This window comes from Colias eurytheme, chromosome 19 (assembly GCF_061535395.1).
Source record: "Colias eurytheme isolate Ceu_HAF_F1 chromosome 19, ilColEury1 Martin Lab GWU primary, whole genome shotgun sequence".
Taxonomy (NCBI): domain Eukaryota; kingdom Metazoa; phylum Arthropoda; class Insecta; order Lepidoptera; family Pieridae; genus Colias; species Colias eurytheme.
Genome location: NC_142998.1, coordinates 4808245 through 4952423, shown reverse-complemented (window position 1 = coordinate 4952423; position 144179 = coordinate 4808245). Strand labels below are relative to the sequence as shown.

The 144179-nt window shown below is 35.2% G+C and overlaps 9 protein-coding genes across 11 annotated transcripts; 3 read left to right on the top strand and 6 right to left on the bottom strand.

Annotated features, from left to right (window-relative positions):
- The first annotated feature begins 14254 nt into the window (after positions 1-14254).
- On the top strand, positions 14255-53712 carry Dhc64C (dynein heavy chain, cytoplasmic). Of its 2 annotated transcripts, XM_090112959.1 has the most exons (95): positions 14255-14575; positions 14789-14859; positions 15196-15398; positions 15780-15917; positions 16065-16182; positions 16462-16575; positions 16817-16989; positions 17176-17296; positions 17427-17548; positions 17654-17795; positions 18713-18820; positions 19014-19119; positions 19432-19631; positions 19970-20105; positions 20240-20346; positions 20454-20617; positions 20695-20800; positions 21801-21956; positions 22100-22279; positions 22381-22524; positions 22741-22886; positions 23117-23266; positions 23414-23506; positions 23587-23801; positions 24020-24146; positions 24261-24363; positions 24609-24831; positions 25161-25308; positions 25391-25496; positions 25588-25665; positions 25896-26027; positions 26134-26280; positions 26407-26579; positions 26738-26905; positions 26997-27162; positions 27319-27504; positions 27930-28112; positions 28254-28376; positions 28543-28702; positions 29024-29157; positions 29310-29433; positions 30981-31221; positions 31419-31533; positions 31714-31909; positions 32122-32210; positions 32819-32866; positions 33433-33542; positions 33702-33827; positions 33913-34090; positions 34173-34282; positions 34375-34492; positions 34732-34889; positions 35118-35334; positions 35521-35680; positions 35918-36105; positions 36288-36414; positions 36634-36782; positions 37076-37269; positions 37526-37671; positions 37755-37870; positions 39310-39501; positions 39713-39874; positions 40501-40610; positions 40762-40915; positions 41369-41577; positions 41944-42103; positions 42245-42346; positions 42432-42531; positions 44045-44243; positions 45179-45296; positions 45389-45604; positions 45701-45856; positions 45935-46108; positions 46188-46352; positions 46442-46578; positions 46650-46810; positions 46902-47044; positions 47133-47201; positions 47287-47460; positions 47672-47898; positions 48199-48367; positions 48728-48902; positions 49054-49171; positions 49363-49576; positions 49812-49884; positions 49978-50099; positions 50254-50439; positions 50739-50867; positions 51227-51335; positions 51450-51547; positions 51808-51936; positions 52251-52448; positions 52731-52841; positions 52985-53148; positions 53449-53712. In XM_090112959.1, exons 1-95 carry the CDS (start codon positions 14335-14337, stop codon positions 53615-53617), a joined length of 14013 nt encoding a protein of 4670 aa, XP_089969085.1. In that variant the 5' UTR covers positions 14255-14334; the 3' UTR covers positions 53618-53712. The 2 variants fall into 2 exon arrangements, with proteins under 2 accessions (XP_089969085.1, XP_089969086.1); XM_090112960.1 differs by lacking the exon at positions 32819-32866.
- A 3675-nt stretch (positions 53713-57387) lies between these two features.
- Positions 57388-66193, bottom strand: Tace (ADAM 17-like protease Tace). Its single transcript, XM_090113140.1, has 17 exons — positions 66055-66193; positions 65697-65936; positions 65305-65426; positions 64340-64472; positions 63863-64134; positions 63715-63774; positions 63244-63378; positions 62864-63002; positions 61785-62020; positions 61368-61506; positions 61215-61284; positions 60606-60732; positions 59917-60028; positions 58982-59097; positions 58727-58882; positions 58014-58123; positions 57388-57498 (listed from the first exon to the last, which is right to left on the bottom strand). Exons 1-17 carry the CDS (start codon positions 66125-66127, stop codon positions 57438-57440), a joined length of 2301 nt encoding a protein of 766 aa, XP_089969266.1. The 5' UTR covers positions 66128-66193; the 3' UTR covers positions 57388-57437.
- A 1935-nt stretch (positions 66194-68128) lies between these two features.
- Ubi-p63E (Polyubiquitin-63E) lies at positions 68129-71317 on the bottom strand. Its single transcript, XM_090113185.1, has 2 exons — positions 71161-71317; positions 68129-70462 (listed from the first exon to the last, which is right to left on the bottom strand). The coding sequence occupies exon 2, from the start codon at positions 70454-70456 to the stop codon at positions 68168-68170; it is 2289 nt and encodes a 762-aa protein (XP_089969311.1). The 5' UTR covers positions 70457-70462; positions 71161-71317; the 3' UTR covers positions 68129-68167.
- Positions 71318-72379: 1062 nt separating this feature from the next.
- Positions 72380-73508, bottom strand: l(3)neo43 (cytochrome c oxidase assembly protein COX16 homolog l(3)neo43). Its single transcript, XM_090113218.1, has 2 exons — positions 73276-73508; positions 72380-72628 (listed from the first exon to the last, which is right to left on the bottom strand). The coding sequence occupies exons 1-2, from the start codon at positions 73404-73406 to the stop codon at positions 72445-72447; spliced, it is 315 nt and encodes a 104-aa protein (XP_089969344.1). The 5' UTR covers positions 73407-73508; the 3' UTR covers positions 72380-72444.
- A 3994-nt stretch (positions 73509-77502) lies between these two features.
- On the top strand, positions 77503-115107 carry Csk (C-terminal Src kinase). Of its 2 annotated transcripts, none has more exons than XM_090113257.1 (16): positions 77503-77637; positions 95622-95714; positions 100812-100931; positions 102757-102837; positions 103407-103482; positions 104640-104733; positions 106327-106473; positions 106709-106799; positions 106894-107013; positions 110018-110147; positions 110562-110727; positions 111367-111534; positions 111942-112158; positions 112371-112457; positions 112572-112754; positions 113096-115107. In XM_090113257.1, exons 2-16 carry the CDS (start codon positions 95667-95669, stop codon positions 113096-113098), a joined length of 1731 nt encoding a protein of 576 aa, XP_089969383.1. In that variant the 5' UTR covers positions 77503-77637; positions 95622-95666; the 3' UTR covers positions 113099-115107. The 2 variants fall into 2 exon arrangements, with proteins under 2 accessions (XP_089969383.1, XP_089969384.1); XM_090113258.1 differs by lacking the exon at positions 77503-77637 and adding an exon at positions 80840-81161.
- On the bottom strand, positions 81805-84579 carry LOC149900138 (uncharacterized). The gene is made up of 5 exons (XM_090113398.1): positions 84433-84579; positions 84175-84339; positions 83199-84075; positions 82832-82988; positions 81805-82561 (listed from the first exon to the last, which is right to left on the bottom strand). The coding sequence occupies exons 1-5, from the start codon at positions 84577-84579 to the stop codon at positions 81805-81807; spliced, it is 2103 nt and encodes a 700-aa protein (XP_089969524.1).
- Positions 115108-115127: 20 nt separating the features above from the next.
- LOC149900136 (uncharacterized) lies at positions 115128-116251 on the bottom strand (the record flags this gene model as incomplete). Its single annotated transcript, XM_090113397.1, has 2 exons — positions 115128-115691; positions 116054-116251. Coding segments are annotated over 2 exons (762 nt in total), but the record flags the coding sequence as incomplete, so codon positions are not given.
- On the bottom strand, positions 116247-120025 carry abo (de-etiolated protein 1 abo). Its single transcript, XM_090113256.1, has 5 exons — positions 119570-120025; positions 119322-119447; positions 118985-119208; positions 117966-118868; positions 116247-117208 (listed from the first exon to the last, which is right to left on the bottom strand). The coding sequence occupies exons 1-5, from the start codon at positions 119888-119890 to the stop codon at positions 117016-117018; spliced, it is 1767 nt and encodes a 588-aa protein (XP_089969382.1). The 5' UTR covers positions 119891-120025; the 3' UTR covers positions 116247-117015.
- Positions 120026-125917: 5892 nt separating this feature from the next.
- On the top strand, positions 125918-128700 carry Cdk7 (Cyclin-dependent kinase 7). Its single transcript, XM_090113039.1, has 6 exons — positions 125918-126178; positions 126326-126629; positions 126736-126901; positions 127270-127447; positions 127761-127933; positions 128221-128700. Exons 1-6 carry the CDS (start codon positions 126125-126127, stop codon positions 128360-128362), a joined length of 1017 nt encoding a protein of 338 aa, XP_089969165.1. The 5' UTR covers positions 125918-126124; the 3' UTR covers positions 128363-128700.
- Positions 128701-144179: the final 15479 nt, after the last annotated feature.

Here is a 144179-nt window from a genome sequence, read left to right as displayed (position 1 = left end):
TTGATTCTATGGTACTAAGTAATGATGGTACCTACGCAGATAACGTAAATAGAACTTTATAGTACAATTATCTTCAATGCATAATTATCTATTTTTAGCAACAAAGACACCGAATGAACTGCAATATCTTATAAATAATTATTGGTATTCAGTCTTGGTTCTCGTAACATAATATAGATACCTATGTGCTGAAATTCTAACTATATTATCACAACGGGAATGTCTCGTTTATTCTTATTGTTTTTTTATTTCGTTAACAAATTGACTAAAATTAAATAAAAATCTTATTTTATCTTTCAAAAACTACAGGGGCAATATCGAAATCTGGGAGTGAAATGAGCTATTATCAATGACATATCTGCCAACCTGTTATAGACCGGGAGATACTGACACAAAATTTCGAGTCATTTGTAACAGGATGGCGGTTCTACAGGGTTCTTAGTACGCAATGACAAAAAGAAAAATGATGGTGTGAACGCTGGTACTGGCGGTTTAGTCGCGTGGGCGTTAGTCGAACTCGTCGGAAAATAGCGAAAGTCAAACGATTTGTAACAGTATGGCACTTATTTTTCTTATAAGTTTGAGGATCAACGAATATAAATACAAAATTTCAAAGATCTAGGTGTTGGAAATCTTCACTTACATAAATTAATAATAAATTTATTTTTCAAGTATGACAGCACTTTTTCCCCCTACTAGAAGTATGGCAAATATAATAATGGTCACATTTTATCAAATACTCTCCAAAAAGCCAAATGCAATACTGGTACAAAAAGATAGGCGAAATAAAAAAAATTTGCAGATTTTCGGCGGTATGGCGACCATTTGGAATCGTCCGAAAAGTATGGCATGGCGATTTTCGTAAATGGCTGCACGACGATGGTTACCTGTGCAAAAGTTAGCTTGGTACAAATGGTTGAATAATTGTTTTTTTTAAATCAACACATTCGCGTCGGTATGGCGGGCTGTAAGTCATACCGGAAAAGTATGGCATGACACTACCGCCTACTTCTTTTTTATGGGCTATCGGTAAATTCTAAAATTTTTGTGTTACAAATCGTTTGACTTTCGCTATTTTTCCGACGAGTTCGACTAACGCCCACGCGACTAACCCACCGGTACCAGCGTTCACACCATCATTTTTCTTTTTGTCATTGCGTACTAAGACCCCTGTAGAACCACCATCCTGTTACAAATGACTCGAAATTTTGTGTCAGTATCTCCCGGTCTATTACCTCTTTCACAACTTGCCGTTCATCTGTTAGAACTAAAAATTTAACAAAACTAATTTATTATAACGCTGTTGCTGATAATTCAATTTATAGTCGAAATAAAAATACGATTCTCCAATGCGCAGTTGACATCAATTTCATCTAAACGTATTTTCACAAATACTTAACCACAATTATTTGAAACTAGCGGTCCGCCCCGGCTTCGCCCGTGGTACATGTTTATGTTTTCTCTACATAAGAACCATCCTCGTACTTCAAGGAATATAATAAAAAAAGAATTATCGAAATCGGTTTAGCCGTTCTCGAGTTATGCGCTTACCAACACATTTTGCGATTCATTTTTATATATAAGACTAGCGGTCCGCCCCGGCTTCGCCCGTGGTACATATTTACGTTTTCTCTACATAAGAACCATCCTCGTACTTCAAGGAATATAATAAAAAAAGAATTATCGAAATCGGTTCAGCCGTTCTCGAGTTATGCGCTTACCAACACATTTTGCGATTCATTTTTATATATAAAGAAGATAAGAAAGATGGTCTAAGATTTTTTTTTCATCTCAAACTTGAAATGATTACAGCTAATAATGTAGATAGTAATCCCGACGAACTCGTCACTCACAAGAGCAGCCCTCCCTCGTATATATCTTCGAATAGGATCTAATGTAAACGTCGAAACCGTCCTCTTTATCGGCAACACGAATAATGCACGCCATCTGTCTCCTCTCGTTATACTTCATTCTCGCGATTCATATTATTCTTCATTTATCACCATCATTAAGTAAAAGTGGGTAAGCGAGATAGATATGACATAATATGAGGTTAGGCTTTTTGCACTATCATTGATTAGGTTGAAGTGTGGCACTTGGCAGCAATTCGAGGAAAAGCCTGTAAATTGTTTTATACTCGTGCTACTTTAACAAAACCTTTTTGTTATACAATGAATTTTAAATCAGCCGCTATTTAATATGCATTACAGGACATGCCTACATTAACCGCATGTACCAATTTATAAAGTATCAACTGAGGAGCTTCGGAACAAAAACCGCTAAATCCACTTTCTAAGATTTTTGACAAATCGGAAAAAACGTTTTATTTCTTTGTTTTTTTAGGTAAAAGAGAGTAGAAAATCTTAATATATCAACATTAGCAACATTGTTTGGTGGCCAAAACAACAGATTCGTGTGTGAAGTAATAAACGAAAAAAAAAATAAAAAAAAATGGATATAGCGGTTTTTGCTTAGACTATCCGGATTTATCGTTTTTTGAAAAAATCAACTAAGGATTTATCGCTATGTGAAAAAACCATTAACATTTTTGGTTAAAACTAAGTATATGAGGAATTAAATAATTAAAAATAAAAAATTGATATATCGGTTTTTGTCTCAACCTTATAAAAATCTATCAAATTATTGTAGGATTTATCGGTTTCTGTTAAGATATCAATTTTCTTTTACCTCATCAGTGGATTTATCGGTATCTGTATAGATCATTTAACTTGAAGCGCATTTTTCTACTAGATTCATCGGCTTTAGAACAGATTCAATAAGCTTATCATGTAAAATTATGCAAAAGCATCGAAATTACAAAAAAAAAAAATAATAATACAGCATGGCGTTTATCGGTTTTTGTTCCGACCCTCCTCAACTATGAACCTTACTTAACGATCGCTAAAAGCCAATTAAATGGTATTAGAACGTCAAACGCGTGTAATTTTTATGATGAATGGCTCGCAACGCTATAATCAGTACGTCGAGGCTATTTTAAATTCATCTTACTTGACCGAGGCGGGAAAATGAAGTGGAGTATTGAAGTCGTTCTAAATGGTCAGCGGTAACAACGACCCTGTATCCGTTTATGCGAAGTACGAACGTGCACAAAGTTACAAACGATATGCGCTTACCGTAGCCGCCGTAGCTCTACGCTAAAGTTGTAACCTATATTTTCTTTGAATAACTTTTGTAACGGCGTTGGATTGCATTTCTATATTTCGAATATATTTTAACAATTTCTATAGCGTAGACTTAAATACATTTTGTCCGAAGTTTATCATACTTTTAAATCCAGTATTGTACTAATGTCTAATACATAATATTTACTATTGACAATATCTAATATTTTCTATGTATCGAAATCTTCTCATGTTCCGATACGAGTTCTTCGTAATCGGTAATACGTTATTGACGTTTCAAGGTAAGCATATAAAGAATGAATATCGACAACCCACGAATAAATGGGGTATAATGAAAATATATTATAGGGCCCGCCCTCGTAAACGACTGCGGTTCAGTCGAATGTTATTCAAATAAACATTACCATGAGCGACATCGTCACGGATACCAAAAATCATAAAATTTATAACTGTGTGCTCGCACATACTCCTTTATGGCTATTCTATTTGTAAAACAGTAAAATCTGTAATCTTAACAAAGCATTAACTCTTATATTTTCTACAGAACAATACCAGATATATGAACAATACCATATTATTATCTTTATTTTTATTTTATACTTTATCTTACAAGGAAGCTATCAACGGCAAAAAGACTATAAGTTTGTAGGACTATATTTTTAAACGACAAACACTAATTTTATTTGATTGCATGACAGGAACTGACCAGTGAACTAATGTAACGTGAATAATTGATAAAGTGCGTAGGCGTCCACGGTGATCCATCAGCCGCAGCCTAGGCCCAGCGATTAATGATGATAACGCACCTACTAGCTAAATCTAATTAAGTAATTAATTTGTTCACGCACGCAACAACGATCGGAATAACGTGATAGATATTGAATCATTTCTATTGAATGTCTCTCCTATATTGGATTAATACAGCAATACACATCGTAAATGATCTCGTATAATTCTATGATAGTGATACATTAGGTTGAATAAAGTGATATGAGTAGCGTAGTGTCGTAGTGTATGTGTGATAAATAATAGGTAGGTAATATTCAATAAATTTTATTTAAATCTTATGTAGTTAGATGATTAGTAATGTAATATTAGAGTCGGTATGAAAAGAATAATCTTATTTATTTATAGCCTTTATTGCCAATATTACATGTTACATTATTACTTATTAACTAAAAGAATAATCTTACCCAACTATAAATACTAAAATTAAATAATTGTTATCTTGAATTAAAGAAAAAATAAAAAACATTAAAAATATATTGTTTGTAATGTTGAAATTTAATTTTGCCCTGATCATACCGTGTTAGTATAGTGTCGATATCCTACGGTATGATGACGGCCATTATGAAAATTCGTTGAATTCGCGGCCTCACCCCTTTAGCAAACGTGACTGGAAAGTGAGACACGCGCGTGAACGGCATAATCTTTGATAAGATACACTCGAGAAAAATGAAATCCACATTATTTTGGAACTATTTTATAGCTCACTTAAATCATGTTTTTATAAACTACACGTAGGAATATGGTTATACTACGTAGTACATACGTCATGTATTTACTATTTAATCAATAGCAAATACTATAATGATAATGTTGATAAAATTATAACTTAAAATTATTATTAATATGAATATTTAAGTTTAGCTGTTCTCTTTTAATTGTTTTTTTTTATTGGATAGTGCTTACTTTCCAACATCTGTCCGATAAAAAATAAATATATTTATATATTCTGAGATATTTCTAATTATAGGATTTAATAGTCAGCGTAGAAGTTCATTGTCTGGATATAATTTGATTCAACTTAATATTCTGTTTAGTTAGCCACACGCTATTCGCACTACGAGCGTGCCTAATAGAAATAATTAATTTAAACAACACTTGCCTAACGTATTTCAATTCAGTTATTACACCAAATTAATTAAATAGAAGTCATGCCTTTCGATAGTTATATTAATTCAAGCTACGATTATAATTTCCTTTTACAGGACATCGTTTTGATTTAATTCATTCATTTAATCATAGATTTAGGGAGTACCTACAGTGCACAGAACATAATACTCAGGGGAGGCTACAGTGTCTCGCCTTACTTTAAAAGTAATACATTTAACAAAAATCAGCATTTTTAATTGACATTTAACAATTGATCCACAGCGTCTACTTATATCTAGTTCTTTTTCAATTATTCGTTCTTTGTGCTACCAGGTTGGAGAGACCGGGTTTGGTTGTCTCACGGGTTGGTTGTCACAGCGGTCTTAACACAAAACTGAACTATCGAATAAGTCTGTTGAACAGCGTGGCAAGAGCGATACAGTGACAACGCTGTCCCAACTCCCAACTTCGCGTCAGACCGCTCCGATCTGCCGTGAGGGCCTCACACGTGTTTATTGTTATCGCACAGCAAAAGTAAATTTTTGTGCTGCTGTGTCGAACCTCGTAATTATACGTTCTTGTTTTACAGTAATAATCTTTCAGTTCATTTGATGATGATGAAATGTGTTTTATAATATCGTAGTATAGTTTTTTAGATATTCATTGATTGGAATTTATTTTTAATTTTATTTTTCTAAAACGTGTTATGGGGCTCGTTGTCACAAATTTTCGAGGGCTGGTTGTCACATATTAACCAGCCCCCTGTATGCGAGATGACTTTATTTGCGTTTTGAGGTTGCTTGTTTCAGCCGTAAATTTTCAATCAACACCGGAAAATCACCCTAACAAACCTGCTGGAAGTCCATCTATCCTTGATGACTCTATATTGACTCACGATTATTATTATTTGCTAAAATTGTGATTCTTAATATTCAGACTGAAATAAAGACCGTAGACACGGTTTCATTTGGTTAAGAGTTCTTAATTAAAAACTATTCCGTAAAATTATAAGACCAAAAAGTGACTTTCTATTTATAAATTGCCTGTTATTTAGTATGTGACTACCTACCCTAGGCATTGTGACAACCATCCCTGACCCGGGGTTATAAGTCACATTTTTCTTAAGAGTGAAAATACAAAATATTTCTACAACTGATAAAATTACACAAAAATACGTTTATTTCTTTTGTAACAGAATAATTACACTATCTTTTGGTATACAAATATCATTCCTAAACAACGTATTTTGGAAGTTACATAAAAAAAGTTAAAAATGTGACTTTCATCCCCGCTCTCTCCTATTGCAATATGTTTGTACAGTTGTAGCACAGTACCTGTTTTATGACACGTAGGTAAGTTCAAGACATTTTCACGGATGTTTCTCGCAATGTAAACTTTCTACATGTCGTATTGTATCAATACAACCAACTGTAATCCGGACCGCGCCGCTTCAACTTTTCCAATTCCGTCCGACCATTTCTCATGGTTGCCACACTAATCCTCGGTTGTCCCAACTTTCATAACAGAAATATTCAAAAATGTTTTGAAAGTCGCCCGTCAACGACTACAATAGAACTAGGACAGCCGCAGTCTGGTAATATCTGAAGATTTTATGTGGCCTTGCGCGTATTTTGTTAGCGACGATCTTGCGACGATGTACAAAACAAATACCTACGAAATTAAATCATTCTCATGAATATTTTTCACCACTTTCGAAAACAAAATCATTTAAATTTTCAGTTTATTTTAGATTTTATGTAACTAATTCAATCTCATTGTTCATTCTTTTACCAAATTAAACGAGGTCAAATTTCGGATCCGCCCTAGACAATATAAACATTCCTTGGGCCAACAATCATTTAAATACATTACTAGTATCGAGTATGTTATTATGTAGCATTAAATCATATTTAGGCGTCATCGTATAAATAGCCTGTTTATGAGTTACAGTGACATTAGACATACGCGTTAATGAGCCATACTTATAGCGTGTACAACACAATTACTATTGTTATCGCGTCACGGGATTTGTATGTCAATAAATAATTAACTCCGCCGCAATGTGTGTTCCACGCCAAAATACTCGTGTACGTTAATTAGATACTATTGCAATGAACAGGTTGCACCGCTTTATCAACATTATTGCCAATGTATCAAACACGATTATAATGTTAATCAAACAGCTGAGGAATACGAGTAAGTTTAGGTGTATAACGCGATACCTATATCTAAGTCTTGTACAGCAAACAGACATACAAACAAATGTAGAGTTCTAGTTAGAGCATTTGTGTTAAATAATTAGTCCATTACCTACGTAACATAAAGTACTATTGTGTCAATTATTAAAAAGATAAATTTTCAATATAAGTAGTAAGATTAGGGAAACAATGTTCAAAAATATTTTCTTCTTGATAAAGGATTTAAGACCAGATTGTTATCATCGTCGAGTACCTAACCCAGCAACTTTATAGGGGTGCGTGGTTTATGGTTTCGAGTGTATTGTGGGTTGTGTGCTTTGAAAGGGTATTAAAAGGGTTCTGCCACAATAATTAGTAATAATATTTACCTAGAGAGATTTGATTTGTTACCACGTACCTAATCGTGCTCTTTAAAAGTCAACACTCAACAGAAATCTCTGTCACACTGGTGTCCATCAGAAAACTAATTACGATCCTTCTATTATAAAAGATAAACATAGAACGAAAGCAAACTAATTTAATAACTAAATAAACGCTTTTCTTTCTGCGAAACGAAAAACTAATATTAACAATGAATTATGCTAAGCAAACATTTAGAACATCTCATACAACATTCAGCTAAACATAAGTTGGACAACAAGCCGTAGTGTAACTACACTGATTTACTAGCGCCCAACGAGGTATGAAAAGAGCTATGCAAATATTTGTCCGAATAACGCGGCTCAACTCAAAGCCGCCCTCTATACCTACTCAGTTTGTACGAAAGATTGTGTAGTCAGCAGGTTTGTATTTTAAGATTTTATCACAATAGAAAGGTTAATAATTTATGCAATTACAATATTGAGATATTTAAAAAAAGCAATTGTAGGTATTTATGTACTCTAAGTAGGTGTAACTTTTCAACTACTTAGGTACCTACATAATCTTTCTTATTTCTAATGTCAAATTACAATGGATACTGCGACATCAATTGTGAGTTTCGGGTACATGATATCAATAATTAGAGTAGATATTTTTACTTGAATTCCAAGTCCGAATAACGACAGCAAACAGAAAGTTCTATCGAAATCGTATTAAACTACCTATGCGTCGTACCATATTTCAAGTAAAACAAGAAAAGGGGGATTCAACCTGAATATGTGCTCAAGGTGTCGGTATTCAGTGAAGCAAACTTAAAGGAGCGAACTTCGCGAATTCGCCCCCGGGGCCGATCCAACTTCTCTGTTGCAATAAATAAGGATTTTAGCGACAAATTACCACCCAAAGCGGTTCACCCTTTCTAGGAAAGTTTAGAACTACTTAAAATGGGATACGCAGTCGTAATCGTTTGGCACCAATAGGTACAGACGGCGAGTTTTGAGTGTTTTTTGGGAAACTTTTCTAAGTGGTTTCGATTTTATATATAAAAAAGCTCTATGTCCGATCATTAAATTGGACAAACTTCTTGTTCAGGCTCTTTTTCTACGTGTTCTGATTAATTTTCTGATTGTAAATAAATAACTCAATCCGGCTTTCTTGTCCCAAACCCTCATATGCCTATTCAGAGAATTTAGATTGGTATAAATTTAGAAGATTAAATCGGTTCAAACGATAATATTACATTCCTGATCAGATTAACGCATGTACCTACCTTTTTTTTTTTTTTTTTTAAGTGGGGAAATCTTGCATAGATACCCACGGCCTCCGGGGAAGGGGCCGTGGGTTATGTCGGATTCCTACCGACCAAAACCCCACTGTGTTCCGTCAAGCCGCATCAACGAACGCATGTACCTACCTACCTCAACATAATATATTATGTAAATCAATCAACCTACCTACCTTAACATAATATATTATGTAAATCAATCAACTTGGTAATAGATATCTGTTGTCTATTAGATTAAATCATATAAACGAGTAGAAGCGAAATTAATTATATTTTCCAGTAAATACATTATCCTACCTGCATTCAAATCATGTAGTTATAAATACTTATACATAATTTAAGTAGGTACTACAAGAAATAATGATTTAATTGTTACCCGTCTATTTTTTTAAAAACAAAATTATATTTCAAATACATTAAGTAGGTACTAAAAAGTGAAGTCCCGTGTATCCTATGTGGGGCTGATGCATTATTGATTATAGGTACATTAATTATTTTACTGAATATGATTTTACATTAAGGACATCTAGATGAAACAGCCTTCTATGTTCCAGCCCTGCCAGACCTGCCAGACTGTAACTTTTTAATCTACTACGTGTTAATCACTGTACCACGCACTATATCCACTGTACTGGTTATAATAAAATGTGTCATCATGGACATAATATATTTGAAACAAATTCAAATGCAGTTATTATAATACTAGCTTCCGGCCGCGACTCCGTCCGCGCGCGGATGTCAGTCTTCGCATGGATGGTTTATTTCTCCATTTTGAGTAACTCTGACAATGACATCTTATAAATATCTATTGGACCCAAATACGGCTAGGCCTGTAATAATACCCAACGTGTGTTCGCGGTTCTACAGAACAACGTCTATGGATAAAACTGAAAAATTAAGATTAATTTTTTTTCTACGTATTTTTCCAGGATAAAAAGTATCCTATTTTACGCCCAGGATAATAAGGCATAATTATACCAAGTTTCATCGAAATCGAACCGTTAATTTTCACGTGATGTCTTCACATACAGACAGACAGACAAAAAATTTTTTAATCACATATTTGGGTTTGGTATCGATCCAGTAACACCCCCTGCTATTTATTTTTTCAATATTTTCAATGTACAGAATTGACCCTTCTACAGATTTATTATATGTATAGATAAGGTACCTACCTACATCAAATAATCCAGTCTGTAGGTATTTATGCTCTACAAAAGGTGGCGTAGAAAATGTTTTGAAACGATATTGTTTAGGTATGAAAGGTTAATAAAAATCCAAGTTTTCGACCTTGACGGACCCAGGCGCTAGCCGCCATCTTGAATTAAAGGTGCTAAAATTAGGTATATTTTAAATAACTTCTCAATTGTTTACTAAATCACAAAAGTGTCTATGAGGGGTTCAAAGAAGACAAAATTACCTACATTTTTTTCATACATGATTATTCTGTAAGTCTTAAAGGTAAAAAGTTACAAGCGACGGAAATAAAAATATTTACAGAAATCATATAATTTTAATTTTGTTTAAAAATTGTGCAGCAATCTTTTTTTATTCTTTTTGATGGCCCGGGCTGGTTAATGGTGGCTTCTTCATTATCGTCGCTGAAATTTTCTGTTCCATTGTCTGTATTTTTAGTTTCCAACCATGAAATTTCGTCATCATGACCAGAAGAAATCGAAGACGCTGGAGCACGCTTTCTAGTAAATTTTTACGGAGGGGACATGGATAAGGAATCCTTAGAAGATATCCGATATGAACGATTCGTAAAGTTATCAATAAAAAGTAAATTTAATCGACGAAATTTCATGGTTGGAAACTAAAAATACAGACAATGAAACAGAAAATTTCAGCGACGATAATGAAGAAGCCACCATTAACCAGCCCGGGCCATCAAAAAGAATAAAAAAAGATTGCTGCACAATTTTTAAACAAAATTAAAATTATATGATTTCTGTAAATATTTTTATTTCCGTCGCTTGTAACTTTTTACCTTTAAGACTTACAGAATAATCATGTATGAAAAAAATGTAGGTAATTTTGTCTTCTTTGAACCCCTCATAGACACTTTTGTGCTTTATAGTCCTTTTCACCTATGATGATTCCTGTGACACTTCATCGTGTTCCGAATTACGAATTTTATGTTTAAAAAGTCAAAATAATTTTAGTGCATAATATTTTTATTTTATGGCGGCATTAGTACCAAAAATATAAAAATGAAAGATCTTAAGCTTAAAAATCAAAAACAGTATTGTTTAGTTTAATATAATGAAAAATAAAATAAAATAACACAAAAATATAATACTTACGCAATTCGTGTACATGAAATGGATCGTTGAAAAATCATAGAGTTGGAAAATCATATAATCGGCGCCCATCTTGTGATCGTTTGTCAATCGAGTCAATCGTCTGTACGAGTGCGTCAGCCTTGTATACAAGTTGCATTTTTATATTGATACTTTACGTGGTATTCTGTTATTGTTACTAATTGTTATTGTTGACTTTTTGTTGCTGTTGTTTGCTAAGTTTCCTTAGTTGATTGTTGGCGAAATGCCGAAAAAACTAATTTTGGTACTTTATTCAAATCGATTTCATTTCCATATAGAATATTATCGATTATCGGAAACAATTGATACGATTTCAGTAACCGACATCTCTACACGTGTCAAAAATCGATGTGTCACAGAAATCATCTTAGGTGGAAAGGACTATAGTAAACAATTGAGAAGTTATTTAAAATATACCTAATTTTAGCACCTTTAATTCAAGATGGCGGCTAGCGCCTGGGTCCGTCAAGGTCGAAAACTTGGATTTTTATTAACCTTTCATACCTAAACAATATTGTTTCAAAACATTTTCTACGCCACCTTTTGTAGAGCAGAGGCTTTTACATTTCCCCACAGACTGGACTAAAATTTACTCCTCAACAAAAACTCTACAAAGAGAAAAAGCGTTTGATTAAAAACTAACTAGGTATTTAAACTGTCAACTCCGACATTTCTTCAGAACCACTTCAGAACCTATCTGAAGCTTTGTTCCAGAGAGCATAATAAAGACATTTTCCAGGGTGATAGAGCGTCCGATATCTTATTACAGCGAGCTTGTAAACTGTCGAAACGCTCCTCGAATCACTGCCTTTATGGCCTGCGCCGCCGATATTCACCTCCGAGAACATTTATAATGGATCTCAATACAATGCAAAATGTACCTTAGGTGTATGACTATATAGTTTAAAGCTATTTGTGTGTCAGAGCAAATAGTAACAGACTGATATAGGCAGATTTTTTGTTGACTATGACGGATAAAGCAAAGCAGAGGAGGGCGGCAACTTGATTGAAAATCCCGTTAAAGGGTAAGAGGTACGCTAAGAGGCCTTGTGATTTGTTAAAGACTATCCTTCAACGTAATATCCTATCGTATCAATACAAAAAAAAAATAACGAATACATTATTGATCATTTTATAATAATAATATAATAAATACATCTACTTACGTCATTAAACAACGAAATAAATATATGTATACATACTTAGTATGTACTAATACTAAGTATGTATACATATATAGGTCTACCAGAATCTGATGGCATATTTATATTTAAGAAAATATAAAAGATTTCCATGTGGCAACTTATTTGACAACTATCAAATTGGTTGTCAAATTATTTGTCTTTTTTGCAGTTGATGAATAATTTTTAGGATTTTGTCTAAAAAATCTTCGAAAATGTCGAAAAAGCCGCTTCGATCACAAGCAAGAGGTATTGTTGACGACGCGGTTGGCGCAGTGGTAAAGTAACTGCCTACTGAGCCGACGGTCCCGGGTTCGATCCCCGGTCAGGGCAAATATTTGTGTGATGAACTCAATTATTTGTTCTTGGGTCTGGGTGTTATTATCTATATATGTATTTATTAAATATTATATTTATCGTCGCCTAGTACCCACAACACAAGCCTTAATTGAGCTTACTGTGGGACTAGGTCGATTTGTGTAATAATGTCCTATAATATTTATTTATTATTTATTGTTTATAATGTGTATAGAAAAACATTCGATAAAGAAGGGTCAAACACATCACAATTTTCAATTTTAAAGCGCGTGAAAGATTTTATTGCTAAATTGGACTTACCCGTTTTGATACTTTAAATTAAAAATGTTATAAATATAGGTAGTTAACTATAATATTGTTTGTTGATTAAAATATAATTTTATGAAAACTTATTACAGGAGTTTCCAATTCGGCTATTTGTCAAGTCCAAGGTGTACAAGTCAATTTTATAATGTGTTCATACTTACGAAAATAAACATGATTTTATTTTATTATTGTTTTATTTTATAAAAAAATATAAACAATCGTTAAATATAGTAAATAAGTTTTGATCTGCATTATCGTTACATCCATATTTTCACATGCCATAATAATATATTATATTCAAATATAGGTATGTATAAATACATAATATTATGTATTACCTTTAGAAAAGTAATATGTATATTATAGATGTAATAAGTACCTACATAATATTACGTGGATATCTCATTATTAAATACAGTATTATCCACTTGCCAGTCACATTATGACTAATGATATTGAGGACAAAATAAAAAAAAATAAAATAATAGTTTAAAAAAACTAAAAAACACGCTTTTTGCAAATTAAAAAAAATGGAATAATTTTATCAAATTAGTGTATTGTCATCGGTCCTCAATAAATCTACAAAGTTTGAACGAAATCTGGCCGTTTAAAGTGGGTCAAAATCGCGCCCAAAGAAGTCGGTTACAAACATACAGGTGAAGCTAATATAAAGCGTGTAAAATACGCAGTATCAAGATCGTCAGTCCATTTTCCCTATTTACACTCAAAATTTTGATTTCCCTAATTGCCATCAGATTCTGGTTTACCTATATTAATAATAATCCTCATATGTGTAATGTATATTATGTATTATAGATTCCATAATATTATCATTGATAAATCCAGACTTTGTTTTCTCTTTTAAGTTTTAAATTTAAATATTTTTTACCGATACATAATTCGTGCGATGGTGCAAAGTCAAACAAAATCAATTACCTTTGGAAGACATCTCGCTCGGACCGTTTTTCTCTGTTGTCTAGTTAATAGTCTCGAACTCTATATTGTACAATATTTCCGAGAGACATGCTATATTTTATTTTGTTTTTATATCGCGTCAACCCGGGTGGATCCGGAATAAGCGGCTAGTTATGGATTTATAGATGACCAAATAGCAAGATACCAAGCCAAAAAAGAAAGAACGGGTATTAATTTTGACATTGACATCAACAGCTGGCTCTTGTCTATGGATTATGACTCACGAATTGTCATTTGTCAAGCATTCTGCATTGCACAAATTCTGTCAAACTGTAAAAGCCGTCTGCGGCGTTGTATTCATCGTTGCAGTTAAATTATTGATTTCTCTTACCTATTGGAATAAAGAACACCCAATTATTCCATATCACAATGGGAGACTCCCTTGACGGGAGTGAAAATGCCCCAGAGGCTCAAAATGTAGTCGTAGTAGACTTTCAAGACTTTGCAAATTATCTTCGTCGAGCTGCAACGGTACTTTTACCAGAGGACGACATCGTGCCACCGGCATTGAACGCTGCACTTGATGATAAAGTCAACCAAGATTGCATTAGAAAATTCATATCGGATCCTCAAGTCTCGTCACTTTACGTGCAGAGGTTTTCGCTAAAAGGTATGAAAAAACAACGACCCACCCAATCAATACAATGCTGACGTAGTTTATGTAAATTAAGTATCTACCCTTCTTTGGAATAAGCTATAATTTTATTCCATTGAATATGAATTATTATAAATAAACGACAGGATAATAAAAATAGACATCTTGAACTAAATAGCAAGCAAAAACATAGATAAAGATTATAAACTTAGAAATTTTATTTTATAGAAGATGACAGTGAGCAGCCAACTGAAGGAGAAGAGGAGAAGGAAGCAGTATCATATCAAATCAGCACTGAGGTATCACATTTTAATTATAAAACAAATATTGAGTGTTGCATTTACCCCATTACCAAACATTCCAATATGATCAATTTAAAATAAAATAATTTCTAAATCAGTTTTTAATTAGTCACTCTTACTCTTATTTCTAATAAAATATAAAACCCAGCCACTTATTAAAAAAATAGGTTAACAACACAATGGTGACGTTATGTTCTTCTATATCAGAATAATTTAAATACAACACATCTCTTCATCTATTGGTTATTCTAACTAAATGCAAAGAAGAAAATAGCATTGTTGTTAACAAAATCTTCGACTAGAAGGCAGAATTTTAAAACACAATTCTTATAGGTACATTTCACATCACCAAGAGTGGCTGCGTTTGTGTGCATCAAGCGAGGACAGGTGATTGAAGCTGACAAGTCCATTCACAGCCAGCTGCGTCTCATCAACCTGTCTGATGGCTCACCATATGAAACACTCCATGCTTTTATCAGCAAAACCATGGCACCATTCTTCAAGAGCTATGTCAAGGAAAGTGGGAGAGCAGACAGGTAACTTATATATTTTATGAATTCTATATAATATGAATAAACTTATTAGGTAGATGTAGTTCTTGTTGTATTGTCTCATTTTGATCCTTAATATGACAAAGAACTAACTAAATTACGAATGTGCATAGTTTCTGCGGCCAAACAAACAGTGGTTATATTATTTGATTCCTTAAATGTTGATGTCACATAGTATGCATGTGTAGTTCTTGTGTCTAGTGTTTGTCATAGTATGCAATGTGTAGAGTTCCGCTGGCCAAGGAAACAGCGGTTATATAATTTGATTCATTAAATGTGGAAGTCAAATACAAAATGCATTTAAAAGGATTACCCTTATAACCTTGATACATTAATTTCTATAAATGTTATTTATTTCCATAACAGAGATGGAGACAAGATGGCACCATCAGTTGAGAAGAAAATAGCCGAGTTGGAAATGGGGCTCTTGCACCTTCAACAGAATATTGACATTCCAGAAATTACTTTGCCTGTCCATCCATTGGTCGCTGCAGTTATAAAAAGGTAAACTATTATAATAAATTGTATAAATATATAATCATTTTAAATATTTATTGATTATAATTAAATAATTAAATTAATCTTCTAGTTTCCAGCTAATCTTTATATAATAACCAAAAATGAGTAACACAAGTAATATTTTATTTTTAGAGCTGCTGATGAAGGTCGTAAACCTAGAGTAGCTGATTTTGGTGATAAAGTAGAAGATTCAACATTCCTAAATCAGCTACAAAATGGAGTCAATCGTTGGATCAAAGAAATTCAAAAGGTATGTAATTTCACATGTAAAATGCCAATTAACATTTAAGATATATATGTATATGCATATAAGATTCTAATAATCACTAGGATCTATTCAATACATCAAAAATAAGAAATTTAAACACATTCTTGCTAATTAATTGGTAAAAAGAGAAAAATAAAATATTTAAAAAATTTGTAGTGATACAATAATACTATGTATTTTCACTTTAAAATAAATCCAATTAGAGATTTCTTTTAGAGAAAATATTTAAAATACATACATCTTATGAAACACTTGTTTCAGGTAACCAAATTGGACCGTGACCCATCCAACGGCACAGCTTTACAAGAGATCTCATTCTGGCTCAATTTGGAAAGAGCCCTTCATCGCATTCAGGAGAAACGTGAAAGCATTGAAGTAAGTATTATTCTTATCAAACTGAAACATTTATTTATTCAACTAGACTTAATTATGAGCGCTTTTGCATCGTCAAAATACGTCAAAGTAATAATTTATCACTTTTATAAGTACAAGACATTAATATTACATTTTACTGGAAAATAATGCTAGTAATATTTAAAAATGATTCGACACTGTAAATTGATCAATGGATGTTATAAATATTATAATGTATTAAACTTATTTATCTTTTCTGTAGGTGGCTTTGACACTTGAGATTCTGAAGTACGGCAAGCGTTTCCATGCCACAGTATCATTTGATACCGACACAGGTCTCAAACAGGCTCTTGCTACAGTCTCTGACTACAATCCTCTTATGAAAGACTTTCCTATTAATGATCTATTGAGTGCTACAGAACTTGAAAGAATCAGGTAAGATTTTTACTTAAATTATATGCAAAGTGACTAAAAGTAAAAAATATCTAAAAACTCAAAAAACACTTTCTATATGTTATTTGTGTGAAAAATATGACATTATAATGGATTTTTTTTTAATTTCAATTATAATTTGATATACTTTTTTGTACAAGTATGACTAAGAAAATGTTTTGTTACTAGATTGGCAGTCCAACAAATATTCTCTCACTTGCGTAAGATCCGTTCAACGAAGTATCCCATTCAACGCGGCTTACGACTCGTCGAAGCTATATCGCGTGATTTGGGCCAACAGCTTCTCAAGGTAATAAATAAAATGCATAAAATTTTAAATCATTATTAATTTAAATAATATGCATAAAATTAAATAATAACTATGAATTGAATCAATACATGTCATACAAATAACAAAAATGTGTTATAATTATTATTAGGTTCTTGGCACTCGACGACTGATGCATATTCCCTTTGAAGATTTTGAAAAAGTGATGACACAGTGTTTCGAAGTTTTCTCTTGTTGGGATGATGAGTACGAGAAACTTCAAGGTTTATTGAGGTCAGTATCAAGAACATCCTCCAGAGAAAATAATATTATTTAGATAAAAAATTTTTGACATTATGTAAAATTTATTTGAATTTAATATATTTTCTTAATGTACAGGGATATAGTTAAAAAAAAGCGAGATGAACATCTTAAAATGGTGTGGCGTGTGTCTCCCTCACACAAGAGGCTCCAAGCGCGGATGGAACACATGCGCCGATTCCGCAGACATCATGAACAACTACGCACTGTGATGTTGAGGGTATGTTGTTATTAAAATAAATACAAGTTATATATTATAACAGAACAATAAGGCCTAGATTTCATCCTTATACCAGATATGATAAGTTATAGCCATAGAAATCTAAATAACAAGACACTAGAAGTCGTAAACGTGCGTGACCTTGTCGCCACTCAGGTGATTTGCACATCACCAGTGCATTCGTCACTGTTCAGTTGCTCTGGAGACGTATGAGTGTATACATGGTGTGTTTCAGCAATTCCCAGTGCGGAAATTCTTCCACAAGTTGTAATTATACTTATAAAGGAATAATATTTCATCGGAAAATATTTTTTTTTAGAAATAATGCCGTTTTTCCTTAAAATTATAGAATATTTACAAGTATTACGAGTGTCACCATAGTAATCGAAATAACAATGAATGACACAGTCTACCATTCTTATTATCAAGTTTGTTCGTATTGGAGCAAAAAGTCTCATATACTTAGGGATGTTATTCTAAAATAAACCGTAAATTCGTGCGTTAGGATACATATTCAAAAGCTTAATTTAATAGTTAAGTTAGTTTTCACTAAAATCGAGCTGTCCAATAAAAGGCATAGTTTACTTGTGTGTACTGTTTAGCTTTCGGTTTGAATGTGTTGATTTTGGCGACAGCGGTTTTCATACGAATTATGACAATAAAGCACTTCATGTGTCTTGTTATTTAGATTTCTATGGTTATAGCTTTTTTAAAATACTGTAAATGTATAAAGTGTCAATTTTATATCTTCTCTTAACTTCCTGTTGTCTGGCAATTGAATACATTCATATAATTTATTATATTTGCCCTATTTTATACTTACTTAAATTTTTTCACATAGCTGATTACGTGGCTAAATGTATAGCTCAAAAATACAACATTTTGTTATATATACCCTATCTATTTACAATTTTCAGGTATTGCGTCCCCGCGCCACACCCGCAGCTGAAACTGGCGGTAGCGGCGAGCCGGCACAACCACACTCTTTGCCCATGGATGCCGCTGATGCTAACGCTATTGCTGAGGTCAATATTTAGTGTCTAATTAATTATTATTATTTATAAGTTTAACTGACAAATACTTTATTTTTTAAATATGCAATCTATTCTAAACAAAAATTAAAGAAATTTTAGTTTTTTTCTTGAAAAAATTCAGTCAGCTATGTGAATAATATATATTATGGATAACGTTTCCTACCTCATGAATATAATTGTTCAGGTGAATCTTGCGTACGAAAATGTCAAAGAAGTGGACTGCCTGGATATTTCTCGTGAAGGCTGCGACGCTTGGGAAGCGGCTGTACGACGATATGAGGATAGGATCGGTGAGCTTAGAAATTTCTATCATATTCTATCACAGCGAAATCTTTCTCAAGGCATTTTTGAAATCCCAAACATGATCTAATGAAACTAAAATATTCATTTATAATAGCGTGAAGAACGCGAACGAAATGTTCCGCATCTTCATGCGGTTCAACGCTAACGCGTTAGCTAACGCAAGAATAACTTCTTGCGTGCCAATAACACTATCAACACAAACATTTGAGTCACAATAATGACCTAATTAAACCAAAATAATATACCGGCTGAATTGAAAACCTCCTCCTTTTTTAAGTCGGTTAAAAATCTTTCTCCAGACCGCGTAGAGACGCGCATAACAGCGCACCTCCGCGACCAACTCGGTACAGCTAAGAACGCAAACGAAATGTTCCGCATCTTCTCCCGATTCAATGCGTTGTTCGTGCGCCCGCACATACGTGGTGCGATACGAGAGTACCAGACTCAGTTGATACAGCGCGTAAAGGACGATATTGAAGCGCTGCATGAGAAATTTAAGGTACGTGCTTTTTGTATGTGATTTTGATAGTCCTACAGGTACACTCATACATGTGAAATTGCTTAAGTGTTTATTAGAATTTAATAAACGAAATTCACTTATCTTTAAAACTTGAATGAATTAAAAGTGAATTGTTTGAACTGCTTCATTTTTGAAATTCGTTTTATTATGCACTTTTTAACATCACAGAACAATTAGGAAAATTATGTTAATTGAAGAATCACTTCTTTATTATAGAGAGAGTAGTAGGCATCTATTTCTCTTGTAATTTTGTCTTATACAATTATTGTCTTATTTATAAGTATTGGAAGTGTATAAAATTGAATGACAATTAACAGGTCCAATACCCACAATCGAAATGCTCCCGACTGTCTCTGGTTCGAGACTTGCCGCCAGTTGCTGGTTCTATTATCTGGGCGAAACAAATCGATCACCAACTTACCGCTTACCTGAAGCGAGTGGAAGATGTACTTGGTGAGATATATTAAGTGGTCATAATTTTAAATGAAACTAGGATAATATTTTGTATTGACCTTGCCTATTATGACACATTCGTTTCATTATCATTTACTGTAATCATTTTCATTTAACAACATATATTTTTTTAGGTAAGGGTTGGGAAAACCACATTGAAGGTCAAAAGCTAAAAGCCGACGGTGACAGTTTTCGTTTGAAGCTCGACACACAAGAAGTATTTGATGATTGGGCTCGCAAGGTAAGTTATTTATATAATGTAACTTAAATTATTGCCTTCTTATAATTAGCTTGTTTTATTACCTTTCCATAAATTATTTTGTATATGAAATTGTGTTTGTGTTACAGGTTCAACAACGAAACCTTGGAGTTTCTGGTCGCATATTCGCCATAGAGTCGGTTCGCGCTCGTTCAAGCAAAACCGGTACTATATTGAAACTTAAAGTGAACTTTCTACCTGAGATCATTACTCTGTACAAAGAAGTCCGCAATTTGAAGAACTTGGGCTTCAGGTTTGTTTATATCATATTAAAGAAATATTTATGTATGTAAAAAACAGTCTGTGTGATTATTATGTTGTTGTTTACAGAGTACCTTTAGCGATTGTTAACAAAGCCCATCAAGCCAATCAACTATATCCCTTCGCTATTTCGCTCATTGAAAGTGTGCGCACTTACGAACGCACTTTGGAAAAGGTTTGTATCTTTATTGTAATCTATTTACACATAATATGTAAAACACGCATTTAAGAACGCGTCCAATAAGAGTCAATGAAAGGCAATTACAGGCTTTAATATAACTTCGAACTTGTTATACTTAGTTTTAAAATAAATAAAAGAGAAAATATTATGTATCAAGTTCTATCCAATAAGAACTGCTCTTGTCGTTCATTGGCTCTCAGTTGCGTATTCAAACACGCGTAAATCACGGTTAGCTTAGAATACCACTATTAGAGCGCAACACCATAATGTCCCCATGTTTAGTACATTTGGTATTTATTCAGTTGAGTATATTGTTACGTAACATAGGTTTAATAAAACGAGTTCAAACTTTATTTCACAACATTGAAACCATATACGAGTAGTTCAATCGTTTGAAATATCCAATACTTTTATTTGCTCTTCATCTTCATAATTATAAAATAATTAGATGAATCGATTTGTTCATCGTATTGTAAGAAAGTAACAGATAGTAGATTTTGATAATAATGTTATTACCATTGTACATACATAGTGAGTACTAAAACATAACAATTCAATTTGAAAAACACTAAGACACGTATTTTTTCACGCAGCTAAATAATAGGAATCATACAAAGGTAGTTTTGGTTTTTACTAATGATAAGCATGTTTTCTTTATTCGCTTATTTATTTTCGTTGCAGACATGTGTGTTTTTCCTTTTTGCTACATATTTTTATTTTTCAAAAAAGTCAATCTCGATAACTATTGGCAATTTGATTTCTGTCTATCTATGAAATGAAATTTTACCTGAGTCCTATTTTAGGATAGCACTTTTTAAAGAAAATTAATCCAGTTATTTTTGCTAGCATCTGTCCTAATTATCCTTTCATACAGTCTAGTTCCTTCTATGTCTCCTTCTTTATCAACTTATTCTATTTTATGTTAGTGTGAACAAATTGATATTTTTTTAACATATACATACAGAATGAATATTAATAAGTAATTTTAAAATAGATCCGTGACAAGGCGTCCATCATACCTTTAGTAGCTGGTCTCCGTCGCGATGTGTTGCACCAAGTATCGGAAGGAATGGCGCTCGTATGGGAGTCCTACAAGCTCGATCCATACGTCCAGAAATTGAGCGAAGTCGTGCTCCTCTTCCAAGAAAAGGTAAATGAATGTATTTTATTTTAATTAGAGAACCACTTGATAAATTTAAAGTTCAAATTTAATTGTTTTTCAGCGATCCTTATTAATACGATACACAATTTTTTGATTTTCCTTAATATAATTATATGTACGGTTCTCTACAGGTTGAAGATCTGCTGGCGGTAGAAGAACAGATTTCTGTAGATGTGCGGTCATTGGAAACCTGCCCGTACTCCGCACAGAGTCTGGCCGATATCTTGATCCGCTTACAAAGAGCTATCGATGAACTCTCGCTCAGACAATACAGCAACCTGCATTTGTGGGTCCAGCGTCTTGATGAAGAGGTAAAGTACATTAAAAGTCATGTGAATTCTTGCAATAAAACTTCTTAATCTACTTGGTTAAATTATAAAACGTTTTTCTACAATATTACTTATGCTTCTAGGTTGAGAAAAGCTTGGCAGCTCGTCTGCAAGCTGGTGTGGAAGCATGGACTGGAGCACTACTCGGAAAAACAAATGAAATGGACCTCTCTATGGATACTTATTCACCAGCTGAGCCTACTCACAAGCCTGGTGGTGAGCCGCAGGTACGACATAACTTAAATAATAATAATTATGTGAAATAATTACTGATCCCACTGATCTTACGAAAAATTCAAAGTTACACTACTTAAGAGATTCGAAGAATATCTGAGACCAGTGATATAAAAATCTCTTTCATATTAAAAACATAACTTGCAGATATAGTGTTTTTTTATTAAATTTCTTAATCGACAATAATAAAACTCATTTAATTTGTACAGATTGCTCGCGTAGTACACGAGGTGCGAATCACAAACCAACAAATGTACTTGTTCCCCTCGCTGGAGGAAGCGCGTTTCCAACTGATGAGGCAGATGTTCGCCTGGCAGGCCATTGTTACCAGCCAGCATCGCTTGCAGAGCACAAGGTTTGTGTCTAAACTAGATATCTAGATTCTAGAATAAAGAGTATTAAAAAAGTTACATTTTTCTAATTTAGTAAATGATATCTAGCCTACTATTTTAACGTCAAATGAAACTTCTGCTATTTAATATAAATAATATTTAAATTTAAAGTTATTAGTTAGGTACTCGATATTATGCAAAAAAAATATCGATTTAAAATATTTATTATTTTAATTAACCCATAAAATTTTAGATACCAAGTGGGTGTGGCTCCGGCCCAAACAGCCACGTATAGGAATCTGTTGACAAAATTGCCAGGAGGTTCTTCGCCGCTAGAGAACGCATACGGCGCTATTGAGCAGAAGATATCGCAAGTGAGGGAATACGTCGACGAGTGGCTGCGGTAAGATTTCAAATATTAATTTATCATTTATTTATAACGTCCGGGCAGTATATACTACTATTTATATCCTTACTGGGAACCAAAAAACTATATTGCTTTTATTTTAAGACGAATAATTAAATTGATATTATACTTATTTTCATTTAGCTACCAAGCGCTATGGGATCTTCAACCTGAAAGCTTGTACGGCCGTCTCGGCGAAGACATCACACTGTGGATCAAATGTCTTAATGACATCAAGTAAGTATCCTTAATCCAATTGATATTTTTATCCAACTTTTTTTATTATAGTACTTTATGTAACTTTTGTATTTGAACAGGAAATCGCGTACAACATTCGACACGTCAGATACTCGTCGTGAATACGGTCCCGTAGTTATCGACTTCGCTCGTGTGCAAAGTAAAGTGGCGCTAAAGTATGATGCCTGGCATAAGGAGGTGCTCGGCAAGTTTGGAGCCCTACTAGGAGGCGAAATGGTACAATTCCATGGAAGATTGGCTAAATCTAGGGGACAACTTGAACAGCAAACTATAGGTATGTTGCATTATTCTACAGCTATATAGCTATTTAAGACCTGTTGTTAAGGCAAGTATTGATTTGAGATAAATAAATTTATATCTATAAAAAAATTGTACCGTCGTATTCTTAACACTTCAGAGATAAGTTTGTCAATTTCTGTATCCCGAATGATTATATGAGTGAATGTATTATTTTTGGATATTAAAAATAAACTACTAAAATTCGATCTATAGAAGCCGCATCCACTAGCGACGCTGTATCGCTCATCACGTACGTGCAACAACTGAAGCGAGAGGTGTTGGCTTGGGAGAAACAAGTTGACATTTATAGAGAAGCCCAGCGTATTCTCGAGAGGCAAAGGTAGTAATCAAACCGAAAAATAAACAAAAATAAGTAATTGCTACTAATTTTATTCAGAAATTGAAAACTAAATTATTACAGTCATTAAATTGTTATTTATTTTATCATCCATAGATTCCAATTCCCAACAAATTGGCTGCATGTGGATAACATTGAAGGAGAATGGAGTGCTTTCAACGAAATTATGAGAAGGAAGGATTCGTCTATACAGACCCAAGTATGTAAAATGAACTGGCTTTTAATCCCACAATCAAGTTATGATTGCTTGTTATTTACTTAAATCTTTTAAATGAAAATCAGCTGTAGTAAAAAGGAATATTATTTCATTCTTTAGTTACGTAAAGTATAAAAATATGCCACGAATTGTTTCTAAGTATATTACTTTTAATTCTACCAGTCACATATCCAAGAATTAATCAAAGCTAAATTATCAACCAAGAAATATCGAATTTTTCTCTCCAGGTGGCGTCACTCCAACAAAAGATCGTAGCCGAAGACAAAGCGGTGGAAGCGCGTACAGTGGAGTTCCTCACAGAGTGGGAGCGCAGTAAGCCCACGGATGGTTCCACTAGACCTGAAGATGCACTTACAAGGTTGAATGCTATGGAGACGAGATACACGCGTCTCAAGGATGAAAGAGACAATGTGGCTAAGGCTAAAGAGGCTTTGGAGCTACATGATACAGGTAGGGGGAAAGTTATGCAAAACTTTAGTAGGGGACTAAACTGTACAACACTGGCTCAATATTGTCAAGTAGAAAAAATTGTCTCAAGACTATTTGATTTTACTTAATAACAAATATTCTGCTTATCTATGAGCTATATAAAAGATTTGATACATATGTTTATCAATTTCGCTCTGCGCGAACTTCAGTTATTATTTATAATTGCAATTACTTCTTAAATAAACAGGATACTTTTCTTGAAAATATCGTACAGGTTCATTATCGTGGTTTTTAACATATTGCTATTACTACGTACACTCATCATACGATTTTTATTTTCTGTAAAACAGGTAGCTCAGTCAACAACGAGCGTATGACTGTTGCTCTGGAAGAACTTCAAGACTTGCGTGGCGTGTGGTCTTCACTCAGCAAGATCTGGACTCAGATTGACGATATCCGTGATAAGCCTTGGCTCTCGGTACAACCAAGAAAACTCAGGTAACTTTTTCAGCAAAGGCAACAAAATTATACATTCTTAAAAGTTAGAACTAGTTAAATTCAATGTTTATTTTTTATATAGACAACAATTGGAAGCTATGTTAAACGAGTTGAAAGAGCTGCCCGCTCGTCTCCGTATGTACGACAGCTACGAGTACGTGCGCAAACTATTACAATCGTACACTAAGGTATTTAATTTTTAAATAAATCAAATTTTAACCTATTAATCTTTCCACTAAACATATGAAAGATGACACTAATACAATGTGAAATTTGCAGGTTAATATGTTGATTGTGGAGCTGAAATCTGATGCATTGAAGGAGCGGCACTGGCGCCAACTTTGCCGTGCCCTTAAGGTAATTAATAGTAATTGAATGTATACAGTTCGAAATTACATATTAATTATTACTCAAAGGAAATTGTTTCTGTGAAATTTTTTCGATATCTATTTCCAATTATTTGCGTTTTTACTATGTATATATTTAAGTTTTTGTTAACATCTTTAAGATAATTTAACTATGTCAATTTATTATTAATACTATTTCTGAAGCGAAATACGTAATAATTTAACTTTAACTCATATTAGGTGGAATGGGCATTATCAGAGCTGACGCTAGGACAAGTGTGGGATGCTGACCTGCTGCACAATGAGCACACCGTACGAGATGTTGTTTCCGTCGCACAGGGAGAAATGGCGCTTGAAGAGTTCTTGAAACAGGTCAGATAAATATTTTCACATTAAACCATTCAAAAGAGAAACATACAAAACACTCTTCTCTTTCGTTTTCATTTCAGTTTGTATTAAACATAAACTTCTTTCTTAGGTCCGAGAATCTTGGCAGAGCTATGAACTAGACTTGATCAACTACCAAAATAAGTGCAAGATTATACGCGGCTGGGACGATCTTTTCAATAAAGTCAAGGAACATATTAACAGCGTTGCTGCTATGAAGCTCTCGCCGTATTATAAGGTAATATTTGATTAAAGTTCAATAAAATGGTAATAAAATAATTTGTAGTTATAACGTTTTGCGTTATCACTACAAGTTATTTTACCGAAAAAATTGCATTATACATATAATGTCCTGTTTCTTTAGGTATTCGAAGAAGAAGCACTTACCTGGGAAGAGAAACTTAACCGCATTAACGCTCTATTCGACGTGTGGATCGATGTACAACGTCGCTGGGTATACTTGGAGGGAATTTTCAGCGGCTCCGCTGATATTAAGACTCTGCTACCGGTGGAAACTAGTCGCTTCCAAAGTATCAGGTAGATATTTAATTATATGAAAGCTCAATTTGACATTAATTAATTGATAAGAAATTGATCAATTCAACATAATATGTTTTATATTTTGGTCGAAAACCGAAAGCTTTATATAGAAAATAGATTTTTTACATCATAATAATGTTTTATTTACCATCTAGCTCGGAGTTCCTGGGTCTGATGAAAAAGGTGAGCAAATCTCCCATGGTGATGGACGTTTTGAACATTCCCGGAGTACAACGCTCCCTGGAGCGTCTCGCAGATTTACTGGGCAAGATACAGAAAGCGCTTGGAGAATACTTGGAGAGAGAAAGAAGCAGCTTCCCTAGGTAATTAACATTAAAATTTATAAACACAAACTTATAATCTTCAGAAATTAGAACATTGTTCTATAACTAAAACCTTATTATCTTTATACAGATTCTACTTCGTGGGAGATGAAGATCTATTGGAAATTATTGGTAACAGCAAGAACATTGCTCGCCTTCAAAAGCACTTCAAGAAAATGTTTGCGGGTGTCGCCGCTATTATTCTAAACGAAGATAACACCATTATTAATGGTATCGCTTCACGTGAGGGAGAGGAGGTAAATATTTTAACAAATTATTTATTGACGTGTAAAAAAACCTTACAATTGTAAATAATTTACCTACAAGCTATATTTCTATCACCTTTTTCAAACATCCTGAAATATGTTTTTACTGACAGATGTTCAAAAATACTAACTAATGCATATTTCCAGGTATACTTCACTTCTCCTGTTTCCACAATAGAGAACCCCAAGATCAATTCATGGCTATCGATGGTGGAGCGTGAAATGCGCGTCACATTGGCTTGCCGGCTCAAAGACGCTGTGGGTGACGTCAAACAGTTCAAAGACGGAAATGTGGACCCGCAAAAGTTTATCGAATGGTGCGATAAGTATCAGGTAACTGAATAAAATGATTTTAAACACAACAAAATTTTTTTTATAATACTATAGACATTTCTATTATTATTCTATATCTACTAGCCATTAACTTACTGCAAGTCTTAAAATTTTATAACCCATATTATCTAAAAAAAATTGGTTGTCTGTAAAGTCGGTTTACTGACGATAGTAGAACGTGACAACATCCGATTGTGCTTCTTTGTCGCTCGTTCCGCGCTCTCGCTTGCACTTCAAGCCTTACATGGAACGCCTCAGAGCGTTACCTCGCTCCTTACCGCATGAGTCATGTTTTTTCGTGCGTGCATCCGGCTCTATCGAATTATAAGACGTAGTCACGTCAAAAAATAAGTTAAAACTAAGATGTACTTTGCAAAATCTGCTAAACTAAATGCTGAATTTTAATATGAATAAAATATTTACAGGCTCAAATAGTGGTGCTAGCAGTTCAAATCCTCTGGTCGGAAGATGTGGACGCAGCCTTAACTGGCGGCGGTGGAGATGGACTCAAACGCGTGTTGGCTCATGTTGAGAACATGCTTAATATTCTTGCGGATTCTGTGCTCCAAGAACAACCCGCTCTTAGGAGAAGGAAGCTGGAACATTTGGTGAGCTTTGTGAATTGATAGATCTTTGATATATCAAAAAAAGATGTTATTTCTTTGAAAGCAAATTAAATGGAGTAGTTTCCTGTGATTTGGTGTATGGTATATGTTTCCAAATTTTTGTCTCATATTTTTTTTTTATAGATCAATGAGTTCGTACACAAGCGCACAGTAACCCGTCGCCTGATCGCGTCTGACGTCACCAGCCCGCGCTCTTTCGAATGGCTGTGCGAGATGCGCTTTTACTTCGATCCTAGGAACAATGATGTGAGTTAATGCTTAAAAAATATATTGTCCAACTGTATTATATTGTTGGAAAATTTATTTCAATTAACTTTTTAATTGAACGTAAAAAAATCTTTATGCATAATTTTCTCATTTCATGTCATCAAATAATAAAGAAGATATTTTAATAGAATAAATTGTTATCCAGGTACTACAACAACTTACAATCCACATGGCTAACGCGAAATTCCTGTACGGTTTCGAGTACCTCGGTGTGCAAGACCGTTTGGTTCAAACTCCGCTCACAGATAGATGTTACTTGACCATGACGCAGGCTCTTGAAGCTAGACTCGGTGGTTCACCGTTCGGTATGTATAATATTTCATTTATATTCATTTATTGTCGTTATAATAAATTCGGGCATAATTTGCCCGTGACTAGTAATTTTTACAATTCGAGCTATTTCCTCACACTTCTCTCTTTACAAAAGGTTATAATAAATTCGGGCATAATTTGCCCGTGACTAGTAATTTTTACAATTGGAGCTATTTCCTCACACTTCTCTCTTTACAAAAGGTACACATATTATATTGTAGCGAAAATAAATAGGTAATAAGATAAAGCATGCTTTATTATAATAATTAATTGATTTTCGTGTTCATAAAAGCTTATAATTCATTTTATTCTAGGTCCCGCTGGTACGGGTAAAACGGAGTCGGTAAAAGCTTTGGGTAACCAGCTGGGTCGCTTCGTGTTGGTGTTCAACTGCGACGAAACGTTCGACTTCCAAGCTATGGGTAGAATTTTCGTCGGTCTCTGTCAAGTAAGTACCAATTTAGAAGCATATTTTTTAAACATCTGTAAAGAATCAGTTAACGTTATTGAAATATTGTTTTTAATAGCATGAATTACTATATCATCCCTTAGAATAGTTATGGATATACATACATAGATAAAAACGTTATCTTTTATTAGGTGGGTGCTTGGGGTTGCTTCGACGAGTTCAATCGTCTAGAGGAGAGAATGTTGTCTGCTGTGTCGCAACAAGTTCAAACCATTCAGGAGGCGCTAAAGAGTCACCAAGAGGGAGACAATACAAGTAATAAGTTTTAAATGAAGTTACATCTTTATACATAAAACCAATGATATTTTATGTATAGATACGTTATATACTCACAATATATCAAAAAAAATGCTTCATATGCAGTGTCAGGCACACACAAATACAATTTTCATTTTACTTAATTTATTACATTGACAGACTGTATAAGAGAGATGGCTCTAATAAAATTATATAAATAAAAAAGACAAAGATAGTTTGTCACTTCCGCGCAGGTGTAAGCAAAAGTCATAAGAATTCACCAATTAAATATAAATAAACAAATAGTTGCCATGGTAATTGGCATAGATAAACGACACAGAAGGTTCAATGTTATAGATGTTAGGTTTCCTGCACAAGTAAATAAATGTGACAATTTCATTTACTATTTTATGATTATTATGATGTCGTATTAAAATGAAAAAAAAAATAAAAAACTTTTTTGGAGATATAACTGTATTAAGTATTTATTACTAGCTGTGGTGTTCGTTTAAGTCATCATCATTTCACCCGATAATCACCCACTGCTGAGCATACTGCATATAGTCCTCCTTATAGAACTCCATAAGGACCGATCTTACGCTATTCGTTTCAAGGCAGTTCCCGAAACCCGTACAAGGTCATCACTCCAACTTGTAGGATAATTATAATAATAGTGGTGCCTAGATGAAAAAAAAAGGATGAAATAAAAGAAAGGATGAAGTATAAGCCTTTTTTATCTAAAACACATATAAAATTTATATAACTATGTTCAATAGCTATTTACAGAAAAGCAAATAGCCTTTTTCGTCAGTAGCGATAATCTTTTCTTCAATGTATACGTATATTCAACATCATTTTTGCAAACAAACATTTTTGCCATCACGATTTCATTGTATATAATAAATAGATATATTTGTTAATTATATGCACTGTGTGGATTTAAATATAAAATTAATCAAGTATTTACCCAAATCGAAATTAATAAAATAACCGTTCTATTTTCAATAATCGTATCTACATGATAATCTTTGAACACAGTGTACGCTAGCATTGTCACACTAGTGATTGAAGCAATGTTTTATCCCTTTCATTATTTCAATACACGTGTCAAGCAAGTGTCATTAATAAAGAATTGTAAATTGTTATTTTTACTCTTAAACTGTAATAATTTAATATATTTTGCTGTGATATGATATTCCTTTATCTTTCTTTATTTTTTTGCACGAATACGTGCACTTTCTGAACACACAGAAAGGCATTTTCGACAACTTTAATGTACCTATAGGCACATGCGCTCACTGGGACCGGTGACAATCTGATTGATTGCATTGGTCCCAAATAGGACCAATTCACGGAATCAGTTTTGGTGCGTTGATGACGTATCTACCTCTTGTTTCTATATATAATATCATTGCATAAAACTGCACAAATCAGTGAAGACACTTTTTGTTATTCTTCTGTCTTACGGAATGAAATAAATAACGAAACATATGAATTAATCTTAATTTTTTACTTAGGCAATCAATCCAACCATTATATTAATACTATACTAACCATATTTGCAGCAAAATCAATCACAGTGGAACTTGTCGGCAAACAAGTACGCGTGAGCCAAGACATGGCGATATTCATCACCATGAACCCCGGATATGCTGGTCGTTCCAACTTGCCGGATAACCTCAAGAAGCTGTTCCGCAGTCTCGCCATGACCACGCCCGATAGGCAGCTCATTGCCGAGGTGATGCTGTTCAGCCAAGGTTTCCGCACTGCGGAGAAGCTGGCCTGCAAGATTGTACCGTTCTTCAAGTGAGTGAAGGGATACTATGGAAAGGAAACCCGAAGAGATACTACTATGGGGATCACATTCAGGGGAAAATATTATGTATTGTGCTTGCAACTTAATTATTAAGCATATTACTTGGTTTTTATCAACTTATACCAATGTTAAGAATAAGAGAACATCAAACGGTAATATTATATATATATATATAACTTTTTCACAGGTTGTGCGATGAACAATTGTCTAATCAATCTCACTACGACTTCGGTTTGCGTGCACTTAAATCTGTACTCGTGTCCGCTGGTAATGTGAAACGTGATCGTATTCAGAAAATCAAGGTATGTAAAATTCCATAATGTTTATGTAACTACATAACTTTTTCTTCTATTATTATTTTATCACATTTTTTTGGCAAATAAAAAAATTCATTTCGTTTTTGTGTACGACTAGATTATCTAGACTATTTTAATTTATCCTTAAATAGCTAGCAAAGTACATATAACATTTTCATTCTTTAGGAGAATCTAAGAGAACGCGGAACTGAAGTACCAGACGAAGCTTCAATAGCAGAATCTTTGCCGGAACAAGACATTCTGATCCAGTCAGTGTGCGAAACAATGGTGCCGAAGTTGGTGGCTGAAGATATTCCACTGCTGTTCTCTCTGCTTAATGATGTGTTCCCTAATGTTGGATATACTAGAGCTGAAATGACCGGTAACATTCTTACGGAAAATTTTTTGAACACATATTTCTAACTCAAATGTATCTCAGTTGTTTCGAAACTTAACATCATGAATATTTCAATGATTATAAAAATGGCAATGAACTACCTTACTAATCAGATAAATTTTCACATTAATGCAAAAAATTATCTCTACTTAATAAATCCTTCACGATATTAATAAATTAATCTTTTGTATCAATAGGTCTTAAAAATGAAATTCGTGCCGTATGCGCTGAAGAATTCCTTGTCTGTGGTGAGGGAGATGAACAAGGAACAACTTGGATGGAGAAGGTAAATTGTTTTATTAATTACCTGATAATTATTGTAACACTTCTAATTAATTAACTCTAAATGCTAAGTTTAATGATATTAACAAATTTAAATAACCAAGAAAATCAACTGCTGCTGCACATGTTTATATTTTTTTCATAAAATAAGTTATTCATGATCATAACATGATAACACGTGCATCATAATCAGGTGTTGGTCAAAACCGCATTTACATCATTTATACAAATATTCGTTTATATATAAATAACTCGTATTCAATTTATTTATTAATTTTAACAATTTCATTACATTTTATATTCATTACTGATCTAAACATGTAAAGTTATTTGAATATTTATTGTAGTCATAGTAAATAGTAAGAAAAATATCAGTAACGAATATAGAACGCAATTCTAGCATGCATACGTACTTATACCGGTATCGGGTACTACACGTTTAAAATGAGAATAGGATGATCTTTTCCTCGATTTTTTACACCAAAAACTTTCGCGATATAGACATAAAACTGTCGGTCTTTGGCTAGACATCATCTCATCTTATTCTTACTTTAACCGTGTCGTACGTGAGTGTGAATGTATGCGTTTCCATGCTAACCCGATGGTACGTAGAGACGCAGCGCGGCCTCTCGGGCGCAACACAGCACCTGGATCGAAAAGGTCAGTGCGATGTGACCTCAGAACTTCTCCAGATATATCTTCTTTTATCAATGTGTGTCATATTTCGCACGTCTTGTCTTGCTCGATGTTTTTACTGTGTGGTATCTTTCAGTCTTTTTGGTTTAGTGACGTCCCTATCGTGTAGATCACTTTCATTTGCACGCAATTTTTTTATCCTGCGAAATTGAACATTTTTTAAACATAAGACACAAATGTTACTACTACATTTTAAATTATCTCTATATGTTAAACACTTGTAAACACATTTTCAGCCATAAATTTGGGTCATTCAACTTTCGAGCACTCTTCATGTCACATCACACGCATAACACAGAACATTTTGCACATATTTTTCTATATTTTTGTTTGTTAGTCGCAAGTTGTTTGTATTTTATTTGCAGATATCAAATTTGTTTCTTTTACGGCTTCATACCTTCGTTGTTCGCATTTTCTTGTACAATTGGCAAAAATGTTGATTATAATATTATAATGTAATTAGGAGTTTTGATTTTATCAGAAAGAACTGACAATTTGTGTTATTTAATTTAATAATGGTTTTTATATAGGTTCTCCAACTGTATCAAATCTGCAAACTCAATCATGGTCTGATGATGGTTGGACCATCAGGAAGCGGAAAATCTACAGCATGGCGTGTATTGTTGAAAGCTTTAGAACGGTAAGCAAATATAGAAATTAATTATATTGATAAATTTTTGAATGATAAGGAGTGAGCAAATGAAGAACTATAGATGTAAAAAAAAATTACCCACATTTATTTGCTTCATCCGAAGTCACTAAATGATATGGAAAATATTTTAAATTCTATTTTTTACAGGTTTGAAGGTGTAGAGGGCGTAGCTCATGTAATCGATCCTAAAGCAATGTCAAAGGAAACGCTGTATGGTGTTCTGGATCCTAACACTCGTGAATGGACTGACGGATTATTCACTCATATACTCAGGTAACATTACGTTAGAAACTTGAAAATACTTTTCTTTAACACTATGAGTTTCATAACTAATATTTATTAATATGAATGTTTTTAGAAAAATCATCGACAACGTGCGAGGTGAAATAAATAAACGCCAATGGATCATATTTGACGGTGATGTCGACCCTGAGTGGGTAGAAAATCTTAACTCCGTATTAGATGACAATAAACTGCTAACACTACCAAATGGTGAACGTTTGTCTTTACCGCCGAATGTGCGCGTCATGTTTGAGGTTAGTAAAGTAAATTTTTAGTTTCATGTCTTGTCTTTTCTATTTATAGAAGTAAATAATGTTTTATTGTTATGTTCTATAGGTCCAAGATCTGAAGTACGCTACCCTTGCCACAGTTTCACGTTGTGGTATGGTCTGGTTCTCGCAGGATGTCCTCACAACGGAAATGATCTTTGAGAACTACCTCCTAAGGTAAGTCACTACACATTTTTTAGACCTTTACTAATTGTCATTTATAAGTTTTAAATATTATGATGATATTTATTTATTTAATTATTTGTTAGGTTGAGAAATATTCCATTAGAAGATGGAGAAGAGGACTCATTCAGTATCGTAATGGCAGCACCATCAGCTGGCGGTGATCAGAATGCTACTGAAAACATTTTGTCACCAGCTTTACAGGTATTGTACATTGTTTATTTTATTTTCTTCAATTCTAGATTAAATGTGTTTTTTCACAGGATAAATACATTCAGGAGAATTTCGCACGAACGACGAACATGAACGATATCAATTTTATATATATTCAAACAATTTCGCATGTATATAATCGATATTTATTTTTGACTATGTTGTTGCAAAAGTACATTTTGTTATGAATACATTCTAAAAAATTACGTGCTTCACTTTCCAATATTTAGACGCAACGCGATGTAGCAGCAATTCTTCAACCACTGTTCTACGGCGATGGCCTCGTGGTCAAGTGTCTGGAACGCGCCGTGTCGCTCGATCACATTATGGACTTCACCAGGCATCGCGCTCTGTCATCATTGCATTCCATGCTTAATCGTGGAGTCAGGTAATATAAAAATGTTCAGCTATGGGTTATGATATTAAGGGCTAGTATCAGAATTTCTGATTATTTAAAGTTGTCAATTAAAAAAGTGTTCCATGCATATGCATAATTTACATAAAAAGCGTCCAATAGTGACTTTATCGTCAAGTGGTGAAACTGGCCCTTAGAACGATAAATTTTAGAATTTTTCGAATCGTTATTAGCTTTATTCAACATTTTTCATGTTTACAGGAACATTCTGGCATACAATCGCCAACACCCTGACTTCCCCATAACAAATGATCAACTTGAAGCTTACGTACCGAAATGGCTTGTATATTCTTTGCTATGGTCCTTCGCCGGAGATGCCAAACTTAAAGACCGAAATGAATTGGGAGATTTCATTCGATCTGCCAGCACCATGTTGCTACCCAACTGTGGTGCCAATCAGCATATTATTGACTTCGAGGTATACAAAAATCACATTCCCTAATAACTAAGTATATATTAACATTTACCAATTTCGTAATAGACTGTTAAATAAATTGAAAAACTTACAATCTTTCTTCCTAATTTCTCTTTAACGTTTTGCCGATATTATTATTCCCCTAAAGTAATTGCAATATTTCATTGCTCTAAATTTTAAATATCCCAGGTCTCGATAACCGGCGAATGGGTACCGTGGTCAGCAAAGGTTCCACAAATAGAGGTGGAAACGCATAAAGTGGCCGCACCCGACGTGGTCGTGCCCACACTCGATACTGTGCGACACGAGTCACTGCTGTACACCTGGTTGGCTGAACATAAACCGCTTGGTAAGTACAATAAATGACAAAATTATATGTATAATTTTGCTGCGTAAAATAACTAAAAATGTCCGAGTAACGGAACATTAGCAGTCATTTAAATTAGCACCTTATTTCGTGGTAGTAGTGTTCAAAATCTATTGTATATGTATATGAATATTAGAAAACTCTGCCTTTGTAAGGCAGAGTATTGCATTGGACAATTTTAATGCATCTTAAAAAAAATCAATAATATTTATTTAACAGTACTTTGCGGTCCACCCGGGTCGGGTAAGACAATGACGCTATTCTCGGCCCTCCGTGCTCTGCCTGATATGGAAGTGGTCGGTCTTAACTTCTCTTCGGCCACCACTCCAGAACTACTGCTCAAGACCTTTGATCATTACTGCGAGTATAGGAAGACTCCTAATGGTGTTGTGCTGGCGCCAGTACAGGTAAAAATAAATAATATTATTTTACAGTGAAAAAGTAGTGTTCTGAACATTTACGTTATGAATCAATAGTAATTAATTGAATAGAAATAAGTGAAAATCAATAATCAACCAGTTATTATTTTTGCATTCTTTGTGACTTTACGTATTTTTTATTGCTTAAATTGTATTTCTTTTTAACATAGCTGGGCAAATGGTTGGTACTCTTCTGTGACGAAATCAACTTGCCCGATATGGATCAATATGGAACTCAACGTGTTATTTCCTTCTTGAGACAACTGCTGGAACACAAAGGATTCTATAGAGCCAGTGGTATGAATAAGTAATAACTATCCAAAACTTAGCCTCAACTTTTTAATCGGAACAGAACTAGCCTTAACAGAATATAAATAAGATTTTCTATGTAAACTGCAGTACTTTAAAAGTATATCTTGTTTCTTTTACTTATTATATATTTTTTTAAAAAGTGCCAAAATAGAGCCAATTATTTAAAAAAGTGCAACTATTTTAGTTTTTACCTATGTTTTATAGACCACTCGTGGGTGCACTTGGAACGCATACAGTTTGTTGGCGCGTGTAACCCGCCTACTGACCCTGGACGTAAACCGCTCTCTCATCGTCTGTTGCGACATGTGCCAGTCATTTATGTCGACTATCCTGGAGAAACTTCTCTTGAACAGGTAAGCTGGAGAAATAAATTATACTTTTATTGATGGAACAAAATATATTACAAATCGTCTGTTCAGAATAAATATTTCACTTAAAGATAGGCATTATATAATCACACTTAGACCAATACTTGACTTACTTACGGTGCACAGTTAGTACAATAATAGTGAAAGAACAATACGAACTACATAACTTATTCTATCTCTTCCTCATATCCTTTATTGCAAATTGCTTCTAAGTTCTGACACCGCCTTTTTTTTTGTTTTTTTTTTTACATTTCAATTAATTCATCTTAATTCCCCAGATCTACGGCACATTTACGCGTGCAATGCTGCGTATGCAGCCCGCACTACGCGGTTACGCGGAACCGCTGACGCAAGCGATGGTGAAGTTATACCTCGCGTCGCAGGAACGCTTCACGCAGGATATGCAGCCGCACTACGTGTACTCGCCTAGAGAAATGACGAGATGGGTGCGCGGTATATGCGAAGCTATAAGGTAGGAACGAAACTTTACAAGCTTACTTCAACTATATCATAATGGTCCGGAAATGTATTTTGATACAATTTCAACTTATATCAAAACTTTTCATTTCAGAATACAGTAATTATATCTTATATTTTTTTTAAATCTTATAATTTCTTTAATAGTTATTAAAATTCGGGCAAATGATTGTGTGATATTGTGAACTAAAAAGTTATTCCATGTTTTGTAGCTAGTTATATAATATGAACCATTTGTTGTTATGTTTCAGACCCCTGGACAACCTCTCGGTTGAGGGTCTTGTACGCCTGTGGGCTCACGAAGCGTTGCGTCTATTCCAAGACAGACTTGTGGATGACGTCGAGCGACAATGGACCGATGAAAACATTGATACCGTCGCTATGAGATTCTTCCCAGGTACTTACTTCTACTAATAACAATATTTGTTTTTTTTTTGTTGAAGTTGTAATATTGTAATTATAAAATTATCTTCTTTGCAGGAATAAACAGAGAACAAGCTCTTGAAAGACCAATTCTGTACAGTAACTGGTTAAGCAAAGATTATATACCTGTCCAAAGGGATCAACTGCGCGAATACGTTAAAGCTAGGTTGAAGGTAAATTTATTGCATTTGATTATGTTCTCCATAAAAAAAATGTTATGAAGTTATAAATGTTACTAAATAAGTTTTCAATACAATTGAATACAATATGAAATGTAGACCGGGAGATACTGACACAAAATTTCGAGTCATTTGTAACAGGATGCCGGTTCTACAGGGGTCTTAGTACGCAATGACAAAAAGAAAAACGATGGTGTGAACACTGGTACCGGTGGCTTAGTCGTGTGGGCGTTAGTCGAACTCGTCGTAAAAATAGCGAAAGTCAAACGATTTGTAACACAAAAATTTTAGAATTTATCGATAGCCCATAAAAAAGAAGTAGGCGGTAGTGTCATGCCATACTTTTCCGGTGTGACTTACAGCCCGCCATACCGACGCAAATGTGTTGATTTTAAACAAAACAATTCAACCATTTGTACCAGGCTAACTTTTGCACAGGTAACCATCGTCGTGTAGCCATTTACGAAAATCACTATACCATACTTTTCGGACGATTCCAAATGGTCGCCATACCGCCGAAAATCTGCAAAAATTTTTTTTTTCGCCAAACTTTTGGTACCAGTATTGCATTTGGATTTTTGGAGAGTATTTGATAAAATGTGACCATTATTATATTTGCCATACTTCTAGTAGGGGGAAAAAGTGCTGCCATACTTCATAAATAAATTTATTATTAATTAATAGAAGTGAAGATTTCTACCACCTAGATCTTTGAAATTTTGTATTTATATTTGTTGAACCTCAAACTTATAGGAAAGATTAATGCCATACTGTTACAAATCGTTCAAAATACGAATAAAATCATACAATAAAAAAAAATCTTATACACATTCGCCACCTCCCACAGGTATGGCATTATCACACTTCTATTTATAATCATTCAGGAGTTGTTGAAAAAAAAATTAGGGTGTTACAAATGGTTCGGCGAAAAAAAAAATTTGCAGATTTTCGGCGGTATGGCGACCATTTGGAATCGTCCGAAAAGTATGGCATGGCGATTTTCGTAAATGGCTGCACGACGATGGTTACCTGTGCAAAAGTTAGCCTGGTACAAATGGTTGAATTGTTTTTTTTTTAAATCAACACATTCGCGTCGGTATGGCGGGCTGTAAGTCACACCGGAAAAGTATGGCATGACACTACCGCCTACTTCTTTTTTATGGGCTATCGGTAAATTCTAAAATTTTTGTGTTACAAATCGTTTGACTTCGCTATTTTTCCGACGAGTTCGACTAACGCCCACGCGACTAAGCCACCGGTACCAGCGTTCACACCATCGTTTTTATTTTTGTCATTGCGTACTAAGACCCCTGTAGAACTGCCATCCTGTTACAAATGACTCGAAATTTTGTGTCAGTATCTCCCGGTCTAATGAGTATCTTTACAATTTATTTTAATTAAATTTTAAACATCAATCAATGCTTTAAAAATAGGTGTTCTACGAAGAAGAGTTGGACGTTCCACTTGTATTATTCGACGAAGTTCTAGAACACGTGTTGCGTATCGACCGTATCTTCCGCCAGCCCCAAGGACATCTGCTGCTTATCGGAGTTTCCGGTGCTGGTAAAACTACCCTCAGTCGTTTTGTCGCCTGGATGAATGGACTCAGCATCTTCCAGATTAAGGTAAACAATATAAAACAATAAGATTTATAGTTTACCAAAGTCATCTTAAAAGTTTAGTTTCAAGTATCTAGTTTTCCCGAAAATATTTTCCTTTCAGCGATTGTTCATTATTTTTTTTTTTTGAGTTTTAACTATTTCCGTATACACCAAAAACACTTATTTCAGTGTCAGTATATTTTTATTTGATTTAATCATGTGTCCTAACTTTTAGGTCCATAACAAATACACCGGTGCAGACTTCGACGAAGATTTACGTTCAGTACTGCGCCGAGCTGGATGCCGCGATGAGAAAGTTGCCTTTATCCTTGATGAGTCTAATGTTTTGGATAGCGGCTTCCTTGAGAGAATGAACACGCTTCTTGCTAATGGAGAAGTAAGTTTTATGTTCTATTTATTACTATAGAAATATTTTAAGCAAAGTTATGTTATAAATTCGATATTCAATTGTTATACTCTGTCCATTATATTATTTGCTTTTTGACAGCTTCACGCCTATGTAGGATTGTATTGTCTATGTTAAAATGTCATACAAATAATTATCGTACTTCATGGACAGGTCCCGCCCACTTAGTGATGCCTACACAGAATTATTCAATGATGGGTCGATAGATTAAAATAATCGATAGAAATACTCTGTAAAATATATCCGATACAGAAACACTCTTCTATTATGTTATATAATTTAAACGTAAAGACAACCAAATTGTAAGATAGAAACCAATAAATAATAAAATATTAGTTTAGTTTAGTTTTAACATACAATGCATAGATATGTGGTCTTATTATTACATATCTTATTAGTACGTTTACGTTGTAATTATTATTTAAGTACCTGATTCGATTTATGATAATATTTTGAATTTATAATTGAAATGGTATCACAATCGATAATCTTTTGAACATCACTTCTGGTATCACCCGTCGAGCTGTCAAAAAGCAATTCTTATAGTGGACAGACTATAACAATACTATAAAAAATATTGTCTTGTAATTTTTCAGGTTCCTGGCTTGTTTGAAGGTGATGAATTTGCAGCTCTCATGACTCAGTGCAAAGAGGGCGCGCAAAGGGAAGGACTTATGTTGGATTCCAATGATGAATTATATAAATGGTAAGATAAGATTTGACAATTTCATGCTAACTAATTTAAGTTTGAAAAATATTTTTGCTTAAAATATAAAAGGATATCTTTTCATGGCTTCGTGTAATGTATGTCTTAAAATCATAATAAAAAATGATTTAATATTGTCATTCTCATATAGGTTCACTGGCCAAGTCATGCGCAATTTGCACGTAGTATTCACAATGAATCCATCCTCCGAGGGTCTGAAGGACCGTGCGGCAACCTCGCCTGCGCTGTTCAACCGTTGTGTGCTCAACTGGTTCGGTGACTGGAGCGATTCAGCTCTATTCCAGGTAGAAATTTCTTGCAATCGTTAAAAAGTCCCTAAAAACAACATTATAGAAAATAATTATTCAAATTGTGCGAACTAGACATAATTTAAATGAGGTAGATAATAGGAAGGCACCAGCTATCATATAAAAAAAAATTAATCATCAATATCTGTTAATCCGTTGAAAGTTCTAAGTTAACAAATCCAAAAAGAATACAGTCATGTCAGTAAATCGAGAACCTCCTTTGAAGTGGGTTGAAAAATTCTTACCCATGCATAATTTATATTATGTAACTGTATTCATATTATATACTGGTAACTGTGAGTTAATTGTAACAGTTAATTTAACATACTATTAAACATAAATTAAGAAACAACGTTTCAAAATATATCCTTTTGAATTGATATATAAATTTCTCTTATAATAATCACTAGCATAAATTGTACAAAACTATAACATTACCATCTTCACCAGGTCGGCAAAGAGTTCACGACCCGCATGGACCTGGACTCTTCGGACTACGTGCCCCCAGACTTATTCCCGGCCGCGTGCGGTGAGATCGGCGCACGACCATCTCAGAGAGACGCGGTCGTAAATGCGTGCGTGTACGTGCATCAGACGCTGCACCGCGCTAATGCACGACTTGCTAAACGGGCAAACCGCACTATGGCTATCACGCCCAGGTATGATACTATAATTAAGAAATTGTATCAATCGTTATTGACGAAAATCATGATAACATATTATAAGAAACAACAAGCGAGGCCGGGTTATGATCGAATAGACTTCTGAAATAGTAAAACACTGTGTTTTCCGTACATACATACAGACAAATATACGTACGTAGATCACGCCCCAAGTATACTATAATTAAAAAAAATATGCAATGTACAGTTTTGCATTTCCTACGATTTTATTATATGTATAGATTGAATTAGAAGATTTAAAAACGATTAGTCTTATTTTAGATAATCCCATTGTAAAATAACTGTAATACAGATGATTTTTAAACGATTCTGTATAAAACAAACATTATTTGTTGTTACTAGACATTACTTAGACTTCATCCAACAAATGGTCAAACTTTACTCTGAGAAACGCGCGGACCTAGAGGAGCAGCAGCTGCATCTCAACGTTGGTCTGGGCAAAATTGCCGAGACTGTCGAGCAAGTTGAAGAAATGCAAAAGAGTCTTGCTGTTAAATCACAAGTAAGTAATATGTTAATGTAAGAAAATAAATTGTTAAACATATTACTTTATAAGGTAACCGAGTCATGTGTGGCAAAAATATTCCTTCATGCGTGGCATATATATGCCCAATTATATTAATTTTTAACTGATTTATTACAGGAACTACAAGCTAAGAATGAAGCTGCCAACGCGAAACTTAAACAAATGGTTAAAGATCAGCAAGAAGCTGAAAAGAAGAAAGTTGAAAGTCAAGAAATTCAGGTTCTTTACAAAATCCTACTAACCATTTACCTTTTGCCAGAGTTTTGTAATAAATATTTATATTATTGTACTTGTGATAATTCAGGTCGCTTTAGAGAAACAAACTAAGGAAATAGAAGAAAAGCGTAAAGATGTAATGGCGGATCTTGCTCAAGTGGAACCAGCTGTCATTGAAGCGCAAAACGGTTTGATTCTTTTTATTTGCTATAACCCCGTAGTTATCCCAATTGTTAATATTTGTATTCGATTTTTGATACACATATTCGTTTATTATTTGAAAATTGGATGCTCAAAATTTATTGAATTTCCTTGCTAATATTGAACAGTTTGTCATCTAGAGAGTTTCTGTATAATGTGTGTGTTTTTTCCCCTAACTATAATTAGTTATGGCAAACTCAAACATGTGCCTAATCCTCATGTCACAGAAAATGTTTTTTTTTTATGTTTTGTTCATTATTTTCATATTTTCTTATAAAGTACTGTAACGTTTGCCGATGCAGTGTGCCAATTGAAATAATGATCATTCGAAACTTCTAGCTAGACATTAATGCACGATATTCAACTTGTGAATTATTTATAATACTTAATCCGTGTAAAAAAGGAATGCCGAATCCGTAGCGATATATATAGTATTAAGTAACTGAAGACGATCCCAAACAGCGGTACGGTCGATCAAGAAACAACAGTTAGTCGAAGTGAGGTCGATGGCCAACCCGCCGTCCGTGGTGAAAATGGCCCTGGAGTCGATCTGCACGCTGTTGGGCGAGAGGGGCGACACGTGGAAGGGCATCCGCTCCGTGGTCATGAAGGACAACTTCATTTCCACTATAGTTAACTTCGAGACTGAGAACATCACGTTAGTGTCGCATTGTTTTGGGCGCGGAGGTTGCACGGTGCAATGGATTTACACGCTTTTACACTACCCTCAACTTAAATGTGGACATAGGAGCTATCTTTGAAAATTATATATGGCTTACATTTTTAAAGTGTGCTCCCGTGTTACTGAGCTTTGATTATTATCAATAATGACGACGTCTTAAGTACACATTACTTGATAAAAACAAAAAAAAAATACTTTATAGTAATGCCGTGAAATCTCCGTACTGCATAATAATCAAATGAAGGAAATGTAACTTAATCGTAGAATGATCACGTAGATAGCAAGCGTTTATTTCGTGTTCCTCAGTCTCATATTTATTGGCAAAAACATAATATTAGCGTACTTAGTGCATTGAATGATGTCATGTTAGAATTGAATGTCGTAACGATTAACTAAAATCCTAGTATTATATCCTTTTATTATTTAGTGTAAGACTATTATTTTCTATCACACTTGAATGAAAGTTATGATTTATTAGAAGATAATTTCGATATTGTATATACGCTACGCTTGCTCGCATATGTGACTGTTGTTATTAATGTAAAAATGAATAACGCTGTAAACACAATGTATAATCGGCATCCTCGTAAGGCGCACTAATAACCCGATAATGTCGTGACTAACACCGCTGAGCATCGTCGTGAACGAACGTAAATAACAGACGTGTCCAATAATAATAATCGATATACGTGTTCCGTGTCATGATATAGCGAGAGAATAACGCCAGCCGCATGTGACACGGTCCGCTAAACCAGCTTTTTTGTTTCTCTCTTTTTGTCCTCTGTCGCTCTCGCTTGGTGGTGTGCGGCGCGATACAGCCGTGAAGTCGATAAAGAAGCAGCACCTAGTGGAGGTGCGCTCTATGGGCAACCCGCCCGCCATCGTCAAGGTGGCGCTCGAGTCCATCTGTCTGCTGCTCGGCGAGAACGCGACCGACTGGAAGGCCATCCGCGCGGTCATCATGCGCGAGAACTTCATCAACAGCATTGTCTCCAACTTTTCGACCGAGGATATCACGTGAGCACTGCCTAGAGAGCTTTATTACCTCGTCCTACCCTGGATATCCTACATGTCCCTCTTTTACTAGTGGTGGTTTGGTTATGCATGTTTGTTATTTATCGATCAGAAATTTAAAAAATTGTTACTTTCTATTTCTCAGATATACTGTTTATATTTTAAACTAAAATAAGATATAATGTGTGTGTTATAATAAAAGGAATTTAAATATATTTCCGATTGATAAGTAACAATAGTATTGTGTGATGTTGGTATGTTTCTTTTTTTATTTTAACGCTATTTGCTTGCTTGTTGCATGGTGTGTTTGCATTTTATAGTTTTAAGATGCTCAAAAAGAAGGCAGGTATTTTTAATTAATACAAAATATTAACTTTGAACTTTTTAAGCATTCATATTTTAACTGGATGTAGCATGTTTTGGATTTGATATCAAAATAAAATGGAGAAGTTACTAAACTATTCACACATAATAATATTCTCACCGTGAATGGCCTTTTTAATTCCATTAAAATATAAAAACGAAAAAAGCAATAAATAAAGATTTTGCCACATTTACTCATTGAAATTTAGGTTGCATGAATGTATTTGCCAATAAATAATGTCCGTCCATTTTCCTTTTCTTTTTTTTGTTTTCTTAAGGTAAAAGGAGTTCGAAATCACCAATGGCAGTGAATCATTTGGCTTGTTTATTTTACGTTTAGTTTTATGTTTGCTATCTATTAATGTTATTCATAAGCATTGTTATTTTATTTGCTGCGTTTTTAGTGACGTCCATTTCATTTCCATATTTTTATTTTTTGGTTAGTGGAAATTTGCATGATTTATTTGATTTAATTTTTTTAAATGGTTTTGGTTCAGTTGATGCACAATCATATTTTTTTTATTCATTTTTGTCATGATGAATAATATATTAATACAATTTACGCATATCGTTAGTGACGAAGTTCGTGAAAAGATGAAGACCAGATATTTGAGTAATCCGGATTATAACTTCGAGAAAGTTAATAGAGCCAGTATGGCTTGCGGTCCTATGGTGAAATGGGCCATTGCACAGGTGAGAAAAAGAGTTTTATGTGCATGTGCGTAATATACAATACAGGAAGTATTAAATTAATGCAAAAATTCCGAAATTATACCCTTTTATAGATTGAATACGCAGACATGTTGAAACGTGTTGAGCCTTTGCGTAACGAGCTCCAAGCTTTGGAAGATCAAGCGCAAACGAATGTTAAAGCTGGCGATGAAGTGCGTGAATTAATAGCGCAACTGGAGAAATCAATTGCTTCATACAAGGAAGAGTATGCTCAATTAATCAGTCAAGCACAGGCTATAAAGACAGATCTTGAAAATGTCCAAGCGAAGGTAATTACATATTTAACATACATATGTAACATATTTTTTTATGAAAAATTAAACTATATTTATTGTTAATATTAAATATTCATTCGATGTTTCTAGGTGGACAGATCAATAGCTCTCTTGAAGAGTTTGGTAATAGAGCGTGAGAGATGGGAGTCCAGCTCAGAGACTTTCCGCTCTCAAATGAGCACTATCGTTGGTGATGTGCTGCTTTCTGCTGCGTTCATTACATATGGCGGATACTTCGATCAACATGTATGTTTATTTTCATTTTCTATTCGCATAATTGAAGGTCTTTTTGTGTAAAGACTGTAATGTGATGTTTTATTTCAGTACCGTCAAAATCTCTTCTCAACATGGACTGCTCATTTGGCGGCGGCTAATATTAAATACCGTCCAGAAATTGCTCGTACGGAATATCTTAGTAACCCAGACGAAAGGCTGCGTTGGCAGGCCAATGCATTGCCTACTGATGAGCTGTGCGTAGAGAATGCAATCATGTTGAAGGTAGTATCCGATAAAACGTATATTTTAATGGCATTATAAATGACAATAAACTTCTTAATACAAAATGTCCTTTTTACAGCGCTTCAACCGCTACCCACTTATTATTGACCCCTCAGGTCAAGCTACAGAATTCATCATGAGAGAATTTAAAGATCGCAAGATTACAAAGACATCATTCCTTGATGATTCCTTCAGGAAGAATCTGGAATCTGCCTTGCGTTTCGGTAATCCACTTTTGGTGCAGGTAAGAAAAGAAAAAATAACATTTTTTTTTTCTAAACAACATCTTTAAAAAAACATTTAAACAATACATTTTACTCTTAAAATTTTCAGGATGTAGAAAATTATGATCCAATTTTAAATCCAGTGTTGAATCGTGAATTACGTCGTACTGGCGGACGTGTGCTCATTACACTTGGAGATCAAGATATCGATTTGAGTCCTTCATTTGTTATATTCTTAAGTACCAGGTAAGAAGATAACCATAAACTTCCTTTTTATTTTTTTCAAAGTAAATACTCATTCATTTTGTAATTTTCAGAGATCCAACTGTTGAATTCCCACCGGACATGTGCTCTCGTGTCACTTTCGTTAACTTTACTGTTACGCGATCTTCATTACAATCACAGTGTCTGCACCGTGTATTAAAGGCTGAGAGACCTGACATTGATACCAAACGTTCAGATTTACTTAAATTGCAAGGTACAATGTTTTTAATAAATTCTCAAATGTATGGCTATTCTTTTGACTATAATTACAAAGATATAATGTTAAATATACAATTTGATTTAAGGTGAATTCCACCTACGGCTGAGACAACTAGAAAAGTCGCTTCTTCAAGCCCTCAACGACGCTAAAGGCAAGATTCTGGATGACGATTCGGTTATCGCCACTCTAGAAACGCTCAAGAAAGAAGCAGATGACATTGGTCAGAAGGTAAATTTCAAGACTTAAACCATTATTAAATCAACAAGAGATATGTATTATGAATTTGATATATTGTTTTTTTTATCATTATTTCTAGGTGGAGGAAACCGACAAAGTTATTGGAGAAATTGAAACTGTTAGTCAACAATACTTACCATTGTCTCAAGTAAGTTACATTAGTTTATATAATTTAAACATTGCAATTAATCATTTTGAAGTTGGTATGTACTAAAATTATTATTTATTTTTAGGCTTGCAGCAGTATTTACTTCACGATGGAGTCATTGCACCAAGTGCACTTCCTATATCAGTATTCATTGAAGATGTTTTTGGATATATTCAGTTCCGTTCTTATTTCGCCCGGTCTCAATGGACTTTCAGATTACACAGCACGTCTGAAGATTATTACGGATGAATTGTTTATTGTGAGTGAAACGTTTCAATACTATATTATTGAATAATTATGGCTTGTACTTATTATTTGTGTGATTTGAGCTATTTATTTGTGTCTAAATCTATAACCTGAAAAGCAGGGGTAAAAGCTTCGAATAAGTCTCTTTTAGTTTGAAGATGTAAAGACATATTATTAATTTTTGTACCGAAATGTGTAATCAATTTTTTTTTAATTAATTTCAGACTGTATACGAGCGTGTAGCTCGCGGTATGTTACACACAGACCGGCTTACATTCGCGCTGCTATTATGCCGCATCCAACTGAAGGGTGCAGGTGCAGCGGATACTCTGGAACGACAATTTGCTGTGTTCCTCCGCGGCCGAGAGGGCTTTGTGTCGTCTGGTGCTCATCCTCAGCTTGAGGCACTCACGCCACAACAACAGGAGGCTGCGGCTAGACTTAGTTCAAGGTAATTGTTTAGTTACCGCCATATTGAATGTAAACAATTCCTTTCCATGTATTTATTTAGGCAATTATTCTATATGAAAATCCTTATACTAATATAAGCTCTAAGGTTAGTAAGTTAGTGGAGATAACATTTGTCATAGAGGTAAATAATATTCTTAAAACTCGAAACATAGGTTTTTCTTTCGCGGTTGAAACTTTCTAGTTTCAACATATTATACCATTTATACAAATAAAAATTGATATTTCTATTGGCCATAACTTGCTTAGTGATGTACAAATTGCAACGTATTATTTCTAACAGATTGGTGGCATTCCGCAAACTGCTCGACAAAGCGCAGTCATTACCCGAGCTAGGAGCATGGCTGTCACAAGCGGCGCCCGAGCAGTGCGTGCCCACACTTTGGGACGCGGAGGCTGCGTCGCCGCCGCAACCGCACTCGCTGGCTATGTACCGCTTGCTGCTTATACAGGTGGGTGTAATGAGGAAATAAATAGTTTTTGCTATTAAGAACATTATTTTTTTGACATTATTTAAGGGAAAAATTATTGAAGTATGTAACGGCTTATAAAACAAATGATCTAGTTCGTTAATACGATACGAAATAGACGGTTTTTTTGGCAGTAACCCGAGTTAATCTATAGCAATTTCCCCAGTTTAAAAAAATTTATAATCCATAGATTGCAAAATACAGTTACTGTAGAGTAGAAGTGCTAAGTGCCATAGATTTAGTAGAAGATTTTATTATTAAATTGTAATCTCTGTGTTATTTTTATCATTATCATTTAGTATTATTACAAACATAAGTTAAACAAAAATTTTCCACAACCAGGCGTTCAGACCGGACCGTGTGATAGCAGCAGCGACACAGCTAGTGGCATCAGTTTTAGGCCCAACGTTCATGTCTCGCGCGGAAACCGAGATGGAGCTCACGGCTCTCACTGAGAACGAGCTCAACGCAACCACACCGGCACTGCTCTGCTCTGTTCCTGGATACGATGCTAGCGGTAATTTTTTATTTTATTTTTTGATTTTTAAATGCAACAATTTTTTTTTCATAGGGGTCAAAAATTATATTTTATTTAAGGATAGTTAGAGACTTATCTTTTTTTAACAGTATATCAACGAAAATTTGAAATACATGTCATTTCTTCGCAGGTCGTGTGGATGACATGGCTACTGAATTAAATAAGCCCCTGTCAAGTATCGCTATCGGTTCAGCTGAAGGTTTCAACCAAGCTGAACGAGCTATTAACACCGCTTGTAAGACTGGGAGGTAAGAAGTTTAGAATATAATCTACCAGCTATGAATATAAATTTATAAAATGCAAATGCAGAATGCCATAAAACCAAAAATATAAATTTACCAGCTATGAAACTTATTTCAATAGCACATCAAATTTCCACACAGCAAAATTAAGTAATCATATTTCTCCTTCCAAACCAATATTTTATAATCTTTTATAGATGGGTGATGCTGAAGAACGTGCACTTAGCCCCAGTGTGGCTAGTACAACTCGAGAAGAAGCTACACTCGTTACAACCGCATCCCAGCTTCCGATTGTTCCTAACAACGGAGATCAGTCCCAAGTTACCTGTGAACCTTCTAAGGGCATCCCGTGTGATCGTCTTCGAGCCGCCGCCCGGTATCCGCGCCAACTTGTTGAGGACTTTCGCTACGGTGAGAATAATATGCCTATATGTGCTTTGTTACCATATTATGTTTGATAGTGCCATTAAATCTTAAAATTCAGATATGATAAAAGTGATATTACCATTTTGCTGTTTATACTGTTTGTTTTTTTATTTTAAAGTGTTTTGTATAAGCGTATGGTAATGACAGTTAAAAACAATGCAACAAAATACTCCTTAAATTATGTATGCTTCTTTTTCAACGCAACGTGTATTTTGTTTAGGTGCCAGCCGCACGTATGATGAAACCACCATCAGAGCGCGCAAGACTGTACTTCTTATTGGCTTGGTTCCACGGTATGTATGTTTTATAGACAAACTATTAAATATATTTTTTTTTTTGTTTCCCGCTGATTTTTTCTATTTGAATAAATTTTTGTTCATCATCAGGTATTGTGCAAGAACGTCTGCGCTACGTACCTCTCGGCTGGGCTAAGTATTATGAATTCAATGAATCCGATCTTCGTGTGGCTTGCGACACACTTGATACATGGATCGATGCTACTGCTATGGTAAGTTTTTTATACATATCTTTAAACACATTTGATTGATATTGTAGTGCTAATTCCTTATGAAAAAACGAGCAATACTGCTTTTTCAACAACTGATTTTATTGATATTATAATGTGTAAAATGTAATTAAATTCTGACATTGACTATTTCCAGGGCCGTACCAATCTCCCGCCAGAGAAAGTACCATGGGAGGCCATTGTTCGTCTCCTGTCCCAGTGTATCTATGGAGGCAAGATCGACAACGCATTCGACCAGCGGCTGTTACACTCCTTCCTAACCAAGCTCTTCACGCCCAAGTCGTTTGAGGCTGACTTCGCTTTGGTCGCCAATGTCGATGGAGTGAGTATTTCATTGATTGTTATTATTATATCGTTTTAATACGATATAATACATAATAACAATCTAGATAGATTTTTCATAAGTAGAACGATTAATGACCACCGCATTGTGACATAAGATATAAACTTTTCGCTTGTGTGCATACTTGAGTTTTAAGATTTGTAATTATTGTAACGATTTACAATTAGAGCGTGATTAGCCTTTTTGCTATCGTGCTTTACTAAAAAGTATATCGACGTCAAAGTGAATTAATTACTTCTTTATTAGAATAAATATTAAGACAATAAAATGTGATACAGGCAACCGGCAACCAGCGGCACATTACAATGCCGGACGGCAACCGACGCGACCAATTCTTCAAGTGGATCGAAGAGCTCTCTGACCGACAAACACCCTCGTGGCTTGGACTGCCTAATAACGCTGAAAAGGTAAATTAAATGTGTTTTCACCAACATTATCTTATATATAAAAATGAATCGCAAAATGTGTTGGTAAGCGCATAACTCGAGAGCGGCTGAACCAATTTCGATAATTCTTTTTTTATTATATTCCTTGAAGTACGAGGATGGTTCTTATGTAGAGAAAACGTAAATATTATGTACCACGGGCGAAGCCGGGGCGGACCGCTAGTGTCAATATACAAATTTATCACATAACATATATATGTTGCTGATTAAATTTCTTATTGGTGTATTCACTTTACGTAGTTCGCAATAACTTTATAATATTGTAAAAATCCAAAGTCATTAAAAAATATGGTGTTATTAAGCAAATATTAATACAACAGGTGCTACTGACAACACAAGGAAGCGATCTCGTATCGAAACTGCTGAAAATGCAGCAACTTGAAGATGAAGAGGAGCTCGCTTATAATGCAGCCAACCAAGATGACCCACGTAAGTTGTTTCAATTAATTGCCACTAAGAAATATTTTTAGGTGTGTTACAAATATTGCAAAGTGTAATAGAAATAAAAACCACATTTCTCAATTACGATTTCTATTTTTGTAGATTCGATAGTAGTAGAGGGCGATGGTCGACCAGCCTGGATGAAGTCGTTGCACCAGACGGCCACTAACTGGCTGCAAGTATTGCCACAAGAACTGCCTGTAAGTAAAACTCCGTATTTCTACCATTTTAAATAATTGAAATAAGTAATTTTCTAATGTATCAAAGCAAAAAGTTAATTAAACCTTATCAAAAAAACTAGCCCTCACTTCGAATTTGTTTTGGACTAGCAATATAAACAAAAATAACTGATGGCAGTTATCACTTGCCACATCAATGAAAAGTTTTCTCTTCAGAGTAGATAAATCTAAAGCAAAATTTGTTTAAACTTATGCCTAATCGATCTAATCGTATCCAACAGACGCTCCGCCGTACAGTGGAGAACATCAAGGACCCGTTGTACCGTTTCTTCGAGCGCGAGGTGGCGGCCGGCGCTGCTCTGTTGCAGCAAGTACTGCATGACTTGAGAAACGTTATCGCTATCTGTCAGGTACGTTGGACATAGAACATGAGTTCTTTTTATCTATATTAGGTATATCTAAAGTTATAATATCTATAATGTTTTGATTGTTTTCCACTAATCCAGTGTTATTTTTGCAGAAATTAATGGTTTTCAGAAAACTCAATTAAAAATGTGTTATTTTCTATTTCCGCAGTCGCACACAATTTTAGTGTGTTTTGAATGTAGTAGAGATCATCTAATTTATAATGTGCATGAATTTGGGGGTCAATACGATTAGAAGCGGGGCGCCAACCGAGCCAAGCCACCATAATGTATCGATACTAATGCACGTCACTACGCAGGGCGAGATGAAGCAGACGAACGAGACGCGCGCGATGGTGGGCTCGCTGGTGCGCGGCATGCTGCCGGCGAGCTGGCGCCGCTACGCCGTGGCGCGCGGCTGCACCGTGCAGCAGTGGGTGGACGACTTCGCGCGCCGCGTGCTGCAGCTCGCCACCGTGTCGCAGACCGTGGCCGAGCGGGGCGCCAAGCGGCTGCAGGTGCTGCAGCTTTTCTAGAAGCGTTTCAATTTTTCAAGAATGTGGTGAAGCGCAGCGTAACAACGCGCTGAATGACTGCAATTTACACTATATTGCTCTATATGTCCTATTTCTAGAAAAACGTAGCTGTCGACCACATCAGACGTCATTGCAGTAGCTCTTCAATAAAATAATACCAAGTCACAAATGATAATTTGACATTAATGTAGTTTAAATACTTCAATTTACGATCCCTATTTTTTCTACTTCATTTTTTAATTTATTTCATTTTCCCAATTTTAGAGTATTCCCGTCTGGCTGGGCGGTCTGCTAAACCCTGAAGCGTACATCACAGCAACTCGCCAATGCGTTGCACAAGCCAACTCCTGGTCACTTGAAGAGCTCAACCTACAGGTATATTATACTCCGAAGATTTAAGTACTAACAATTTTAACCCTTGAAATTTAGTACGAGTAATCGTTTTGGGTTATTTTATTGAGAATATAAAATATTTACTTTATACATAAATGATTTTATTTATTATTATTTTTTCTAAGGTGACAATCCCGGACCCGGGCGTGGAGAGCGAGAACGCGCAGACGGAGTGGTCGTTCAGCGTGACCGGGCTCAAGCTGCAGGGCGCCACCGTCAAGGGCAACCGCCTGCTGCTCACCAACACCATCATGGTCGACCTGCCGCTCACCGTGCTCACTTGGATACGGTAACGAGATACTACTTTTCATTAATTCCACACAATTGTAAATAACTTTGCATACTGGACTATAGAATTTTAAATGGAAACTTTATTTTTTACTCCAAATACATATTTTTTTTTGTTTCCTTTCCGCCCGCTTTGTCTAAAACCGAATAAATTATATACTGAAACCATCCTCTATTTATTAAAAAAAACATCAATCTGTTGCGTAATTTTAAATATCTAAGCACAGACGGCGGACACAAAGTTAACAAACATTTGTCAAATAAATATTCTGTTATAATTTTATAAATTGTCCTTTTACAGTGGAGCGGAACCAGCAAGCGGTGGACAGACGCTAACTCTGCCGGTATATCTGAACAGCGCTCGTTCGGAACTGTTGTTCACGGTGCGACTCAACATCGCGCCCGGACAAGAACCGCACGCATTCTACGAACGTGGTGTCGCACTGCTTACGTCTACTGCATTGAACTAAATATCTACCAACATGGACTAAGCATTCTAGGGCAATCCTATTAATAGAACACAAAAAATGTAAACAATCAAAACTTATAACGATCTTTCATCTTGATGCGTTCTGATATCGTAACGGTTGTTAGTTAACACGCATATTATGTGTAAAATGCGAAGTCCATTTGTTGGTCATTCAAGAGCCCAAAACGCAGCTTCAATTTTATTATTATATTGTTATCCTGTCTGTTTTTTAACAGTATTGCTTATTCTGTACGTTAATATTAATTATTATTGTATTTATTGCTTACTATTTACTCCATGAAATTAGAGTTTATTTATTTGAACGTGTAATATGCTATGAAAAATAATAAATAATCCGTAATAAATACTTTGTTTCATTTATATTCATTCCAATCCTTGGTTAAAACTTATCGTTCCTATATAGTTTTATAAATACACCCGGAATTTTCGGTCTATGGCGGAAAATTACGCTTTTCATACATTTACATTAACCTTTATGCTAAATACACATATTACAATGTAGTGTATTTAAATAATCAAAACATTAATCGTATAACAGTAATTATACGATCTGCAAACCAAATTCATAAATGTAATATAATAAATTATTGAGGAAATTTTTGGTTATTTGCAATGCTAAAAATACGCTGGTGCAACCATTGAGGTATTATTATAGAGAGGACACCACGAACAAAATCTGTGCAACAAGCGCGGCGAAGCGGGCCGGCTAGTGAGTCATACATTTTGTAGATATTCTGCCTCTTATTACTTATAAATTAAAACCAATCAATCTTATTGTTTATCGTATTAAAAAAATATGAATAAAATTACTAAGTAAAACCAATCAATGTAACAAAAAAAATGGTTTGAGACGATTGACTCTAACTCGTGTTACAAATAGTTCAGTAGCGATGCCCTCTCTAGTACGTACCTAGTACATGGTAACTCAATGGGTGCAACATGGGTTTGGTGCAACCCATTTCACTGTCACTATAAAAGTTACCGTTAGAGCGGCCGTACACGGGCGGCTCGAGCAGCTAACGGCTGAGCAAGCGCGGATCCAGGGGGGGGGTCACGGGGTCACGACCCCCCCCTGGGCTAGGTCCACGACCTAAGTGGACCACTAATTTAATATTAACTTTTTTAAATTAACAAATTAATACTGTTCAACATGATGTTTTTATTGAATTTTGAGACATAAAAGTAATATAGAACAATGACATCAATTACAAACGGTAACGGAAGAGAATATAACAAAGATTATAGAAAAAGTTTATTAGGGTCGACCTGTGGTCGTAATTTAAGGATAAAAAACAGGTTTTTCGATTTTTAAAAAAAATCTATAACTGCGGAATAAAGTGTAATGGTAAAGTTGTATGTAATTATTTTTTTTCTACAACTTTTGCTGTTACACTTTTCACACAAAACCTCAAATATCGAAATATCCCAGTTCGTGGATAAGAAATAAAATAGCAAATTTTTTTTTAAATGAACAGTAGAAAATACAGTCAAATTACAACAAAAAATCGGCTGAATGCGCGTCGGACTCGCGCACCGAGGACTCCGAGCAAACAAATTTTTTCTTTATGTTGTATCTTACAATTTTGTGTGCTTGTAAGTGCTTAAGAGGGGGCATAAAGCAAAATAACCAATCTTCTATTAGATGATACGTGTAATATTCAAGACCAAATCTAAAAAATAAAATATATATATCAAACTAGATGATATGTTAAACGATTCTGTTTAATCAAAAACATAAAATATTAAAATTGACTCGATAAAAAAAAATCACCAAGTTAGCTCTAGTTTTCACACTTTTACGTTTTCTACTTGACATGGTAATACTTATTATGATTTTTTTTTTCATAAACAATTATATTAAAACATTTGCAAGATATTTGTCAGAGCATTTTGTGTAATTACTTTTAGTTTTGGTTTTATCTGCGATAAACCACTTTTGGCGCTCTTTTTTTCTCGAGATAAAACGTTTGGTTTTGTCACGATAAATGAAGAGAATATGCGGCTCTAATTGCTTTTTTTTCGATTGCATTGACATAGAATTTGAATTAAATAACAGATTTAAGTTATTATAGACCTGAGTTCTGATGTGAATATCAATTAAATACATGTAGATGTTCATGAGTAAAGGGATTGTTAGTTTAAAATGATTTAAAAAATATATTTTTTATTTAATTCAATTAAATAATTAGGGTTTTCGCAGTTATTACTACTTTTTACTCAATTTCAAGACTGTGTTTATGGGACAGGGTGCTCCCTGCAGGTATTGATTCCCTTGCTAATGTCGAAATCCTACGGTCTACGGTCCCTTGATGCTGTGAAAAATTGAAACGTTTTAGCCAACGCAATCAAAAGATGCAGCTGTAAATGCTGAAATTTTTCGCAAAATTCGACTCTCCCTAAGAAATCAAAACCTACAGGGTAGTTCCCGAGTAACAGAGTCATGAAATTTAGTACAATCAAACGTCTTTTATAACGCAGACTAGCTTACCTAGCTGTGAAAAAATCAAACTTATAAGCCAACGCAATCAAAAGATACAGCCGTTTATGCTGTAAATTATCGCAAATTTCGACATTATCGCAAGGGAATCAAAATCTATAGGTATTGTGCTACTTGTGTCAGCACAGATGGAGGAAAAATTGCTAAGACATACATTTCATGCTTATCAACATTCGCAAGTGTTGCCAGGAATCAAAACCTACAGGGTACTTTATTTAAAAGAAACTTACGTCTTATAGCACAGATAAAGGAAAAATTGCAAAAAGCATAAAAATATTAAAATTTAAAACATACCAAAATGTTTATACGGAACTCTTGAATCCGACTCGCACTTGACCAATTTTTTTTTTTAAATCTACGTATCAATTAAATTACCAAAATATAGCTTTTGAAAATTGCCCACGTCTATGTGACCCCCCCCCTGGCACTAAGGCTGGATCCGCCCTTGCGGCTGAGCGACGTACACGGACTGCTCGAGCGGTCATTCGTTGACTGCTCGAGCTGTCGCTACAAACCGCGCAGTTGACGGTTTGAAACAGTTGCAACGGCTTGAGCAGTCCGTGTACGGCAGTGAATGAATGTCTATAGTACACCGCGCGGTCGCGGCTTCAAGCCGTCGGTCTCAACCGCTTGAAGCGGTCCGTGTACGGCCGCCCTTAATGTTATTGTTAAATTTGACATTAACCTTAACTATAACTAAAATATTAATTTAAACATTCAAAAACGTTAAATTAAATTAGTATTTATATCCTCGACCGTATTAACACGAGTCATGACTGAGTTCGGTTGAAACAACTTTATCTCATAAACAAGAACAGTACAATAATATTATGATCTTTTACATTTAGGCGAGCTGTTCTCCCTCAAATCTTGATTCTCTTTCTCTCTTCTGAATATTTATTTTTGTATGAAAACATAATCTAATAAATTATCAAAAGTCGTAGAACCAATGAGGTTAGCTATCTTGTCCTGCGAGGTTGCTGGTGTTTTACAAGTAACCCTGTATATAAAAAAAGTAACGGTCCTAAGAAAGAGCCCTGAGGGACTACGTATTTGATTTCTGACTGGTGGCTGACTGTGTCGAATGCCTTGTAAGATCTATAATATTCCTAACTCTTTAATTTTGGAAACAAGATCAATCGTAGATGATAGTGCATTTGATTAAGTTCAAAAGTTAACTTTCCAAGTATCTATTTCTCTATGAATTCAAGAACACGTAAATATAGGAAAAATGGATAAAGAAAAACACTAATTTTTTTATTAAATAAATGTATTTCTTATAATCTACTAATGACACTAACTACTACAGCTGACTTGTGCCTTGAATAACAGTTTTCATGCCAGGTGGTTTCTGCTTTGGTAATCTGAAAAAATAAATATGTATAAACAATAATGAAAATCTGAAAGAAGCGATGCTTAGAAGTTGGAATCGTTACCGTAACAATACGGTACAATGAAGTTTAATTTAATAGAAAACGTAATTCACGTAATTGAATTCAAATTAAATATTTAACACGTGTATCCCCCTGACTAGTTTCGAGCACGTAAGAAGTTATTTATTTATTTATTACATCATGTTAAAAAAAAAGACGTGTGGCACTCGGGGACTGCCGCGGTAAAGCTATTGCATAGCATGCCTTCAAGCCACACCTCCGTGTCCATCGGAGTGGAGAGCGTGAGGTTTTTTCGTTACGGAATTTCTCGATTCGGTCCCCGCGCTCAAGGCCCGCGATAGAAGCTATGCAATAGCTTAAAAACAATAACCAGTGATATTACATCTCTTCTGCAGTTGCAACTTGCAAGTAAATACAAACGAATTTTATACGCAATATCATATTCTCTATATTGTTCGTAATAACAAATAATAATTGTATATAACCTGGTGTGTATGATCTTGCGCGGCGAGGACGGATGCACGAGGTCGTGTTGTCGCTCCCACGCCTGCCACTTCTGCTGCAAGCGCTGCCGGCGACGGTCCACGTAACTTATCTGTTCACAAACATAATACGTATGAAAATACAAAGTACATATATATTTTTTTTCAATTGTTTGTGGTATGCTAAATCCGAAAGTGTGAGGAACATTACATTTTTGCAAAACAAACTGCGCTATTTTTGTAAATTCAGCTGAATTTTGAAATTTCAGATATCGAATCCGTTGATCTTGAAAAAATCTCCTTTATTATATCAATTGATTGTGTCTGATTGGATTGATTTAATTTGCTACCATTTAAGAAATATACGCTTTATTTATGCAGAATTGTCGATATATGAAGCAATTTTAGATTATTTAAAGATAATTGAAAGAGGTTTGTGCAATATACGTCATCAAAAAATTTGTCCTAGGTTTATTGTAGTTAGTAGTAGTAGTATATGAACATACTCGTAATACACAAAATCTTATATATAAAAATGAAAAAAAATGAACGGCTGAACCGATTTCGATAATTCTTTTTTTATTATATTCCTTGAAGTACGAGGATGGTTCTTATGTAGAGAAAACGTAAACATTTACCACGGGCGAAGCCGCTAGTTTTATATAAAAGAGAATTTACATACTTTGCAACACCGAATACATATTTAAATAACGTACCACACAACTAGCAGGAATCCAGATGAAGGCGGTGACAAGCACGACCACGCCAACAATATTGTCTCGCAGGAAACCCAGCACATTGTTAATGTTTATATCTTCTATAATATCCCAAAATCGTTCCACGACATCTTGTATAGTTTTCTCGCAAACTCCCTGCAAATAAATTGTTATTACAAAATTACTCCGAATTCCAAATATAGGCCATATGTTAATACTCATAAAGTTCCAATTAGCATGGTGACAAAGACAAACCTTATTACAGAAACCTTGTATGCAAGGGGTACCGTCTGGGAGAATATCGTTGTGAGCCACCGGGAAACACGTCTTGTTCAAACTTTTGCGACAACAACGCTTACACGCATCCGCAACTATAAAACACAAACCATTATTTTTTTTTACAAATAATGGTTAGGGAGCCAGGTGCAAATTTGGTTAACTATTTCCTCTCAAGAGATAATTCGTCAGACGCATGAGAGTATAGTATTATAAAGCCTCGTGAACGTCAGCTGGCGCTCGGTTGGGGGGGTGCCTCCCACGCACATAGGAAAAAAAATACATTCATTCATTCATTTCCTCTCAGCTAAAAATTTGTCAAATTGTAGCTAACCCAATATCTCAACGAAAAAAAATAGTCAGCTGGTTACAACATGGTGTATTATACGTCAGCTGGTGTCTCGAACATGAAAGTTAAATTTAAAGAAAAATTTATTTTCCGTTATTTCCTCTCAAACAAAAATTTACCTGATGATACCTTATATGTAACTGTGGATAAATATATATGTCAGCTGGCTGTATCTGGGTGGAAAAACCGTCAGCTGATACGGGAGGCTACAACCGCTCTTCCCCCCAACCGAGCTCCAGCTGACGTTCACGAGGCTTCATAATACTATACTTTGATGCATTTTACTAATTACCGCTTGAGAGGAACTTGGTCATAAAATCTGCTGCTGGCTCCCGGACCATAATACAATGTGTATGTTTTTCTAAAAAGAATAGGAACTTAAAAATAATAAATGTGTAATTTGCGATTAGATTTTACTTTGTATGGTAGATTATTATTTATTATACTTTAAAAATGAATGAAATTTTTGCAACAAAGTATGAATTATAAACTTAAATGAGGGTATTATGACATGCCCTAGTGTTACCCTGTAAATAAAAAACAACATGAGTATGTGTATAGTTACCAATATCGCACATGCAGCTGTGCATGCCTTGCGTCTCGCAGTACGGCACGCACGAGCCGTTGCGGCACCGCCCGCGCTCTGCGCACTCGTGCTCGTCCGCTATCGCCGGCGCCTAAATTAATTTCATTTCATTAAAATATATGGAATAATTTGAATTGAATATAGTAAACTAGAGGTCCGCCCCGGCTTCGCCCGTGGTACATATTTCGCAATAAAAGGTAGCCTATGTCCTTTCTCGGGTATCAAAATATCTCAATACCAAATTTCATGCAAATTGGTTCTACTGAACCGCGTGATTGAGTAACAGACAGACAGACAGAGTTACTTTCGCATTTATAATATAAGTATGGATTAATTTATTGTGAGTGTTTTTTTTTTCTTTTTGACCGAATTACCCTGATGCCATACTAATCGTACCTGTTAATATTCCCGTAAATAAATCATAATTTGAAAAGCCATCAAATATAAACACGCTTAAAAGGCTTAAAATAATTCTCTGACAAAAAAGCGTGTGTGCCAAGCACACGTGTCAGAAGTCAAACTTCTGGCGAGATTGATTGATGTACCAAAATTGGCTTACCCCATGACGTGACGGTATCGCCATGACGCGACTTTGAAATTTTATTCTCAACGCGGCTAAAGAAGTTTAACTTCAAAAATGTCATTTCATAATTGGTCGAATAAATGACCTTGGGGCAGTCAGCGGAGGCGCCGTTGCAGGTGGCCTCGCCCTCGCACGCGGAGTGCGCCGCCTCGCGACACACCACGCCGGGCGGCGCGAACACGCAGCCCGCGCAGCACGGCGAGTTCTTGTCGCTGTACACAACATAAACAAGCTATTTTGTCAAGTTTTTGATGTCTGTTCCTTTATTTTGTTTATTATTGTAACACAGTGTTATGTAAATAAAATATTTATCTAGCTATGCGCTGTTAATTTGTTTATTTCATCATCAATAATAGCACCCGACCCCACCCCTAGAACAGAAATAGATATAGATCCTACTAGCTAGCTACTAGTTATTATTCTATGATTCTTCCCCTAAAACAAATACTGAAAAAATTCGTTAGATACGTTTAGCATCTATACGTTCAGAACACAGAGCGACCGGCAGCTGCTGCGAATCAGAACAGTTTATGCGGATGTGGCTCGGCCGAGGAAAAAAGCATCACATGTGTTAGAGCGCGCTTATAGTTTCATGAACTCCGATGGATTGCCCTATTACTGTTAATTTCCTTTATCCAAAACTACGGATAACAGCTGATATAAATAGTAAAGAAAATATCACATCATAACCTACCTACAAAGCGCGCCCTGATTCTTTCTTAGTTTGCAATTCTTGTCGCAGCACATATCGTTGTCTTCGGTACCTGAAACAATATGTTTCAAATCAGTTTTAATTTTAATTTACAACACAAATCACAATATAGCTATGCAAATTAAGACATATTACCTAATAATCCCGCATCACACTCTTCCCCGCCTTCGACACGTAAATTCCCGCAGAAGCTCTCTTCTGGCTCCGAAAAGCATCGGCCAGATTTAGCTTGCAACACTTTTCGAATCGACCGCAAACTGCATGGAGAAAATCGCTGAAACGATAAATAATATTCATATTGTATTATACAGTTAGTACAATTTTAAGAATAGTTTTCAAAAAATATTATATTTACTCACATAAAAATGGTTAATGATTTTTTGACAAATTATATTATTGCTTTTTAATCGCCTTCATAAAAGCTATAAATTCTACGCGTATTTATGCAATATTTTCAGAACTGCCGTTTTGAACATGTTAAACTAAATAGACGCGGTATCACAGCATCTGGATTGGTGCCTATAGATTCTATACATCCTTCTCTTTACTGACCTTATTATTAAGATCGTATCCGCTGACACTGTACGTGTACATGAGGTAGGAGCCCCCGTGGCTGGCAGCGGGCGAGCACTCGGCCACGTCGGGGTCGTGCTCCGAGCCCCAGTTGTGGCCGAACTCGTGCGCCGTCACCAGGTCCGCCTCGCGCGTGATCACGCGCTGCCCGTAGTGGTTGCGGGACGAGCTCAGACCAGAGTTCAGGTATAGCGTGTAGCCGTTCTTGAAGTATTCTATGTATGGGAATGTCTGTTAGGTATTTATGTATGTTTATTTCACAGTTGGGTTATGTGTTAACTCAGATTGGAGTTTTACACCGTGTAGCCGTATTCTATTTATCTGTTAGTAGATATTTATTTCTATAAGTGAATGGAGGTCAATGTATTTTTCTGGGTACATAAAGATATATTACAAACATTAGTGGATGTTTCGTTGACGGTTAGATCATTAGAAAGTTTCCTTGGAAGTTACTTTAGTTCTTTGTATGTAAATGATAGATATTCAGATATAGGAGTATGTTATGAAACGTTATAATATTTATGAAATCTCGAATGGAAAAAAATGAGTTCATTTTTTTTAAAAATCATCACACATAATAACATGTACTTGTACGACAATCTCCTTTACATGAAACGAATACCATAACATCAAAATAGAGAAGGCACTGCACCATAAACACTAATCGCTTCATCACTCAATTTAAAAGCGCTACAACAAAGCGTAACAAATTATAAAAAAGCAAAATAACGTAAACATAAATACATATCAAAAATTAAATAAAAGCAACAAAAAAGACACTCACATTTTGCACCATAAAGAGCTGAAAATAGAAAAAAAAAAACAATAAAAATTAACTCAATACGTATAAACAAATTAAAAAACAAATGGAAGCAAAATAATAATGGCAATCCAGGGGCATAGTCATTCAAATGATTAATAACTATGCCCAGGTTTAATCTCAAATTATACAATATATTAATATTTAAAGGTCAACACAACTTTTTCTACATCAAAAAAACACAAAAGTGACATAAGTACAGGATTGCATAAATAATATATGTATTTTAATATCATGCCTGGTGTACAAATGCCTCCAACGGAATTCCTTCTTGGCGAGCCGACGTAAGCCAACCCCAGAATACCGCCCTCAAACTTTAGATCCGTGAACAAGTGAGCCAAGCAAAAATCCTTGTGCGAATACTCGCGGCTAAAAACCTGAAAATGTTATTGTATAATAAATATTAATGCATTTTTGTGTACTTTAGAAAGAAAGAGTAACAAACATCCATACATCCATACATCCATACATCCTTACAAACTTTCGCCTTTATAATATATATTAGATTGCACATGGCAATACAGTTCATCAAAAATTTTATAACTACACTACTAAAATTGTCACAGATATAGGGATCAAAATATGTTATTAACCATTAATTTAAGATTAAATCTGAACCTCAAGTAAATTGCGCACGTCCCACTTCTCTCGAACCATATTGTAATGCGCCTCGCCACCGCGTACGCGTGTCGGCTCTGAATGAACCAGAATCTTTTTGATCACAAATCCCATACCCTTGAACCCATCCATATCCTGTAAAGTAATTTTAATAAATAATAATGATACGCACAATAATATATTATGAATTATTTTTTTATTTTCAACCCCTGAATCCCTATCTTATGAGAGAACAATGGCAATTTAATAAAATTAAAGAACAATTTTATTTACAACATGCATTTTATAAAAATAATGAAGCGCAGAAGAGGAGGACGTGGGTTCGAATCCCGCCTGGCGAATATTTTTTATATTATTTTCAAATGTTTCAAATATTTACGACACAGTTAAATTTAACACTGCAATGGGATGCATTATTATGGAAAAAATTATTTTATGTGATAATATATGGAAAAATCACAGTCATATTACCTGTCTATCTTGCCAAACGGTATCATTGTATATTTTATGTACCCGATCTATAAGACTTATCTGAAAAAATAGATAAAAACTTAATAATTGAAATAAAAAAAATATATTTGTATGCATTATATAATAAATAGCTACACAGAAATCGTACCAAATAGCTGATAGTTGTCTTGGTGTTACTAGAACCCATTTCCTGAAAGAATCTATAATCGGCGACTAGAAGTAACGGGCAGCGGGTTTTGGTCGGAGTATATTCATAGTCACTCTGCCGTTTTAGTCTCTTCCCACTCTTAGTATTAGTTTGTACTCTACTGGAGTCAATTTCTTTGTTAAATATATGATCCAAGTATTTATCTTTTTCAGATTGCTCTTGTATTGTCTCCAAATCTTCATTTTCTTCTTCTTCATCATCATCTTCCAATTCTATAACCATAATATAATGAATTTTAAAGCTATTCCACTTTTTTTTTTACTTTTACTTTCTAGTGTACACACAAATTTATTTAACTTGTTCCCTTTTCATATTTTCACCGTTCATGTTTTTATATTTGATCCAAAACTGTATATTGAAAATTCACAAACTAATATTTTAACATCAAAAATATATATTATATGAATGTGAGATTACCTTTTCCTTCTTTCACATAACCACAAACACGCGGCTTGTCTCCGCCAGAACCGGACCAACTAAAGCGAATATCGGAAGAGCGATATGTGATCATACTTTTCTCATCTAGATGCGGCAAGTGACGCCAAGAAGGCTGAATATTTATAGAAAAAAAAAGTATTAACTAATGGCACCATGTAAATTTATTTTAAAAACAATCGCAAAATCCTATTTTCTACCGATTTCAAAAAAAGGAAGATGTTCCCAATTTGCCAAATTTTTTTTGGTTGGTTCCGGTTGGTCCCATTTATCTTGTGTTCATCATTTTCGAAGTGGTTTATTTTATTAAATAAAAATAATTAAGTATGTAAACATCAACAACAACAAACTACAAACTAAGTATGTACTTCCAAATAATTTTTCACCGACTTATGTTGGGAAGATAATATGAATAAATATATTATATTTTTATAATTTTAACAAAACATGGTATGTATAAACTACATAACAATTTTTTCATTATCATTTTCAAGTAAAAAGCTTAGCTAAAGGTTTATTGGATATAAAAGTTTTAATCATTGCTATTTATTATTCAAATTATTTAAATAAAAATAAGAATAAAAAAAATTCCTTACTCTTTTCCCATCAGCTAAAATTACACTAAACTACATTGAATGAAAAGAGAAATGAGGTGCATGACTGATGATGACTAATGCAGTTCTCCGTGCATGGGGATGTTCTTATATCACCATCCTAATTAATATGATTTTATAAATTTATAAAGAATAAATTTGATCACGAGGCGGGACTCGAACCCGCATCCTTTCACGCCAATCCGGGGCATATAAGTTTTTCTTAAAATTTGAAATATTTCAATTACATTTTTATTTTAGACCTCACAATCTGCATTTTAAAACACTCAACCACTTGACTGTTGTGGTAGTTAATAATATTAGTTTAAAAAAACCTTATTATTTCTAATGTACCTCAATATGATATGTTTCCCCAGGTGTATGTATAATTCCCGTAATAACACCATCATCAATATGAATTTTTACATCAGATGCTGTCTCCCCAAACACTCTTCCAGTGTAAAAGTTTTCACGGTCTGAAAAAATACTTTCATCTGTCTTTGTTTTTTTATACAATTTGAATATAATCTATGCATACTTATATTATAAAACTGAAGAATTTGTTTGTTAGTCAGTTTTGTTGAATACTCTTATCAGGAAGTACTCAACCAATTACCTAAACACTTTCATTGTTCGATATTTATTTATTGTTAAGATATTATATGCAGCATATGTTCTGATGTAGTTAATTAATAAGAATTTCACATAAAAATAATTCAAATATGTAATACATAATTATATATTACCAATATGAACAATAGTTTTATTTCCATCACCATCTACTGCATAAGCCTTGAATTTTGAATGCAACACACTATTGTGAGGATGTAGAATTAACTTGAAATCCTTTCCTAAAGTGCGAAATTTTAGCTCTTTGATAGTATTGAACGGGTGCATAGACTGTTTTATTCCTCGCTTTACAACATGATGTTCAAGACTTGATGCGTGTAGTGTTTCAAAGTATCGCAGATTATGGTGAATTGAACCTGTAAATCAGAAACGACATAATATAATAATTAAAATCGATTAAAGAGAACGGTATCATTTATTTAAACAACGAAATATTTACGATATTTTATGATATTTAAAATACGTAATACTCACAATTAGCATTGTGAACAGTGACCAATAAAAACAGAATGCCATTTATAGGGATACTGGACATCATTATATTCATAATATTTTACGACTGGATTAATTTTAAAACAAAATTTAAATAATAAAAACAACTTTACAGCCCTTCAAATGTCAAATCACAAATGAAAGCATGATGAAAGCTGCACAGATTATGCCGGGTCCAGACTGGTGAAACGTAACATGCAATCTTAGATCATTACTTAATGATCTAAGCATGCAATGTAACATGCAATGAAAGAATTCACCGTCCACATTGCTGCAATGTATCACTTTGTAACAATAGTTTGGACGTCTTGCGCGCGCGAATTGAGCATTACACGCGCATGCTACGAGCATTACAAGCCGCGCGCGGAGCGATCCGAAATTTGTCGGTTTTTCGACGAACACAAAGGGGCAAGGAACACGACTACGGGAGGTTCGTAGTGAATGCGCGTCGAGCGCAGCTCAGCGCGCTATGCGTCCACACCAGCAGCGAACATGCAATGAAAGGCAGAATGCATTGCATGTTACGTTTCACCAGTCTGGACCCGGCATTACAGAGCATTTTGAATTTTCAAATAATAAGTTGCCTTGTTGCCATACCACACAGATCATACCATTTAAAAAGCATATAAAGGATTGTCTATGAATTGGTAGATAAAATATAGCTGCCGTCGATATTAGGGCCAATGGCCAATAAATTCAAATTTAATCGTACATAATCATCGTCCTATGATCGTCCTATACAAACCGTTTGTAATCTATATTTATGATGACAATGATAGCGCGCGCATACACCTCAAAAGTTGCTCGGCTAGTGTATATTTTTGTTCTATGGTAGCTAAAGGATGATAAATTAGCAATTATGTATTATATTTTATTAGCGGCTGTACTTGTTTTTAGTACAAGATTCAATTGAATAACTGGATATCAGTCAGGCCAGGCTGTCTTTGAATTAGACACACAGAATCCATACTATATAATATTATAAATGCGAAAGTAACTCTGTCTGTCTGTTAGAGATAAACGACGATAACATGGCGCGCCCCTCCAAATTACTGTTTCAATGTGTGTAGTGACATCCTAACGAAGGAGTTTGTATGTAGTTGTACGTATTCGTCTTTAGTACTTTACGTCCAGATTTGTTGGTCAACTAATCATAAGTTGCCGAGCGCCCAAGACAACGCACGTGTCGTTTTCATAGAATACTGGAATACATCAGTGCAGCGCCATTACTAATAATAATGAGCGATTAGAGCGTGACTAGTCGAGCAACAAATCCGTGGATTTGTTTTTGTTTGACGGCCGTCTCATTACGCACACATGCGTTGTGAATCTTGGTGGTCCATTGTAAATACTTTCACAAATACTTTCAAACGTTTTGAATTTTGGAGGGGCGCGCCATGTTATCGTAGTTTATCTCTACTCAATCACGCCTTAACTACTGAACCAATTTGCATGAAATTTGGTATAGAGATATTTTGATACCCGAGAAAGGACATAGGCTACTTTTTACCCCGGGACATAGGATAGGTTTTATCCCGGAAATCCCACGGGAAGGGGAACTACGCGGGTTTTTCTTTGACTGCGTGGGCGAAGCCGCGGGTGGAAAGCTAGTACTTAATATATAGTAGCTGACGCTAACGACAATATAATATTTTCTACACAGTAACCACTAAAAATTACAAATAAAATGTTTGTCTGCATTGCTTCACTCCTATTGGTCTTATCCACGTCTTAGCGTATGATATGATATGTTTAATGCATCCCATAACCCTTCACAATAAACGGAGGTATCTGTAGTTCCCGAGACTGGCTCGTTCAATCAAACAAACATACAGTCATCAATTCAGGCAGATTCTTAAATTTTGTCTACTTTGAAAACTCTTAAAAATATCAAAACATCTTAATATGTTAAAAAGTTAAAAAGTACAGTTTTCAATCCAAAGAATTACAATAATTACGACATCTATGTTATTTTTCAGAATTCATAAAATAATATGGAATCATTCATAAATCATTTATAAATTCTCTAAAGAGATAGGTAAATAAAAACAGTATATCAGGTATCATAGTTGTTTATTATTCCCAATTTGTTAATTTAATGAATTCCACCCCTAAGCCTCAAAACCAAGTGTAGAGTAGATTCTTTTTGAATATTATAGTCGGACAATGTGCGGCCATCTTCAAGTTGTTTTCCTGCAAAAATTAATCTTTGCTGGTCAGGTGGAATACCCTCTTTGTCTTGGATTTTTGCTTTCACATTCTCAATAGTGTCTGATGGCTCCACTTCTAATGTGATTGTTTTGCCTGTCAATGTCTTAACGAAAATCTGCATACCACCACGGAGTCGCAAAACTAAATGCAATGTAGATTCCTTTTGGATATTGTAATCTGAAAGTGTGCGACCATCTTCCAGCTGTTTGCCAGCAAAAATAAGTCTCTGTTGATCCGGTGGAATGCCTTCTTTGTCTTGGATTTTTGCTTTCACATTCTCAATAGTGTCTGATGGCTCCACTTCCAATGTGATTGTTTTGCCTGTTAATGTTTTTACGAAAATCTGCATACCACCTCTTAGACGAAGCACTAAATGCAATGTTGATTCCTTCTGGATATTGTAATCTGAAAGCGTACGACCATCTTCTAGTTGCTTCCCGGCGAAAATAAGTCTCTGCTGGTCTGGGGGAATACCTTCCTTGTCTTGTATTTTCGCTTTCACGTTCTCGATAGTGTCTGATGGCTCAACTTCCAATGTGATTGTTTTGCCTGTTAATGTTTTTACGAAAATCTGCATACCACCTCTTAGACGAAGCACTAAATGCAATGTCGATTCCTTCTGGATATTGTAATCTGAAAGCGTACGACCATCTTCTAGTTGCTTCCCGGCGAAAATAAGTCTCTGCTGGTCTGGGGGAATACCTTCCTTGTCTTGTATTTTCGCTTTCACGTTCTCGATAGTGTCTGATGGCTCAACTTCTAATGTGATTGTTTTGCCTGTCAATGTCTTAACGAAAATCTGCATACCACCACGGAGGCGCAAAACTAAATGCAATGTCGATTCCTTCTGGATATTATAATCAGAAAGTGTGCGACCGTCTTCTAGTTGCTTCCCGGCGAAAATTAATCTTTGCTGGTCAGGTGGAATGCCTTCTTTGTCTTGGATTTTTGCTTTCACATTCTCAATAGTGTCTGATGGCTCCACTTCCAATGTGATTGTTTTGCCTGTCAATGTCTTAACGAAAATCTGCATACCACCACGGAGGCGCAAAACTAAATGCAATGTCGATTCCTTCTGGATATTATAATCAGAAAGTGTGCGACCGTCTTCTAGTTGCTTCCCGGCGAAAATAAGTCTCTGCTGGTCTGGGGGAATACCTTCCTTGTCTTGTATTTTCGCTTTCACGTTCTCGATAGTGTCTGATGGCTCAACTTCTAATGTGATTGTTTTGCCTGTCAATGTCTTAACGAAAATCTGCATACCACCACGGAGGCGCAAAACTAAATGCAATGTCGATTCCTTCTGGATATTATAATCAGAAAGTGTGCGACCGTCTTCTAGTTGCTTCCCGGCGAAAATTAATCTTTGCTGGTCAGGTGGAATGCCTTCTTTGTCTTGGATTTTTGCTTTCACATTCTCAATAGTGTCTGATGGCTCCACTTCCAATGTGATTGTTTTGCCTGTCAATGTCTTAACGAAAATCTGCATACCACCACGGAGGCGCAAAACTAAATGCAATGTCGATTCCTTCTGGATATTATAATCAGAAAGTGTGCGACCATCTTCTAGTTGCTTCCCGGCGAAAATTAATCTTTGCTGGTCAGGTGGAATGCCTTCTTTGTCTTGGATTTTTGCTTTCACATTCTCAATAGTGTCTGATGGCTCCACTTCCAATGTGATTGTTTTGCCTGTCAATGTCTTGACAAAAATCTGCATACCACCCCTAAGACGCAATACTAAATGCAAAGTTGATTCCTTCTGAATATTATAATCAGAAAGTGTGCGACCATCTTCTAGCTGTTTTCCGGCAAAAATTAGTCTCTGCTGGTCTGGTGGAATGCCTTCCTTATCTTGAATTTTAGCCTTCACATTCTCAATTGTGTCTGATGGTTCCACTTCCAATGTGATGGTTTTGCCAGTCAGCGTCTTAACGAAAATCTGCATACCACCACGGAGACGCAAAACTAAATGTAAAGTTGATTCCTTTTGAATATTATAATCAGATAAGGTGCGACCATCTTCCAATTGTTTTCCAGCAAAGATCAGCCGCTGTTGATCTGGGGGAATGCCTTCCTTATCTTGTATCTTTGCTTTAACATTTTCAATTGTATCAGAAGGTTCAACTTCTAAAGTTATTGTTTTGCCAGTAAGAGTCTTCACAAATATCTGCATTTTGATCTGAAACATGGAAAAAATACATTTAAAAATCTTATTTAAAAAAAGAAACATTTTTTAGATTAGTAGGTAGGTTTTTTCAAAACGTTGCACAACTACAATAAATGTGAATCATCATCTATACTAACATTATAAAGAGGAAAGGTTTGTACTTAATTATGTATGTATGGGTTTCACGCATATACTACTGGACCGATTTCAAAAATATTTAAGATACTTATTCCGAAAGGAATTCGTTTTTGCAGAATATATCATTTTAATTAGGTATTTATAGTATTAATTTCAACATTTGTTGCGAACAGGAAACGACGCTATTAAAAATGTAGGTCATTGAAAATTAACTATAAGTAACCTACTAGAAATTAGAATAAACTAGTGCGTCACAGGTCACTACTCTTCCGTAAGTATTTATATTCCAGTGTAAAATTGTTTTAGGTACCTACAACCTTAATAAAAATAAGCACAAAAGAATCACACAACGTTAGAAAACAATTATTTATGTACTATTTCTTAATATTACATTTATAAATTCTTATAATGCTTATAATCCATAAGCATTACAATTTACAACAATCACACAATGGCACAATGGCGACGTTTTATCGTAGGTATCTACGCAGTTATGTTACTGCACAAATAGTTCATTAGATCAATGAAGAATTAGTATTAAAAATACGGTTAAAATAGAAAAACATACTTACAATGTAATTTCACCACCAGAATTTATCAATTTTTATTTTATTTGAATCCAATAATTATTATAAAAGCAAGTAAATGCTCACGAGATGTAACACACGTTTTACTCTTTCGCTTTCTCTTTATTAAATACGGCCAATATTGAGAGACGAACCTTTTTATAGACTTCATGCGTCGATCAATACACTTCTTGAAACATGGCGGTGAATGACGAAGTTCACCGACTTTTGTTGTTTGTCCCTTTTTTTAATATTGAAATATATGAGATAGCAATAGATGATAAACAAGATTCTAGAACGTGGGCGAATTTTTCTTTGTGACGTATTATGATGTATCATATTCTGCGTATAACAATGTTGATGCAAAACATTGAAATAATATTATTGTCCTACGCAGAAACAAATTAGATTGGAAATGTATTTTAGGAGATATTTATAAGCACATTGTACTTATTTAATATTTACGTTCTACTTATTCTTACTTAATCTTTGTTCAGATCGCTTAATTAAGTTAGGTACTTACATGGTACTTACTTACTTATCTTTTGTTAAACTAGTTAGTTAGGTAAGGGTACATAGTGCAAATAACAAATAGGTACTTACTTCATAATACATATTATCATTCGAGAATATTCTAGTGAGCTGTGAGCTAAACCATAAAAAAATCTAACCTTACTTCTATATCAATCACAAAATACCTAACCTAAGTAGTTAAGTACCTATTATTCACAAAATACCAATTGAATAGCCTTAGGTATTAGATATTTATTAATGCCTTCGTTACATTATATTATTCTAGGATAGGTACCTAGTTTACTGTTAGGTACCTACTACCTACCCATTTTAGTTGTCTACCTAATAAACAGTATAGATATTTTTTTAACCTTTATAGTACAGGTACTTAAGCACATGTACTTAATAATGTTTAGATAATATGTATGAACCTACACTTTGTGCAAGGTAAATTATGTTACCTGTCACCTACCTTAACATTGTTAGTTGATCATATTGACTTCTGACTTGTCAACTAGGTACAGAGAGAGACCCATGAGAAATTTTTGATAGGTAAGTTATCATAGGCCGATTTGTTTATAAATTATATGTCTCATCTGGTTATCATATCAGTGAAAGTCAATACCCCACGGTCTCCTCTACTATAACAAAGCAATACTTAGGATAATGTGTTTTAATTGAGTCTAACAGGGTAAATATAAATAAATTCAAATAAAAATTAAACATTTTATATTCAAGAACTATTTAATAAATTACTACGTTTACATTTAACAATAATTATTTTCCAGGTTGTGCATCACTGGTTTCCCATGGCCTTGGACCACGCTTGTTCTCCCAGTTATCTATGTCTAGCTTTTGTATTTCTTCATAAGCATCTTCTAAAGTTGGTTCTCTTGCTTTATGAAGTCCCATTTTTTCAGCTTCTTCTTTGGTAACACCCTTAACTCTAGCAAACTGATATCTACAAAAAACAATACAAAATCCATACTAATATTATAAAGCTGAAGAGTTTGTTTGAACGCGTTAATCTCAGGAACTACTGATCCGATTTGAAAAATTCTTTTGGTATTAGACAGCCCATTTATCAAGGAAGGCTATAGGCATATCATCTCGCCAAGACCAACAGGAACGGAGTGTTTTTCAAAACATGGAACTCGCAACAATTGTTTTTCCAAAATAAGATTAATTGCCCATGGTGCATACATAGTCTATACAGCTATACTACACTGTCATCACATACGATTTGTAAGCAGTTTTTAAAGTGAAACTTTTATTTTTTAACTCAGTTTTGTAGTTCCCGAGATTAGCCTGTTCAAACAAATTGTCCAGTGTTATTATATAATATTGGCAGTCGGTATAAAGTATAAGTTTAAAAGTGTAGAAATATACATAGTATGTAAATATTTCAAATATTTTATTATTATGTCCACTACATAGATAGATATACATTGCATTATTTAAGTATTGGGAATAAGGGGAAAGATCATGGGTAGATTTTATTGAAAGCCCCGAGGTATTTCAGATATCAGTAAGGTAAATAAAATTTTGGAGTTTGTAACCCCATTAAAAACCAACATTTAAAAGTAGGTAATAGTTTTATCAGTTTACCTAACTTGTGTCCATTCTCGTAAGCCGAATGATCCACCTACTACAAATAATATAAAAGGCAGCCCATACTTTACAGACTTCCTTTTACTTAGTTCTTTCAGGTTTTTAGTTAATATATTTATTTGATCCATTATATTTTATTGTTATTCATATTCATGTTACAATCATCTACAATAAATTTACATGAGGTTAAATTAATTTAATCTATTTCCCATGTTTTCTTGGCAATTACAATATTAATGTTAATGTCATTGTCATATTTTGTCAAATGTGGATGGACATTGGACTGTGGACAGTCGGCGGACCGGCGGACAGTAAACGTCAACTGTCAAATCAAATTATGCCCGTAGACAGAGATTCTCTGTCTACGATTGCCCTATACCACAGACATGTATATTAAGTAGACAACGCAAGTACCGCGATCTGTATGAAAACCAAGCGTGTCATATTTTTTGTACTGACCTTGACGCGTTATGACGTCACGAGCACTTTTTAGTGATGGTAATTTCATTTTACGCTAAATCGATTAGGACGCCACTCGCGCGGCGATTCTAGTATCGTCCTATCCCATCGAAGTAAATCGAAAGAAATCAGATTAAACTAAGTAGATCTATGTCTAAGAGGTAGTTAAATAAATGAATCGTAATCGATTACTAAATCGATTCAAGACAGAAAAATGATAATTACCATAGACAGAGGAATGATAAAATAAAGTTATAAACCTTTTAATATTCTAACAAGTAAACTAATGTGTTTTAGCTTTTTCTTACATATGCCCATTGAGTTACCATGTACTACGTACTTGAGTGGCCATCGAAAGAAAGTAATGAAACTGTCAATCAATCAATCTTTATGTCCCGTTGCATCGATCCATTTTTCTTTTATGTTCGGGTTACTTGGAAAACTGAAAAAACAAACATAGTCTAAGCAATAAGGAGTTTTCTTAAAAAACTCCCAAGATGACACTTTAACTAATGGCGTCCATGTCATAATATTTATTTTTAGTACCTTTGTATTAAAATACTTAAAAGTTCTAGGTCAAGTCGTATTAAATGACAAAAAAAATCTATGCCTTTTTTTCTGAAAAATTGCTCCTTCAAATTGTCATTTTTCTGTTCGATTATAAAATCGATTAGAATCGAGAACTGTTGCATCAAATGAACATCACTAACCACAAAATTGGACAGAAAAATGAGAACAGAAAAATGAGAAGACGCTATTCATTGCTTGTTATCATACGACGCGATCTTTACCGTGCCAAGTAAAAGCCGCAATGTATTCCGAATCATTTCGTATGATTTGGTATCCGTGTTTGTCACGATCGTTTTCCACAGATATTCTTTATTTGATTTTAAAATAAATAGTGCATATTCTGATCAGAAACTTACCGGTGGAAGGAAACATCTCTGCTAACTCGGCCACTCACAGCTGTGGAGTTTCTACAGTTTATAACGGCGCAATTCGGCATTTTACTTTATTCAGCTTCACGTCTTTCCTTGGCGAACTGCAAGCGCGGACTGAGTGTAGGCCAGCGTCAAGTACGGTTCATAAACTTAGTTTGGACACGGGAAGTACATACACTCGCTTAGTCTATCTTGATACATGTCTGTGCCCTATACCAAAGAGTATATAATGTATAATAGGGCACCTATACAGTGCCACAAACTTAGAGCATATACAGACGCTCCGATTTGGTTTGTGCCAACCATATTGGAACCGACATGGCAACCATTCCAACCTCAGAGGAATAAACCTATAGAGTACTTGTATCGAGCGTATACAATTTACATATATTTGTTTCTCTCTATCTAAAGAAAACGTCGTATGAAAGAATGAGATAGCTATAGACTACAAGCTACGTTTCAACATAGTCATGGCACCATTTTTACTATAGGTACGTATTTAGATAGATAGAAGGTGATAGTGATGGGATGTGCTTCCATCGATAAAATCGTGAATGCATTTTGCATTTACGGTTTCGTGAAATAATAAATAATAAAAAAAAAAACAAAATTAATCATAAATTTCAGTTGAATACATTATTTGTTTAATCCTACGAATATAATAAATGCGAAATTATGCGAGAATGGATAACTTTCTCTTTCACTGCTGAACCGATTACAATGAAATTTTGTACATACACACATAGGATAGGTTTTATACCGGAAATCCCACGTGAACGGGAACTGTGCGGGATTTTCTTTAAAAACGCGGGCGGAAAGCTAGTAAGTATATTTTAAAATAAATTTTAAAACTTGAAATGTAACTAATTTAAAATAAAGATCAATAAAGTTAAAGGAGTGAGGAGAAAGGCACAGTCAGCATGAATTTTAACAAGTTCATAAAAGGACAGTCTTAAAGAAAACATTTTCCTTACATCCTACTAATAAAGCGAAAGTTTGTGAGGATGGATGTTTGTTACTCTTTCACGCGAATACTACTAAACCGATTACAATGAAATTTGGAAAAATTACTTTTGATCCCGTAAATCCCACAGGAATGGGAACTATGCGGGTTTTTCTTTGAAAACGCATGTATATTAACCCATTGACCACCGAGCGGCCCGATCGGGCCGAGACACAATAGATTTTCTATTGTGTCTGTGATCCGAGGACTGACGGATTAAGTATGTATTTCAATAGTAGTTTCTCATCTATGAGAACTGCCATTTAATCAACCGTTTAATTTTCACATAGTTACACATTTAAAGTACCTAAATGTGTAAAAAAAATTCCAAATAAAAATTCACTCACACACAATTAATGTATTTATTATCTAAAGGAACAAAAAAAAAAACGTAAGCGTAAGATTGCACAATTCTTCTAGAGTATCCATCTTGATAACACGCAGGCTCGAAATGCAGTGAACACAATCTAGCAAATTTCGACGGCGTCCAATCTACACGTCTCATGTTTTATACCCATTTTTTATTTAGCTCTGGAAATCTAAAAAAAAATGAATTTATTAATAATCTAAAAGAGAAACAACAAACTAAACAGATAAGTCAAATAAAACAACCACGTGGTATTTTTTATTTTCCTGCTGTAGAAAATTTACATCTATTATTTGCTACAACAACTACATATAAATCTGATATAAGAAACAAAATAAATAAATCAACGTTAATATGAAATAGATTTTTTGTCATAAATCGATAATATACGCTAGATGTGTTACAACACTACGGTGGTAAACAAAATGCCAAACGTGATAATATTGTGACATTTTTTAAAAATTATTTAATTCTTTTGTATTCCACAACCCCATAAAGTGGGTAAATGTTACAGTTACAACATAAACTTATAAAAAAGCGCTTGATAAAACCTTCAAATAGGGTTAGAACATAAATATTTATCAATTTGCTGAAAATCACTTACCGATGGAAAGATATTTCTTCATTGTTTTCATCCAAAACTCCCATTCGACTAGTAATAGCCGGTAGCTAAACATACAATAGTCATTTTAGCACACTGACAAATAAAAAGAAACACTAAACACTTTATATTTTCTAAATATTTCGTTAAAAACACTTGACGCACCGAGACCTCCAGCTGGAAGGCAAACAAAACTTAGCCGGCGCGCTACGTTTGAAGACAGTGCAGATACTCTATCGCTATCTCAATCTGACTTATGCTGTTATTGACTAAGAGTAAGTAGATTAGAAAATATGTATTTTGTTCTGTCTCAATATAAGAACTCTATAGGTTTATTCCTCTGAGATTCCAACATTGCTACAGATTGTCCGACGGGGCCTTCCAGCTGTCAGTTGACCATAGAGTAATATGTCAGTTGACCATAGTACGAAGAGAATGGGCTAAATTCTACTATAGAAATAGAGAAAATTACAGTCATATGCGGCTCTTATAACATATTTTTTAAGGTTTTTAATGTAGCCGCACTGTCAATTTTTTTTAATACTTCTAACATAATAAAATACGCTTGATTTCTGGCATCTCTATTTGCGTAATCTTTGTTACTTAAGTCCCACAAACAGGGAACTGGGAAAGTCTTTATATAGTTCCAGTAATTTTATTAATATGTCACGTTCGGTGACCGTAACTCCCTCGGCATTCATGTTGACGTCCTACACCGGCGGCGTTGCGAACAAAGAATATACTACTCTCTAACGAGAATGAGAGATGGTTGCGAATGTGAATATGTATTATCCTTCTCAAAAAAAGAAAAAAGTTCTCTATGTTATTGACAGCAAAGACCATAGACAAACTAAGTAAATTTATAAAATGGCGGATCTGTATGAGTGACGTATGTGTTGTGTTTATGAAATTGTAATATTTTAAAGTGTTGTGGATAAAATATGAATTGAACTTCATCGTATATTCATCCTTTCCAGTTCTGTTTTCGGTAAGTTTTAAATTTAAAGTTCCTATCCTTATTTCTTTGAATTCAAAATGGTTTAGGGCTGTTACGCGATGGAGCAAATTGTAGGCGGACGGATTGTGAAGTACGATTTACTAAAGGACGAATTACTTCGTGCAAATAATATTGTCATAGAGGTCTACATTCACAGCAATACTTTTCTTCAAATGAAAAATGATTCAATTATCTTCTTGAGACATAAACATTTCTAAGTCGTGATAAAGATTGGTATTCTTAGTTTCCGTATTCGAACATAAATCATGCAAATTTTGTAGGTAACGATTGTGTACAGTAAATTAAAGTTTGATTTTTTTTTCATTTCAATATGTCCTCTTTTACTATAATAAATAAACAATTAAAAACTAAACATATTATAATATATTATATTATAAGTAACAGAAACAGAAAGACAGGAATAAATTTAAGAATGCACTACTATATTGTAGGTGTTACAATATAAATAAATTTAAATGGAAAAATAATTATTAAAATTATATTAATAACTCAGGCCCCGGAACCATAGACACAATAGAAAATCTATTGTCGTGGACCGATCGGGCCGCTTGGGGCTCAATGGGTTAAGACATTCATAAGTTACAGGTGGTGTAATTAACTCAACTTTCTTTTATATAGATTAAACTCCTGTTTTTAACTGTGTGTATCCAAATCCACTTTGCCTTTAATCCACAGAATTTGTTCAAGATATAATTTGAAAGAATGGACAACAAAATTATAACAATTTTTTTTCTTCCTACCAAATGGTGGAAATTGTAAGAATGCTAAATGACCCATTCATTTAGTGTTTTTCTATCATATAATGGAGTTATTTAATTTTTTTTTTCATTATTAATATGCACACTTATTAGAATCAATATCTATAAGATACAATGCACAATCTTATTTTGTGTCATTAATGGGTACTTCAAATATAAACAGAGGACTTTGATTTATACTGAATAGCTGATGTACAATAATGTGGATAAATGGAACTTTAATCTCTTTTTTTTCTCTGTGTATTGGATTGATTTTGCCTGTCAATGTTGTATTTTGTATACAGGCTGGGTTTTTGAGACAGGTCAGTAAGTACAGGTACCTTAACCTGAAGAAGATTATGCCTGTGTATTTGAACCTGGTGAGGTGTTGTGACTTACTGTTGTTTCTGAAATAACTTTTCTGTTGCAAAATAAGTAATAATTTTAATGGATTTATCGTTTTTCAATTTAAAATGTATGGGAAATATTTTTAGCAATTTCTGTTTTTTCTACTATTCAAACATAAAATGTAGCACATAGAGTATTTTGATCCCCACATGAAATAGGATTGATGGCCAAAAAGTTTTTTTTTTTTCATTATTTTAGCCAGTCATTGTTGACTGTAATTTTTTTCCAAAATTTGTCAATACGTTTCAGAATAACTTAAAAATTGTAGATGGTCTCCTAGGAGTGTTTTCCTAAGATTTCCCCACTTAAAAAAAGGAGTGTTTTCCTGTAGCTGTAACAGTAAATTTACCTGCCCTTACTGACCCATCTCAAAAATCCATCCTGTATCACTTGCAACACCATCCAAAGGGAGAGTACTTTGAATCTTAGTACTGTATACAGAAAATTTTACTTAAAGGGAACACTCCATTGCTTTTGAAAAGAAACAATCTGTGTTCAAAAAAACTTAATCCTGATTTTGGCTCTATGTATAATGTTATTTTTACCAAAACTCTAAACCATAAAACATTTTCAAATCAAAATATACATATGTACATATTGTTGGCTTCATCTTAGACCACATCAGCTATGCTTACCAGAAAGATTGTGTCCATATCCAGCCTATGGCAAATTAACAAGCCAAAAATAATTGAAATAAATCAAGCTATTCTTTAGTTATAAAATACAGTAAAATACAAACGTTATATCTAATCCATCAGTCCCCGGAATCACAGACACAATAGATAATCTATTGTGTCGCGCCCCGATCGGGGCGCTCGGTGGTCAATGGGTTAATATGTAAATTTTAAAATCTCAAAATCCTACATGTAGTAGGTAGATTATAGATAGGTAGGTGAGGAAAGATGTCATCTGTCCCAAAACTGATATGGAACAAAGCCTGAGTTCTGCAACCTAAAATAAGGCGGAAATGAGTATGTCTGTCTCTGTGTTGCTGATCCATATGTGTTGACAAACGACGGGCGCGTCTGATGACATCATAAAAGCGGCTATTACGCGCTTCAACTGTATTTTTTTTTAATACTTGTAGATTGCTGAAATTCATTAGTTTATTCTTCTAATATATTTTTTTATTAAAGATAAGCATTAGTTAGTAGGCAAGTTTGGAATAGTGCACGATCTACATTCTACATTAATACGTGTTTAAAGAAAGAAAATTTATATTCACAATGAAAAAGGTTCGTATAAATTATGTCGCAAGTACCATTTATTCATGCCTCATGTTCACATTTTTCGCATCACAGAATAGTAAATAAGTTAGGTAAACTAGGATATCTATTATCTGCATGCAAAAATGTGCAAGATATGTACAATATCTACTTCTAAAGGTTATGCAATTCTTGAAATGGTTTGTTACCAGTCATAATTTCGTTAGTAAAAGTAAGATTCGTTATACTTTTCAAATCGAGAGCATTCCTTGAGTAACCAGCGTAGTCGGTCACGGGGCATTGTGGCGTGGCGCGAACACTACCGTACGTTGGATTCCTCTCACGCTCCAGTTGTCACAAATACCACTAAATGTATCGCGTTTTTACTGCATCGGTGAGGAATTATGGTCATGTTGACATGAATGCTCTGCTGAACTACTAATCATCTATATTATTACGCCACTTGGACGATTACGATACAATTGCTGGAAGTGCTCTGGAAATTTTCCTGGAAAAATGCTTAATCATCCACCGATTTTAATTTATTTCTGTAAAATCGAACGTTTGCGCTCGCTCTGTCTTTCGAGTTGTTTAAGAAATAAATATTACTCTGATAATGCAAGGTTTGAACGAAAATTCGCGCTGTTCCCTACGTTTGAATATCGCTGACTGCTGTTATAAAACTGCCTCATTATATAATTAATTATATAGTTAATTAAAATACAAAAACTAAAGCAATCTCAACGTAGGACGTAGTTGGTGTAATATGTTTACTAATAGGGAAATTTTTCCGGAGTGGAAATCGCGCAACTCACCGGCAGTATTTAGTTGACGATCACGTCGATCGCACGTAAACGACACCGATACTCGCTTCATTGACAGATGATAATGAGTTTCGGTGGACGGTCGTAAAAAAAATAATGATTATGTGCTGGTGCCCCTTCCGGACACGTTGTCAATGTAAATAAACAAAAGAATCTCCCGCCCCCGTTGACTCACCGCAAAACGTCGTCAAGTGTGTAAAATTAGACTGTGATGTGCTTTGTAATTTTTTTTATAGTCAGCATAAATTATGAATTGGTAATTAATTTATAATAGTGATTGTGCTGTCGGTGTGTATGCGTTGACGTATAACACATTGAAAGTAAGTAATGAGTATCAATTATCAAACAGGAAGTAAAATATTTATGTGTTTGGTACAATTTAATTTTGGACACAGGATGCAAAGCGCGCAAAAAGCACTATTCTGGGACCGAATCAATACAAGCCGCTTTAAGTTGTAAGTTGTGGCGCTTTAAATAAACCATATGGCGAGCGTTTTGTTGAGTGTAGCTTCCGTTGTGCTACAAAAACCTTTAAAAGCTACATCGAGCAATTAGTATTCTTCCATTTAAAGACATCATACATCTTATTCTTTCTTTTACAAAAAGCTTTTCTTATTTTCTGGTAAAAATGAACCTTATATTTCATACAAAAAAAAAAATGAAAAGTATGATGCATCCTTATAAAATCACTGTCTATGTTGACTTGCGTAAAAATGTAATCACATATTCTGTTTACGTATCGATTTTTAACGTAGGTACCTGCCTAATAAGAAGCGGCCAAGAGTGCTGTGGGTATCGAACTATAACTTACCATATTACATATACTTACAAGACCACTAGAAGATCAAGTTACAAGTTTTTATTTTGTGTTAAAATAAATATTATCTACATCATCACTGACTGGCTCTCTCTCTTTAGTCGTTCCCTCATTACTGACGATCGAGACTCCTACCACCAGGGTTGTTAATTAATTGACGCCAACGAGTCCGGTCTGTGGCCACTGGCCAGATGTAGCGCCGTATTCATCGGTAGGTCCATGTGTTCCGAAATCTGGTCAGACCACCGCTTGGGACTCCTTCCTCGTAACCTCTTGCCTTCAACCTTGCCAGTAATAATTATTTTTTCTAGGTTGTCGGGATTCCGGCGTGAAATATGCCCAAAGTATTTCAACATTCGCTGTCGGCATACGGTCGATAATCGTGGCTGGTTTGTAAGATGTAATTCGTTCAATATTGAAATGTTTGTTCTATGAGCGGTCCACGGAATCCTCAACATTTTGCGCCAACACCACATCTCAAAGGCATCGATTCTATTTCTATCAGTCGCTTTGAGCGTCCAGGACTCTGCTCCGTATATGAATATGGAAAAAACCAATGACTGCACGATTCTTATCTTTGTCCGATTGCTTATGTTCCTATCCTTCCAAAGTTTAGTAAGTTGCGTCATAGCCGATTTTGCCATGCCGATGCGCTGCCTTATTTCTGCTTCACAGTTGTTAGTGTTATTTATCATGGAACCTAGATATCTAAACTGTTCCACTATTTCATAGTTTTTGAGTAAGTCTCTTGAGTTAAGACAGCATTGACGGTCGACATTCATGATTTTAGTTTTACTCTTGTTAACAATTAAACCATATTCTCTACTGACTTGTTCTAGGCGAGCTAACAACTCAACCATTTCGGTTACGGAAGATGCAAAGAGTGTGGTATCGTCTGCATATCTTAGGTTTGAAATTTTATTACCGCCTAGCTTAATCCCGCCTTGCCAGCCTTCTAGATCTTACGCATTATGAGTTCTCCATATATATATGTTAAAGAGTATTGGTGAAATCACGCATCCCTGACGCACGCCTTTATGAAATTTGAAGCTGTTTGAAATAGCATTGCCAAGCTTAACAGTGCCATCATTGGATTCGTATAAACTTTTTATTAATAGTACTAAGTGATGGGGAACACCAATTTCGACTAAAACCTCCCACAATTTAACCCACTTTACGCAGTCAAACGCCTTATGGTAGTCAACGAAGCATATTACTACGGGGGTGTTATACTCGTATGTTTTCTCTATTATTTGTCGAACGTTAACTATTTGTTCCCGTGTACCCTTGCCCTTTACAAAACCCGACTGTTCTTGTGGTATTTCTCTATCTAGAAATGCTTTAAGACGGTTATTTATAATATTAAGCATAATTTTACTTGCGTGAGATATTAAGGCAATGGTTTTATAGTTGTTACAGTCCCGTACCGATCCCTTCTTGTGAAGTGGAAGTATTAATGAGTGTGTCCAATCCAGAGGCCAATCAAAAGTGTCCCAGATAACATTACAGATTTTATGTATTATGGATATTCCACGATTACCCAAACATTTCAATGTCTCCGCCGCAATATTGTCTGATCCAGGTGATTTATTCCTTTTGAGTTTAGAAATAGCATCTTCTACCTCTGAGCGGAGAATATTTGGCTCACGTTCGCTTATGTCAAGCATGGGAGTTAGAGGTGAAGACGACTGGTCGTCATATAGGTCAGCACAATACTCTCTCCAACGTTCGGCCGCTTTTCCAATGTCGTGTATTGGGTTACCATCCTTGTCGTCAATTATCCAGGAAGTTGGTTTGAAATTACGCGTTATTTGTTTGATTTTCTTAAAAAGATCTGCTGTTTGATATTTATTTGCATGTAGTTCTACTTCTGTGCACATCTCTTCAAAATATTGGTTTTTGACCTTTTTGTCCTTACGACACATAAATTGTATTTTGCGATTCAGCTCTGAATATCTTTGTCTTGATTCGTCATTTATTCCATTACTCTTTAATTCCTTCCGTTCCTTAATAACGTCCCATGTTTTCTCTGATATCCAGTCCTTCTTGTAGATGCGCGGTTTTAGACTGAGTTCTTTGATGGTTTCTGTAATACATTGTTTTAGGTGTCGCCATAAAACTTCAGATGTTTGATATGATTGAAAATTCTGTTTCAGCAATTTATCCTCTATTTGAGATTGAAAGGTAACCGAGTCCATGATGTTGGATTGTGTTCTTTTTCTCTTTAACTTTGGGCATTTCATGCGTGTGCGGATGTCCACAGCTAGCAATTGATGATCGCTGCCACAATCCGCACCTGGGAACGTTCTTGCATTAGTTATTGACGATCGCCATCTGTGGCGGATTGTGATATAGTCAATTTGATTTCTAAAACGGTCACCTGGGGATATCCACGTATAAAGTCTCCTGTTATGATGCTGGAAACAAGAATTGGTTATTGTCAGATTATTCTCTATACAGAAATCTATCAGTTTACTGCCGCGCTCATTTCTAGTGCCAATCCCGAATTTACCCACAATGTGTCTTATGTGATCGTCATTAGATGTGTTGCCGATCTTGGCGTTCCAATCACCTTGTACGATGAGAAGCTCTCTGTTAGAAATATTGTTTATGGTGGATTGTAGTGTATTATAAAATGCTTCAATATCCACTTCGGAAGACTGTGCAGTTGGTGCATAGACCTGGACGATGTTAAGCGGTATTGGTTTGCAATTAATTCTAATAGTAATTATTCTATCTGATACTGGATTATATGCGGTGACATAAGCTTATACTTTGTTTGGAATTAGAAGAGCTACACCATTTTTACTATCAGACTCATGTCCAGAGAAGTATACTGTGTTCGCTGCAGTTTTGAAGTGGCCACTTCCTTTCAAGTGAGTCTCGCTGAGACCTAGTACAGAAATGTTGTAATTGGCCATTTCATTTTCTATAATCGAGAGTTTACCCGGTTTTAATAATTCTCTTACATTCCAGCATACAATTTTATGCTGTTTTGGTAGCAATATTTTTTCTTTTATCTCAGTAGCATTAACTACCACAGGAGCCTGATGATCCACTCCTGAGGAGTCATCGGTCGCAATTTCACACCCAAAGACCCGGAAATCGTTGGGCGCCGGCGGTCAACCGGGGCACTCGACATCGCTATATTTTTAATTGTACTTTTCATGTTCATTTTTATCTGAATGGATGGAGTTTTCTTGGGAGGATAATCGTAGTGGTTTCCCGTTGCCTTCTACGTTGGGTTGTTTTGAGGCTATTTGGTTCCTCATGGCCCCCATAGCCATCCTTTTATAGGAGACAGGTTATTTCACCGCCGCCTGTTGCTCGGCGTTGCTCCCGTTTAGCACCACCCGGGGGTCACGTGTAGGGTGTCGCTCGGTTATACCTACGGACGCGGAAGCATTCGACCCCCAAGACTGACTGGCTCACAGTTTAATAAATAATCTCGGAACAAAAAAAAATGTAAGAAACATCTTAATAGCTGCTGACATCTCTTGAAATGAGATCTCTTCATTATTCTTGAGTATTGCGAAAACACCACTGCAATTAATTAGCGTTACTAAAGATAGTCGTAAGATGTCGAAATCTACGGCATTCGAACTGATGAACATTTCGAGCAGAAACTAAAACATGAATCCTGAATATTTATTGTGTATCTATCACCGTCATCTGGTTAAATCTGCTATTTTGTCGTTATTCAATGAAGGCGCTAGTCATTCAATTAAATAGCAAATTCAACCAGTTGACTGCGACATATCGAAAAAAAATCCTACTGCATCTACAAAGTCGGTAATCTATATATATAAAACTCAAAGGTGACTGATATAGTGATTTATCAACGCACAGCCCAAACCACTGGACGTATCGGGCTGAAATTTGGCATGCAGGTAGATGTTAGGACGTAGGCATCCGCTAAGAAAGGTTTTCCCGAAATTCTTGCGGGAACGAGGAAAAACGGGGATGCACGTACAAAGTCGTGGGCGGAAGCTAGTTATAAATATGTGGAAAGCAGTGATAACCATTGAAACTTTAGACTTACCTGTACCTATAAATTACTAGCTGCTCCCCGCGGTTTCACCCCCGTGGCTCCAATCCTGTTGATCGTAGCGTGATGAAATATAGCTTATAGCCTCGATAAATGGGCTATCTAACACCGAAAGAATTTTTCAAATCGGACCAGTAGTTCCTGAGATTAGCGCGTTCAAACAAACAAATTCTTCAGCTTTATAATATTAGTAGGTATAGATACGTGTATTTTATTGTACGTATGTATACAATTAAGCAAGGTGGACGCCTGGGCCTACAAACTATGTATTCTGATTCATTTTGTTTATATTTTACATTGGAGTATCTCAAGAGGTAAATTAGCAATGTTGAGAGCGGTCTATTTAAATTTAGAGGCTTGATAAATAATCGTCGCAAGGCCGATGCTCGACTGCCTTGGTCATACATATATGTAGGACGTGGGTTTGGTGATTCATCCTATTACAATCCCGAATTGATATACCTAAGCATTAAGCACACGCAAAACTTAGAAATCTTATCATTAATGACATAATTTAAAAAACGTATTGGCAATTCGGCAAGTAGTTTGTGATAAGAAATTTTAGTATAGGCACAAAATATCTTAAAATTTAATCAATATTGTATATTGTACTAATATTATAAAGCTGAAGAGTTTGTTTGAACGCGCTAATCTCAGGAACTACTGGTCCGATTTGAAAAATTCATTTGGTGTTAGATAGCCTATTTATCGAGGAAGGTTATAGATAGGCTATATATCATCACGCTAGACCAACAGGAGCGGAGCAATGCGGGTGAAACCGCGGAGCACAGCTAGTAAAGATTAAAATAGAATCTGTTTAAAATATTATACCTAGGTACCTATATCTTTTCTATTTTTATAACTACTTATGTTTAATAATTTAAAATAAATCAAATTAATTAATAATGTAACTAAAGCAAATAATTGGAACCATTTTAACATAGGAAGTAGGAATTGTGTTTCCTTTTATGCCATTTTACATGACCATGGAGGGAAGGAAACGATTTTTATTAGCATTAAGGTCACGACAATTTACTCGCAGTTGCGGGGCTACTGAACATTAAATTACATTTAACGGATAAGAGCCAAATCGCAAATTGTTTATGTACTCACTTTTAATTTATATAGAGTAATAGTAATTTAATTAATTGCGAATGCGTGATGAATTATATTATTGCAACATTAATTTGGCAAGCAAAGTGGTTTCTAATTCGTACATTTTTACATGCATTTAAGTCGTTTAAAGTTACGTAATACGTTTATTTGTACGTGTGGCCGATACTTTCATGAAGCGTCTGTCACAATTTACATTTTTTGTGATTTTTAATACTAAGAGCGTATACGCACTATGCGGGTAACCGCATTGCGGGTAGCCGTCCGGCTGACCGCAAGCACAATTATGTACGTAATATTCATTTCTATGCGCACTGCGATGCGGCTACCGCAGACCGCACAGTGCGCATAGAAATGAATATTACGTACATAATTGTGCTTGCGGTCAGCCGGACGGCTACCCGCAATGCGGCTACCCGCATAGTGCGTATACGCTCTAATCTATCAGGAGAGTAGGTACCTAATTTATTGCTTTAATTTCAAGTATTATACAAATCAGTATCCATTTTTCTTGATGAAAATTAAAAATCATACAGTGCTGTAATAGGATAATCCAATTACTAGGGAATAATATACAGAATAATTAATAAATATAGGGATTAAATTAAATTAATTACCTCAAAATGGTCAAGAACCATACTAATGATAGCGCGAGTGTTAGCTGTCTTTTGCAAGACAACATTCAAGAATCATTGATGCTTTATACAGCTGCACTGTATACTCTGAATAATATGAGTTCCCGGTTTTTGTGTGTTAACTTGGACATAAACACATGGGTGTTAACGTAAACATTAATGCCAAGACTTGACACCTACATAAATATAGTAGCAGTTCAGCGTTTCACTTCCTACATAAAATTTTGAGGTCAGACTGATGTCAACGACCAAATCTTTAGACTATCTTAATGCTTTTTGTGATAGAGGAAGCTTGTATTTAGCAGCACTAAAAGGGTGATATGTTATAAGGGATACGGGGCTTCCGTTCATCGCGAGGACTAAGTACCTTGGTATGAATATTCGACAGGGCTATATATATGTCGGCGCAACGACGATAAACGACTACCCTCAAACTACTAAATAATTATAACTAGCTAAAGTTTACTTTGATCTTTTTAAATAAGTGGTTGATTCATTAATCAACCACTAATGAAATAATTAAATTAACGAAATAATTAATCTTTGTTAAAAATGATAAAAATTCATTGTAAAAATTCGAGTGGCAACACTCAAACTAATTCTTGTGAGTCATGGTTTGCTTTAAATGCGATCGCCCGACGGCACAGAGCACATTCACTCGCCGGCCGTCGGAGCGTTCGGAGCTCCCTCTATAATTTCGACGTGGATTAAAAGGGCAGTAAAAATACCTACGGGCGTTCTACTTCGAGTGTGAGCGTCTGCTCTGATGATGGTGACGTCGGAATTGCTGACGTCACTCTTTTAAAAATAGCCTTCGGGCCCCCTTCTTCCGTCATCAGAAGTGGGATAGAATTCAAGCTCTCTATTTTTAAATGTTAACGTTTACGTAGTTTTGTAACGGCATACTGGCGTTTGTGTTTTTTCGTGCGTTGTGTAAAGTAAAAGTTTGTTACGTGGATTATTGTAACGGGAGTGTAGTTCATCGAAGGAATTGTGTGTGTTATCTGGGCTGCACCTCCCTTTGTGATAAGCATAAATCTACGAGAACCTCCGAGAAATCTACGAGAACCTTCGAGAATCTGCCTATATCACAAATGAGTAGGTGTTGATCACATGATACGTGAACGGACTGTCTCTGTCATGTGGAGTGTTCAGTATTCTGAAAGGTCAGTGTGGCCGAGGCAGTGTGTTTTTGAAATCCCGAGATGAACTACCGTAGTGTTGTAATACGAGAAAAGGCGTACGAGGACGTACGATTGTCAGTATGGCCGTGTTAGACTTAAAATCTACGAGAACCTTAGAGAATCTCCGAGAAACTACGAGACCCTCCGAGAAATCTACGAGAACCTTCGAGACTCTCCGAGAACCGACACAAAATACGCCGAGAATCGTTCTATTCTTCTTTGTCGATTCACTCTTGGCAGAGTGGTCGTGGTCACGTTGAGACATCCACATTGGTAGTGGAGGCGGACACAGCTTTCCGTACGATCTCCCGCCATGTCTTCCTGTTACTAGACTGTCTGGTGCAGTCGGATACACAAATTCCTATAGCAGATTTCACTTGGTTGGTCCAGCGCATTAGTGACCTGCTTTTACAACGAGACATTTACAACGAGGCTGGTGCAGAGCGCGCACCGCCTGTCAGTATGGCCGTGTCGGCGCAACGACGATAAACGACTACCCTCAAACTACTAAATAATTATAACTAGCTAAAGTTTACTTTGATCTTTTTAAATAAGTGGTTGATTCATTAATCAACCACTAATGAAATAATTAAATTAACGAAATAATTAATCTTTGTTAAAAATGATAAAAATTCATTGTAAAAATTCGAGTGGCAACACTCAAACTAATTCTTGTGAGTCATGGTTTGCTTTAAATGCGATCGCCCGACGGCACAGAGCACATTCACTCGCCGGCCGTCGGAGCGTTCGGAGCTCCCTCTATAATTTCGACGTGGATTAAAAGGGCAGTAAAAATACCTACGGGCGTTCTACTTCGAGTGTGAGCGCCTGCTCTGATGATGGTGACGTCAGAATTGCTGACCTCACTCTTTTTAAAAACAGCCTTTGGGCCCCTTCTTCCGTCATATATATATATACCTACTGTTATACGTAGTGTAAATATGGTTTTTCAACAATCGTTATTGAATTTAGTAAAGATCGTAAATTTTTGAATAAAATTATATCTACATACGCGTCACACTTCACGATTATATCTAGACGTTTAGCGAGTCATTGAAAAATTGTCGTCTGCAATGTCGCGGTCGCTTGTCTGATGAAAGTATAATGTCGTAAATAAACTACAATGTCGTACATTCAGCTAAATTGGCAGTATTCGTAGTGGGAGGCGGTTTGGCGTCAGAGAGGATGAAAGTGAAACGCGCGTGGTGCCTTGGTCATTCAACCCGGCACGCGCCTGCATCCTCGGCTCGATCTCTTTGCTCATGTTGCGTTGTGGTTATGATTTCATTGCAGCGTGGAGACGGGTTCTAGCCGCCTCGACGCGTCAAAGTTGCTCTACTATCTGACCATTTATACAGCCGTCAGTGCTATACGTAAAGTAGAGATACAAATGTAAATAACTCGCCCCAGCCCACCATTGATCTCAAACGCAGATAAATGAAATGAAAAGTAAGAGTGAGGATTCATAAATAATGAGGCACTCCGCACTAGCGAGCTGCTCGCGCTTTGTGATAGAATGTTTTTATAATAAAATCAATAACATTCAATCAAGATTAATCTCATCTCATCTTTGCACTTATATTATTGCGACTAGTAAGTCTCGATACCGCACTGCACTGCCCGGGTTAAACCGTGATAAAAACAAAAAAAAATATATCATCTGAATTATGCTCCTTATTTCTCTTCATGAAGGGTAAAGCAAGTATTTACCTACTTACGTATTTACAGTTCATGTGTTATTATGGTACATAAGTGCGCTACACCACTGTAAAGTTATATGATCATAATCGTTTCGGTGTTTTTCCCGTGAAAAAGGAACAAACATACATACTCAATCATAATACTCAATCCTGAAAAACTTTCGGATTTATAATATTACTAGGACAACGGTTGCATAATATGTCATTGATATTTTAGTTTTATTCTATTCAAATTTAAAAATACTATAAACTATTTTAATAGACTTTACATGCTCTCAAAACATCTCAATTTCAATGGTTAATTAAATTTTTGCTAGTTTGTAGTAGCTGAAAATGTAACTCAATTTAAATTGGAATATGGAGCTCCAACTACGATAAGACTTTATAAAATAATATCATGAATTTTATTTTATTTACATTAAGTTTGTTGTAAAATTGGTGACCTTTTTGGTTAAAACATTGATTTTTAATTTTGATTAATACTAATGTGATAAGTGATAACATTGCTCAATGCCTCGTATGGTCTAACACATCCATCTTGTTAGTAATAGCTATTTGAATATATTACACTACCACTGACCTTCAAGCTTATGTGCTCAGATGACTGTGTCAACATTCAACGCCGCATAAATAATTATGTTTATACGTAATACTTTATTAATATGAGCACATATATGAGTGTCTGTTTTTAAAACTGAAGCATGTACTCAGCTTTCAGAATGATACACTTCATCTTGTGTTTCACGGATCTACAGTGGCCGTATTGGGTAACTGTTGTACTGTAAAATTCTAACTAAGTTGCAAACTCTGAATTTTGCTTGGGACCAGTTTCGACATTATTTCGTCTCTTTGACAATTATGGCTCAAGGTCTTACTCAAATCTAAGTTTTTTAAGAATGTATTCATGTTAAAAGTGAAGTGTTTTTATTAAAAATCCCCCGTTTATAATCTCGTACTGCTTTGATTTAATCAGCTTTATATACAAGATTTATTCGGTACTTGAGTAATGTGTATGTATGTCACGCTCAAAGACCGTAAGCGAGCTTTATTAAACATCCCTTAAATATTTCCCATAGTATTCGATGTGTATAATGTATTATTTAAACATAATAACATTATTTTGTAAACTATAACGGTACACTGCTAAATTAGGTAGGTTTCCTGCCATACAATCTACGTGCTCTGCTTGCTGTTTGCAAAACTCGGCGCTGATATGTGTTTGTAAATAGCATTGCTAGCGGCTACGGTTGCCTACGTCTTGATTATGAAACATTTACTTATTCTCGCATTTCACTAGATACTGGAATGTGTTTCAATGAACTTCGATATCACCACCTAACTGAATTCACTCAAAGCCTTCTATAGGACTGAAACAGTATACTTTAAATTTTTGTCAGAATATTAAACCTACCTACTTATTTCTTCAACATAAATGTTCCAATTGGTTTGTAGAATGAACTAAACAATAAACAAGTCGTTTATCATAATTTATAAAGTTCACTATTTTATAAGCAATTCTTCTGTATAACGCAGTTATGTAATTTTATTCATACTAGCGGAACAGTTGCTATATAGTCACGGCATACGACACGCTTGGTCGGTCCACGTTTGTCTCGTACACAAACACAACATGGATAGAAGAATGAGAGTGAATCACCGGGCCACTCCCACGCCACTCATCATATCTGTAGAGATGTTGCTAATTAGCAAGTTCCCGTGACGCAATTATCAGCGTTAAAATAATTAATTCAGATATTTTTCTGATAATCGAAGTAAAGTGAGAATATGAAATATTGTATCATTTAAATTTTACATGTTATATACAGGGTGTCCCAAAAAGTAGTGATGAACGGAAGCTGGGAGGTAGAGGACCAAGAGGGCTATCCGAATCACCCCCATGTGGGTTATGCGATTTTTCGTATTTTCGGAGTTATTACATTTTTTTCAATTTTTCATCTATCGCCGAGTACGATGAGATTTTTATTTATGGTGACGTGAATTATTGCGCTAGATGCTTGTTTTTTTTTGTGTGCTAAGCTGAAAGATAGGCCAATTCAGTATAGTAACATTTACTATCGTTAGATCTTCGAATGGAATAAAAAAAGAATTAAATGCCAAGAAAGATAAAATTACCCAGTATGTTCATAACTTCAAGGGCCCATAAAAAAATAAACTCACATAAAAAAGGTTTTCCATTTGGCTTTTAAAAACTTGCTCTATCGATCAGGTAGCCACCATAAAAATTTCATTTTATTATTCTGAAGGCTTCAATCGAAAAATTGAAATCTAAATGTGGTAAGTGCAAAATTTTTATTAACATGATGATCATTAAAACCAATAAATAGGTGTTTAATTACCAGAATTTTTTTAAATAGCCCCGCTGTTGCTCAGTGCAAGTGCGACATCACCGTAAAAAGTTGTCTTTTAAATGTCTGAATGCTTTTTTATCATTTTTAATGGTTTCTTCTGCTACTATGAATTTCCGGGTTATTTTGTCCAAATTGGGGCATTCTCTCAAGTAGCCGAGGTCTTTTTAGTATCCCCATTGAAAAAAAATCAATGGGGTTTATTCGAGGGACCGTGGAGGCCAGGCTTTAAAGCAGGCGTCACCGGCGCATGCGCAGGCTGCAACGACCAATCCATCTTTCAGGGTATTTTTGCCCTTTAGCCTGGCCTCCACGGTCTCCGGACATAAACCCTATTGAATTTTTTCCGTGGGGATACTACAAAGACGAGAGACTGCCACAATTTGGACGAAATAACCCGGAAATTCATAGTAGCAGAAGAAACCATTAAAAATGATAAAAGAGCATTCAGACATTAAAAAGACAACTTTTTACGGTGATGTCGCACTTGCATTGAGCAACAGCGGGGCTATTTAAAAAAATTCTGGTAATTAAACACCTATTTATTGGTTTTAATGATCATCATGTTAATAAAAATTTTGCACTTACCACATTTAGATTTCAATTTTTCGATTGAAGCCTTCAGAATAATAAAATGAAATTTTTTTGGTGGCTACCTGATCGATAGAGCAAGTTTTTAAAAGCCAAATGGAAAACCTTTTTTATGTGATTTTATTTTTTTATGGGCCCTTGAAGTTATGAACATACTGGGTAATTTTATCTTTCTTGGCATTTAATTCTTTTTTTTATTCCATTCGAAGATCTAACGATAGTAAATGTTACCATACTGAATTGGCCTATCTTTCAGCTTAGCACACAAAAAAAAACAAGCATCTAGCGCAATAATTCACGTCACCATAAATAAAAATCTCATCGTACTCGGCGATAGATGAAAAATTGAAAAAAATGTAATAACTCCGAAAATACGAAAAATCGCATAACACACATGGGGGTGATTCGGATAGCCCTCTAAGTCCTCTACCTCCCAGCTTCAGTATATCACTACTTTTTGGGACACCCTGTATACGCTGTGAGCTTGTTTGGTGAGTTACTTGCCAGACAAAACAGTGTCCACAGGACAGTTAATATAATTCTTTACAATAATTAATGTTGTAAAAAGATCATTAATGGATATATCACTACTGTACATAATATCTTTTACCCGCAATCGAGGTCCAGGCTAAGTGCTAGTCTAGGCTTGTGGTTTCTCTTAACTTTCATCCAATTTGTTACGATAGCGGGATTGAAAATTATAATTTTCTCTCACTCTGTCGCCTATTCATGAGAACTCATAAAGTTATATATGCACGTGTATGCAAACTTATGGTTTAGTAATGAGATGGTTGCTGCGATTAAAATATAAGGGGCCTTAGACAAAGTAACAATTACAAAACGATAACGAAGTTAGAAATCGCAAAAATGTATGGGATTGACATTAGATAGACCACGTGATCTAACGCGACGTATGTCAATCCCATACATTTTTGCGATTTCTAACTTCGTTATCGTTTTGTAATTGTTACTTTGTCTACAGGCCAAGTTCAGATTAAAATTAAAATGCAGGCATCACCACATACCTATTTAACATTTTTTCAAATTTTGTGACGTAACTTAGGTTTTAGCATTAGGATAACTTATAAAAGTCAACCCCAAAGAAATGTTAAACTACGAATACATAAAACGTGCTTACTTATTTAAGAAACAATTGATTTCTTTATAAATATGATAACTTTTTATGCGTATCAACAAAATTGTGCATTACCTTATTAGTACATATAAATTTATGTTCATTACCTGGAACATTTGACCTACCTATTTCATGATGGACGTTTTGTGGTTAAGTGAATTGTTGTGTATAACAAATAACAATTGTGTTCAATATTTTTATGATTTCATAATAGACCAGACTCTCAGTGGAGTTTCGTTTGCAAAAATAGCGGACCTAAATCTGACTTCTGATATACATATATTGTATAGATCCCAGACATCCTATAGACATATGGACTATTGTTAATTATTTAAAATAATAATTTAAAAAATATATTCATGAGTTTTCAATCTATAGTGGTTTAAAGTTAACTCAAAAATGGAGCATTTTCGTAAAATTTCTAAAAAATCTTAGAGAAAGTGTAAGAAATGTTATAGTATGCTATATATTCGTGATCTACTCAATAAGCTCTTTCATTTGACACCCCACACGACATGTTTTGGAAATTTTTATTTTTTTCTTTGTATGCCATATTTAATTACCGGGGTGGGGGGAGGGGGACCACAAAACTGGTTGGCAACATCTGTCTATAGGATGTCTGGGATCTATACAATATATATATATCAGAAGTCAGATTTAGGTCCGCTATTTTTGCAAACGAACCTCTTCTTGGAGCCTGCTCTATAATGCATTTTTATTTTTTATATATGTACCTAATCGTGTGTATTAACTATTAAGTAACTCAGACTTATTATTTAAACTTTCTGAAAATATGATGTCATTGACCATTGTACAAAACGTTACTTGCGAGAGAAGATAAATGTCTAGAAAATGTTTAGTACAAGTAGGTGTTAATTACGGCCTGTGATAAGCCGGTGAAAAGTGTTCCACCAACTTCTCCAATTGTTGTTCACCGTTACACGCTCACTCCAATTGTTTAAGGGCTTGTTCCGTTCCCATAGAAACACCCGTTTCGTATTTTAATTAATTACATTTTCATATTATTAGGGTCGCAGATTTTGATAACTTATAATAAGCTAAATATTTCGAAATGAAATTTCCATTCAAATAAAATATGTATGACTAAAAAAACAAGTTTGTACCTAGATAATAATTTTAAATGCTAATCATTCTAAACAACGTTCTAAACGCTTTTTATTTTGTCAACAGATGATGAAGTGCTCTTGAACAGCCGTGTTGGTTACATTGCCTGCTATGAACTCTGACGTGCATCGTCACCAGGCGCATCCGCCACTTGCACAGGTAATTTGAATATATCACAGTACATCCATGGAGTGGATAAACTATATTTTGTAAAAAAACCAACCTCCGTTAATCGTACTTATAAAGTCCTTATAAATTACAGTTGTTTACCAATAAAAGATCATGACTTTATACTTGTTTCATGATTCTAATTTCTATAAGTTTATTTCTTTATTATAACGGCGACATTGTTTGATATGATGTAGCGATGATTAAGTCTCTTGTATTCTGACGAAAAATCTTATCAGTACCTATACCATATACACACATATTCCATTATGAAGCACTTGATTAAGTTTAAGAAGGAGCGTTTTGTATTATCGCATTTTATGTGAGTCACGTGCGCAATTAACTCGATACCATGTGTGGCAAACATAAGTAGCATTGTATCACATTCCCAACTGCAATAAATGTATCTCGAACTTATATAAGCCAATAGTGTCTACACGATATTATGTTGATCTGCTATTGCGTTGTACCTGATTCTAAATACTTAGTCCTGATTAGATCTTTTTTTTTCTTTCAATGTTCATCAATTACCTATTTCGAAGAACCTCCTTTCATAATTTACTTCAATATCATTCTAATATTTAAAGAAGACACTCAAGTAGCTGCATTTTATAAGACACCATGTTATAAAGTAAAAAGCCCGTTTAAGTAAATGCAAAGTTGAATTTTAATCTGGCACTCATCCAAGGTTCACCGCTCAATGTCTCGTTAGCTCTAAAGCTGCTCATAACAAATCCTTCAATTTCATTGAACAAAAGAAATTATTTCCGTATATAGACTACAAGCCCGCATAGGACAAAAATATGGGTCAAATGAACCACCAGGAGACATATCTAGAACGATAGCAGAGCAAAAAATAATAAGATTCATCACTATGCCGTCACTTGTAAGCTGTCCAACTGAGTGCAGATGAGAATTGAAAAGTACAGGTAGACTCGGTAAATTTTGGTCATATATTTTTGTACGGCATTCTTAACCATCGATAGATCCATTAAAAATAATAAGAAACCGCTCAGTGCCGTACAAAAATGGTGGTCCACCAAGTCGGAATTTTTATTTAATTTCCGAGAGTTACCGGGGGTAAATTTGGTCATTTGACCATGTACGGCATCTGTGTCATACTATTGCTATACTGCTTTTAATCCATTATTCCGCAACGCCGTACAAAAATTATGGGGACAAGGGGAAAAAATCGAGAGTTGTAATCCCCTCTCTTTCCCCACTCCAGGGGGTCATTTGACACAACACGAAATAAATTTATTTTTAAAGTATTTTATGCATAGATAATATTTTTTCATGTGCCGTACATTTTCGTTGGTTCAAAGGGGAAAAATCTGAAAAAGAAAAAAATCCATATAACGAAATGTTTGCTTTATATTTTTATAATAAAATATAAATATACATTAATATTAAGAAGCTCGAGGTGGTTAATTATCACCTTGGAAAGTCGGAGTCAGGTGGAATGGACTCCGTTAAATTGATGAACTAATAAAAAAACTATGAACGAAAAGATGTGAATTATATGCAATCAGTCAATGAATACAGGTAAAGTCACAAGCAAATGCTAGTAATATATACATATTCAAAATGTACAAGTAAAGCGCTTTCAAATGATACCAAACACTGCATATTTATCTTAACTTTATTTTTTTACTCTGTATGTTTTGTCCGCTAGAGGGCGCCACATTAGATTTTGTGAAACCCCATATAGCCTTTAGCTAGCTGGTCGCTGGTTATCCAGTGAACAATTCAGACGCTTCTAATGATATGTCATTTGTCGAATTCTGATAAGTAGTTTAGAAGTTACGAGGGAATAGATGAACATACATACATGACCTGTAAACAACCATAACCCTCCTTTTGCTTTGCCGTAGTTGGGTAAAAATATGTTAATGCCGTACTGTATCAAATGGCCATAAAGCACCCTTAAAATTGTAGCTTTCGTCGCTTTCATCAGCCTAAAAGATGTGGTCTGCACAAAAATGTACGGCATCGTTTTTTCCTAATTTATCTATGTTAATACTATTTAAAACAACGAATAAAGTGTAGAAAACTATTATATTTCATTAATCTACGATGTTTAAACTTTAACAAAATTTCTGGTTTTGCATTTCTCTTTAACTTTTTTTAGAACGGTTTCTTTTGAACGGCAATACTATACAACAATTGAATTTTACAATATCATGTTAAAAAAAAAGTTCCCGTACAGGGTCAAATGACCTTACAGCTCTTTATATCAAGAATTCGATGAAATTAAGATGATTATTGGTATACATTTAAAAGAACAATTATTTTTAGACGGCATTGCTTTTAATAGTACTTTTGAGTGCTAGATAATGTTTTGGAACCGAAGCCGTACTTAGTCAAATGACCCCCTGGAGTGGGGAAAGAGAGGGGATTGCAACTCTCGATTTTTTCCCCTTGTCCCCATGATTTTTGTACGGCGTTGCGGAATAATGGATTAAAAGCAGTATAGCAATAGTATGACACAGATGCCGTACATGGTCAAATGACCAAATTTACCCCCGGTAACTCTCGGAAATTAAATAAAAATTCCGACTTGGTGGACCACCATTTTTGTACGGCACTGAGCGGTTTCTTATTATTTTTAATGGATCTATCGATGGTTAAGAATGCCGTACAAAAATATATGACCAAAATTTACCGAGTCTACCTGTACTTTTCAATTCTCATCTGCACTCAGTTGGACAGCTTACAAGTGACGGCATAGTGATGAATCTTATTATTTTTTGCTCTGCTATCGTTCTAGATATGTCCCCTGGTGGTTCATTTGACCCATATTTTTGTCCTATGCGGGCTTGTAGTCTAATAGTCTTTAGCGTTCAAAATTTCAATAAAATTCAACGTCAACAATTTTTTAATTAAGCATTATTGGTTCAAGATCAATGTCAAAAATTTTATGATAGACGACTCTTGACTACTGCGTATTATATCTTATGAGGAAAATACTTCCATACTTTATGATCATTTGATCAAATGAACACACAGAACACGTACTATGTGTATTACGGAGGCGATGTAATTTAGCATAGTGGTCATATATTATTGCCTGAGTAATAATTGTAGATGCTTCGATTAGTGTCATGTTTTCCTTTTGAAATAATAAAATATGTTTATTACGTCAATTGTCCATGGACACGCTATGCGGAATGTCTGCTCTCTTTACCGATAATTTGTATGTTGAGAATTTTTGATGAAAAAATTTTCTACGTCAGTGATTACGCACTACAAGTACCTAAGTATGGAAACTAATTATATAATATACTAGATTTCCGCCCGCGGCTTCGCCCGCGTTTTCAAAGGAAAACCCGCATAGTTCCCGTTCCCGTGGGATTTCCGGGATAAAACCTATTCTATGTGTTAATCCAAGTTACCCTCTATATGTGTGCTAAATTTCATTGTAATCGGTTCAGTAGTTTTTACGTGAAAGAGTAACAAACATCCATACATCCATACATCTATACATCCTTACAAACTTTCGCCTTTATAATAGTCTAGTATTAAGAATTAAGATTAAGATGTAACGTAATTTTGTTTTTTCTAATTATCGGAGTGTTAAGTGAAACATCATGATGACTCAAAATCATGATTGCGCAGAACATTATAAAGTAAACGAAGCTTAATAAAATAATGTATAGTCGAGCCAATTTAATAGGCAACATTTGACGTCTATCAATTTTATCTTCGAAGAGAGGTAACCTGCTTAAAAACATCGATTAAAGTGAATTAATCGATACGGATTTGAAACATTTGTCAATCGAATTTATTAATTTTTGATGATTTTTATTCACAAGTAATCAATGCATTCGATTCTAGATGTCAGATTTCGATTTTTAGAGTAACGTCTCTGGTATTTAAAAAGAAAAAAGGTTTATTGACACAAAATTGTAGCGACGTCAGTTCTTCAATTCAGAAATTGTTTATTATGTTTAGTATGGTTTATCAGTGAAATGAAATCTTAAAATTACTTGTATCGGTTATTATTATTATAAATATGTAATCGTAATTGAAAAAAGTTAAGCAAATGTGCAGTTCTAACAAAACCAAATATCATGTTATTCTATGTCGTCGTTACTAGGTTACGTTGTTGAATTTTGTTGAACTGCCAAATGTTGCCTATTAAAATGGCTCTACTATAAATTGTAAATTTGTAGTTAGTCCGAATGTCTTCTGTCAGATAAAAGTTAATATTATTTTCTTTTATAAATAATTGGATTATCTACCTAGTAAATTGCAAATGACAAATACAATGATAACGTTATAATTATTAACCCAGATTATCAAAATCCCACCTCACTGCGGCCTTGTAACACAAACTTGGATGCAAGGACTTAGTAAAGCTAATGCTTATTTGTTTTTTTTTACCGATAACAACTGCATTCTGAACCCATAACTCAAGTAGCCTTGTGTATACTGATAATAATAATAGCAATATTTCTATTACTTCATAGATTAACACAAATGAGTGTGTTGTTTTTTTTTTTAATACTGATTACTGATATACCTTATAACATATTTATGAAATACTTATTTCTGTCTCTTTAGTTAAACACATAATAAAATTCAGACACTAGATTAAAACACTTTTGGAACAATAGAAATCTTAATTGTCCTAAATCCAATTTCCAAAAATAATGGTATAAAAATTATTTCTTATCTCTTATAACCGTAGCTAATAATAATATTTCAAATAAGCGTTATTATTTTTTTTTTATAACGGAAGTGATATTTAGAAATTCAACCACTTTCACGCTAGTTTCACTTATTTTTATTATTCTTAAAAATAAATATTAATCTATTACGTTTCCGATGAACGTTTCCGACACAATATCATAATCAGGTTCTATAATAACATTGAATGAATGAATGAATGAATGAATGAGAACTTTATTGTACACACCAAATTACAGACATTACATAAAATAGAATACACATAAACATTATGTCTATATGCGTGTTTAATTATAATTTATATTAATTACTTTCAACTTCTCAATTGATAAGTCTTCCTAAAAGTGTACCACATTTTATTTCAATTTTCAAAACATATATTTTTTTGTATTTCAGCACGGCGTCCACGCAGGCGCGCAGGGTGTGGGCCCCTGCGGTTGGTACTCCGCGTCCGCTGCGCCGGCGCCGACCGCACCCGCGAGGCTCAAGCGCGCGCAGCCCCCGCACCAACTACCGGTACTTTTATTTTGTATTGGATTTTTTGTTTGATCTATCTATCTAGCTGTTTATTTATTTCTCATACTAATATTATAAGGCTGAAGAGTTTGTTTGTTTGAACGCGCTAATCTCAGGAACTACTGGTTCGATTTGAAACATTATTTCGGTGTTAGATAGCCCATTCATCGAGGAAGGCTATAGGCTATATATCATCACGCTTAGGCCCAACAGGAGCGAAGCCATGCGGGTGAAACCGCGGAGTGCAGCTAGTTGGTTGATACGGTGACAGCTATCATCTTATTAAGTTATTAGTAAGTAGCATTATGCTGCATTATAATTAAATTAAGCTAAGTCTTTTGGAAGTCAACCTTGTTTTGACGGGTAAAACGATTATAATGAAATGATGATAATAATGCATTCCCTTCCCTTTACTGCCTTCCTACGATATTTTATCTTGTTTATATCCCGGTTCAACCCAGGCGGTGCTGTGCGAGTGGCTAGTTTGTTACATACATACTGATGCCTATTCCATGATAGTCACACTTTTCACTAAGCCTATTTCAGTAGGAAACATTAATTTATTATAAATCTAAATAAGACTTAATTCTGATATTGCAAAATATTGTATAAATGATTGCTTAGAAGAAATCAATGTTGTAAATATTGCTACAGAATAATTAGTTAAAGGAAATAAATATTCACAAGTCTTGATTGCTTTTTTATTACTTGATTGAAAGTCAATATTAATAGAATGTTTAATTTATAATTACATAATAGAATCTATAATTTTCTGTCACTATGTTTATTATTGTTTAATATACCCATAACTCTTTTTTATTATCTACCAGCGGTCCGCCCCGGCTTCGCCCGTGGTACATAATATTTACGTTTTCTCTACATAAGAACCATCCTCGTACTTCAAGGAATATAATAAAAAAAGAATTATCGAAATCGGTTCAGCCGTTCTCGAGTTATGCGCTTACCAACACATTTTGCGATTCATTTTTATATATAAGAAGATTATTAAATACTAAAGATAACAAAGCTCATAAAAAAGGATATATTGTTATATGTTGCAGTATGTGTGTCTTAATATTTTAAACAAAACTATCAAGAAAAAAAAAACAATTAATTCAAACGACATTCAACAAACACATTCTACTGAATAAAACACTTAAAGTATTTTGTCCTTTTGCGCAGTAAAATTGCCATTAATAAAATACAATAATTATTACATACTATGCTCTATTAACCACAGTTAACGAATAAATTAAAAAGCTTTATGTTGCGTTGTAAATACATTGTTATAACATCCTCCATATATGTTAATGCTATGTATTGTTGTCCATGTGTGTATTGTGGTATTAGGAAATCTATGACCAACACAAGGACAAAGATGGAATAGAAAACAATACATTTAGAACTCGAACTGTTTGAATTCATTCAGAAAAGACGTAGGCGATACATAGGAAAGTACTATAGTCACGATAAAATGGCGTACATATTATATGAAGGCTTTTGTCATTGCTATAGAGGAAAAACCTTTATCACAGAAATCCGCTTATTGCGCTGTATTGTCATGATCCTGAGTTGTATAGTGATTGGTTATTTCTATTGTATGTTTCTATCAATTACTTAGTTTCTATTATGAAAGCCTCATTGGGTCTATACTGTAAGATTTCTAAAACAAAACTACTTTTACTACAATTAGTAGTTTGTCAATTGTTTTTGTCACTGATAACAAAGAAGTTTTTTTTTTCTAATTTTCAAAACTAATTTTATAAAATAGATAATCACTTTCTTATTAAAACGTGTTTGATATGTATAATTGTTCTTGTTGTAGTCTGGAGGCGGTGTGAGCGGCAGTAATGGGCCCCACGCTCCTCTCTCGCCCACCGCATTGCAAAATTCTATCCAACATAATGTAAGTGTTATATAATTTAATGGGTATTGGTTTTTATTTTGACGTTTATTAATAACCTAACATTTTTCCCTTAAAAATAAAATATTGATTCATTTTATCATTGAATTGGTTATCATGTAAGATTAGCACAAATCAGTTGTTAAATCACTAAAATCACGTCCATTTCAGACATTCCACATTTTGAAATATATTTTGACCATGTATCTATAAATGGAGCCCAAATATATGTAACATAATAAAACCATGTGTAACGATAGCAATATATGCGAAATATGATCTTGATCAACCTGCATAATACATATTTAACATATCAGATCATAAACTGCACAGAACACGCAAATGTAAATTACACACTATTATCATCATAATACACTACTAACCCATTCATTTTGCTACATTTTTAACGTACAAAAAATAAGCTCTACAATTAATGGCGACTAATATGAAGATTATGGTCTAATTAATCGTCTATTAAATAAGATTGTTCAATGAGTGAACACAATAGTGTTATGCGACGCAATATCGATCGCAATATTTATGGTTGAGTGATAACGCGTGTTCGTTTGCAGAATGTGATGTCGTCGTCGGTGCGCGCGCCCGCGCCGCCCGGCCCCGCCCCCGCGATGCACGTATCGCAGACTGCCGGTATGTTTGTTTATTTTTTTTTTTGTTACATAAACACATATAATATTTGGGTTTTGTTTCTTAATAGTTAATGGGAACACTATATTTGAAGAGACAAATTAGTACTTACAGATAGAAGTTGAATGGGCAACAATTTTACATTATTTAGGTAATGCCTGTTTGAATAATTGTTGAAATGTTTGAATAATGTTTTGTGAAGCCTATGGATATGATCGTTTGAAAATGGCTTTTATGTTTGACCGCCTGTGCAGAATGAAACTCATGAGCATTGATCTAAGAGGACTCGGATTTGATACCAAGTAGGCACTTACATGAATGATTCGACATATCATTCAATCGATAATATCAATCAATCAAGTGAACATATGTAAAATATACATATATCATACTAGCTGCCCCAGCAGACATTGTTCTGCCCTATTGCCCTTTTTCGTGGCTTCGCTCCGGACCTTCCTTGTGCCTTCACGAAATCGTTAAAAAATAGAATTAAAAAAAAGATTCGTATCTTTCTATACTTCAGTTTACCTCACCTTTATCTTTTAATTGTAAAATCCTTTAATCGTAAATCTATATAATTCCGTTGTTGACGCTATGAGGTAATCTCGGAACGTTCCTAATGACTCTCACGAACTTGCATATTCAATTAATTATATCACTGCCCATCAGATGAATGCCAATCAATCATTATAATTAGTATAAGTATATTTTTATTGGATAAAATATTTCATATTGATAAGGTCAGTATTGAGTATTGACCGAAGTTGTTTATGGCCGCGTTTCGATATTTATTGAACACGTATCGAACGTTATCTCAAACGTGACCATGAAACACTGCCCTATTGATTTGATATACAAAATGTATGTGTTATGAACTTGAGATTTAATGCAAGTATGCGATCTCATTTGTAGAACCATTTAAAAATGTATCGCCGAATTATTCTGCCTTCACAGTGCTAAATATTATACATCGTATTATATTATCAGGGCTTGATAACATTTAAATATGTACTATTATACTAGCCATTTATAATCGATAAATCTAAAATCCATCAGCCTACATGAATAGAGCTGTTGCAAACGAGTTAGATTTTCAAATGCAATTAACCTATGTATTTTAACGCAATCGAAGCCAGTGTTTATTTTTTTATCTTTTGCAGTAATTTCGAAAGGCGCCAGCGATGTCTTAGTGAATACGTCCAACCAGAACCCTCCGCCCGCAGCCAACAGGCTTGTTAACATGACACAATATCCGTGAGTATTATATGAAAATAATGCCCTATCAATATAAATTTTAGCAAATATCTAATCACAAAAATCATGGCCTTTGGTTTTAATAGTTTTTATTCTTATCATTATAGTGTGCTTTCCCAAAAATCAATTTTAGATAGTGAACATTGATACAATAAAAGATAATCACATTTCGTATGGAGGATGTCGGGACAAAATTGATGATAAGATAGAAGTTATCTTGTAAAGTGACTCAGTTGAAGTGTAACTGTGATGGAGAACAACAGGGATAGAGAAGTGAATACTAGAAATCAAATAATTAATCGCGAACATGAGTAAATATTCCTTGTAAATTTGCTGATCAATGTATTCGTTGTTGACTTTGTGTTTGCGTCAGTGCAGCTGTGGATTCATCTTGGAATGTGCTTAATTACAAGAGACTATTAACAAATATTTGTAAAATAGTGCATGTATTTATGCCATCACTACATAGTATAAAACAAAGTTGCTTTCTCTGTCCCTATGTCCCTTCGTATGCTTAAATCTTTAAAACTACGCAACGGATTTTGATGCGGTTTTTTTTAAATAAATAGAGTAATTCAAGAAGAAGGTTTTAGTATATAATTTATTAGGTTTAAGGCAAAGCGGGCAAAGCCGCGGGCGTTAAGCTAGTATGTTATATGTGGTTACAAAATATTTAATTCATTGTTTAACATTGTAAATTCCTAAGCTTGTGTGTGATAATATTATAATCACTGATAAAACGCATGTAGATTATTATTGTTCATGTATATTTTGTAAACAATTACAATAAACATGAGCTTTGTTTTTGTTTCGTGTAGATTGTAAAGTACTTATAGAGTATATTAAAGCTTACAAATAATAATATTCTGCAACGCAACATTGAAATAGTACCTAGATACACGTGGCACTGGCATAAACAACGGGCACAAGCCAAAAGTAGTAATATGCGTCTATAGTTCACTGAAATACATTAACGTGTCCTAGCAAACAAATGTGTTGGCTGAGTGATGAGACTCAGTCAACAAGTCAATAATATAACAAGTTATTACGTTCAAACAATTATATATTTTTTAAATCATCTTTAATTGCATTTTAATGTCGAAATAGGTAGGAAATGACTCTTTCTTAAAAGCTAGGAGAGAACCGACACTACGTTTAAACTTCCTCAAATCTGTTCTAATTGTCATGTCAGCGGCGGTTTTGCCAGCACGCCGACTAGATTGAAGCCTAGAAAGGCTCATTTTTTTTTTTTAATTAAACATTAAAATATTAATTTAAAAATTAAAGATTTTAACGGATTTTAAACGCGATTTATTCAAAGCGTTTCATGTAACATTCGTTTTATTTAAAAAAAAATTATTATTGCCATTTTACTTATTATTTACAGTACTTTCAATATAAATTTAAAGTTTTTAAATTTACGGGATAAAACCTATGTGTTAATCCAAGTTACCCTCTATATGTGTGCTTAATTTCATTGTAATCGGTTCAGTAGTATTTGCGTGAAAGAGTAACAAACATCCATACATACAAAATTTCGCCTTTATAATAGTATTAGGAAGGATTAGTATTAGGATGTGTGTCACGTTACAGCTGGCACCACGGCGCGATATCCCGCGAGCGCGCGGAGGCGCTGCTGTCGGGCTCGCCGGACGGCGTGTTCCTCGTGCGCGAGAGCACCAACTTCCCCGGCGACCACACGCTCTGCGTGCGATTCCGCGGACGCGTCGAACATTATCGGTATGGAATGATATTAATTACTCCCCTCTTCGAAGATTTTTTTTCTTGTCTAGAGTTAATAATTCAATTATGGTAACTTTTTCAATATGTATATGCTCTGAAGTGACTCATCGCATCCTCTGCGACTGATTAAAGGTCAAAAAAGAAAAATATTTCTAAACCATAATTTGCATTTAACATTATTATATTTACAAGTTTCAAGTTTTTAAAATGATTGGAATAAATTTCAATACAGAGTAAAATGGGCGACAGCGCCGGATAGCCAGAACCAACGGTTAACAATCGATGATGAAGAATTCTTCGACAATATGACCGACCTCATCCATGTGAGTTACTATTATTAGTACCTATTACCAAAATTTCAGTTTAGTAACTAATATTAATACAAGGATGCACTAAAACATTTTCATATATTTTCAGCATTACCTAAAAGACGCAGACGGGCTGTGTACAAAGCTAGTACGGTGTCTACCAAAAGCGTCTCCCAATGGTGCCAATAATAACAATGTCCTCCAACCGCCGTATTCACCGTTACCCGCTGTGAGTATCATCTTATTTTATTATGAATTCTGTTATAATATATTATTTGCGTGGAAATGTAACCACAAATCTTTAACGCCCTTTGCAAACGAGGCGTAAGCGTAGACGTAAATTATTAAACGCCCGCACGCGAAGTGTTGTAACAGCGTATCGTAAGTTTCTTGTACATACGTTTGCTTACGATACTCACATCTCTGTGAAGGTGATTTTATCTTTAAAGAGAAAACTATTCATCAATGCAGAGATCATTTGAATGAACTTTCATGATATTTAAAATTGTAATAGTCTTCATCGTCTAGCTAAGTTATTTTTCTTCTTTCTTGTTATCATCTAAGTTCTTTTCTCATAAAATCGTGTCATCGCGTAAATTCTTTTTCCAAAACTAATAAGACATTATCATTCTTCATTCATTGACGACGCGGTTGGCGCAGTGGTAAAGTAACTGCCTACTGAGCCGACGGTCCCGGGTTCGATCCCCGGTCAGGAAAAATTTGTGTGATGAACTCAATTATTTGTTAAAGTGAAACTTTTATTACATCGTCTCAAACTTTTTGGTCTGTGTAGCTCATGTCGCGTACGTATCGCGGCTGCCGAGTAGGTATCTACTCGGCAGCCGCCCGACACGCGACATGCGCTACACAAAGCAGTGTTCGGAACCGTTCGAACAGTTTCACTTTTACCGTGGTTTCATAAAACCACACAACATTTTTTTCTTGGGTCTGGGTGTTATCTATATATGTATTTATTAAATATTATATTTATCGTCGCCTAGTACCCACAACACAGGCCTTAATTGAGCTTATTTATTTTATTTATTTATTTATTTTTACACTTTATTGTACAATACCAGTAATAAAAAACATATATAATTTAACATAGAGAACATGAATATGGTAAGTGCACAATTGGCGGCCTTATTGCTTAAAGCAATCTCTTCCAGGCAACCGTAAAAATAAAGGAAATGTACGATGCTGGTTAAACGCGAAGGCGCAATCAAAAAGAAAAAAAAAAAAGAATAAATAAAATCAAGGTTACAAAATCAAAAACTATCGAAAATATTATACAAATAACAATGTATACAAAACTCAATAATATCAATATTACATACATACTACATCAATACTTAAAAAATAATAATAAAAATAATAATAAATACAATTATATATATATAAGATACATAAATATGCCAATACATAAAATATAACATACTATACATAATATTAAACATTGTATATACAATACAAATACAAAATCATATAAATACATACATATACATAAGATAAAAAAGGTAACTAAATAGTGGAAAAAAAGTGCTCTTTGACAAGTGCTTTGAACATATGCGGTGATTTGGCGCGTCTGATAGTCTCAGGGAGAGAGTTCCACAGTCGAATTGCTAGGACGGTATAGGATGAGTTAAAAAAATTGGAATGGTGAATAGGGGTGGATAGGAGAAGGAGATCAGAAGAACGGAGGGAAAGGGAACTATTGGAATGTAAATATTGGAACTGATTCTTAAGGTAGATAGGAGTTTTCGGGTCAAACAGGATAGAGTACAGGAGTTGAAGGATGTGAGTATTCCGGCGAAGACGAATAGGGAGCCAGTGAAGTCTTTTGCGAAAATCAGAAACATGATCGAACTTGCGTAAGCCGAAGATGAATCTGATGCAAAAGTTTTGCAGCCTTTCGAGAGCGTCCAGTTGATATTCGTGAAGATCGGGATAACAGGAGTCGGCATAATCCAGGAAAGGGAGTAAAAGGGATTGTGACAACGCAATTTTGGTAGAAATCGGAAGGAAGTTGCGCAACCGACGAAGAGAAGAAGCAGAGGCATATACTTTTTTCTGCACTTCCTTAATTTGATCACACCAGGATAGGTTTTCGTCCAAGTGCAAACCAAGACTTTTCACCTTTTTACTGAAGGGAATCATCGTGCCGTCTACCGTAACACTAGGTAGATCTTCCCAGTTAATTCGACTTGTGAGCTGCCTACTTCCCAAAACAATAACCTTGGTTTTTTCAGGATTGATTTTTAAACCATGGTCTTTACTCCATTTAACGATGGCAGCTAGCTCAGTATTTAAGCGAAAAATCTTGTTCGGTAGTTCAGATAAAGAGGCGTGCGAATATAATTGGAAATCGTCTGCATACATATGATAGGGAGAATTAATATTACTGGAAATAGAGTTAATAAAAATTGAAAATAAGAGAGGAGACAACACGCCACCTTGCGGAACGCCAGCATTTACGTTACACCAAGAAGAAGACAAGTCTTCAACCATGACACGCTGCCGACGTCCAAACAAGTAACTATGAAACCAGTCAATAACCGTTGGAGATATGTTGAGAGAGCGTAGCATTGCTAACAAAACATCATGATCGACGGTGTTAAATGCGTTGCTAAAGTCAAGTAGAGAAAGTAATGTTAGCTGCTTGTTGTCAAACCCCCGGCGAATGTCGTCTGTGATTTTGATAAGAGCAGTAGTTGTGCTGTGACCTGGTCGGAAGCCAGATTGAAAAGGATTGAGGAGATCGTGAGTATTGAGGAAGCGACTTAGTTGCTCTTGTACTAAACGTTCTAAAACTTTAGACAGGAAGGGTAGAATAGCAATAGGACGGAAGTCTGAAAGGGCAGATGGTTTAGGATTCTTAGGAAGAGGAAAAATGTGAGCATTTTTCCAATTATCAGGAAATTGGCCAGAGGAGATGGAAAAATTTAAAATATGAGTGATAATCGGGATAATGATAGGAAGGATGGGAATGATCATGTTCCGACCAATACAGTCACTTCCAACCGCCTTAGAGGTGATTGACATTATACTCTTCTCAACACCACAATCGGTAAACTGACGCAAAACAAACGGAGGAATATCAGGAGAAGGTAAGGAGTTAAGGTAATTTAATGTACGGGATTTAGAGTTAGCGTCAAAGTCCAAAAAAAAGCTTACTGTGGGACTAGGTCGATTTGTGTAATAATGTCCTATAATATTTATTTATTCTATTGCAGCAACCGCCACCCTACCCGCCGACGCCGAGCGTGTCGAGCGCGCTGAGCTCGGGCCACTTCCAGCACGCGTACAACACGCAGGTGCCGCCCGCGGACCAGACGGACGGCGTGCAGAAGTTTGTTGATGCTCGTGAGTTGGTTTTATAAGTTTTAACGTGATAACGTTTTTAAAATCGTTTTAGTCGGGTGACATGTTCAGAAACTTGTGTCACACCAAAACCTCACGAGCGCGATCGCAGGTATAACGAGAGAGAGACGGACCGATCTCCCGTCTCATCTCGAGCGCTGCCACCAATAAGATGTTATCACGTAAACATCTCGATCGTAAACCTACTTTACAAACAACCAATTTTTTCCGTCCAATTTATATTACTTTCGTACAATTAATTGATGTTCGATGAACATGATGTTCGTTTGAAAGAAAAACTGGAATAAGGTTTTTTTTTCCGTAGTGTACTTACTATCTTATACTAATGTACAAATAAAGTTATTTCGGTTTTTGAGATATGGTGTCTGTTTAAATGTATTTTTATTTTATTCGTAGGTTGGGTAATAGCAGAACGCGATCTTGAAATCCGCGAGAACATTGGCAAGGGTGAGTTCGGTGACGTGATGCTGGGCATCCTCAACGGCACCCAGAAGGTCGCTGTCAAGATATTGAAGGACAAGGAAGCGGCCAGCAAGTTTAGAGCGGAGGCTAGTGTGATGGCGTAAGTGTTACTTGTTATGAAATGCTTGTAAATCCTGAAATATTTTTATAAGTTATTATTTTATTGCTAAAATTACAACTGGCCGCTCGCCCCATTTCCGCTGTGGTTGAACTTTTTTTAAAGATTAAATGTTTTAATTATCCTAATCCAAGCTGAGATAAATACATCAAAGTATAACTTATTAAAATCTGTTTAGAAGAAAGGTAGTAAGATTAATTTGTACTATAAAATAAATGTTAATGATTGTGCACTTCCTTTGGGATTGCGATCGGTAGTCAAAATCATTATAAGATGAATTACATGGGATTTAATTATGTTATGGATCACAACACCGAAATAAAAAAAAGACGTGTGGCACTTGGGGACTGCCGCGGTAAAGCTATTGCATAGCGTGCCATCAAGACACACCTCCGCGCCCATCGGAGTGGGTAGCGTGAGGTTTTTTCGTTACAGAATTTCTGGATTCGGTCCCCGCGCTCAAGGCCCGCGATAGAAGCTATGCAATAGCTTAAAAAGCACGGTGTAAGAATATGTATTGAATAAATAACAAGTTAAATAATGTATTGGTACTCGCAGTTCACTAAAGCACGAGAACAATGATTATTTATTATTTTATTAATAATGTATTGGTATGTGCAGTTCGCTAAAGCACGAGAACCTGGTGCGGCTGCTGGGCTGCGTGGTGTTCAGCTCGAACGGCAGCACGTGCATAGTGACGGAGCACTGCGCGCAGGGCTCGCTGCTCGACTACCTGCGCAGCCGCGGCCGCCACTACGTCACGCAGATGGATCAGATCAACTTTGCATAGTGAGTTTTGCTTCTAGTTTTGGGTTGCATTGATGTAAAAAAAATATTATCGTTGCATTCAATAAATAAATAGACAGGGCCATCCAATAATTTCTCTGCGTAAATTGTAACACATTTTGTTTGTCTTTGACGAACGATGACGAACTTATTAGGGTGATAGGTTATCATTGCCGGCACGTATCTTGAGAAGGTAGTGGCGTAGTGGAGGAAGTTTGCACTTGTACATTTTTACATGCACAAGCCGCCCTCGCTACGCTAAAATGTGGTCAAGTGACATACCGGCAACTATACGTACATATATGTTTTTTTAATTAGTTTTTATATTTTACACATTTAAAAAGTGTTAAGTACATATAGTTGTTAGAGTGTGTAATTTATATTTGTATAACGTACAACGTCTGTTCTAGCGACGCGTGCTGCGGCATGGAGTACCTGGAGCGGCAGCGCGTGGTGCACCGCGACCTGGCGGCGCGCAACGTGCTCATCTCGCAGGAGGGCACGGCCAAGGTGGCGGACTTCGGGCTCGCGCGCAGCGACGCCGCGCCCGACGACCCCGCCGACGCGCTGCGCGTGCAGGCCAAGCTGCCCATCAAGTGGACCGCGCCCGAGGCGCTCAAGTACAACGTGAGCGCCGACTGTTATTTGGAAACAGATTTTGATAGATGTTATGCCACTTTGAATGAATGTTTTTAGTGTAATTAATATTTAAGGATATCGAGTTTTATATTGTGATTTTTGTTTTATTACATTTCTGGAGTTTGAATTTGTTTTTTCTTTTCTCGGTTAACTAATAAAATTTGTAAATATTAATCTTATATGTTTTTTTTTTGTTTTAGAAATTCTCCAATAAGTCCGACATGTGGAGCTTTGGGATTCTTTTGTGGGAGATATATTCATTTGGAAGAGTGCCATATCCTCGAATTGTGAGTATTTCATACTTAAGTTTTTCATATAGCTTATTATTTAATACCTGCCTTTCAGATTTCTTTTACAGGTATAATGTGTTCTCTATATAATATTTGTCGTGTGTACTGTAGCCGCTCGCGGAGGTGGTGCGGCACGTGGAGCGCGGGTACCGCATGGAGGCGCCCGAGGGCTGCCCGGCCGGCCCGTACGAGGTGATGCGCGCCGCGTGGCACGCCGACCCGGCGCACCGGCCCACCTTCGCGCAGACGCGCCTGCGCCTCGCCGCCATACGCGACCAGGCGCACGCGCACCAGGTACGCACCACACCACCACCTACATATACACTCACCAGCTACGCGATTCACACACACACACACACACACACGCATACCAGCTACGCGACACACGCATACACGCACGGGCGACATGCATACAAAAGCACTTACTACGCGACGCACATACAAATGCACACTAACAGATCTGTTTGCATATAAAACGATCTCTTCTATATAATTGATTAACTTGGATGTTCACTTCACTTGCTATTCCTTCTGTTGATTTCACTACTGTTCTCTTCGGTATTTAACATCGACTAGCGAAGCCGATCATAAATAATAATATCTATGAATCTAACCTATTGATATTTTATTTGCAGTGAAAAAATTACGCAGCAGATTGTGAGGATTTCCATTCTACATAAATTAATGTACAATTATTAAAAGTGAGGGCGCTGTGAAGATGGTAACTGTATTTTATATAATTAAATATTAATATTCTATATAAGTACTAAATTATTTTGATAATGTTTAAAGACACTCCCTTGCTTAAAAGTAACTCTTACCTAGGATAGCTGATTAAATGGTGTGTGTCATAGAGAGAACTTTATCAAGTGGAGTGTAATTTTGCTAATACGGGGCTTTTAGTGAAGACCTTGTTATTGAATGACACAAAACCAACAAAGTTGCCGGAATGAGTTGAGATCTCGTGTTATAATAATAAATTGTTACATTCACTTCTTAATTTTAGATACCACAAACCTAGAAGTGCAAATTATTTTGATATAAAGCAATCTGATATTATAAGATTTTTTTAAAGTTAAATAATACTTTCTATAAAATATATTCACTAATTAATTATTAAATAAGAGAAATATTACTAATATGCACTAAAAGCCCACTATTTTCGAAGGCCTAAAATTATTCTTGGATATTCTTGTATAAATCACACTATATGACTACCATACGCCTGTACTATGGTACTGTCTAGTCAAAATAATGTTTGTAGTGTTGTTTGTATCATATAATTTTCCCAATTTAATTTAAAGTCGTATAATATAATGGTGACTGATCACTTCTATCTTTAAACGTCTATTATGCACATAGTTATTTAATTTATAAATATTGTAATTTATAATATCTTGTCAGCATTTCTAAAGAATTTATGAAATATTTGAAATTAACTTCTACAATATTTTCTATATCATTTCTTTTATTGTGTGTTACAGAATAGTGTTCCATTCCTTAATTAGGGACTTAAGTCTGATTTTGTAAATTTTCTGTGCATTTTAGAAAATCTTTGTCCATTGTGATAGATTCGTAATTGCACTATGTGTCGCAGAAGTATATTGTGTGCTTAGACTTGGGGTAATGTTGCATTCGTCAACATAAGGTTGTGTATTAACATAAGATTTGATCCTCGTGCGGTACGACACACGAGTTATTCGTGAATTTATTGAAGTATTAAATTGTCCACCATGACAAATATATTATAAAAATGAATCTCAATTCGAGATATCTGTATTAAGATGTTGTAAGCTAAATTATAAAATCTAAAATTTTAATGTATGTCTTATATGCTTGATATTGTACAAAAAATTAAAAAGTTAAGAGTAATTTTCCTATATTATGTTCATATTTTACCAGCTGCTGCATGTATTTACATCTTGTTAATATAATAACGAGCATATAGGATACTATATTGTAATTTATTCAGAACTTTGGTTAAAGGCTTTTCAATTGGGAATGACCGTTCATTTTATTCTTATGCAATATTAGTTGATAAGTGTTATATTGTTTTTTACGAATTATTTATGATTTTTCTGTGAATTGGATAGCAGTAATTATCCGAGCTAATTTTGGCCTATTAGCGGGTTGCAAAATTTTGTTATATCTACCTCGTTAGCTGATTCTATTCAAAAATACTGTGTTGACATTATTTTCTCATGCTCTATTATGGATGTTATTATTAAATTTTACTATAGGTACTCCGAGCCATACCTCCTCTATATTATCTTATGCTAAGCCTTATATAACTGCCTGTTAAAATATAGCACAAATATTTTTAAACCTGTAAAATATATAAGTAATTTCGTCAACTCGCTAATAGACCCGTCTGACTCCATTCACGAGTCATTTTTACCAAAGTAAAATGATAACAATAATTACCGAAACGTCTTCCGTTCTGTCGCTGGTCAATTTATTCCATGGCCCATGAACTCATTAGTCGAAAGGTTTCGATATCGCCTTAACGACTGAGACATAGCAGCTTATTGTATCCATTTAAATGTTCGGAGGTGAATATAAAAATCTCGTTTTGTTTTTGTTTATTACTGTACTATTCAATGTAAATACATGTCGTACTAAGAAATAAAATGTATTATAAGAAAAACTGACTGATTTTTTATTTATTTATGCACAGAAGTCGGTAGTGGAGTCATTTATGCAATGTTTGCATACTTGACAGCAACTTTCATACGAAGTGGCCGTATTCACATCTGATAATTCGCATTTAGAGGAACTCTGACTAGCCATCTCCACGATGGTCTGTGTTTCTCGACCATCTGTATCGATACAACCGCACGCTTGATCTGAATAAGTCGTTATTTTCTTATCGGTCTTATTGCATTTACAGGTTTGTTTAGCTGGATGAGTGTCCGTTGATTTTGTATGATTTTTCAAAGATTTACCTCTCTTATGTTTATGTAAGGGTTGTTTATCATGTTTTTCATCTATTGACATGGCACTTTCAGTAGTGTCTGCTGTGTAATGACGCACAAATTTATTTTTATTCAGCCGTAACACTTTTAAGCTCGGTGATTGACCAGGAAATCGTTGAGTTTCATATTGGGTATATTTATGGACTCTTGGCGGAATGTCCACTTGTACGCCTGTAGAATATTTGAAATTGCTTTTTCTTAGCTTTGGATAAAAATAATGTATATCTGTTGTCGAAGTCACATTATCATTATGAAACTGAAACAATATAAAAAAAAATCTAGTTTCAATACATATATTATGGTGAAATAAAAAATAATTGCGAGTTTAAAACGTGATTAAATTAGAAAATTACATCAAAATAAAGGGCAGAATTTGATAAACAAAATAAATTACCTTTTGATAGTAGCCGTTTTGGGGTGAAATATCGAGAATTCCTTTTGTAGCATAATAAGATTTCAAGAATGGATCATTTGTATTTGTAAATTGTCCTTGAATAAAGCTCGGTAATACACTTAAATGTGAGAAAAGTTTAAGCAACAAAATATAAATGATTTAGTATAATAAAAATGTAATAAGTATAAATTTAAGGATGCTTACGGACTAGATATTCTTCTTACTAGCCAAGCCTCAGGAGCAACAGGCCATGATATGGGATTGTTTGATGGGAAAGTTGGATATTGTGGGAAGGATAAACCTCGATCTCTACGGAACACAGGTATGAAATATAATTGAACACTACCATTTGGAGACTGTTGGGAAATCACATCACCTTCTCCTACTACATTGGGTAACTGAAACGCTACAAACACATTTGTTCGATGTCAACATATAATTTATTAAAATTATTCAGGAACAGAGTTCATATATACAGAAATTTTAAACATAGAAGTAGGCATTTGCGCGATATAACTATAAAATCATACTTACGCAAGGGATATGAATGACATTGTTCGTTAAAAAAATAATTGTTGAATGGCTGATTGTACTGCATTGTGTGACCGAATTATCATTGACATTACTATGTAAATTATAATGGGAACTGTTGTGTTTACATTATGTATGTTTTTAAACTGTATATTTTAAATTTTTTTGTGTAGATTGGGCCATTTTCTAAACTTGACTTTTATTGTCATTATTAGACATTCCACTAGGATGTCATGTAATTAGTACATAGTAAAAGAAGGTTTTAGTTCCATCTATTTTACACATTTTAGCGAGTTTTTGAAGTGTAGGTACTTAATAGTTAATACTTAGAAAATAATTTGTAATCAAATTGCTTTCTTTAAAATTAACGAAACAACCAATATTTGTAATTCAGTTGCAATATAACAATACATTTAGTCACTGTTAAAGTTACTTTGGCAAAGTAACTCAAAACATTTGTTCTTTTATATTTGCAATTCGCTTTTAACAAAAGTATACACTTATAGAAGCAATACACATACATATTTATCATATACCATTTTCCGGTCACAAATTATTTACAAATTTTATAACAACAGCTGCATGTAACCAAAATATGTATATTCACCTATAATGTTGTATGAGTGACATCAAACAGAACATAAATGAAAGGATGTCAACTAAAAACAGCATTTCTAATGTGAAAATTCACTATGTATTCAGAATTTGTTCTTTGCACACTTATGGCGAAGGGATCAGTTGGATGGAAGGTAAATGCGACGAGTCTTCTTGCACTTGCTGGCACTGATTGTCCTAATACTCCTGCATATATTTTAAATTTTAAGAGTCCAGAATCTCGCGCGTAAAACCTAAAAAGAATTCAATTAGTTAATATTGTATTATGGTATTTCCCATTTCGCTTTTAAGGCAGATAGAAATGGAGAGACTAGAAATTTGATCAGATTTAATATTTCTACCCACACTACAAAACAAATTATTTTACACCTAGTAGTCCGGGATCCATCGCCCATTTTTGCAAGTGATTACTATCAAGCTAATTATTCGTGAGTAGCTTTATTTTGATGAGATGCCCAATAATTTCATGTACGAAACTCTCGATTGTGGTAGCTTACAGAGGTAACAAGGATAAAAAATTTTGATATGACGGTTCTCAAATATTTATTACGCAATTTGTAGGACATTATGTCTGTTGAATTATATAAGTATTAAATAAATGAAAATAAAAAAAAAATCAGCTGGTTAGTAATCATTTATGATGACTTCGTTATCGATACACATTGGAAAGGGGGACTCTTTGATCAAACCATAGATTTTGTAGGACAAATATTTTTTCGAATAATTTAGATAATTATCTTGATATTGAACAAAAAAAAACATTCAGTTAGTAATTAATATTTGAGAACCATCAAATCAAAATATTTTATCCTTGTTTCCTCTGGTAGCTACCACAATCGAGAGTTTCGTACATGAAATTATTGGGCATCTCATCAAAATAAAGCTACTCACGAAAAATTAGCTTGATAGTAATCACTTGCAAAAATGGGCGATGGATCCCGGACTATAGGCAATTCAAATATTTACACATTATTGAAAAATATTTTGTACCTTATCGGATATTCTCCATATGCTTTAGGCCTTTCCATAACAGATACCCATTTATCATCATAACTAAATAAACCAAGATCAAGGTATGGAGAGCCACTGTAAGACTGTGCACTTATGGGTAACTGTGCCAAAATCCTTTTAGTTGCCTCTGTACGGCCTCCATATATAGCTCTAACTATAGTTTGTTTGAACCTTTGCTGTGTTAACCTTGCGTACAAATTATTTGATGGAGAACAAGTAAACTGGGAATCTGCACATAGTCTAGCATTTCTAAAGCAATCACAGTAATTTTCAAATAATTGCAACAGCCCTTCTGAAGTATTTTCAAATACTTCCAATATTTTACTCTCACTTATGTTGTATATGACAAAAAATGAGGACTGACTGTTTGGTTCAGCAACTCGCAGTGTTACAACCTCCTCACTTGCATATTTTATAAACAGATGATCCTCATCCAATAATTGCATCTTCCACATTCTTAAACTTTTAAACATATCAAAATATTTATAAAATTTTCTAAGTTCCAATGGATCATTAGTTTCGTCACTAATTGTTTTTGCTCTTTTAAATAAGAACACTAGTAGTCTATGTTTTAAACTATTTATTGTCTCTTCATGAAAGGGTCTCTCATTCATAAGTGGCGCAAATACCGAACCAACTAGAAAGGGGTCATCATCATAGCAGAATCTTCCGATTTTTCTTATTTCTATTAACATCCCTTCAACAATTTGAAATAAATGAATTGTCTGGTGCTGCACAGACAGAACAGCTAAAACTTCTTTATATAAATAAATTCCTTGATTGTGTGAAAGATAAATTTTATCAGTCCTGAAGTGTTTTGTGTCACACAATTTGCCATGATGTAAGTCAACTAAATGTAATGAATAATCTTCTAATGCTGACCTGAAATGTTAATGAAAGATATATTAATTCAATGAAGATCTCATCAGCTTTATTATAAACATATTTGAATGAGGTATATAAAAATTATATTGTTTAAACAGCCACATAAAAATTACCTTATAGTTGGGGTGACAGCTTCATTGTTGCTATGTATGTGATAGAAATGTGGGCGTAAATCTTCAGGAATGTGTGCAGCTGACCCCACAATAACATACCTTCCGTCTTCAGTGAACAGACTACACTCTCTGTTTAATTGTTGTTCCATAAAAGGCAACTGGCCTGCATTCCGCAATTGCCTACCAGTGATCCTTTGTTGGCACACATTCACAGTAAATTTTGGCTAAAAAAATATTATTTTTTAGTATGAGTAATTCTATAGAAAGTCTATTAGTAATATTATTACAACAACAATATTAACATCCTATTTTTTACTTCCAATACTGTATATAATACCTTAAAAAACCTGTAGAATATATGTGTCCTAATTCTGTGGTGAGCATCTGCATCTGCATTTAATAAATCTGAAGGGTAGCCAGCTACTAAATCTCCTGCTGCAGCAGCACCTCTATATTCATATATCTGCAGGATACAAACAAATGTCTCATAAAGTTTTTTTATTATCGTGCCGTTATGAGTATAAAATCAATGAATATAATATGTAATAATAAGTATAATCAGTAGACAAATGCATATTTCTTTACCTCAAGTGATGTTTGATCAGCTGAAAAAGCTATAAAGTGCTTCCCATCAGGACTAAACTTTCTTAAGAAACATGGTGGTTTCTCAACATTAACAATTGTTAAATTTGGAAAAACATTTTGATAAAATTCCCGCACAACATGAAAGTGTGATCCCGGTTTCCGAGAGCCATATATTTCCCTGTTCATAAGTCTTATTACTATATTTTGGGGTTTTATTTTCCTTGGCACTATTTTTTCTGTACAAAAAAATTCGCTTTCGTTTAGTTTTCCTGAAGGAACGTCTTCGTAATAAACATTTTGTGATGTACTTGTAGTATTCATATTGACATCTGAGCATTAATAGTTAAGCAATTAACGTTGAGATTTCTATTGATTTGATATGATCATTATTTGAAAAGTTTATAATTTATTTCAAATATACACAATATTTACAATTTGTTGATTGTAAATTGCTACAAAAACCAGTGTTGCCACATGCCAAATCGATAAATCTGGATATAGTAGTCTAAAAATCTGTATAAAATCTGTATGAAATCAAACCGTAAGTTGTTTAAAATCTGAATGGTATGTTTGTTAAAGAAAACATTGGATTGTACATAAAACTTTATTGATTAAAAAAATACATACTTTTATTCATTTTATTAATCAATTTCTTGTGAACATTGAGCTTAAAACATGGCTCGTTATTCAATAATTATTTTGTCAAAATTAGCCCCTCCATCGTTTCGGTGCCTAAATGGTTCCTGGTTTTTGTTTTAATTAAATTAATAGATGAAAAAATCCTTTCATGTAATCAGAAAACGTAGTCGACTCGTAATCATCGTAATGAACGAATGATTGATTTGCAAACATTAAAAAGAAACAAATACATTCATTCGTTAACAAAATACATGTTTCGTGAAATCCCCAGAATTGTTTGTTTGTTCCGAGGGAAATCCCCGATGTACGCCATGAATGTTGCCGGATTTAAACAACTGTATAAAAATAATATACTTAGATAATGGATTATTTTATCATAGTAGTGTCCTTATCCAAAAAAGGTTTTAACAAATGTATAAAATTTACTTTGCTTATCAATTATTTTATCATAGTTAGTGTCCTTTACCTAAAATCTGTATAAAAGTAAAGCCAAATCTGTAATCTGTATAGTGGTCTTAAAATCTGTATAGATACAGATAAATCTGTATATATGGCAACACTGACAAAAACTGACAATTGACATTTGACTGTGAACTGTCATGTGTGAAATGAAAACGTCTATTTTTACCGTAGATAAAGAATTGAGTAGGTAATAAAATATCTTATTACTTAGAGTATAGATAATATCTATAGAGTGCGAACTTAGATCATTAAGTAATGGATAACACTCACAGGCGCTTCCCCTTTTGCCGAGGTATAAGATTATTCGAATCGAAAAGTCTTATGCTTTCATAAAAACTACTTGCGTAATCGATTATATACAAACACTCTGCGTATTCGTAAAACATCGAAAGGACGTCTGCGAGTGCTCCGCTAAAAATGCCGTTTTGTGCAGTCAAGTCTTGCAGAAACAAGTCAAACACATCAAATATTAAAAAAGATGGAATAACCTTTCATTTGTAAGTATTTTTTTATTTTTTTTACGTAAATATCAATTTAAATGCAATTTCTAATAATCGTCGATGTATCGTTTAGCGATATGATCAAGACAAATAATCGAGTCATGTGTTTACTCGATCATTGATGCGGCTTCACGAGACTATCATGGAAAGAAAATATACAAATTTAATCTTTATGAACTAAGAGATAAAGTTGAATTTAGAACGCGATATTGAACCGCACTCCCCACGAGACTATAAAGCGATGTAGCGAGACTATCTTGGTGAGAAATTCAAATTTAATCTTTATGAACTTGGTGATAGAGTTGAATTTAAAAACTCGTCGCTTAAAAGGTCGTAAAGTTTTACGACTTTCTTAGTGACGGACTGCTTTTAACTTGAACGTCGATAAAAAAATATTTTTCTAAGTATAATTTGAAATGAGATGAGAATTAATCTTTATTATATTACAATTTTACACAACTGCATACAAAGGAGTATAATGTTTATTTTGTAAATCTTGTATATATATATTAAAATTTACGCTCGGTTACTTTTAACTGGCAGAACATTTTAATGGTACGGAACCCTTCGTGCGCGAGTCCGACTCGCACTTAGCCGTTTTTTTGTAATGTTAATCTTGTAAGCTTTCTATTATGTAATTTGTTTATATGTATGTATTAATATTGCGTATATTTCAGATTTACAAAAAATCGAATTACAATTTTTATTATATCTGTAGCGACACCTCGGTACAGAAATAAAAAAAGACGGGTTGCACTCCGGGAGTGCCGGGAGAAGTGAAAACTTGATTATTAACGTTGAGCATGTTTGATATCCATCCGTCTTACGCTTTTTCGATCAGGTCACGTGTCCTGACGCGAGTTTAAGATTTTATACCCAACGCCGCTAAACAAGTTTTCACTTCAAAAAAAAGACGGGTTGCACTCCGGGAGTGCCGGCAGAAGTGAAAACTTGATTATTAACGTTCAGCATGTTTGATATTTTGGAATGGTATCCGTCTTACGCTGTACGCATGGAATATAAGGGCTAAAAAAAAATCCGTCTTACGCTTTTTCGATCAGGTCACCTGACGCGAGTTTAAGGGCGCTTGTGCACTACAAGGAAATTTACCGTCCGGCATTCCGATTTTTTACGGTCCGGTGTGGCATGAAAAAACCGATGAAATGCTTGTGCACCTGTCCGTCTTTACTCGGATCAGTGCGGTACAGTTCAAGGAAGTTTGGCGGTATAATGCTATCATAAATGATTGTTTTTGCATTTTACAAGAAACGATTAAAAATATAGAAGGTGAAATATTATATTACTTCGTTATAATAAAAAGTAAAGTTCTGTAAGAGATTTAAAATGCGTGTTTCACTTATTTATTTTAATCGGTGACGAGGAGCTAAAGCTATTCCCACTTGAACTTTAACTTACCAACACTTACTTAGATAATAATTATAGGTCAATGCTTGGTCAATGTATATAAAATAACAATACCGACTTCTCAAATCTCATTGCCAACTAAAAGAAAGTAAAACAAGAGCTTGCTTTCAATTGGCATATGCAGTAAAAACAGTAAAATCCAAGCAAGTGGGCATTCGAAAACAATTATACCTACAGCGACTCGTAGACACAAAAAACCATCCGGAATAGGGAAAAGTAAAATGTCGGACAGTAAAATTACGTATAGTGCACAAGCTAGTATATAGATTAATGGCGTGCCTTAACGGACCGTAAAAAATCGGAATGCCGGACCGTAAAATTCCTTGTAGTGGACAAACGCCCTAAGGGCGCTTGTGCACTACAAGGAATTTTACTGTCCGGCATTCCGATTTTTTACGGTCCGGTATGGCACGCCATTAATCTAAATGCTAGCTTGTCCACTATACGTAATTTTACTGTCCGACATTTCACTTTTCCCTATTCCGGATGGTTTTTTGTGTCTACGAGTCGCTGTACATATAATTGTTTTCGAATGCCCACTTGCTTGGATTTTACTCTTTTTACAGCATATGCCAATTGAAAGCAAGCTCTTGTTTTACTTCCTTTTAGCTGGCAATGTGATTTGAAAAGTCGGTATTGTTATTTTTATATACATTGACCTATAATTATTACCTAAGTACCTAAGTGTTGGTAAGTTAAAGTTCAAGTGGGAATAGCTTTAGCTCCTCGTCACCGATTAAAATAAATAAGTGAAACACGCATTTTAAATCTCTTACGGAACTTTACTTTTTATAGAATAATATATCTTACGAAGTTATATAATATTTCATCTTCTATATTTTTTACTCGTTTCTTGTAAAATGCAAAAAATATGATAGCATTCTACCGTCAAACTTCCTTGAACTGTACCGCACTGATCCGAGTAAAGACGGACAGGTGCACAAGCCAATTCATCGGATTTTTCATGCCAAACCGGACCGTAAAAAATCGGAATGCCGGACAGTAAAATTCCTTGTAGTGCACAAGCGCCCTAAGAGTTTATACCCAACGCCGCTAAAGAAGTTTTCACTTCAATAAAAATTTCTGTACCGATATTTATTTTATTGAATATAATATGTGATGTGTTGAATAAATACATGTTCAAATACAAATAAAATGGCGTTTTATTGTTTTTTCGTATGCATATAATAATGATGAAAACGTTACAAATGACCTGTGTAGTATTTTTTATGAATATAATATTAATGTTATTTCTAATTTCAACAAAATTATTATTTTTGTAATATCGACATGGTTACATCCCTTTAGAGCGATTGTATTATTACGTATATGTACAGAGATTTTTCCGTGTAATCGATGTATGTGTGCAAAAACATGCTAGTCTGCCAATTTTGTATTAGTTTGAGTTTGTAAAGACACAAATTATTTTTGTGAATGTGTGATTGTGTTTCAAAGTGTGAGTTACCCTCCCCGCACCAAAATCGGCAGAAAGTTTATAGTCTGTCCACTATAAGAATTGCTTTTTGACAGCTCGACGGGTGATACCAGAAGTGATGTTCAAAAGATTATCGATTGTGATACCATTTCAATTATAAATTCAAAATATTATCATAAATCGAATCAGGTACGTAAATAATAATTACAACGTAAACGTTCTAATAAGATATGTAATAATAAGACCACATATCTATGCATTGTATGTTAAAACTAAACTAAACTAATATTTTATTATTTATTGGTTTCTATCTTACAATTTGGTTGTCTTTACGTTTAAATTATATAACATAATAGAAGAGTTTTTCTGTATCGGATATATTTTACAGAGTATTTCTATCGATTATTTTAATCTATCGACCCATCATTGAATAATTCTGTGTAGGCATCACTAAGTGGGCGGGACCTGTCCATGAAGTACGATAATTATTTGTATGACATTTTAACATAGACAATACAATTATACATAGGCGTGAAGCTGTCAAAAAGCAAATAATATAATGGACAGAGTATAGTTAGAACATTTGCCAGCGTGCTCCATCCATAATGATCTAAGAGTGCGAACAACCAAGTGGGAACAGTAGGCACAGGTGGGAACAACACGACGTTCCCGCCGCGCACGCTCGTAGTCGTGGTTGAGTGCTGACGAAGTGCGTTGCTCTGGATTTTTATTCATATCTAGGAATAAACATAGTGAAATGTGCAGTTATATCTTGCAAAAACGATACTCGAAAATACACAAAATTGAAATCCAGTATCACATTTCATCAGTAAGTTGATTGTTATACTTATTTTTATGAAAATAAATCTAGCATCGCGGGGGTGAAGGGGAGGTGGGAGGCGGACACGCGCAGGCTCGCTCGCGCACCTCTGCCGTATTATTATAGTACTCTTTGCGCGCACCTCACTGCCGCCACGTGATCGTAGTGATGTGACTTGACCAACGCTGTACTCGATATAAAGTTTACTAGAAGAACTATATTTTAACAAATTATTTATTTAACTTTAAAATTAAAACTCTTTTAAAAATGTATTATAAATAAATTTGTGGTGTGTTTTGTATGATAGACATTCTAATATTATGAATGCAAATGTATTATAGTGTAAATGTAAAGTATGCTGTATGTAATGTTACGATATATTTTCTGAACCGCTAAATTGATTTTGAACATTTTATAGTAGAATGGATAAAATTAAATAAAAAAATTATTTATATGATTTATTATATTATCATTTTAAATTACCAATTATTTCTTATTTTTATTTAACATTTTTAAAACATTATTATTATTGTTTCATTTATTATTAAAGAAATAGCACCAAACCCGAATTTTTATTTTATTAACTTTAATATCGAACTCGTTTTTCTGATATTCATAAACATATTTTTTTTAAGTACTTAAAAAAAATAAGAAATATTCAAATGGAATAAACACTTTATTCTCTTGGCAAACAAATTTAAAATGACATATTTATACTTTATTCATACATTTCTCCTTAAATAACATATTGAACATAAAATTTACAAAAGATACATATTTATTTACATAACTTATCGATAGCTCGGCACGCAATTGATACCTACCCATCCCTATTTGTCACACACACATCTATATATTATCTATAGCTCATCTGCCTACGATGCGCACTGAGGAATTTGTGCAATACACTCGCTCTATACTACTGTAATATTATGTCTTATTATATCATTGTTTACCATTGGAGATAATCTTCTTGCCATAACAGAAATAAAAACATTGGAGATAAATTCCTAAACTATGCTTGAACTGTCAAGTGCCAGTTCTCACATCAAATTCAAAATTCAAAACGTCAGATTTCAAATTGTTGCTGTTACAGATTGTAGAACCCACACAGTAAAACCGAAATAAAATAAATTATAACGATATATACACAGCAGTAACTTAAGCAACCACAATGTATAAAACATAAAAATATATTTTATTATTTTATAATATCTATCTTTGAAAGTGTAGCTTAATTATAGTTTTATGTTGTGTTTTCAAAAAATATCAATATGGAAAGACCACCAGTTCGTTACGAGAAGATCGACTTCTTAGGAGAGGGTCAGGTACGTCCTCTTTAGTATAATTTCAGTATTTACATTACAAATATTGATTCTTTGTTATCCAAATGGTTATTTTTTCCTAACATTTCTGTAACCTCAAAAATGTCAACAATCAAGAGGTGAAGTAAAAATGTATTGTTTTTGTTTTAGTTTGCAACTGTATATAAAGCAAAAGATGTTAAAACGGATAAAATAGTCGCGGTAAAAAAAATTAAGATAGGGTCCAGAATGGAAGCTGAAGATGGCATCAACAGAACAGCACTCAGAGAAATTAAATTGCTTCAAGAATTAGAACATATTAACCTCATAGGACTGCTTGATGTATTTGGACAAAAATCTAATGTTTCATTAGTATTTGACTTTATGGACACTGACCTAGAGATAATTGTTAAGGATAATAATATTGTACTTACTCCAGCAAATGTGAAAGCATACATGATAATGACTCTGAAGGGTAAGAAATATATTTATTGTCTTCAATAAAATAAAGTGCAACTTAATATTTAACTCTATGAAAGAACAACAGGAAATTATCTCAATATCTTATGCATTTTTTGCAGGTTTAGAATATTTGCATCAAAACTGGATATTACACAGAGATTTAAAACCCAACAATTTACTTATAAATAGAGAGGGCATCCTCAAAATTGGTGATTTTGGTCTAGCAAAGGCTTTTGGATCTCCAACCAGGATAAACACTCATCAAGTGGTCACTAGGTGGTACCGGTAAGTCGTAATTTCTTAATTTATTTATTATAGCTACCGTTACCTGACTTGTTTAGTTGAAGTGCATCTGTATGCAACAACACTATAGTGGATAATTTATTAAACAATGTATTATTAAAATTTTACATAATAAATGCAAATTTTTTATAGTATGAATGCCAGTTTTTTGTCAGTACACATGTTCTGTTGAAATAATTTCAACTAAAAAGAGGTGAAAATTAATTTGTAATCAATAATACCTAAATAATAATAGTTTAATTTAATATTATACAAATTTTGTATTACAAAGTGAGAGAACATTGATTTAGCTATGAATTGTTAAAATTATGACATTCTATTTACATTATATTATTTATTATATTATTTAGATCACCAGAACTGCTGTTTGGGGCACGTCAGTATGGCACAGGAGTGGATATGTGGGCAGTTGGCTGCATTTTGGCTGAGCTACTTCTCCGAGTGCCCTTCCTACCTGGTGAATCAGATCTTGATCAACTCTCACGGATATTTCAAGTGTTTGGCACACCCACAGAAGAGATATGGCCTGTAAGTCATTTGCTAAAGCTTTTGATTCCAGGAAAAAATATGCATTTTAATTTTGTGTAGATGTGTCAGTCTCTTACATCTGTGAATGCTTATTCTTGCTTAAATGAAGCTGCTTATTGTTTTAGTTTACATTTTTTGATTTATTTTACTATCATTTCAATTTTGCTTTATGATGCATTTTTATTTCTATTCATAAAATTTTAAGGAAAGATTTAAATTTTACAAAAAAAAGAGAATTATATTATTTTTTCTCTCATAAAATTTTCTATTTTTGTCAATTTGAAAGCTAAATTGTTTATTGTTATAATTACAGGGTATGAAAACTTTAACAGATTATGTGAAGTTCAAACAGTTTCCTGCACAATCCTTGAGACATATCTTCAGTGCTGCATCTGATGATTTGATTGATTTGTTAGAAAGTTTGCTTTCACTTTACCCACCTCGGCGTTGCGACTGTACACAAGCATTACAGATGCCATACTTCAGGTAATTTATATGATTATAAGTAACTAGCTGTTTTCAGCAGTTTCACCCGCATTGCTCCCCTCCTGTTGGTCTTAGTCTGATGATAGCCTTCCTCGATAAATGGGCTATCTAACACTGAAATTTTTTTCAAATCGGACCAGTTGTTCCTGAGATTAGTGCGTTCAAACAAACAAACATAAACAAACTCTTCAGCTTTATAATATTAGTATAGATAATTAAGAACACAATTTTATTTTATTTTTTTTGTATGATGTACATATTTAATAACACTTATTTTTATTTTTCAGCAACAAACCAGCTCCTACAGTGGGATCAAAATTACCGATGCCTTCAAATATATCCAAAATAGAAGTAGAAAAACCATCTTTGAAGAGAAAGTTGCTGGACAACATTGATGGTGGTTCTTTAGCAAAGAGACTTCAATTTTAAATTTAATTACTGTTGATACATAGATTTATTTTAAATTGTAATATACTGTATTTGGCTGAAGCAATGAAAATTTATATATGCATAATAAATTTTAGGCCTATGAGTATTTGTTGTTCCATCTAAACTAAAAAAGTTAATAATAGAAAAGAAAACAAGTGTCTTATCTTTCACTGCCATAATTCAAAATAATTCAGCAAAAGCAATTATAAACAAACAGAACTTTGAAATGTATAAACATTTGACATTACATACTCTCACGGAAGGTTATTATAATGGCAGTAAATGACTGGCTATTAGGGCATTGTAATAATTAAGATAAATAAATTTTATATTTCATAGAGTGTTGTTTGTATTTTATTCTTAAACCTTTATAGTTCAGGATCCATCGCACATTTTTGCAAGTGATTACTATCAAGCTAATTTTCCGTGAGTAGCTTTATTTTGATGAGACGACCAATAATTTCATGTACGAAACTCTCTATTGTGGTAGCTAACAGAGGTATTATGCAATTTGTAGGACAATATGTCTGTTGAATTATATAAATATTAACTAAGTGAAAACAAAAAAATCTGCTGGTTAGTAATCATTTATGATGACCTCGTATCGATACACATTGGAAAGAGGGGACTCTTTGATCAAACCATAGATTTTGCAGGACAAATATTTTTTCGAATAATTTAGATAATTATCTTGAGATTGAACAAAAAAAAATCAGTTTTAGTAATAAATATTTGAGAACCATCAAATCAAAAAATTGTATCCTTGTTACCTCTGTTAGCTACCACAATCGAGACTCGAGAGTTTCGTATAGGAAATTATTGGGCGTCTCATCAAAATAAAGCTAGGTACTCACGGAAAATTAGCTTGATAGTAATCACTTGCAAAAATGGGCGATGGATCCTGAACTATTATTATACCTACACTACACACTGTTAGTAGTGAATAATTTAAGTAAAAAAACCGTTTAGATTACGATGGCACTAGGTATAATTACCTATTATAGTTTAGCATCCTGGGCATGACATTGGCTTTTATATGCCGGAAAAGTATACACACAACACTAAATTCTGCTGTTCAATCTACAAACACGATTAACCTAATTCTTTTTCTAGTCCGCGACCCTACTTTAGCAAGTTTATAGATAATTTTTAACTAGAATCGATGATTAAGAACCTGCATTTTCCTGAAAAACCTGAAATCGCGGCGCTAATTTGTGCCTCTTCATTGTGTGTGGATACTGGATAGGTAGGCCTAACGGCAAAAGAAGTGGCAAAAGAAATCACATCTCGCTTGACTATTTCATACAAAAAAAACATTTTTATAAAAGTGATTATATACAGGCTGTTAATTTAAACACCATTAAGCGCGTCACACACGGACCACGGTGAAGATACTCCCCGTTTTCCAATTACAGCACTAGAGCGCATTATGCGGCATAATGCTTAACGTTGAATGTTCCAACTACAGCAACGCTTCGCACAATCGAGCACTAGAAAAAGTAATGCGCGTGAATTGATGCGTGCAATCGATTTATCGTTATATATATATGTCACGGCTAAAGGTAGGTGAGAACATAAACTTAAGATTAGCCGGCTAAACTTAGGTTTATTTTCGACGAGGTGTTAATGTTAGTTTGTTCTATCTTTAGCCGGCTAAACTTAAGTGTAACCACAGGCCCGTGGCTAAAAATGTCGGGGTGGGTAGATTTGGTTAGCGCCGGGCCGGTGGAGGGCTTGAGGGGCCCGCACAGTGCCAGAAAACACTCGCCCTGTTCCTTACATGTATTATAGTAACCAAATCTACCCACCCCGACTCAGGGCAGAAAGCTGGTGGCTAGGTTAGGTTAGGTTAGAACTCTTAAGACCCGCACGAGCCGAGCGAGCGCAGCGAGCGTGCTGCGGCAGCAGCCGGCGAAGTGCCAGAAAACACTCGCCCTGTTCCTTACATGTATTATAGTAACCAAATCTACCCACCCCGACATTTTTAGCCACGGGCCTGCGGTTACACTTAAGTTTAGCCGGCTAAAGATAGAACAAACTAACATTAACACCTCGTCGAAAATAAACCTAAGTTTAGCCGGCTAATCTTAAGTTTATGTTCTCACCTACCTTGGAAAAAATTTTAAAGCTTTCGTTTCATTGTAGTTTTTTCGAAATAATCAAAGTTAATTCAAATTATGTTATAAAAATAAATATAATTATGGATGAAGGTACAAACATTGAAAAAAATGTTAATGAAATAATCAAAATCCAAATTACTTAAAATAACCGTAAATATTTTTCAACCAATTATTATTAGTCCATTGAATGAGTCCCTCCAAGGGGGGTCTAGAGTGCGTGAGTTAGTAACGTAAGATGTTTCTTCGGAAACATGTCAAGAGTCCCTAGGTAATAAACATACTAAAACCCCGGGACACTAGGAGGAGCCCCGGAGTGGGGGGAGGGGGGAAATGAGTCCATTTTTTCATTTTTCGCTTAAATCTCAAAAACGGTACATGTTAGAGAAAAACTTTCAAGGAAATTTGAAAGGCCATAAAGTTATCTACAAGTTGTACCTAAATCATTTTTTCCTATATCCTACCGTTTCTGAGTTATAGGCAGTAAAAAATGATTTTGGCTCAAACAATTTCCCCATACTACACATCAATCGATCAAAAAATATTTATTTCTTCCAAAAAACTCAAATGTGCAACTTGTGACCGGTACTGATAGATTGCTCTTAATTAGGTCTATAATTGGTAAAATAAACACATTCCTCCATGGAAGCCTTTAGGAGGAATCGATTGCCAAAATATTATATTAGGGCAGTTTGAGTTACTGAACTTGATCTTTTTATTTTTTTCTTCCAAAAAACTCAAAAGTGCAACTTGTGACCGGTACAGATAGATTGCTCATAATTAGGTCTATCATTGATAAAAATACTAGATTCCACCACGGAGGCGTTTACGGGGAATTGAATTTTATTAGGGTAGTTACGATACTTGAACTTTTTATTTTTTTTCTTTCAAAAAACTCAAAAGTGCAACTTGTGACTGGTACCGATAGATTGCTCATAATTAGGTCTATCATTGATAAAAAACCAGATTCCACCATGGAGGCGTTTAGGAGGTATTGAATTTTATTAGAGTAGTTACGATACTGGAACTTTTTAACTAACTGTCCTAATAAAATTCAATTCCCCGTAAACGCCTCCATGGTGGAATCTGGTATTTTTATCAATGATAGACCTAATTATGAGCAATCTATCGGTACCGGTCACAAGTTGCACTTTTGAGTTTTTTGGAAGAAAAAAAATAAAAAGTTCAAGTATCATAACTACCCTAATAAAATTCAATTCCCCGTAAACGCCTCCGTGGTGGAATCTAGTATTTTTATCAATGATAGACCTAATTATGAGCAATCTATCTGTACCGGTCACAAGTTGCACTTTTGAGTTTTTTGGAAGAAAAAAAATAAAAAGTTGAAGTTCAGTAACTCAAACTACCCTAATATAATATTTGACAATCGATTCCTCCTAAAGGCTTCCATGGAGGAATGTGTTTATTTTACCAATCATAGACCTAATTAAGAGCAATCTATCAGTACCGGTCACAAGTTGCACTTTTGAGTTTTTTGGAAGAAAAAAATAAAAAGATCAAGTTCAGTAACTCAAACTACCCTAATATAATATTTTGACAATCGATTCCTTCTAAAGGCTTCCATGGAGGAATGTGTTTATTTTACCAATTATAGACCTAATTAAGAGAAATCTAATAGTACCGGTCACAAGTTGCACTTCTGAGTTTTTCGGAAGAAAAAAAATAAAAAGTTCAAGTATCGTAACTACCCTAATAAAATTCAATTACCCGTAAACGCCTCCGCGGTGGAATCTGGTATTTTTATCAATGATAGACCTAATTATGAGCAATCTATCTGTACCGATCACAAGTTGCACTTTTGAGTTTTTTTGGAAGAAAAAAATAAAAAGATCAAGTTCAGTAACTCAAACTGCCCTAATATAACATTTTGACAATCGATTCCTCCTAAAGGCTTCCATGGAGGAATGTGTTTATTTTACCAATTATAGACCTAATTAAGAGCAATCTATCAGTACCGGTCACAAGTTGCACATTTGAGTTTTTTGGAAGAAATAAATATTTTTTGATCGATTGTTGTGTAGTATGGGGAAATTGTTTGAGCCAAAATCATTTTTAGTGCGTATAACTCAGAAACGGTAGGATATAGGAAAAAATGATTTAGGTACAACTTGTAGATAATTTTATGGCCTTTCAACTTTTCCTTGAAAGTTTTTCTCTAACATGTACCGTTTTTGAGATTTAAGCGAAAAATGAAAAAATGGACCCATTTCCCCCCTCCCCCCACTCCGGAGCTCCTCCTAGTGTCCCAGGGTTTTAGTATGTTTATTACCTAGGGACTCTTGACATGTTTCCGAAGAAACATCTTACGTTACTAACTCACGCACTCTAGAACTTTTTATTCAATGGACTATATGTATACCACTTTATTTACACATTAATGAGGTTATTGGGGTTATTGCTAACTCTATGAATATTTTTTTTTTCAACACTGAACTCAGCGCAACCTGCTGGTTCGTTTCACGTTCCAATTAAGCATCAGCATAATTCGGCATTGTGCGGCACTGAGTCGCATTATGCTCTGTAATTGGAAAACGGGGACTATAATATTTTATCTTGAGATACTGTAATATTTTATATTACAGTATCTTAAGGTATCCGGTATCAGCGTTCTGACCATCATTTTTCTTTTTGTCATTGCGTACTAAGACCCCTGTAGAACCGCCATCCTGTTACAAATGACCCGCGAAGCACTGACACAAAATTTCGGGTCATTTGTAACAGGATGGCGGTTCTACAGGGGTCTTAGTACGCAATGATAAAAAGAAAAATGATGGTCAGAACGCTGATACCGGATACCTTAAGATACTGTAATATAAAATATTTTATCTTAAAGATACTGTAATATAAAATATTACAGTATCTTTAAGATAAAATATTATAGTATCTTCACCGTGTGTGACGCGCTTTATTTGTATACCTACGTAGTATATTATTATTAGTCTGTGCCATTATCCTTGAAAGTTAAACTAAAAAGTTCACTAACATCCGGTATATCTCATATTATCTGATTTAACTCTACCTTGCCTACTTTCTAACACCTGAATGCCTGACGCACCTATATCATAGAAAGACATTTATTCCCAAATGTGATACACATACAGTACATTAGATCATGGGCGTAGCTAGCCATGGGCTCAGGGTGGGGCAACAATAAAAAATAATTTGCAACTAGCAACTATACCCGAGGTCTTATCCCGGTTAATTTTTAGTGCTTCTGAGTTCGGACCTCAAAAGGAAAAAAAAACGAAATCCTTATAGGATCACTTTGCTGTCCGTCTGTCCGTCTAAAAGCGGTATCAAGCTGAAATTAATATTGAAAACTAAAGTCTATCGTCTCTTGAAGCTGTGAAAAAAATCAAACTTTTATACAAACACAATCAAAGATAACTACAGCAGTTTATGTTAATGTTTATGTTGCAAATTTTCACAAATTTCGACATTTGAAAGGGAATCAAAACCTAAAGGGTAAGTAGGTAGTAGACTTTTCACAATTATTCCTTTATTTGCGCTATAAGACGTTACTTGATACAAAATTTCAAGATTCTGGGTTCACGGGAAGTAGGTACCCTGTAGGTTTGTTCCTTGCGGCCCTTGCGAATGTCGAAAAATTTTCTGCAAAAACGGCTGTATCTTTTTGATTGCCTTGTCTAGTATTAAAATATTTTTACTGCTTCAAGGGACCGTAATCGATATGAATTTCTGCATGAACCTTCGCTGACAGATCTTCGCACGCTAAGAAAAGTTTTGGGCCGATATCTCGGAAACTATCCACTAAAGTGGTCCAGTATCCACTATAGTTTCCGAGATATCGGTCTACATAAAACATAAAATTACGGATCTTTTATATCCTGTAAACTTTTGTGTAAAACTTACTGTTCACGATTTATGGCCTATTTAATGAACCGATTTATCGTTTTTGTCTAATTTTGTTTGAATTTTTTTTCGCTAGTGCCCATACTTTTTGAGTTATAGGCAGAGCATTTAAGGTTGTACGACGTTTAATGTTGGTTACCGGGCGTAAAATAGAAAATTTCAAGGCATGCATAGCATATAATGGTACACAGGGCCGGATCTACCCATGGGCTTTATGGGCTGCAGCCCAGGGCCCCGAGGTTAAAAGGGCCCCCAAACCCCGATAAAAAAAATAGGCGATAATTTGAAAAAAAAAATCTGTAGTTTTCGAAAAACAAATTGATGAAAAATCGCATACCTACTTTAATTACTTTTGCTAACATGTAAAAGGATGTTTGCATGTTGATTTTCAACTTATAGAAAATAAATCTTATTTATTGAAACTATTTGGTTATTTAATATACTAGCGGTCCGCCCCGGCTTCGCCCGTGGTACATGTTTACGTTTTCTCTACATAAAAACCATCCTCGTACTTCCAGGAATATAATAAAAAAAGAATTATCGAAATCGGTTCAGCCGTTTTCGAGTTATGCGCTTACCAACACATTTTGCGATTCATTTTTATATATAAGACTAGCGGTCCGCCCCGGCTTCGCCCGTGGTACATATTTACGTTTTCTCCACATTAAAACCATTCTCGTACTTCAAGGAATATAATAAAAAAAGAATTATTGAAATCGGTTCAGCCGTTCTCGAGTTATGCGCTTACTGGACACCCTGTATAAGTATCATACAACATACTTTAGGATCCCATTTAAGAAACACATTCACATGTTTTGAAAATGCTTTCTTTCACCCACTCATTCACTCAACCACCCACTCACTTAACCTACCAACTCACTCAACCCACCCACTCCCTCTACCCACCCACTCACGCTACCCATCCACTCACTCTACCCACCCACTCACACTACCCACTGACTCACACTACATACCCAATATCTCTACCCACTCACTCCCTCCCTCTACACACTCACTCACACTACCCACTCACTCCTCTACCCACTCACTCCTCTACCCACTCACTCCTCTACCCACTCAGTCCTCTACCCACTCACTCATCTATCCACTCACTCACACTACCCACTCATTCCCTCTACCCACTCACTCACACTACCTACCCACTCCTCTACCCACTCACTCACAATACCCACCCACTCTACCCACCGTTCACACTACCCACTCACTCCCTCTACCCACTCACTCCTCTACCCACCCACTCACTACCCACTGACACACTACATACCCACTATCTCTACCCACTCACTCCCTCCCTCTACACACTCACTCACACTACCCACTCACTCACAATACCCAGAGGGGTATTGTTAGTGAGTGGGTAGTGTGAGTGAGTGGGTAGTGTGAGTGAATTACCCACCCGTTCAGGCTAGCCACTCGCTCACACTACCCACCCGCTCACACTATCCACTCACTCCCTCTACCCACTCACTCCTCTACCCACTCACTCCTCTACCCACTCACTCCTCTACCCACTCACTGGCACCCTGTATAAGTATCATACAACATACTTTAGGATCCCATTTAAGAAACACATTCACATGTTTTGAAAATGCTTTCTTTCACCCACTCATGCTACCCATCCACTCACTCTACCCACCCACTCACACTACCCACTGACTCACACTACATACCCACTATCTCTACCCACGCACTCCCTCCCTCTACACACTCACCCACACTACCCACTCACTCCTCTACCCACTCAGTCCTCTACCCGTTCACTCCTCTATCCACTCACTCACACTACCCACCGCTCACACTACCCACTCACTCCCTCTACCCACTCACTCACACTACCCACCCACTCCGTCTACCCACTCACTCACACTACCCACCCACTCCCTCTACCCACTCACTCACACTACCCACCCACTCCCTCTACCCACTCACAATACCCACCCACTCTACCCACCCGTTCACGCTAGCCACCCGCTCACACTACCCACCCGCTCACACTTCCCACTCACTCCCTCTACCCACTCACTCCTCTACCCACCCACTCACTACCCACTGACACACTACATACCCACTATCTCTACCCACTCACTCCCTCCCTCTACACACTCACTCACACTACCCACTCACTCACAATACCCAGAGTGGGTGGGTATTGTGAGTGAGTGGGTAGCGTGAACGGGTGGGTAGTGTGAGTGAGTGTGTAGAGGGAGGGAGTGAGTGGGTAGAGATAGTGGGTATGTAGTGTGTCAGTGGATAGTGAGTGGGTGGGAAGAGGAGTGAGTGGGTAGAGGTACCCAGAGTGGGTGGGTATTGTGAGTGAGTGGGTAGTGTGAGTGAGTGGGTAGTGTGAGTGAGTGGGTAGTGTGAGTGAATTACCCACCCGTTCAGGCTAGCCACCCGCTCACACTACCCACCCGCTCACACTACCCACTCACTCCCTATACACACTCACTCCCTCTACCCACTCACTACTCTACCCACTCACTACTCTACCCACACTCTCCTCTACCCACTCACTCCTCTACCCACTCACTCCTCTACCCACTCACTCCTCTACCCACTCACTCCTCTACCCACTCACACCTCTACCAACCCACTCCATCTACCCACTCCCTCTACCCACTCACACCTCTACCCACTCACTAGGGCATGCACCCGGGTTTACCCGGTTCCGAAAAAGCCGGGTAAGCCCGGGTTTTTTTTATGTTCTTGAGAACCGGGTCTGAATAGTATGAAACCCGGTTCTCCCGGTTCCGACCAAAATATTAAAATATAAAGTATTATTCATATTTTGCTGCATTATTTTAACAAATTTATTCTATCTGGCAACGTCAGAATCACGTGCATCGCGAATTTTCGTGCCACGCCTCAAGCGTGGCTCTGATTGGTTGTCTAACCTTAGATGCTATAAGTTTCCCACGGGTGTATTACTTTGAAAAGCTGTTGATTTTACTGTTTCATATAATGATCCAGTCATGTTTTTGTTTTTGGTATCAAGCTGAAATTTATATCGAATACTCAAGTCTTCGGTCAAGCATCAAGTGCTGTGAAAAAGTCAAACTCACAAGCCAACGCATCAAAAGATACAGCCGTAAATGCTGAAAATTTCCGCAAATTTCGACATTCGCATGGGACTCAAAACCTACAGGGTACTTCTCATGAACACAGAGCCTTTAAATTTGGTAAAAGTAAAGTCTTATAACACAGTACACAGATAAAGGAGAAAATGTTAGAAACATAAATTTTAAAGTTACAACATTATAAAAAATAGGTTTGTGCGGAGCCCTCGGAGCGCGAGTCCGACTCGCACTTGGCCGGTTTTTTGCTTTACAGTTTATGAATAAGGAATGAATAAGGTTTAAGTTTATAATATGTGATATTATGATAACAAGGTACTTTTATAAGACTGATAAATAAAAAGAAGTATTGAAATTTTGTTTCTTTATTAATTTAATAAAATAAGACACAAGCCGCGTAAAATAAAAGGCCCATCAGGTACTTTTACAGTTACTTTTGTTTAATTTCGTATTTTTTTCTTAGGTATTATAAAAGAACCGGGTAACCCGGTTCTACCCGGTTCTGAGATCAATTTGGAACCGGGTTTCAGAAACTTGGAACCGGACTCGGTTCTGCATGCCCTAGCGCTTACCAACACATTTTGCAATTCATTTTTATATATAAAGATAAGACTAGCTTTCCGCCCGCGGCTTCGCCCGCGTTTACAAAGAAAAACCCGTTCCCGTAGGATTTCCAGGATAAAACCTATCCTATGTCCTTTCTCGGGTATCAAAATATCTCTATACCAAATTACATGCAAATTGGTTCAGTAGTTAAGGCGTGATTGAGTAACAGACAGACAGAAAGAGTTTTCGCATTTATAATATTAGTATGGATTATACAGGGTGTCCCAAAAAGTAGTGATATACTGAAGCTGGGAGGTAATGTGCGTCCACACTGAATGCGCGGTGGCGGCGGCCTAGGCGGGCGCGACGAGCGGGCGCTCGCGGTGGCCACACCGACGCGCGAGCTCAAGTAGCGGTTCGACGTTTTTCGGGTGTTGCAAACTTTGGACGATTTGCTATTTTTACTGGACAGTCCGATTTTGAGATGAGATCATTATAGAAGTTGTACACGAAATAAATAAAACAGAGGAATAACGGGTGAATCTTATATGAAGAATTGAGATTATACCCTACAAAATTACTGTGGTGTATATAAGTGTTTTAGATTGAATCGCACTTATAAATAAAGAAGTTTCACTTCAACAATTAAGTATTTACCGCTATTTTACGAAAAACAATAAGTGTGCGTCCACACTGAATGCGCGGTGGCGGCGGCCTAGGCGGGCGCGACGAGCGGGCGCTCGCGGTGGCCACACCGACGCGCGAGCTCAAGTAGCGGTTCGACGTTTTTCGGGTGTTGCAAACTTTGGACGATTTGCTATTTTTACTGGACAGTCCGATTTTGAGATGAGATCATTATAGAAGTTGTACACGAAATAAATAAAACAGAGGAATAACGGGTGAATCTTATATGAAGAATTGAGATTATACCCTACAAAATTACTGTGGTGTATATAAGTGTTCTAGATTGAATCGCACTTATAAATAAAGAAGTTTCACTTCAACAATTAAGTATTTACGCTATTTTACGAAAAACAATAAAGGATATATTTATAAGAAGTCGAGCGACAAGACCGAACTGGTTTGATACCCCCGCCGTCCGCGCATTGGGTCGCTTGCTGACTAGGCCCGTAGTGTGGCCAGAACGCGCGGATAGGAGAGTTTGAAAACTACGCGCGCTGGCTCGCTCATTACCGTCGCACTAGGCTTCCGCCAAAGTCATTTCAATGTGGACACAAAGGCGCGTTTCATACGTTTGATATTTCGCGCCCGCCGTCGCAACCGCGCTAGGCTCGCAGTGTGGACTTGCACTAAAGGATATTATATAAGAAGTCGAGCGACAAGACCGAACTGGTTTGTTACCCCCGCCGTCCGCGCATTGGGTCGCTTGCTGACTAGGCCCGTAGTGTGGCCAGAACGCGCGGATAGGAGAGTTTGAAAACAACGCGCGCTGGCTCGCTCATTACCGTCGCACTAGGCTTCCGCCATAGTCATTTCAATGTGGACGCAAAGGCGCGTTTCATACGTTTGATATTTCGCGCCCGCCGTCGCAACCGCGCTAGGCTCGCAGTGTGGACCTGCACGTAGAGGACCTAGAGGGCTATCCGAATCACCCCCATGTATGTAATGCGATTTTTCGTATTTTCGGAGTTATGACGTTTTTTTCAATTTTTCATCTGTCGCCGAGTACGATGAGATTTTCCCTCATGGTGACGTCAATTATTGCGGAAGATGCTTGATTTTTTTTGTGTGCTAAGCTGAAAGATAGGCCAATTCAGTATGGCAACATTTACTATCGTTAGATCTTTGAATGGAATAAAAAAAAAGAATGAAATGCCAAGAAAGATAAAATTACCCAGTATGTTCACCACTACAAGGGCCCGTAAAAAAATAAAATCACATAAAAAAAGTTTTCCGTTGCTTTTAAAAAGAATTTGAATTTGAATTTGAATTTCGATTTCGATTTCGATTTCGATTTCGATTTCGATTTCATTTTGAATTTGAATTTGAATTTGAATTTGAATTTGAGAGTTTGTGTTTGCGTTGTTCGTTGTTCGTAGTTGTTCGTTGTTCGTTGTTCGTTGTTCGTTTTTCGTTGTTCGTTGTTCGCTGTTCGTGTTCGTGTTCGTGTTCGTGTTCGTGTTCGTGTTCGTGTTCGTGTTCGTGTTCGTGTTCGTGTTCGTGTTCGTGTTCGTGTTCGTGTTCGTGTTCGTGTTCGTGTTCGTGTTCGTGTTCGTGAATTGAATTTGAGTGTGTTTGTGTTCGTGTACGTTGTTCGTTGTTCGTTGTTCGTTGTTCGTTGTTCGTTGTTCGTTGTTCGTTTTACGTTGTCCGTTGTCCGTTGTCCGTTGTCCGTTGTCCGTTGTCCGTTGTCCGTTGTCCGTTGTTCGTTGTTCGTTGTTCGTTGTTGATTGTTCGTTGTTCGTTGTTCGTTGTTCGTTGTTCGTTGTTCGTTGTTCGTTGTTCGTTGTTCGTTGTTCGTTGTTCGTTGTTCGTTGTTCGTTGTTCGTTGTTCGTTGTTCGTTGTTCGTTGTTCGTTGTTCGTTGTTCGTTGTTCGTTGTTCGTTGTTCGTTGTTCGTTGTTCGTTGTTCGTTGTTCGTTGTTCGTTGTTCGTTGTTCGTTGTTCGTTGTTCGTTGTTCGTTGTTCGTTGTTCGTTGTTCGTTGTTCGTTGTTCGTTGTTCGTTGTTCGTTGTTCGTTGTTCGTTGTTCGTTGTTCGTTGTTCGTTGTTCGTTGTTCGTTGTTCGTTGTTCGTTGTTCGTTGTTCGTTGTTCGTTGTTCGTTGTTCGTTGTTCGTTGTTCGTTGTTCGTTGTTCGTTGTTCGTGTTCGTGTTCGTGTTCGTGTTCGTGTTCGTGTTCGTGTTCGTGTTCGTGTTCGTGTTCGTGTTCGTGTTCGTGTTCGTGTTCGTGTTCGTGTTCGTGTTCGTGTTCGTGTTCGTGTTCGTGTTCGTGTTCGTGTTCGTGTTCGTGTTCGTGAATTGAATTTCAATTTCAATTTCAATTTCAATTTCAATTTCAATTTCAATTTCAATTTCAATTTCAATTTCAATTTCAATTTCAATTTCAATTTCAATTTCAATTTCAATTTCAATTTCAATTTGAATTTGAATTTGAATTTGAATTTGAATTTGAATTTGAATTTGAATTATAATTTGAATTTGAATTTGAATTGGAATTGGAATTGGAATTTGAATTTGAATTTGAATTTGAGTGTGTTTGTGTTCGTGTACGTTGTTCGTTGTTCGTTGTTCGTTGTTCGTTGTTCGTTTTACGTTGTCCGTTGTCCGTTGTCCGTTGTCCGTTGTTCGTTGTTCGTTGTTCGTTGTTCGTTGTTCGTTGTTGATTGTTCGTTGTTCGTTGTTCGTTGTTCGTTGTTCGTTGTTCGTTGTTCGTTGTTCGTTGTTCGTTGTTCGCTGTTCGTGTTCGTGTTCGTGTTCGTGTTCGTGTTCGTGTTCGTGTTCGTGTTCGTGTTCGTGTTCGTGTTCGTGTTCGTGTTCGTGTTCGTGTTCGTGTTCGTGTTCGTGTTCGTGTTCGTGTTCGTGTTCGTGTTCGTGTTCGTGTTCGTGTTCGTGTTCGTGTTCGTGTTCGTGTTCGTGTTCGTGTTCGTGTTCGTGTTCGTGTTCGTGTTCGTGTTCGTGTTCGTGTTCGTGAATTGAATTTCAATTTCAATTTCAATTTCAATTTCAATTTCAATTTCAATTTCAATTTCAATTTCAATTTCAATTTGAATTTGAATTTGAATTTGAATTTGAATTTGAATTTGAATTTGAATTTGAATTTGAATTGGAATTGGAATTGGAATTGGAATTGGAATTGGAATTGGAATTGGAATTGGAATTGGAATTGGAATTGGAATTTGAATTTGAATTTGAGTGTGTTTGTGTTCGTGTACGTTGTTCGTTGTTCGTTGTTCGTTGTTCGTTGTTCGTTGTTCGTTGTTCGTTGTTCGTTGTTCGTTGTTCGTTTCTCTACCCACTCACTCCCTCCCTCTACACACTCACTCACACTACCCACTCACTCCTCTACCCACTCACTCCTCTACCCACTCACTCCTCTACCCACTCACTCCTCAACCCACTCAGTCCTCTACCCACTCACTCCTCTATCCACTCACTCACACTACCCACTCATTCCCTCTACCCACTCACTCACACTACCTACCCACTCCTCTACCCACTCACTCACAATACCCACTCACTCCTCTACCCACTCAACGAATTTGAATTTGAGTGTTCGTTGTTCGTTGTTCGTTGTTCGTTGTTCGTTGTTCGTTGTTCGTTGTTCGTTGTTCGTTGTTCGTTGTTCGTTGTTCGTTGTTCGTTGTTCGTTGTTCGTTGTTCGTTGTTCGTTGTTCGTTGTTCGTTGTTCGTTGTTCGTTGTTCGTTGTTCGTTGTTCGTTGTTCGTTGTTCGTTGTTCGTTGTTCGTTGTTCGTTGTTCGTTGTTCGTTGTTCGTTGTTCGTTGTTCGTTGTTCGTTGTTCGTTGTTCGTTGTTCGTTGTTCGTTGTTCGTTGTTCGTTGTTCGTTGTTCGTTGTTCGTTGTTCGTTGTTCGTTGTTCGTTGTTCGTTGTTCGTTGTTCGTTGTTCGTTGTTCGTTGTTCGTTGTTCGTTGTTCGTTGTTCGTTGTTCGTTGTTCGTTGTTCGTTGTTCGTTGTTCGTTGTTCGTTGTTCGTTGTTCGTTGTTCGTTGTTCGTTGTTCGTTGTTCGTTGTTCGTTGTTCGTTGTTCGTTGTTCGTTGTTCGTGTTCGTGTTCGTGTTCGTGTTCTTGTTCGTGTTCGTGTTCGTGTTCGTGTTCGTGTTCGTGTTCGTGTTCGTGAATTGAATTTCAATTTCAATTTCAATTTCAATTTCAATTTCAATTTCAAATTCAAATTCAAGTTGAATTTGAATTCGAATTCGAATTCGAATTTGAATGAGTGTGTTTGTGTTCGTGTTCGTTGTTCGTTGTTCGTTGTTCGTTGTTCGTTGTTCGTTGTTCGTTGTTCGTTGTTCGTTGTTCGTTGTTCGTTGTTCGTTGTTCGTTGTTCGTTGTTCGTTGTTCGTTGTTCGTTGTTCGTTGTTCGTGTTCGTGTTCGTGTTCGTGTTCGTGTTCGTGTTCGTGTTCGTGTTCGTGTTCGTGTTCGTGTTCGTGTTCGTGTTCGTGTTCGTGTTCGTGTTCGTGTTCGTGTTCGTGAATTGAATTTCAATTTCAATTTCAATTTCAATTTCAATTTCAATTTGAATTTGAATTTGAATTTGAATTTGAATTTGAATTTGAATTTGAATTATAATTTGAATTTGAATTGGAATTGGAATTGGAATTTGAATTTGAATTTGAATTTGAGTGTGTTTGTGTTCGTGTACGTTGTTCGTTGTTCGTTGTTCGTTGTTCGTTGTTGATTGTTCGTTGTTCGTTGTTCGTTGTTCGTTGTTCGTTGTTCGTTGTTCGCTGTTCGTGTTCGTGTTCGTGTTCGTGTTCGTGTTCGTGTTCGTGTTCGTGTTCGTGTTCGTGTTCGTGTTCGTGTTCGTGTTCGTGTTCGTGTTCGTGTTCGTGTTCGTGTTCGTGTTCGTGTTCGTGTTCGTGTTCGTGTTCGTGTTCGTGTTCGTGTTCGTGTTCGTGTTCGTGTTCGTGTTCGTGTTCGTGTTCGTGTTCGTGTTCGTGTTCGTGTTCGTGTTCGTGTTCGTGTTCGTGTTCGTGTTCGTGTTCGTGTTCGTGTTCGTGAATTGAATTTCAATTTCAATTTCAATTTCAATTTCAATTTCAATTTCAATTTCAATTTCAATTTCAATTTCAATTTCAATTTCAATTTCAATTTGAATTTGAATTTGAATTTGAATTTGAATTTGAATTTGAATTTGAATTTGAATTTGAATTTGAATTTGAATTTGAATTTGAATTTGAATTTGAATTCGAATTCGAATTCGAATTTGAATGAGTGTGTTTGTGTTCGTGTTCGTTGTTCGTTGTTCGTTGTTCGTTGTTCGTTGTTCGTTGTTCGTTGTTCGTTGTTCGTTGTTCGTTGTTCGTTGTTCGTTGTTCGTTGTTCGTTGTTCGTTGTTCGTTGTTCGTTGTTCGTTGTTCGTTGTTCGTTGTTCGTTGTTCGTGTTCGTGTTCGTGTTCGTGTTCGTGTTCGTGTTCGTGTTCGTGTTCGTGTTCGTGTTCGTGTTCGTGTTCGTGTTCGTGTTCG

What these genes read in the sequence shown, in the direction of transcription:
- Dhc64C (XM_090112959.1), top strand. Translation starts at nt 14,335, where the DNA reads ATGGGAGACTCCCTTGACGGGAGTGAAAATGCCCCAGAGGCTCAAAAT. An exon ending in GTACAACCAAGAAAACTCAG is followed by an intron (nt 25,309 to 25,390) that starts GTAACTTTTTCA and finishes TTTTTTATATAG; the next exon opens with ACAACAATTGGAAGCTATGT. An exon ending in AATGATGAATTATATAAATG is followed by an intron (nt 40,611 to 40,761) that starts GTAAGATAAGAT and finishes ATTCTCATATAG; the next exon opens with GTTCACTGGCCAAGTCATGC.
- Ubi-p63E (XM_090113185.1), bottom strand. Translation starts at nt 70,456, where the DNA reads ATGCAGATATTTGTGAAGACTCTTACTGGCAAAACAATAACTTTAGAA.
- LOC149900138 (XM_090113398.1), bottom strand. Translation starts at nt 84,579, where the DNA reads ATGGCCAATTACAACATTTCTGTACTAGGTCTCAGCGAGACTCACTTG. An exon ending in GGAGACATTGAAATGTTTGG is followed by an intron (nt 82,989 to 83,198) that starts GTAATCGTGGAA and finishes AAGCATTTCTAG; the next exon opens with ATAGAGAAATACCACAAGAA. An exon ending in AAGGCGTTTGACTGCGTAAA is followed by an intron (nt 82,562 to 82,831) that starts GTGGGTTAAATT and finishes TTCAAACCTAAG; the next exon opens with ATATGCAGACGATACCACAC.
- abo (XM_090113256.1), bottom strand. Translation starts at nt 119,890, where the DNA reads ATGAATACTACAAGTACATCACAAAATGTTTATTACGAAGACGTTCCT. An exon ending in TATTCTACAGGTTTTTTAAG is followed by an intron (nt 119,209 to 119,321) that starts GTATTATATACA and finishes ATATTTTTTTAG; the next exon opens with CCAAAATTTACTGTGAATGT. An exon ending in GCTGTCACCCCAACTATAAG is followed by an intron (nt 118,869 to 118,984) that starts GTAATTTTTATG and finishes TTAACATTTCAG; the next exon opens with GTCAGCATTAGAAGATTATT.
- Csk (XM_090113257.1), top strand. Translation starts at nt 95,667, where the DNA reads ATGAACTCTGACGTGCATCGTCACCAGGCGCATCCGCCACTTGCACAG. An exon ending in GCACGTATCGCAGACTGCCG is followed by an intron (nt 103,483 to 104,639) that starts GTATGTTTGTTT and finishes TATCTTTTGCAG; the next exon opens with TAATTTCGAAAGGCGCCAGC. An exon ending in CCGAGGCGCTCAAGTACAAC is followed by an intron (nt 112,159 to 112,370) that starts GTGAGCGCCGAC and finishes TTTTTGTTTTAG; the next exon opens with AAATTCTCCAATAAGTCCGA.
- Tace (XM_090113140.1), bottom strand. Translation starts at nt 66,127, where the DNA reads ATGAATATAATGATGTCCAGTATCCCTATAAATGGCATTCTGTTTTTA. An exon ending in CACTGTTCACAATGCTAATT is followed by an intron (nt 65,937 to 66,054) that starts GTGAGTATTACG and finishes TCTGATTTACAG; the next exon opens with GTTCAATTCACCATAATCTG. An exon ending in CAGCTGCATGTGCGATATTG is followed by an intron (nt 59,098 to 59,916) that starts GTAACTATACAC and finishes TGTGTTTTATAG; the next exon opens with TTGCGGATGCGTGTAAGCGT.
- Cdk7 (XM_090113039.1), top strand. Translation starts at nt 126,125, where the DNA reads ATGGAAAGACCACCAGTTCGTTACGAGAAGATCGACTTCTTAGGAGAG. An exon ending in GTGGTCACTAGGTGGTACCG is followed by an intron (nt 126,902 to 127,269) that starts GTAAGTCGTAAT and finishes TATATTATTTAG; the next exon opens with ATCACCAGAACTGCTGTTTG. An exon ending in TTACAGATGCCATACTTCAG is followed by an intron (nt 127,934 to 128,220) that starts GTAATTTATATG and finishes TTTATTTTTCAG; the next exon opens with CAACAAACCAGCTCCTACAG.